This window comes from Sminthopsis crassicaudata, chromosome 5, assembly GCF_048593235.1.
Source record: "Sminthopsis crassicaudata isolate SCR6 chromosome 5, ASM4859323v1, whole genome shotgun sequence".
Lineage (NCBI taxonomy): Eukaryota > Metazoa > Chordata > Mammalia > Dasyuromorphia > Dasyuridae > Sminthopsis > Sminthopsis crassicaudata.
Window position 1 is genome coordinate 188,268,852 of NC_133621.1, and position 144,179 is coordinate 188,413,030.

Here is a 144,179-nt window from a genome sequence, read left to right on the forward strand (position 1 = left end):
GATATATGGCAGGTCCTTAAAGGCAGCGTCTGTTTCACTTTTGTCTTCATCTTCTCATTTTCTATTTCTGTGCCTGGCCCTTTAATAAAGGCTTGTTAAATGTATTCCTAATTCAACAAATTTAGAGAGTTTCAAGGAGGGGACAGTGATTTTTAGTGTCAAAGATCTGCAGAGAGGCCAGGGAGAATGGGGAGATCTGATCATTGGATCTGACAATTAACTTTGAAAAGTGAAGTTTTGGTAGAATGTTGAGATCAAAAGCAAAAACATAAGATGTTAAGAAAACAGTGAGAGGAAAAAAGTGGAGACACCTACCTATTGTAGATGAATTTTGCTGTATGGCCCTGGGCAACTCACTTAACCCTGTTTGTTTCAGTTTCCTCATCTATAAAATGAGCTGGAGAAGGAAATGGCAAACACTCCAGTAGTTTTGCCAAAAAAAAAAAACAAACAACAAAAAAAACACAAACAAACAAAAATGACAAAAAACCAAAAAAACAAAACAGAAAGCTGGACACCACTGAACAAGAACAACATTTTTTATGAAAAACATATATAGGGCTTTTATTGGATTTTCAAATGTGATATGACTCAGATCCTAGTTATTATCACCTCATTTTACAGTTGGGGAAACTGAGATAAACAGAGATTAAATCAGGATCAGCTAGTAAGTATCTTAGGTTACATTTGAATTCTTGTCTTCTTGTATTTAGGTCCAGTGCCTTATCCACTGTGCCAGCAAGCTGATTTTAAAAGTAATTTATAGAGTATAGGCATTAATTGCCCCTTAAAGATTTAAATAAAATTCACCTATAAATCCACTAGACCAAAGAATTTTCCCCTCTCTTTGTTAACTCCTTTATTGCTTAATATCCTTTTCTGAAATTGGATTGTTTGAGATCTGTACTTCAAGTTCTATTTTCTTTGACTTATATTGTTGTGGACAATTATGTATTCAAAAAAATTCTTGATTTTGTTACCATGTACTTGTGCACAGAAAATTCTAATAATTTTATTACATCTTTCTTGTGATTTTACTCGTTTCCTTTTTTATTTTGGTAGCTTGATTTTCCTTTCTTGCCTTATAAAATCAAATAATTAATGTTTATTGGTTTTGTTACTAATATACATTGACTATTAATTTTAAAAGAACTAGATTTTAGATTTGTTAATCATTTCTATAATGTTATTTGCTTTTCATTTTATCTATTTCTCTTTTAATATTCTTATTTATTTATTTTTTAGAATTTTATCTTTTATTATGCTAAAATTGATGAACATTAACAAATATCAATATTTCCATCATATAAAGAATAGAAAAAGAGAATCACAGTGTATGAAACCCCCTATTCAAGGTTTGTTTTCTTACTCCCTTACCATTAATTAGCATTCCAGTTTCATTTAGCTAGTTATTGTAACATACAATTATTTATATATATCTACATATTTGTTGTAACATGAGAGTCACCTGACAGTGGCTGCTGGAGAGCCAACCCTGACCTGCAGAATGGATCTCCTTGTGTGAGAGAGATACAAGGAGACTGAGAGGCAGTTGCTGTTCTCTGACCTCTCAGATCGAGAAGCCATTGCATTGTCTGACCTCTCTCCTCTTCCCTCTGCCTCCAATTTATCTCATTCCCAGTCCACAACACACCTGTGTCAGCAAAGGCTGCCCTGCAACTCCTTCAGATGTTATGATTCACAGCTGTGGAGGCTCTTGGAGAATTAACCTATCCCTTAACACATTTATATTTACATATATATATATATATATGTATGTATATATGAATGTATCTTTATATATAATTCAAAACATTAGTTAGGTCCAGAGGTATTTTACTTGTCTATTTCTCCCTATGAACCTTGTGTTTCTATTTCTCATCTATTAACATTTTTTAATTGAATTTTTTTCTTTCTTTTTTTTTTCCACATCTCTACGTAGTACCTCTACGTCTATTATCTTTCTCCTCTATGAAAACAACAACAAACCTAACTCCGTTCTCTTAAACAAGTAAGTACAATCAAGCAAAACAAATGCACAAATTGGTCCTATCTGAAAATGTCTTGTCTAGCACTTATAGGCTATTATCTCTTTGTCAACAGGTGGGAAGCATACAGAAACCATCAGTCCCTCAGTCTTTTGGAATTGTAGTTGGTCACAGTTTTTAAATCTTTCAAAATTATTGTTTTTTATAATGTTGCAGTTGTGTAAATGATTCTCCTGGTTTTGTTCTTTCCATTTTGCATAAGTTCACACAAGTCATCTAAGATTTCTTTGACTCCATTTATTTCTTCCTTTCTAATGGTATGATACAATTTCATTAATTCACTTACCATAATTTGTTCAGTCATTCTCAAATCAATTGTTTCCAGTTCTTTGCTATAAAAGTGCTGTAATGAATATTTTACACATATAAATCCTTTCCTTTCTTTAATCATTTGCCATAATGCTGTTGACCAAAGAGCATCAACTAATTTTTTAATTATAGTTTTTTTAATTTACAAAACATATGCATGGGTAATTTTTCAGCACTGACTCTTGCAAAACCTTCTGTTCCAACTTTTCCCCTCCTCCCCCTCCCCCTCTTTCCTAGATGGCAGGTACTCCCATACATGTTAAATTTGTAGTATGTTTTAAATACAATATATGTATACATATTTATACAGTTATCTTGCTGCACAAGAAAAATTGGATGTAGAAAGAAATTTTTTAAAATTGAGAGGGAAAACAAAAATGCAAGAAGAGAGTGGAAATGCTATGTTGTGGTCCACACTCATTTCCCATAGTTCTCTCTCTAGGTATAGCTGATTCTCTTCATTAATGAACAGTTGGAACTGGTTTGAATCATCTCATTGTTGAAGAGGGCCGTCAGAATTGATCAGCATATGTTATTGTTGTTGAAGTATATAATGATCTCCTGGTTCTGTTCATTTCATTTAACATCGGTTCATGTAAGTCTCTCCAGGCCTTTCTGAAATCATCCTGATGGTCCTTTCTTACAGAACAATAATATTACATAATACTCATAGACCACAATTTATTCAGCCTTTCTCCAATTGATGGGCATCCACTCAGTTTCCAGTTTCTTGCCACTATAAAGAGGGCTGCCACAAACATTTTTTCACATGTGGGTCCCTTTCCCTCCTTTAAAATCTCTTTGGAATATAAGCACAGTAATAGCACTGCTGGGTCAAAGAGCATCAACTAATGTACAAGGATTTATTAAGCATTTCCTATTTGCCAAGTATTATACAAGTATAATGAGTAAAACAATATCTACATATTTTAATAATATAATTCCATATATCAACACATGTAAAATAAAATAAATACAGAGTATTTTAAATATAAGGTACTTTGAGAGGAAGGATATTAGTAATCAAAAATTAGTGGGTATCAGGAAAGGCTTTCCATAGAAAGCTATGTCTTGAAGGAAGAAAGGGATTCTTTGAGTTGAAATGAGAAGGGAATGTGTTTCTGAAATGGGGTACAGCTAGTTCAAAGGCAAAAACATAGGTGATATTGTGTGCAAGGAAAAGAGATAAGGTCAGGTTGGCTGTGTCACAGAGTATGGGAGGGAAATAATGTACACAATGAGATTAGAAAGAGCTTGAGAACAGGTTGGAAAGGACTGTAAAAAATAAATAGATGAGTTTATGTTTGATTCTAGAGGCAATAGGAAGCCACTGAGTTTACTAAGTAGGAGGAAATGACATGCTCAGATCTGTACTTTAAAAAGATGCTTACGTAAAAAAGAGAGAACAGAGTATATAACAATGTCTGTTCCTGGACAGGAACAAGAGAGGGAAGTTGGAGAAAAGGTAGACTTTTTGGAACTATTTTCAGTTCACAGTTTCAGTCTGAGTTCTTTGTTCCAAGATGCTCAAAGGAAACCAATAACCTGCCTAGATGATACCCTCAACAACAACAACAACAACAACAACAACAACAACAACAACAACAACAACAACAACAACAACAACAACAACAACAACAACAACAACAACAACAACAACAAAGAGCTCAGCTCTTTTTTCTATTTGTCCATTGCCTCTGTGCCATTTTTCCACCTTTGTGGTTCTGAGGGTGCCCTCTGCTGCTCAACTCATGTAGTTCACTCTCCTGCTTTCTGTGCATATCTCCTCTCCCCCCCAACCCCCCCCCCCCAAAAAAAAAAATAAAAGGTAGCTCAAGTTTGCCTGCTGGTTTAATGAGAGAATCTAAATCACTTTCAAGTATTAAAGAACATGCTTGTTGCTTCAAACTACAAATCCTAGAATGCTAGCCAATTCTCAGATCTTTCTTACTTTCAATTGACAAAAAGGACTATTTTTCTATGTTTAGATATAGTATTTTGTTCTTCCTTTTTTATGATTTTGTTTTGCTTTTGTTGTTGGGCTCTGGGCTCACTCCCTGAATCCAAACTTGAATTTGTATGTCACATCCTCAGAAGATGGCTCTTCTTTCCTTTACTTAGGTTTCTAAATGTAATGTTGGAGAGGCCTGGAAAGTGGTTTCCAATTATATTGATCATGGACCTCAGTTCAGTAGATTTTCTCCAGTGTCAATCTGCTCAGTTAATATCTCCCCAATGTTCTTAATAGACCAGATAACATCAGTTAGCTTTGCTGTTTTTGAGTTGTGTCTAACTCTTTGTTGACCCCCTTTGGAGATTTCTTAGCAAAGATACTGAAGTGGTTTGTCATTTCTCTCCTTCCTTTTCTTTTTCCTTTTTTTTAAGAATTAAAAAATGATTTTGAATAAAAAAAATAAAATAAGCATTTCCATAACATGTAGAATAGAGAGATAATTGCACATGAAACTGCAAATCTTTTATGTATAACTTGCTGTTGCTTTTAAATATATAAGGTTATCCTATAACTTTCTTTTAAAAATATTTTCTTTTTTTTCCTCTCCTACCCTAGAGATGGCTACTATTAGACACAAACATGTGTGTGTGTGTGTGTGTGTATGCAAATCATTCTATACATATTTCTATTTGTCAATTCTTTTTCTGGATGTAGATACCATTTCCTTTCATATGTCCTTTGCAGTAAATTTGGGTATTTATAATAGTCAAAGTGACTTAATTGGTCTTAAAACAGTATTACTCTTATAGTAGACAATGTTGTCTTGATTCTGCTCATTCATGCATGTTTAAATATGTTCTTCTAAGATCAAGTTCATTTTTTCTTTTTTTCTTTCTTCTTTCCTCCTCCTTCTCCTCCTCCTCCTCCTCCTCTTCTTCCTCCTTCTCAACCACAGCAACAAGAAGAACATATAGGATTTTTCCTTTTTCCTAATCATTTTGAGAAACATTAGTGGTGGTGTTTCCTGGTCAAAAGTATAGACAATTTAGTAATTCTTTGGGCATAATTACAGATTGCTCTCCAAAAGAGTAGATTAGTTCACAGTTCTACCAACAGTGAATTAATGTCCCAATTTTTCCACATCTTTTCCAACATCTGTGACTTTTCCCTTCAATCATTTTAGCTGAACTGATGAACATAAATGATATCTCAAGGTTGTTTTAATTTGCATTTCTCTAATCAATAATGATTTAGAACAAAATTTCATAAGACCATAAATTATTCTTCATTGGAAAACTGCCTGTATATTATCACCATTTATCAGCTGGGGAATGATTTGTATTTGTATAGATTTGACAGTATCTAAAGCCATATTTGAACACAAGAAGAAAAGTCTTCTTGAATCCAGACCTGGCACTCTCTCCAGTGTGCCACCTACTTGCTCCATAATTAGTTTTAATAAAAGGATATTTACTAAGAAGTTACAGCAAGAACTGAAGTATAAAAATGTCTTCCTCAAAATAGGGATATGTTTTGCTCTTTACATACCCTCTTTATTTCTAGGTAGAGTGTCTTTGTTCCTTCTCCTATGCTCCTGAGACAGGATCACTCAGAGACCTCCCACTATTTCCTCCTACATCCCTACAGCACATGAAGAAGGGGTCCTTTTCTTTGCCAAGGCAAATTCTCTATGTGCAAGCAATCCCAATCCATCCTATCTTCTCTAGCAAATTACCACTCTCCCACTAATATTTAGTCTCTCTAGCTGCTTCTTTACTACCTAGAAACATGTTTATTTCTTTCCCATCTCCCTCAGATTCTCACTTGATCTACCCATCCCTACTAGCTATCATCCTATACCTCTCCTGATAAGGTTTGGCTTTTATTGCTATGAGCAAACTCTGTCATGGATTGTAGTTGCTTCCAACCCTTTAAAGCTCACAAGATTGTAACCTGTGATCTCTGATACTCATTCATTTAAGATTAGGAAAGGATAAGTACACCAGATGCAGAAGTAGTGATGTCATGCATTTATAGCCAAATGGTGGTTGGGTGGGGAGATAAAGTAGTCAGTGACCACCTGCTGCTGCTTTTAACTTCTCAAACTCAGAGGCTTACAGCAATTCTTTCTCATTTGCCACACAAGGAAAAAATTTATGTGTTTAGACTTTTTTATATAAATAATCAATTAAGTGACTTAAAAAAAATCACTGCACAATAAGCTGATAGGAATCAGTGACCGGATATCTGTTTCATACTCTGAATGAAGATGGGGATGGGGGAATATCCTCTGTAATACACTTCTGGACATAGGTTCACTAAGCCTTCACTTGAATTGGTACTAGGTAGCACATATTCTAAGGACTGGGCCCTTCTTGGATAGTACTCTCATTAAATTAAAAACTATTTTTAGATTACTGATTTAGTGTTTATTCTAAATATTAATATATTTAGTATTTGGTATGCTACTTGGATTTCTGTTTCTGTTCTTGAAATAGTTTCATAAAAAACATTTCCATGATCTGAAATTTCTCATTCAGTGTCATTACAATATATTTTTATGTCCTATCAATCAATTAACCAGAAATACCTACTGAGTCAGTCAGTAATGCTAGGTGCTGGGCTAAGCACTTGTTTTTTTCTCTTATATACTCTAAGATAATGGTAGTATATATTTTTTGCTTCACCTACCCCCTTCCCTTTCTTCTCTTTTATCTCAATCCTGTCTATGCAACTTCTTTCATTTGTCTTTGATTTTAAGTGGGACATAGATAAACTGAAGCATTATTGTCCATCCTTTGTAATCAAAGAGGACCAATGACATTATGATGTTAGGGTCAAGGTACAGTATGTTTGACTAAGACTGATTTGCCTATTTTACATTTGGACTAAGACTGATTTGCCTATTTTACATTTGGACTAAGACTGATTTGCCTATCTTACTTTGGGCTTTTGCAATTCTGCTTTGTTCATAGAGCATAACACCTTTGATGAGGGGATGCCATACTGGGTGATCCTGTACCAGCATTGTCATTTTTCACAATCAATTACAGAGTTCTTTAAAGAGATCTTGAGAATGTCCTTGTACCACTTCTTTCAACCTCCACGTGAGTGTTTGCCTTGTGCAAACACTTTTAGATAAATATACGTTTGACATTTTGGCCATGTAGCCAACTCAGCAGAGCTGCTGCGCTTTCTGAAGTATAATTTGAATGCTTGTCAGTTCAGCTCAAGAGAGAACCCCAATGTCTGATACTTTATCTTGTCAAGTGATCTTCAGAATCTTCCTAAGTCTATTCAAATGGAAGCAATTCAATTTCCTGGCATGGTGCTGGCAAACTGTACAGGTTTCAAAAACATACAACAATAAGGGCTGCACAATGGCTCTGTAGACTTTCAGTTTGGTAGACAATCTAATATCTTTTCTCTTCCACACTTTCTTTCAGAATCTCCCAAATACTGAGTTAGTTCCAGTATTCTGTATGGTGTCAGCATCTAGGTGTACATCCCTGGAAAATAGACTGCCAAGTTAACTGAACTTAATCCACAGCATTCAGAATTTCTCTATTTGCTGTAGCTGATGGTTCCACATATGGATGGTACTGACTGGTAGAAGACCTCTATTTGATTGTCAGACCAGAATTACCACAAGTGGCAGAGAATTGATCCATACTTAATTCCATCTCAATCTCAGAAGCTGCATTGAGGGCACAACATTTGTAAACAAAAAGTTGTGTACTAACTCTCCCTCCATTTTAGTCTTAACTTGTAGCTAAAGTTAAATAGTTAAATAGTGAAGTAGCATTTTGATGCTGTTTTCATCCTTGTTGAAGGTGTCCATTATCTCTCCCACTTATTGAGAAGGCAAGCAATATGATACCCATTATACAGGTGAAGTCATGCAAAACATCTTTCCATATTAGCCATGTTGCCAAAAAAAAAAAGCAAGAAAAATAAAGTGAAAAAATGCTAGAAAAGAGAATGCTAATGGAGGACATGACAGCTATTCTCAAATATATGAAAGTTTGTCATGAGGAAAAGCAATTAAATACAACATGCTTGACAGCTAGGTGCCTCATGTGAAATGGCAATTTCCTTATCTTTGGAAAGACTTGAGCAAAGAATGGATGGTCACCTATCAATGATATTGAAAAGGGATCCATCAAGTAATGGATTGAACTCAATGACCCAGGACTATGATTTTGTGATCTATGACTTGTTCAAGGTTATATAACTATTAAGTGGAAGGTCAGGTTTTTTGACTTCTAGGCCAATTTTGTTTCTAGGACACTATGATGTAGAAATGACAGAGTTGAAAACTGAATATTCTATGTTTGGAGTCTGATGGGTCTAGTTAAGAAGACTCTGATTTTAAAAAAAGGATGGGGTGAGGAGAAGAGTGACAAAAGTACTCAAAGATATTTTTTAATTCTGGAAGGCAGATGTTAATGCATAGGAAAAAGAGTTGGGGTATACTGGAGTTAGCTCAAACCAGCTTGCTAGAGCCAATTGTTAAATTTTCAATGTAAGCATTTGCACCTTGGAAACTGACAAATGTTACAAATTAGGCTTGTCTATTGTTGATTGTCTAATCATAAAGAAAGTGATGGAAAAATGTTATTAATAAAGATTAAATTTCAAGTGTACAATGGGAATATTCTTTTTTTCTTTTTTGTCTGGAGATCTGTTTGTTAAACATATACCAGCAAACTCCTGAACAGAATATTCAGTGATCCACAAAGAAAAGGACTACAAATTATATTTATGGACTTTGATGGCCTGCTGAATTATAGAGAGTACTCAATAGGGAAACAGAAAGTTTGGGTTCAAATATTGCTTTTGCTAGTTAATAGCTGTGTTACCTTAAGTCACTTCATTCCTTGTACCTCAATTTCTTCAACTACAAAGAGGAAACAATACTTTCATTGTCTGCTACACATTGAATGATTTGAAGGGATTGGGACAATAAGTGGTTAATTGTGATAACTGAGTAAATCACACTGACTCATCACGTTTAACAATTCTGGAGCTAGCTCAGTTCCCTTTCTGTCCAATTATGGGGCTGATCCAACTTCTATTTGTAAAAAAAAAAAAACAAAAAAAAAAAAAAAAAAAAACTTATTCGATTGTGGGAATTGGGAGAAAAGTTTATGGCTTTGCTTCAACATATCCCCGCAAGGCTGGGAAATTGGATCATCTCTCCTTGCTGATTAGAGATCCTTAACTAAGGACTTTATTTATGCTGACCATAATTGCAGTCAGATTTGAAGATTGATGCAAGGATTTTTTCTCACAATTGTGCAGGTCAAGCAATCCCTATGTTTTATCTGAAAACTTGCCCAATACTGGTCAATTGGTTATTATTTCCATGTTCCTTTGTTTACAAACTATTGGGAGGAGTGGGGCACCTCTTTCTGAATTCAGGGAATTGCATCATCCATTGGTTAATATGATTTACAAAAAGAGAGAAGAAAACCAAATTATTAGTAGCAAAAATTAAAAGGATGAATATATCACAAATGATGAAATCAAATAAATTATTAGGAGTTATTTTGCTCAGATTATGTGATTAACTGTGATGGACTTGGCTGTTTTCAACAATGAAGAGATTCAAGACAATTCCAATACACTTATGATGGAAAGTACCATCCACATCCGGAGAAAGAACTATGGAGGCTGAATATGGTTCAAAGCAAAGTATTTTCACCTTTTTAATTATTGTTTGCTTGTGGATTTTTTTCCTCTCTCATTTCCCCCCCTTTTGATCTGATTTTTTTGTGTGTGTGCAGCATGATAAATATGGAAATATGTTTTTAAAATTGCAGATGTTTAATTTATATTAGATTTCTTGTTGTTTTGGGGTGGGGGGAAGAGAGGGAGAAAAATTTGGAACACAAACTTGTAAAGGTGAATGTTGGAAACTATCTTTGCCTGTATTTGGAAAAGTAAAATACTATTAAAAAGGAATTATTTTGCTCAATTATATGCTCATACATTTAATAAGTTAAGTGAAATTGAAGAATATTTTCTAAACTACAAACTGCCTAGATTAATAAAAGGTGAAATAGAATATCTAAATAAACCTATTTTAGAAGAGGAAATTGAACAGGCCATACATGGGCTTCCTAAGGAAAAAAAAGAATAAACCATCCAGAACAGATGAATTTACAAATGAATTCTACCAAATATTTAAAGATCAACTAATTCCAATATTAAATAAGTTACTTGGAAAAATAGACAAATACGATAGACAAAAACACAAATATGATGCTGATATCTAAACCAAGAAAAGTAAAAACAGAGATAGAAAATTATAGACAAATTTCATTGATGAATATGGATTCAAAAATTCTAAATAAAATACTAGCTAGGAAATTACAACAATATATCATAAAAATTATACATAGTGTCCAAATTCGAATTATACCAGGAATGCAGGAATGGCTTAACATAAGGAAAATTATTAACATAATTGATTATATCAATACCAAACTTAATAAAAATAATGATTATATCAGTAGATGCAGAAAAAACCCCTTTTTGACAAAATACAATGCTGATTTCTACTAACAACACTAAAAAACATAAGAATAAGGAGATTTTTTTCCTTAAAATGATAAGAAGTATCTACCTAAAACCATCTGTAAAGGGGATAAGTTAGGAACTTTCCCAATAAGATTAGGAATGAAACAAAGATGCCCCATATTATTCAATGTTATATTAGCTAACAATAGCAGAAAGAAAAAGAAAAAAGAAATCAAAATGGCAATGAGGTAATAAAATAATCTCTCCTTGTAAATGATATGATATATACTTGGAAAACCCTAAAGATTCAGCTAAAAATTAATTGAAACATTGAATAATTTTAGCAATGTAGCAGAATATAAAATAAAACCATACAAATAATTAGCATTTTTATATATCACCAACAAAACACTATAAGAAGAAATAGTAAAGGATACCTTATTTAAAATAATTATAGACTGTATAAAATACTTAGGAGTATATATGCCAAGATAAATTCAGAAATTAAATGAACATAATTATAAAGTATTTTTATACAAATAAAGTCAAATTTAAACAACTGGGGAAATATTGTTCATCAGTGGGTAGAACCAATGTAATAAAAATGACAATTCTACCTAAACTAATCTACTTATTCAATACCATCCTAATTAAACTACCAAAAAACTTTCTTTTTGAACTAGAAAAAAAAATAATAAAATTCATTTGGAAGAACAAAAGGTCAAGAATATCAAAGGAATTAGTGAAAGAAATGTGAAGGAAAGAGATTTAGCAGGATCTGATCTTAAATTATATAAATCATATAATTGTGTAAACTACTAAATTATATAAGGCAGTAATTATCAAAACTATCTGGTTCTGGGTAAGAAATAAAAAGGTGGAATGGAATAGATATATGATACACAGTAGCAAATGATTATAGTAACCTTGCATTTGACATAAATAAAGATAAGAATATGCTATTTGACAAAAATTGTTGGGAAAATTGGTTAAGCATTCTGGCAGAAATTGGTTATAAAATTATGTTTTACTGAGATAAGGTCAAAATGGATACATAATCTAGATATAAAGGGATACAAAAAGAGGAGGAAAGACAATCCGTGCCCTCAATAAGTTTACAATCTAATGAGACAACATGTAAACAAATATATGCAAAGCAAGTTATAGATAGATTGAATTGCTGCCTAACCTTAATTACTGAATGGTGCTGCTTCAAGTCAAACTGGGACCTGTTGAAGACTGTAGCTTAAAAAGGCCAAGATTTCTCATTGCATCCTGGGCCATCTCCAATCATCCTGATCTACATCTTGCCCTACATGTCTCTGAGGAGAAAGTGAGGCAGGTGACTTTGCATAGCCCTCGGTCCCTTAAATCCAATTCACTTGCATGTTATGGCATCACCTCCCTGATGTCATGGACCTCTTTGAGAGAGTAGGATAAACAATAACAACAAAAATGAATGGGAAATAAACAACAGAATAAAGGCACTATAATTTAGAGGTTTGGGAAAGGCTTCCCAAAAAGGTGTGGAAGCCAGGGAAGTTTGGAGGCAGAACTGGAGGAGAGTGTGGAAAAAATGAGGAAAAAAATTCTGGGACACAAGAGATAAAGAATTACTGGGTTGTGATTATGGTGAGGAAAATAATACAAACCATAAAGTGCCCTGTGAGTTATTATTATTATTTTTACACACTAGTACATTAAACATGAGCATATAGCTTGAGGAGAGGAAAGAAAAAAGGAAAAAAAGCATTTATTAAATATCTACCATGTTCCAGGTGTTGTGCTAAGTTCTTTAGAGATGCTGTTGCATTTGATTCTCATAATAACTTGGGGGATAGGTTCTATTACTTTACAATTGAGAAAACTGAGGTAGAGATTAAATGACTAGTCTGGGTCATACAGTTGTCCCTGAGGTTGTATTTGAACTCAAGTTTTCCTGACTCTAAGACCCAGCATTTTTCTTGATAAATGTGAGGTTATAGGTATATGAAGGACTTTTCCAAAAGAATATTAGTTTTATTTTTGCTTTACAGTGAAAGGCAGAACCAATAAATAGATGATTAAGGAAGGCATATTTTAGTTCAACATTACAGAAAATTTTTTTGAACAATTTATCTAAGGGTGGATTTTCATGCTTCAAGGAATAAGAAGACTGTCTCTGTGTCAAGGATACTGCTCAGGTATGGATTCTAATCCTTATTTAAAGTCCATCACTCTAGGACTGTATCATTCTTTGTTTCACATAAATTGGATCATATTTTTTCCTTTTGCTGTCATATAAGTTAAGAGACAGGGATCAACACGTTTCATATCTTGATAAGAAAATTCTCTAGAACAAACAGCCCGTTTTAACTACAGCAGGTTAAGATTTAGGTTTGAATGCATAACCAGCAGAATGGGGTCCAAAATCCTTAGGAGCTAATGTATTTATGCTTTTATCAAATCCATTGACTTTTATTTCCTTTCCAAAGTAAAGGCCCTCCCCTCCTTTTTTTTTGCATCTTTCATCATATCCTTCCTTCCCCCACCCTTTTCCCACTTACTATTGATATGGTGCAAGCTTATTGGATGAGGACCAAATAATCTTTCTGTTTTATGGTTCTGACCTTTTTATGAGCAAACACATAGAGTGGACTTTGGTTTGTCTTCCACTCTGAGGCTCCTGTTCATGGATTGTTAATATATGTATTCTCTGAGCCCTGGGAGTGAGTGTTTGGCAGTGCCAGGGTAGTGGGTGGAGTAAAGCTGATTGAGGGAACAAGTTGGAGATCATCCTTTTAGATTTCTATTTTTCTTTATAATCCCAAGTCGAATAGTAGTGAGTACAAGAGAAATGGGCTTGAGGTGAGGAGTTCATGATGAGATTAGTGCTGGGTCTGGTTCTATGGACCCTCCTCTTTTATTTCCAGGGATGGGGGTGGGTTTTACCTGAAAACAGTTTCTGTGGGAAGGGTCTTTATGGGATCAGTGTATTGATGATGAATAATTCAGCCTTCCCGGAACCACTGAAAAATCTGGAAATAGCTATGAACAAGAGCATGGATATGGTGAAAAATCAGCTTAAAGGTAAATGTACAGTGAAAGGATCTGCTCCATTTTTTCCTTTCTAGCATTATGGTATGGGGTCTAAGCAACTTTCAAAGATTCAGGTTTGATCTTTTGCTCTTTTTATTACTCTAATTTTTCTAAGTTCCTGATGATTTGTGTGTGTGTGTGTGTGTGTGTGTGTGTGTGTGTGTGTGTGTAAAGATAGCAGATCCATAGGGGGAAGGCTAATTTATAAAAGTGGCCAAATAAATTCTATCTACAAAAGCTCTGTCCTTAGCTAATGAGGTGCCCCAAGTAATAGTACAGTAATGACATGATCATGGGATGCCTAACTTAGTTGGTGTTTTCCTTTTTTTTTCTTTTTAAAAAATAATCTCTTTTGATATCTTTTGTTTTTATATTACATTTTCTCCAATATTCCTCTCCTATTGTCTGCAAGAGAACCATTCCATATAACAAAGATTTTTCTTAAAGAAACAAAAAGAGGAAGAGGAGGAAAAGAAATCCTTATAGATCTTTTCTGCAGAAGCAGAGATGTTTTGTTCTTTTTGTGAAAAAAAAAATTCAATGACGATTTTGAAATCAAAGAATACATGATTGTCTATTGAGTTTAGTAGCTCAATTAAGAATACAAAATGCTTACATTTTGGTTTCCCTTGGGGCTCTTTTTTTAGATATTTGTTGGTAAAATATATTGTAATTGTTATCCTTGGGAACTGAGCAGCCAATATAAAGTAACTTAAATTCATTTTATAGTGTTATTTTTATAGCATTGAATGCATTTACTTTCCTTCTATAGTTTTAAGATGATTGTATACTTTAAGTTATTGATTATTATGTAATTATTATGAATCAGCTCAGATGTGCCCAGAAAATTTGCATTCATTAAGTATCCATGATGGACCAGAGTCAGAGATATACTAGGAGATGAGGCTACAAATACAAACAGAATAGTTCCTGTCCTCAAAATTATGGGATTCTATGAGGGAAACAAGAACTATATTTAGATAATTAAGATGGAATTGCATCATATTAATTAGCTTAAGACAATTCAAGTACAGGATATTTGGCAAAAAGCAAAAATAAAACACAGAAAAAAATAATATAAATAGTGTCCATCATTTCATTGAGTGGGCAGACATGAATATGAGATAGATAAAAAGAGAAATGAATCTGCTCTCAGGTCTCCTTTTGCTCATAACATGGCCTTCTCATATTCAGGATCCTTGTTGCCCCTCCCCTTCCAGGACAAAATGAAAGGAAGGTATGTGGAGAAAACTCTGGGGGAGAAAGAATGCAAAGATGGGGGCAATCATCCTTATTCTGAAATTTTAGCCCAACCAACCCAGCCCTTGGAGGTAATCTTTATCTCAAAGTAACCTCACTCATTGATATCTCTTTTCCACACTGTTATGACATGAACAGATCTATTAACTTTGGATCCTGCTACAAAGAACAGTAATTTTGACTTTATGATATTTTTGTTTTATAAGCAAACTTTAGAGCACAACCCTTGCTTAACTTGTAACTCCACTATATATATCAATATATCAATATACATATATATCAATATATCTATATCTATATACTCCCAAAGTAAATAAACAATTTATGGGGCTGAGGGAGCATTAATAACTTGAGGGAACTAGAAAAGCTTAATCTGTCTCTTGAAAGAACCAAAAGTATTTCAAAAGGTAAAAGTGTAGAGGGAGAACATATAGAAAATTGACTATACCAAAACACAAAGGCGATGGAATTGCAAAGAAAGAATGTCACATACAGGGAAGACCTTTTTCTCTTGTCACATTTTCTACAGGAGATTTATGATGAGGAAATTGTAACATGAGAGATGAAATAATTTATGCAAGGTCACGTAGCTAATAAATGTTAGCTGTCTTTCTGTCTTTATCTTTCTGTCTCTGTCTCTTTGCACGTGTTTCTCTCTCTCTTTCCCCTTCTTTTTCTCTCTGTTTTATACTGTGTTACCTGTAATGGATTGTCACTGTATTGGTCTCATGAGTTTTTCTCCTCTATTATATATTGGCTTTATCTCCTCTCCCTCCCTAGCTATCTCAGCTCCAATATGTTAGAAGGGAGTGGTTAGAAAGCCTTTTTCTGATAAGGATAATTTTTAGATCTTTTATTATAGTTAGGGGCTATAACATAGCTAACAAAATGGTATTCTGATGCCAATTTTAGAGTTCTTTTTACTATTACATTATTATGTAATTATTAAGTTCAGTTTCAGATTTACCCAGAACTTAATTAATATTTGTTAAGTGTCCACACATACAAAGAAGTCAGTAAAGAAAGACTAAAAAGAGAGAACTATAAGACATTTTAGAAATCATTGAATTTAAGTCCTCTTAATTTACAGATTTAAAAATTTACATGAGATATAGTCCAGGGCATAGTACAGAAGGACTATTACCTGTCTTGTTACAGATACTATGTGTCTTTCAAGAAACATAAACTAAGATAACACTATTTTTTTTAAATTGGATACCATGTTAAACTGTTGACTCATGCTGAGTTTTCAATCCATTAAATTGTTTTCCACAATGATTATTTAACCATAATTTCCCCAATCTATGCTTGTATTGTTGTTATTGTAATAACTCAGGAGGACAGGGATTTCTCTGAGCCCAAAGATTCTTAATCTTTGTAGCGATAACCTATTTCCCCCCAGGATTATTGAACAAGTGGAAATTTTAGGATGATTATCAGTGTAGCACTGAGGGGCATCAGAATTACCCCAATTTCAAATTATTTCATAATTTGGTATCTACTTAAAACCAAAGATCACAAGTCCCTACCAGTGGTTTTTTATAATAGCTTTTTCTTTTTCTTTTTTCTTTTGATAATAGATTTTTTGTTTTTAAAATACATGCAAAGATAGTTTTCAACATTCACTCTTGCAAAACCTTTTGTTCCAAATTTGTCTCCCTCCCATTCTCCCACTTCCTCCCCTAGACAGCAAGCAATTCAATATAGGTTAAACATGTGCATTTCTTCTAAACATATTTCCCCATTTATCATGCTTAACCAAAAAAAAAAATCAGATCAAAAAGGAAAAAAAAGAGAAAGTTGAAAATACTATGTTGTAATCCATTTAGTCCCCATGGGTGCAGATGGCTCTCTCCATCACAAGTCTATTGAATTGGCCTGAATCACCTCATTGTTGAAAAGAGTCATGTCCATCACAGTCCTACCAGTGTTTTTACTTTAACTATACCCACCAAGTGACATTTTAATTCAAAGAAAATGGATTTGATGAAAAGCTGAGTAAAAAAGGTGGCAATAGAAACCTCCTCCCTGGAAAAACCTGAGATATACTTTCCCATAAATAGATTGGACACATGTATAACTGAGGTACATGTATGCAACAGCACATCTACAGGAATCATATGTGGCCAGGGCACATGTATAGAGGGTAGTGCAGGGTCTCTTAACATTGCAGAGCAGCTGATATGTTTTGGTGATGCCATTATACTATTGTCTCTTTAGTTTGCTTCCTGTTAAGTGCCTAAACTTGCTGATCCTCCTAGGTGTCATGCCACATTTCTTCCTAAGTGGGTATTATAGTTTTGCTATTTTCTGTCTGTCTGTCTCTGTCTTCTCTTTTCTCCTCTGATCTCCACTACATATTTCATTGTAATGGTCCCATGAATTGCTTCCTACTATCATATTCTTAGCTTCATGTCTACCCATCTGCCAGCCACTCCACTCCACTCTTCTAGGGTGCAGTGCCTAGAAAGCCTCTCTTTGATAAGGAAAACACATAGATCTTTGGTCATAGCCAAGGGACTACGATTTACTATATACAGTTGACACAATTCAAGTAAAATATCCACAAGCTAAGCTTAAATCTTTTCTTTTTACCTCTGTTTCTTGGCCTGAATCACAGTCATTTGTCTCAACCAGCTATCTGATTTACTTGTTCAAATGAAAATCATTGTTCTCTATCTATCTGGCTGGTACTCTTAACAATAAAACTTCCTAGCTTTGATGCTGTAGTTTGGCCAGCAAAAAAACTTTGTTGTCTTCTAATATTAGCCAATGGAAATTATATTAAGTTTTCTGTGTTTTTTTTTTTCCTCCCCATTTCTGAATGACAGGCATAAATGTGAGCATCCACTATCAACACTCCTTAACTCCAATCTACAAGATGAATGACTGCAGTAGTAGTACCTGTGAGGGCTTGGGTGTTCTTAAAACTATCAAAGTAAGTATGAAAACCTATTGTATTTTGATAGAAATTACTTGCTTATCTTCCAATAAAAGGTAAATTTTCATAGCATAGGGAAAATTTATTTGACTCACATTTTCCTTATATACATCTTTCTTAATGTATCTTATTGACTACAGAAGAGGATAAGAGTCTACGGTAAATTTAGTTTCAGTGTCTTGTTATTTCAGATATGATCCTTTTTACTAGGTCTAACTATGTTTAGTCAAAAGTCTAGAGGAGAATACCAGGTGTTCAATACCTCTACTCTATTAGATGTGTAGTGAAATCATTTTATAATCTCTGTTTAAACACTTGTTAAGTTTTCTCTTTAAACATTGGCTTAAGAAGATTTGTTTTGGATAAGCTACTGACCTTTTAGGAGAGTTTCTGATATAATACAAACTGAGATTTTTGAATCTCTAAGTTTACATTTGAGCTAACTATAAAAGTCTTTGGTTGATAAAGGCCATATTTCATCTTAATTGGAGGTGAGAGGGTTCTCAAAGGCTAGGCTAACTTAGTGTTAGCTCTGGAAAATCCAACCAAGTTTCCAAAACTTTGTTTACTGTCATCAAAAAACAGCTAAACCAGGAGCAACAGTTCATTCCCTGAAGATTGGCTATTTGATAATCAATTTTTTTTTGTACATAGGAACTCATGGAGACTATCTACTGAGACATGGAAGGATTACAGTCTCCATTAATTGGGTAGTAAATACCATGGTTAACAACCAAACTCCTGTTGGCATCTGATCACATTTGGTGTAGTGGTGTAAATTAACTCCTCAATTAAGAAACATTTATAAGGCACCTACTATGTGCCATGAACTCATGATACAAATACAAAAGTGCTACAATCACTTCCCTCCTATTATGGGACAGCAACATGTGCACATATAGATACATATAAAATATGTATAAAGTCAATACAAGGTAATTTGGGGTAGGGAAGTACTAGCAGATTGGGGAGTCAGAAAAGGCTTTATGTAGGTAGTATTATTTAATAGGGGCAGCTAGGTGGCTAAGAGGATAGCACTGGGCTAGAAATCAAAAGTATTCATCTTCCTGAGCTCAAGTCTGGTTTCTGACACTGACTAGCAGGTGACTTAACACTGTTTGCCTCAGTTTTTTCATCTGTAAAATGAACTGGAGAAGGAAATGACAAATCACTCCAGTATCTTTGTCAAGAAAACTCCAAATGATGTCACAAAGAGTCATACACAACTGAAAAAATGACTGAACAAAAGCACTTAAGATAAGCTTTCAAGGAAGCAAGGGAGCCTAAGAGATGGAGGTGAGGAAAGGAGTTAATTCCAGGTATGAAAAGGGAGGCAGGAGAAGGAATATTGGGAAAACTGCTTCCTTCCTTCCTTCCTTCCTTCCTTCCTTCCTTCCTTCCTTCCTTCCTTCCTTCCTTCCTTCCTTCCTTCCTTCCTTCCTTCCTTCCTTCCTTCTTTCCTTCCTTCTTTCCTTCCCTCCCTCCCTCCCTCTCTCCTTTCTTTCTTTTTTTCTCTTTCTTTCTTTCTTTCTTTCTTTCTTTCTTTCTTTCTTTCTTTCTTTCTTTCTTTCTTTCTTTCTTTCTTTCTTTCTTTCTTTCTTTCTTTCTTTCTTTCTTTCAAAGAAGTGAACATCAAATGGTTTATTCAGTTTGCATAGAGATTTACTAGTAGACTGGAATATCTATTCTTCTTGTGGGGAAAGAAGCAAGAAAAAATAGTAAAAATACCAAACAAAACGATAAAACTAACTCTTTGCTCTTATGACATGCAAGGTAAATTGGGTCACTTATAGCTATAAGAAAAGCAAGACAGTATGGCATGGTGTAGTTATGATAGTGCTAGATTTGGAATCAGACAAACTGAGTTCAAATTCCATCTCTACCACTTTACTGTGTAATCCTGGAGAGATGACCTAACTTTTCTGGGTCTCAGTTTCCTCATATATAGAAGGAGAAGTTTGAATTATATGATTCAATTCTCAATTCTAGGAGTAACCTAATGAATTTTTAATTCAAGGTGTCCTAAAATCTCAGAGAATTTGGATAATCTCTCAAAAGGCCATGGAAGAACTGAACTTAAAGTAAATTATAATGTTCTAATGAAAATGAAACAACTCTGAAATTTCAAGCTATGCCACATTGGAAAAAATGGAAAAAAAAAAAGGATGAACAGAGTCAAAATCATAAGGGATGTAAGAAGACAGACACTATTATCAGGATTGTGAATTGGCCAAACAAATTTGGTAAATAGCTTAGATTTATGGTTAAAAAAAAAAGATTAAAATGCCCTTTCACTAATAAGCATACATCTTAAAAAGGCAAAATACAATAAGGTCCTATATACACTGAAATTTTTATAGCGGTATTTTTTATTTATCGTAATAAAGTATCAGAAACAAAGAGAGTGTTCATTGATTATAAATGTAATATGATGTTATTGCTTTGAAACAAACAATGAATATGGTGAATACAGAGAAACATGAAGCAATTTAGCTAAATTAATTAGGAGTAAAGTAAACAGAACAGGAAGACAATATATCCAGTGAATACAATAATGTAAATAGGAGGAATAATAAAACAAAAATGAATGCTATGGAATTATAATGATCATACTTGGCCTAGGAGAAGAGATGATTTTTTTTAAAGAAAGAAATATTTTTTATTCAATACATAAGAACAAAATTAAAGTTTGTGACTGATAACCATTAATGATTAAAGAGAGGAATACCAAACAGTAATTCAAAATTTTCCTTAAATTTGGCTCAAATATTTATGAACTTTTAAAATAACATTTTTAAATTTTTTATGCATTGTCAGACTAGTAGATAATTATTATTTTTTTAAAAGAATAATTGTTTGGAAAAGGATGCTAATCTATCTCAATCAGAGTTATGGGAAGATTGTTTGAGTCATGAGGCTATAACTGAAGAACCACTGTCAACTGAGAGTTGCTCCTTTAATTTCAGGCAAATTATAGAAGAAGCAACAAAGAGCTTCTTAAATGATAGATTTGAAACCCAACTTAATAAATGATAGTATTATCTGATGAGCTCAGAGTGGAAAGGGTTGGAACAAAAAGAAAAGCTGTCACTTGATTCTTTTATATTGAATTTTTGGTAAACAAAAATTATACCATTTGGTCTTTCCAAAATTTAGTATCCTAATTATTACCATACATTGGCCTTTCATCATATTTTGTGCATTCAATGCTGCTTTGAAATTCTCTTTGTCAACTTAATCTTGACTTCTCTTTTCTCACAGTCTGTTTTCTATCTTGCCCTACATATCTCCTTGATACTACATTGCAGAAGGATTAGTCTATATGAATAATACTTCCATTTCTCTAGGCAGCTCCAATCTAGGACGTCAATACAAGTTGGTCAGTTAAATGTCATGTGGATCTGTCATCTCTAGCATTTCTAAGCTATATATTTTATGCCAATCTATCCCATAATATTTCCTTCCCCATTGATGTATTCTTTTGTCTGTTTTATAAAACTCAAAAAATATGAAACATTTCATGAAAGTGCTAATTCTCCACTGCATTGTGGCAATTTCAGTAAGCATTGTTGAAGCAAGGACCTATTGATGCATTCTTATCTTTTTCAGGAAAACAATACTGTGGGATGTGCTCTCTTGGGACCTTCCTGTACCTATTCCACCTATCAGATGTAGTAAGTAGTTTCCTTCCTTCTTCTCTTCAACCTTCCTTTCATCCATTCTTCCTTCTTCCTTCTTGGTTCCTTTCCCCTTCTCTCCCTCCCCTCCCTTCCTTCCTTCCTTTCTTCCATCTTTCTCTTCCCTTCTTCTTCCCTTTCTTCTTACCTTTTTCCTTCCTTCCTTTCCTTCCTTGTCCATTCTTTCCTTCCTTCTTTCCTTTTTCCTTCATCTCTCCCTTATTTCCTTCTTCTTTCCCTTTATTTTCCCCTCTCTCAGGACATTTGTGAGCTTCTCTTCCCTTCATAATTGGGGTCCAAAGTCTTTGACTCTGACTTTATCTGATTTGCCAGGAAAGCTCCTCTCCCAACTTGAATCTGATATCCAGTACAGAAATTAAGTGGCAATTTGGATTCTTGTATCTCAGAATACTTAATTTCTGTCATTCTTAATAGTAGGATTCAACCTAGTACCAATCAGATATTCCTTGTAAAAAGGTCATTTCTTCCAAGAGTTTAGACTAATTTAGAATTCTTTTTCATAATTCTTTTTTATTTAAATTAGTCCTCCTTCCTCTTTTGCTATGGCATAGTGGATGCAGGACTGGTTTTGGAGCCGAGAAGACATGGGTTTAAGTCTCTGACACATAGTAACTAGCTCATACATGCCTCCTTGTCTTCTCTACCTCTGCTACCATGGTGTAATCCCTCATTACCTCACACCTGAACTTTGCAATAGACTACTGAGTTGGTCTCTCTGCCACAAGTTTCTCCTTACTCTGTTACATCTTCCAGTTGTCAAAATGATCTTCCCCAAATCCAAGTTTGACTCTGTCACCCTCATCCTCATACCCCTTGCCTTACTCCTCCATTCAATAAACTCTTTTTTTTTTCCTCAATCATTTCTGACTCTTCATGACCCCATTTGGGTAAAAATACTGGAGTGGTTTGCCTTTTCTTTCTCCAGCTTATTTTATAGATGAACCAACTGAGACAAACAGAGTTAAGTGACTTGCATAAGGTCAGAGTCTGCTTGACTTTAAACCTGGCAGTCTATCTACTACTCACTCAGCTGCTGTCCAGTAATCTCTAGGAATTTCCCATCACCTCCAGGATCAAATATAACATTTTCTTCTTTTTTAAAATTTAGTACCCTATTTCCCCCAGTTACATGTGTAAAACAATTTTTAACCTTGTTTTTAAAACACTAAGTTCCAGATTATCTCCCTCCCTCTCACTGAGAAGGCAAGCAATTCAATATAGGTTATACATGTGAAGTTAATCAAAACATTTCCATAAAAGTTATGTTTGTGACAGGAAACATAAACATTCCTCTCCCCTTCCCCTTAAAATCCCCTGAATTAAAAAAAATTAAGTTTAAAAAAAAGTATACTTCAAACTGTATTCAGACACAACTAGGTCTTTCTCTGGGTATAGATAGCATTTTTCATCATAAATGCTTTAGAGTTGTCTTGGATCTTTGTGCTGCTGAGAGTAGTCAAGTCATTCATAGCTTATTATCAAAAGTTTCTTTCTAAATGTTGCAAACATTATAACCTAGCTCCCTTCTACCTTTCAGTATTTCTTATACCTGACTTACCTACTTGCTCTCTAAAAGTCATTGACACTGGCCTCCTTGAAGTTCCTCAAACAAGACTCCCTACTGCCTCCCTGCTCTTGGCATTTTCACTCTCTATGCCCTGTGTCTGGAATCCTAGCCCTCCTCATTCTGACTCCTGGCTTTTCTGACTTTCTTCAAATTCTAGCTAAAATGCTTTGTTTGAATTGCCAGCACTTAGAAGTTACTCAGTAGATGTATAATTGATGAACTATATTACCCTTGGCAAATAACTTACCCTCTCAGGGCTCTAAGTAGGCTTATATAGGTGGGGGTAGGGGAAATGAATGTGTGCATGGTCATAATTTCAAGTTTAAACTGCATTATTAATGTCTGTTCCATAGCTTTCTTAAGTGTATACAACCAACAAAACAAAACAAAAATCAATTTATTTGATTTTTGTAGGGTACAAATTTGATTTATTTTTAGGGTGTATTGGTTTCCAAAGTATAAATGTTCATTTAAAAAAATTTAACAATCAGCTCTCTGAGGTAAGAAAAGGCTCCAGTATATCCCTGAACTACTACCTTTCTTTGTAATCACGAATGAATTGATTTATTTATAATATTAATCCCTATTCAAATATTCCACTCCTCCCCCCCAAATAGGAGACATAATCCCTATCCCTAATGCAATAGTATCATTACATTAATGTCTTTGGGTGTCTGTTTTACTGATTGTTGGTAGGCATTTCAAAAGAGAATGGTTTGAATATCAAACTGTTTTCAGAGGCCCTTGAGAAAATTGATAAAGACCTTAAATATTTTTCTGAAAATAACTCTTTTTTTTTTTTTGAGGCAATTGAAATTAAATGACTTGCTAAGGGTTATACAGCTAGTAAATGTTTGAAACATTTTAGGCAAGGGTTCTTTACCTAAATGCAAGCTCTCCTGACTCCAGTCAGCTGCTCTAACCACTGTATCACTTAGCTGTTGCCTACAATAACTTTTTATGAAGTATCAAACATGAAATGGAAGATACTATATCATTATCTCATACAATTTAGTCAGGAAAAATCCTGCCTCCCCAATCAACTCTTGATTCATTCTTTGTTCATTCTAAGAATTAACTCATAATTTTAGAGATAACTTAAGCTTAAATATGAAGTGAAACAGATATATATATATATATATGTATATATGTATACACACACATATATTGCAACTTGTAGTTTTATTTTTCAGCTAAAGTCCCAATCAAGTTTTCCCTTACTATTTATTTGCTTTTTAATGTTGACCCCTATTAAAGTTAAGGGGTGAGGATGGGGGAGATGGATGTGTACATAGTCACACTTTCAAATTAAAACTGCATTATTAATGTCTATTCCATGACTTAAGTCTGTAAATCAACAAAACAAAATAAAACAAAAGAATATTTTTGGGGGGATATTGATTATCCTCATTTAAGTTTTAAATGCTTTTTTTTTGGTGGGGGAAGAAAAAGATTTGACAACTAAAATTTCATAGGAAAAGTCTTCACACATTCACACAATTAACAACCAAATTCTTCTAATGTAGAGTTCCTTAAGACAGCTAGTCACCAGAGTACTTCGGGGTCACAGAAATTTCTCAGAAGCACAATAAGACCAGTCTTACTCCATAGTACAAACAAGTACAATTTTCATTTTTCTTTTCTCTCTACTTTCCTATCCTCCTCACACCTGACCACTTCAAGAAAGAAAGGAATATTTGGAGAACTTGAGAATGGAGATCCAGGAAGGATAGTACGTATCAGGCCAGGACAAGAAAGGAAGGATTCTAAGATAAAGAGATAAGCCACAAAGATTTTGTCTATCATAAACTCTATGAACAAAAGGAATAATTGTGGTGGTAGCATGGGGTTTGACCCACTTCCCAATTCCTATTTATCTATATTAGAACAAGTGAGAAGGACATTTTGAAAAGTTAGAACCCTTGCCTAAATTGCCTCATTTAATCCTTCAACATTTATGCACATATCCCCAAAGAAGTTTAAAAGTGATTGATAATTAATTTTTATAAAATTGATATTAATACTGCTTATCTCTCTTCTTATTCTCACTCCTCCTCCCTTGCCCCTTTTAGCCTTGACACAATTTTGGACTTCCCCATGATTTCATCGGGAAGTTTTGGATTATCATGTGACCACAAAGAAAATTTAACCAGATTGATGTTTCCAGCTAGGAAGCTGACATATTTCTTAGTCGATTTCTGGAAGACTAATGACTTGCCATTCAAAACTGTTTCATGGAATACGGCCTACATTTTTAAGAAGAATAATTATTCAGAGGAATGTTTCTGGTAAGAAGTTTTTTGTAACATTATGCTGGCTTCTGAGAAAATCTCTAGGATTGAAGTAGACTGCCTAGACACTTTTAGGCCTTCTTTTCATTGAAATTTTATTCTGAATTTCATAAAATCACTCCTCCTTCTCTTTGCCCATGAACATTTCTATATACATCGTAGAACTATGAATCCCCACCATGTAGTGCTTGTTTTTCTTCCCAAGCAATTATTCAGTGTCATACCAATCAAATAAACAAATAGAGCTAGAAAAAAATAGTATAATTCATCTGGAGGAACAAAAGATCAAGAATCTCAACCAAAACAAATTCCTTCACTGTCCATGTCCAAAAATAAATATTTTTCAATTTCAATCAGTCAATAGTTATTAAATGTCTACTATGGACAGGCACTGCGTTAAGCCCACAGTATACAATAAGAGTCAAAAGCCAATACCTGAACTCAAAGAGTTACAGGGAAAACAACATGCATCAAAAATATATAAAGCAAGCTCTATAAAAATAAACAGGAAATGATTAGTAGAGAGAAGGAACTACAATTAAGAGAGGTTATAGAAGATTTCCACTTATCAGTACTGAGAAGGAAGAGTTTTCCAGGCCTGGGACACAACCAAAGGAAATAACTGAAACCAAGAAATGGATTGCTTTGATTGTGGAATAGTCAGGAAAGTGTCACTAGATCTAAGGATATATCTGGAAAAGCAAGGTATAAGAAGACTGGCAAGGTAGGAGAGGGCCAGGATGTGAGGGGCTTTGAATGCCAAACAAAGCATTTTGTCCAGAAGAATTAGGAAGCCATTGTAGTTTATTGAATAGAGGAGTGAGACATGATTAGACTTCCCTTTAGGAGAAACACTTTAGTGGTTGAATGGAGCATTGATTGGAAAGAAAAGAGACTTGGGGCAGTTAGACTCACCAACAGGCTATTGCAGTAGTCTAAGTGTGAGATGATCAGGGCTTGCACTAGATTAGTGACTGTATATCAGAGGAGAGAAAGGGGCTCATTTGTTGTAAAGGTGAAATTAAAAGGCCTTGGCAACTAAAGAAATCAGAATACCAAGTGGTAGTGGGAATTAGTGAATCATCCTATCTTGTTACTCAATTCTGGATCTAACTCAGTATACACTTATAGGTCTAGTTCAATTTCTGTCTTATGAGAAGACTATCTTGTTACTCAATTCTGGATCTAGCTCAGTATACACTTATAGGTCTAGTTCAATTTCTGTCTTATGAGAAGGCTTTATACAATTATGAGAATTGTGAGGAAACTTTATTGCATTGTTTGAACATAATCCTGAAAGGCTGGGAGGCTGAACCACCTCTACCTGCTACTTAGAGACCCTTGATTTAGGGACCTAGATTATGCTGATGGAGAAGAAATCAGATCTAAAGATTGATGCAAAAAGTTTTCTCATAATTATATGTCTCAAGTAATTCATTTATCTTATCAGAAAACTTATTAACCACATTTGACAATCAGTTATTCTTTCCATGTTTCTTTGATTGAATGTAGATACTTGGAAGAAGTAGTTTTAGAGAATTGTACCTATTTGCTTTTTCCCTCCTATCTTAGAGTCTCTAATCTTTCCTTTAATTAGAAATCAAATTTTGTGTACTGGCTAATTGTTTTTAAAAAATTTTTTTTTAATTTATAGGGCTTACTTAAAAAAAAAAAAAAAAAACTTTGACTATTTTACTTTTACTTTACTTTCAATTTTAAAAATTTGTTGGTCTTACTTGATTAATTATTTTTATTTCATAAAAATCTGTCTCCTCCTGTATTCTTGGCCCAGCCTTAAACTGAGGAAGTCTGGTGCCAATTTGTTAGACAATTAGCCTAACAAATAAGGAGCATTGCTTAATAAATTGATATGTTTAGAAGCACAAACCTTTGTTTCCTCAGTTATTTCATCTTTTATCCACTACACAACAGATTGCATGTGTGGGAGGGACATGGTGAGAGACAATGAAAAATACAGGCTCACTCTTAAATTGTGAGCCAGAGGGATTGGGAAGATGATGTTGTTCTCTACAATCATAGGGAAGATTGGAGGTAGAGAAGGTTAAAGGGAAGATAATAGTTCTGTTTTGGATGTATTGAATGTGACATCCATTTGAGATGTCTGAAAGGCCCAAGGTCAGAGTTATCTTCTTGAATTCAAATGTAGTTTCATATACTTACTAGCTGTATGACCCTGGATAAGTCACTTAACTCTGCCTCAGTTTCCTAATGTGTAAAATGAACTGGAGAACTGGCAAGCCATTCCAGTATCTTAAGAAAACTCCAAATGCAGTCACAAAGACTTGAACATGGCTGAGTCACAACTTGATCTGCTGTTTTTCCTAGATTTTTATGGAGGAGGTGTAGGAGAAAGCTTAGATGTCTTTCTTGTTATTCTGCCCCCTACCAATATAGTTTTAATTCCTTTGCATTGGATTTGACTGATCACTGCTATTGCTTCTCATTTCTGTGAAATCTTTCTTTAGTCCTCAATTATGGGAAATAGGACTCTCTAATTTAAAACAAGTCCTTGCTTCAACTATCTTCCAAGCTCATTCATTTCAGAGGACTCATCTGAATCATAACCAAATCTAGGAAAGTGCATCCGCTCTCTATGCCCTGGAAAATTATAAAATTGAATAATAACTACCCCCCCATAACTCAGCTCCCAGCCAGAGCTCATACTACAAATATAACAGTTTAAAATCTATCTTTTTCTTTTTCCCAGGAAGTTTCCCCAATCACTTCATCTCATCTGGAGCATATTAACAATTCAGGATAGTTTATCCTTGATCACAATTGCTTAAATGTCTAAAACACAGACACATAAACAAATTTAAGAATTTGGGTAAGTTTTTTGTCGTAGAGGAAGATTTTAGGTTCATACCACTCAGAACAGAGAAAGACAAAAGGGAGGAAATAAAGGTACTACTCTTCAGTTCTAACAACATAGTATCTATTCCATATCTCATGTATGGTTTCTTCTAACTGGTTTACATTCTGGAAACATGGCACATATTTCTCACAGCAGCTGCATCCTCCTTGACTTTTACTTTCTCAGGTCATAAGGAACCCTCTCTTCAGAACCTAGAATGGCTTTCCTTCTTCTCAAAAACCTTTAGATGGGTGGGACTAGCTAATGAGTCACATCTACCCCACTCAAAACCCAAGGTCAAAGCAAAATTTTCCAGGAAAAGGAGCGTAGAAGAAACTGGGAGGTGTCTGCCATAAATTATCAGACATCCACTTCTTTCATTCTGAACTTCTTGGCAATACCAATAATAGGAATGATTAAAATAGCACTATTGAGACAGAATGATCTTGAAGCCCTTTATCTTGATCATCCTCTCATGAATGCATTGTAGCCAATGTTAATATAAAATCTGAGTCATTTAATCACCAAACAATAAAATTGAATGTTCTCAAGCTAATGATGCAGAAATCTATGTTGCTTTTCACAAGTAATAGACGGAAGGAGGTAAGTTGATCTTACTTTATAAGATAACAGAACTTCACTTTTTGGTGGTTAAATGACTCCTAGGTACAGTTTCCCAATAGTTGGTCAACTACATGGCTTAAGTATCTAGACAGCAAAATTGCAATCATATGTGGCCTGAGAGTGAGTTTAATAACTAATTTTGAAATAATAATGAGCATAAATAATATTGAGATACCAGCACTAACTGTAATCTAAAATGAAAATGAGTTTCTATCGGTGACAAAGTTGCAGATATTGCTAAAAATCACCATTGTTGCCTACACTCAAAATTAAAGGAAATTTAATTTAGAAGTTAGTAAGAATAAAAATGTATTTTTTCCCACTTAAGTTTGTGAATCCTCTCAAATCTATTCACATATCCTTTGGGGATCCAAGGATCCCAGATTTAGAACCACTGCTCTAGATGAATTTTGTTATTATTTCATCTAATTTTATAAAATGTTCCTTTTGTAATTTAATTGGAATGATACTGAATCTACAAATTAATTTAGGTACTGTCATTTTTACATGATTGTTATGGTCCAAACTTGAACAATGACTTGATTTATTTATTAATGACTTTATTTCTGTAAAGAATGCTTTACAGTTGCATTCATACAATTTCTAAGTATGTTTTGTTAGGTGTATTCCTGGATTTTTTTTCTACATGCTCTAATTTTTTAATGGACTTTATTCTTCTAACTCTTTCTACTTGGTAATATACAGAAATTAGACAAACAGGAAACATGTATTTATTAATATTTATTATGTGCCAGGCATTGTGCTTAGTGCAGGGATACAAATAGAAACAAAAACAAAAATAGTTACTTCCCACAATGAGTTTACATTTTAATGGGGGTAAACAAAAAATAAGAGAGCTAAAAAGTGGGTTGAAATGGGACATGAAGAAGTGACCTATGCTGGAGCATGATGGCAAAGTCTTTAAAGTCAGAAGTATAGCCAGAAGAGAATGAAGCATGGATATGTCCTGAGATTATCCATGAAATGGGTGAATGGTTCAGCATGATAGAATGATATATCAGAGTAAAAAGGCTCCAAAAATGCAGGGAAATTCTAGGGTAGCTGAATGAAAAGACTCATGATTAGGGAGGCCAGTGATTTTTGAGAGTTTGTATTACGTAGCCTAATACTTTATTGATTTATACTTGATTTTTAGGTTAAGTAAACCATGATGTCATATGCAAAAAAGTAGCTTTTCCATCTTTGTCTCCACTTAAATTTTTTTTGTTCTATGGTTATACCTAGAATTTCTAGAACTATGTCAAATAATAATGGTGGAAATGGACATGCCTGCTTTACATCTGATCTTTTATCCTGGAAAGGTCTTTAGTATTTCTCCATTATAAATAATAATAATGATCACAATAATAGCTAGCATTTATGTAGGGCCAACTATGTGCTGTGCATTATGCCAAACTGTCTACAAATATTATCTCATTTGATCCTTACAGCAACCCTGGGATGTAGGTATAATAATTATCCTCATTATATAGGTGAGAAAACCAAGGCAAACAAGTTAAATTACTTGTACAAGGTTATACAACCAATAAGTGTGTGAAATTCACATTTGAACTCAGATCCAACTCTCTATCTACTATATCACCTAACTGCCTTGATATGACATTAGTTTGGGGTTTTAGATAGATACTATTTGTCATATATGTTTTTTTTAAACAATAAAGAGGTGCTTTATTTTTGTCAAAAAAAATTTATAACTATCAATCATTATTAAGCATTTATTAAGCACCTATAATGTTCCAGACACTGTTCTAAGTGAGAAGGATTACAAATACAAAGAATGAAACAATCATTACTTGCTTATACTTTAATGCAGAAGATAACAAATATTAGACATTTATTAGATATGTGACCCCAGGAAAGCTACTTAGCTGCTGTTTCCCTCAGTTTCCTCAACTATAAAATGGATATAATAACAGCACCTACCTTCCAGGGTTGTTGTGAGGATCAAATAAGATGGTATTTGCAAAGCACTTGTCAGTCCATGGCACATAATAGGTGCTATACAAATACAAGCTATTATTGTTATTAATAATTATAACAATTCAGTCAACAGTCATTTACTAGTTATTTTATTATTTTGTTGTATGTACAAATACAAAGAGAATAAATACAAATAAATAAAGAGAATAAATATTAACATTTAAATAAAAATAGTTAATAGTAAATAGTTAAACAAGAAGTGCATTGCAAGCATGGAAGATGACTATTTCAAACTGATAATTAATAAATCATTGATAACTTTGGAGGAGCTGTTGAGCAATAAGATTGAAAGCCAGATTACAATAGGGTGAGGAATGAGTGAAAGGAGAGGAAGTTGAGGTAATGACAGGAGATAGCTTCCCCTTCCCATCCCTCCTAACGTTTGGTCAAGAAAGAGATGAGAAATATTGGATAATGTCTTAAGAGAATGGCAGGCAGGGTCTAGTGAAGATTTTTTAAAAAAAATAATAATAGTTTTTATTTAACAGATATTTGCATGGGTAATTTTACAATGTTGACAATTGCCAAAACTTTTTTTTCCCCAATTTCTCCCCTCCTTCCCCCCCCCAGATGGCAGGTTGACCAATACATGTTAAATATGTTAGAGTATAAATTAAATATAATATATGTATACACGACCAAACAAAAAAGAATTGGACTTTGAAATAGTGTACAATTAGCCTGTGAAGGAAATCCAAAATGCAGGCGGACAAAATTAGAGGGATTCATAGTAGTGATTCATAGTCATCTCCCAGAGTTCTTTTGCTGGGTGTAGCTGGTTTAGTTCACTACTGCTCTATTGGAACTGATTTGGTTCATCTCATTGTTGGAGAGGGCCATGTCCATCAGAATTGAAGATTTTTTTTTAAAGGATAATGGAGACGGGCATATATGAAGTCAGCAACTAGTACCTAGGACGAGGATGAACTGATTTTTATCATTTTTGCTATTAATATAGTCTATTGTATTTATGTGTGTTCAGTAATTTCAGTTATGTCTGATTCTTTGTGACCCCATTTGGGGTTTTTGTAGAGGACTACAGATGCTGGGGAACTCTGAGAAAAATATACTTGAAGCAAAGTATACTTACAGCAGGGTGTGATGTGATTGATGAGTACATATACTTAGTACTTAGCATGGTGATGTAGTGGTTCTCTAGTTCACACATAGTGTGCTGTGATGATGTAATTATACTGAGGTATTTAAGGGCTGAGAGGACTGGAAATAAGAGACATTCCATCTCTGCCCATCTTCCTGGTGGCTCTCCTGCCTCCTGCACTCCTTCACTAAGATCAAGACTGGTTCCAAGATCCTCCAGAGAGCTAGTCTGGACATTACAGGTTTTTCTTGGCAATGATACAAGACTGGTCTGCCTTTTCCTTCTTCAGCTCATTTTACAGAAAAAATAACTGAAGCAAACAGGATTAAGTGACTTGCCCAAGGTCATACAATTAGTAAGTGTGCCTGAAACAAGATTTGAACTCAGGAAGGTGTCTTCCTTGATTCCAGGAGTGACACTTTTTTCACTGCACTATCTAGTTGGAGAATTGTTTTTGGAATTTTCTCAATGTTGTTGAATCAATCCTGTTTTCTTGGTATAAACTGAACCTAGTCATAGTGCATAATCTTTTTGCTGTATCATTGTGGCTTCTTTGCTAACATGTATTCAGTACTTTGTTTCTATATACATTAGAAATATTGTTGCATATTTTCCCCTTACTTCCATTACTTATTTACCTGGATCAAGTATAAAAACCATATTTATTTCAGAAGACAGGTTTAGTAGGATCACTTTTCACTCTACTTTTTGCAAGCAATTTATGTAATGGAAATATTTGTCCTTTGGATATTTGACAGAATTTAGTGGTCCTTAGAATTGGGTGAATTCATCATTTCTTTGGAATTTCATTTACACCTTGTCCAATTTCTTTTTATTAAATTGACTTATTAAATCTTATTTCTTGTTTTGCTTATCTTGAAATAACATATATGTGTGTGTACATATGTATTTATATATAAAATTTTTAATTTAAAAAAATTTATTTATTTAAAAAAATTTTATGTATAGGTAATTTTTCAGCATTGATAATTGCAAAACCTTTTATTTCAACTTTTCCCCTCTTTCCCCCCATCCCTTCCCCCAGATGGTAGCTTGACCAATACATGTTAAATATGTTAAAGTATAAGTTAATACAATATATGTATACATGTCCAAACAGTTGTTTTGCTGAACAAAAAGAATCTGACTTTGAAACAGTGTACAATTAGCCTGTGAAGAAAATAAAAAATGTAGGCAGAAAAAGAGCGGGATTAGGAATTCTATGTAGTGGTTCATAGTCATCTTCCAGAGTTCTTTTTCTGGGTGTAGCTGGTTCAGTTCATTACTGCTCTATTGGAGCTGATTTGGTTCATCTCATTGTTGAAGAGGGCCTTGTCCATCAGAATTGATCATCATATAGTATTGTTGTTGTAGTATACAATGATCTTCTGGTTCTGCTCATTTCACTCAGCATTAGTTCATGTAAGTCTCTCCAGGCCTTTCTGAAACCATCCTGCTGGTCATTTCTTACAGAACAATAATTTCCATAATATTCATATACCACAATTTATTCAGCCATTCTCCAGTTGATGGGCATCCACTCAGTTTCCAGTTTCTTGCCACTACAAAGAGGGCTGCCACAAACATTCTTGTACATACAGGTCCCTTTCTCTTCTTTAAAATCTCTTTGGGATATAAGCCCAGTAGTAACACTGCTGGATCAAAGGGTATGCACAGTTTGACAACTCTTTGAGCATAGTTCCAAATTGCTCTCCAGAATGGCTGGATGTAGAAATAATGTATTTTTTAAAGTATTCATCCATTTCATTTAAACTATCATTTTTGTTGGCATACAGTTGGGCAAATAGTTTCTAGTAATTTCTTTTAATTCTTTTGGATTGTGAATTTCCTTGTTTTCTTTTCATCAATTAAGTTTCCTCTCTCTTCCTCCACCAACCACTACTATACTTCTCCCTTGATTTGATTTTTTTCATTGGTTTACCCTTTCTTTCCTTTGTTGATGAAGTATATATAGATATAGATATAGATAGATAGATAGATAGATAGATAGATAGATAGATAGATAGATATAGAGAGAGAGAGAGAGAGAGAGAGAGAGAAAGAGAGAGAGAGACAGACTTTCTTGAAAGGACCATGTCAACTGAATCTTAAAGGTTTGATTATATTTTCTAATTAATAGCATTTTTTATGAAATTTTCCATAATTTCTATGATCTTTTTAGGGTTAAATCTCTAGTCTTTGTTTAACTTTAGATCCATTCTTTAAAGGTCATTTATTTGAATGGCATTGTTATGACACTGTGGTCAATAAAGTATATGTTTAATACTTTCATTTTGCTCCTCTTTGTGAAGATTTTGTGTCCTAGCACATGTTTTACAAAGATGCTAATTTATCTACTTACCCACCTATCCACCTACCTACCTATCTATCTACCTACATATAGAACCCTGAGTTTAAACCCTTTGTATAAGACTTTCCTCATGAATTGAAAGAATGATTTCTTGATACTGTGATTGCCTGAAGCATAGAGTTAGTTTTGGGAAAATTAGTTTGGGAAAAGAGTATTCTCATCTTCTAGCTTTCAGATCGGAGCAAGACAAATATAATTTTAGGATCTCTTCAGGAAAATATTCCTTGAGGGAGAGAAAGACCTCATAAAAAAGTCACTGTGTAGAAAAACTGGCACCTTGAGGATATTCCTATTTCCAGGTGTCTCACATTATCTTTGGATAACTTCTTCCTGTGTGAGTTGAGGAATTTTCTATGGAATTAAGATATCTTTCTTTCAGAGGGAGAGTTCCTTATTGTTTGTATCATCTATTATATTTTAATCTTTATAAACTTCCTGATTTCTGTTTACTCTCATCTTGAATAAATGGATTTGTTATTCACTATTGTGATGGTCTTTGTGTAATTGGCATTTGGAAGAAATTTAGAAATGAGAAAACATTACACATCAGAACTTGGTTCATTGTTTTGCTGATTGTCTAGACATAAGAAAATGATAGAGAAAATGTTTAAACTTTTAAGTTTGTCTCTTAAACATCCACAGAGAACTGATTGTTAACCTCCTCAATGTTTGTATACTTTCCTTTTTACTCACTCTACTTATGAGAAATAGTAAGTTCCTCTCTTCCTTACTGTATTTCTTTTACCTTCCATTTCTCACTTTTAAAAAACAAACAAAACAGAACAAAATCCCACCCAGGTGTTTTTCTTTCTTAGCTTTCTCTTTAATCCTTAAAGATATTGGACTTTTGAAAGGATTATTGTCCTCTCTTTTTTTCTCTATTATCACTTAAATTCTTTCCAATTGCTCAAATTTATTTACCTTTCTCAAAGTTTTTCCTGTGCTTGTGCTTCAAGCTCCATTTTTTAAAAATTAGAATTGCTTAAAAGTTCTTTGCTCTATTAAGAATCCATTTTCCTCCTAGGTACCAGTTCTTCCCCACAGTGACTTCTTCCTGAAATCTTTCTCTCCCTCTAGGTACCTTTCCCTGAAGAGATTCTAGAACCATATTTGTCTTTGCTCATATATGAAAGCTAGAAGATGAAAATTCTTTCCCAAACTTTCATTATCCCTCATGATTATACTCAGTCTTACAAAATTAAATTATTCATTATTGTAAGAAGCTATCTTTTGTCTTTTGGAATACTGGATTCCAAGATTTTCCCTCCTTTGTAATACATAATCTTTGGCCCTTCTTTCATTTTTTATTTTTAAAGAACACTTCATTCTCCTGGTAAAATAATTGACATTTTTGTTTTTTTCTGTGTCTTCTGTGCATAACAAGATCCTATTAGTGTGAACAACTACATTAACCATGACATTTATTTATCATTATAGTGATAAATAAGACAAATTCTTGAAAGCAAACTAATAAATAATTCAGTTAATTTGAGATTATAGAAAGTTACAGAGAATTGCAAATTGGTTTGTCAGTATTTCTATTGTCTTCTAGGTATCTCAATGCTCTGGAAGCTGGAGTTTCCTATTTCTCACAGAAACTTCAGTTCAAGGATGTGTTGAGAAGTGATGAAGAGTTTCACAGTGTCTTGAAGAATAAAAACAGGAAAAGCAATGGTAAGAAACCTTTCCTTGTTTCATCACAACCTCTTCTAAAATCTATTATTTGTCTTCCTTCAAGTATAGTCATTCTTGCTATTTTTTCAAGTTTATATTTTTAGATCTTCTGCCATTTTGTACAATTTGTGGTATCCCACTTTATTTGCTTATATTAATTATTGAGTGAAATTCCAAAAACTGTGCTGAAATAAGAAACTAGACTTTTCAGGGTTCAGTTGTGGTGGGTATGGAGTAAATTGTAAGAATATTGGAAATATAAGAAAGGTCCAGAATATGAAGGGCTTTAAAAGCCAAATAGAAGGTTTTATAATTGATCTTAGAGATAATGGGACATCACCAGTTTTTGAATGGGGGTAGGAGGTTAGTAGGACTGCTTTAGAAAGATCATTTTGATAGCTGAATGGTGGATGGATTAGAGTGAGGAGAAATTGATCAGGGAGACCAGATAGAAAGCTATTATAATAATATTATACACATGAGATGATAAGAGTGTATATGATAGGGTGGTTACAGTATCAGAGAAGAGAGAAAGGAATGTAGCAGAGAAGATGTTACAAAGGCTTGGTAAAAGATTGGATAAAGGGATGAGAGAAATTGAGGATTTGACGATAATACTTAGATTGTGATCCAGGATAAGTGGTAGGATTATGGTGATATTTGGTGAGTAGGACAGCAGTAGGGAAGTTAGGATAGTTTTGAGAAAAAGATAATGGATTAAGTTTTGTATTATGTTGAGCTTGAGATGTGATATTGAAGTTTAGGAGTAGAGAAATAGTTTTGAGAATCATCTAGAGATGATAATTGATCTTGGAAACTTTTACCAAATGAAATGGTATAGAGAAAGGAAGGTTCAGAACAGTCTTGGCAGGCACCCAAAGTTAATGAGCACAATCTTGATGAAGATCTAGTTGAGACTGAGAGAAGTAGTCAGACAGGTAGGATGAGGTTCCAGAAAGAAAATCTAGAGAAAAAAGCGTATCAAGGAGAAAAGGATTCTCAACATTGTCAAAGTTCCAGAAAGATCAAGAAAGATGAGGATTAAAAAAAAGGCCATTAGATCTGTTGATTAAGAAGAGAACATTGGTAACTTTGGAGAGAGTAGTTTCAGTTTGAATGATGAGATGGGAAGCCAAATTGTAGAATGTGAGAGGTGGGTAGCTAGGTGGCACAGTGGGTAGAGCACCATCCCTGAAGTCAGGAGGACCTGAGTTCAAATCTGGCTTCAGACACTTAGCACCTTCTAGCTGTGTGACCCTGGGCAAGTCCCTTAAACCCAATTGCCTCAGCAAAATACAAACAAACAAATTAAAAAGTGAGTGAAAGGAAAAGGAAGTAGACTTACCTATTATAGATGGTTTTTTCAAGGACTTGAGTCATTAAAGGAAGCAGAGATAAAGAATAACAACTAGTAGGGATGGATGGATCCAATGTAGTTTTTTTGAAGATGGGAAAGATATTTGTGTGTCTGTAGGTAGTAGAAGCAGTCACCAGATAGAGAGAAATTGAAAATTAGTGAGTGGGGATGAGAGAGGGAACAATCTGCTGGAGAAGACAGAGTAGAATGGAGTCACTTGTGCATGTAGAGGGGTTAGCCTTGAAAAAGTGAAGGCTCACCTTCTTATGTAAGATGGGGTGAAAGAGGAGATAGTAAAGGAAGTCTTATGTGATGTGAAACAAGGAAGAAAATAGAAGAGGAGCTCTTTACAAATGGACTCAATTTTTCAGTGAAAAATGAGCTAAAGTTTTTGACTAAGAAGGTTTGGAAAGGGAAATCTATGGCAGGTTGGAGTTGGGATGAAAAGATTTAGAATTGCTGATTTGGTGAGTGAGAAAGCAAATCAATTAAGAAGGTAGGAAAATATTGCCTTTCTATCATAAGGGCCTAGTTAAGATTATGTAATTTGTATTTGTTGTAAATCTAGTCAGCAGTTTTGTGGTTTTTCTCCAGCTTCATTCAAAGGCATATAAGTAGGAATGTAGGCAACAAATGGTGCAAGCAAATCCTAGCCTGAGTCTTGGTAGGGAAAGATTTGTGATAAGATAAGGGGACAAGACATGCTATATAAAAAGATGATGTATGGTTGAACTGGTTCATGGTAGGATTGAGATAGGGAAGGGTGGAGAGAGTGCAATGCAGCACTGGTGCAGTGATGGTGGCCTACCAAAGAACTGAGGGATTTGAGGTCACAGTAAGCATGAGGAGCAATCTTAGTTTGTAAGGCAGAAGGAGAAGTAGAATGACAATAGATTGTGATCAGATGAGGAAATTTCAGCATTCATGAATGTGAAAGTGGAACATCTGTAGATAATAGCAAAATCTTGGCTAAGAACAATGCTGTGTAAGACCTGAAGTGGGATGAAAGCATAGGTGACGGGAAATAAGTAAGCTTAGCAATTCTCAGATTAGGTTGTTTGCGGAAATATCAATACTGTATGTTGAAGCCTCAAAATATGGGAGCAGAAGTTAGAAAGGGAAAAAAAAAGTGAGCCAGGAACTAAATTTGTTGAGGAAAGGTGAATGTCCTGGAAGCTAGTACATAACAGGTACCAGAATCTTGATTGGGTATTAAATATGGATTGAATGAATTAAAGGAGGAAAGGCTATTGAATGACAGTGATAGAAAGAGAGAGCCTAGAAGTGGTAAAGGCAAGCAAAGAGTATTCTGATCAGCGAGTAAGAAAGGCTATGATTAAAACTGTAACCAGTATTGGAAAGGGTGGCAAAGGAGGCTGATTTCTTCTTCAGGAAGGAATCAGGTCTCAGTGAGAGCAAGAAAATAAAAATGAAAATAAAGAGAAGTGAGAAAGGAAAAGGTTTAAGATGAAAACAAGTTCATTTATGAAATGCTGAGGAATAGGGGGTTGAGTTGAGGAGGATGAGAATAAGACAGTGGGCAGTGGGGGATGGAGAATGAACACTTACAGCTGGAAGTTCATAATTCCTATGATAAGAAGAGTATGATGAGCTGGGAATGTATTAATTATTGAGCATTGAGTTCAGGAGTAGGAGAGATTTAGGGGGATATTTGGTTCACACAACTATCTTTTTGTGCATAGTTTCTCTGCTCTGGCCAAAGCACCTATGAAATATTTTGCTCAGTTCTAGATGCCAAATTGTGTAGGAAGGTGTGTATCCAGAGTGCAAGATTAAGATATTTGAAAGACCTAAAAAATGCAAGAGGATGGAATCTGTAAACTATAGGATAGCTAGGTTTGCCTTTTATTACTGAAAATTCATTGAACTCCCTATTGAAGTAACACTTTGTGAGTACTTAGAAAGTGGAACAGTGATCACTAAAAGCTAGCACAGTAACTTTATAAAAAACAAGTTATACTAGATTAACTTAATTTTTCTTTTTGACAGTTAATATTAGATAAATGTTGTAAACATGATAAAGTACTTGGTAAAATCTCCCATGTTACCCTGATTAACATAATCTAGAGAGGACTAGATGATAGCACACATTTGAAGTCAATATGGTCTAATTCAGCAAATATTTATTCAGTGCCTACTATGTAATAGAGCAGGAGTGGGGAATTATATGGGCCATATAAGCTCTGTGAAATCAGTTAGTCCAGCCTTGCCAAAGCAACAGCAGGTGATGTTGAGCTTAAAATTAGATACAATAACCTCTCACCATTTAAGTTTATAAATTGATCATTTTGTATGGCCTATGAATGATTTTGTAAATATCCAAATGGCCCTGGGCAGAAAAAAAAGTTTCCCATCTCTGTAACAGATACTGGAAATACCAAGACAAAAATATTGTTGTTTAGTTGAGTCCAACTCTTCCTCACTCCATTTTTCTAAACTAAGGTACTGGAGTAGTTTGTCTTTTCCTTCTCCAGTTTTTTATACAGAAGAAACTGAGGCAAATAAATTGAGCGACTTGCCTAGGTTCACATAGTTAATAAATAACTGAGGCTGGATTTGAATTTAGGTCTTCCTGACTCCAGACCTGGAACTCTATCCATTATACCATCTAACTGTCCTAAGACAAAAATGGAGGAGATTTTGTCTTCAAGAAGTTTAAATTCCACTGTGTCAATAGGTGGTTATAATATCTATACATATTGTTCAATCTAAGTTTCTTTAGGAGGGAAAAAAAAACTAAAAAGTTAGAGGTATTATGGATGAGAGGGATTAGAATCATGGAGAAAGTGGCACTTGAGTTGATTCTTGAAACAAGATGAGGATTCTAAAAGATAGTGGTGATAAAGGAGTATACTCTAGGTCTGTGAAGCAGCTCAAGCAAGTACATAAACATTAGAAGTGTTATAATATTGGCTTGTAAAGAAGTATCCAGTGGAATGCCCCAGAGATCTGTCTTCAAGCCCGTATTGTTGAACACTTTAATAATTAACTTGGATGAAGCCATAGAAAGCATTCCTGTCAATTTAGCAATCGCTATGAAGATGGGAGGGGTAGCTCACACAATGTATGACACAATCAGGATCCAAAAGGATTTTGACAGGCTAGAGCAATGGATTAAGTTGAGTAAGATAGATTTAAAATTAGAGACAAATGTAAAGTTTCATTTGATCCTTCTGTAAATGCTAACTTTCAACCTATGTCTCTTCTACCCTTTGTAGCTAAACTCCTTTTTTCAATTTTCAGTTTTCAATAGGTTCCTACTCTTTCTCTTCTCTTATTCTTTTCTGAACCCCTTACAGTTTGGCTTCCAACACTATCATTCCACCAAAACTACTCTCTCTAAGGTTACTAATGACCTCTTAGTTGTTATACGAGGATGAATGTTGAAAATTATTCATGCATATGTTTTGAAAATAAAAAGCCTTAATTAAAAAAAAAAAAAAGAAATGTCAGCTCAAAAAGGAAAAAAAAAATCAGAAAGAAAACAAAATGCAAGCAAGAAACAAAAAAGTGAAAATACTATGTTGTGATCCACATTCATTTCCCACAGTCCTCTCTCTGAGTGTAGATGGCTCTCTCCATTACAAGACCATTGGAACTGATCAGAATCATCTCATTGTTGAAAAGAGCCAACTCCATCAGAAATGATCATCATATAATCTTCTTGTTACCATGGACAGTGATCTCCTGGTTCTGTTCATTTTACTTAGCATAAGTTCATGTAAGTTTCTCCAGGCCTCTCTAAAATCATCCTGCTGAGTGTTTCTTACAGAACAATAATATTCCATAATATTCATATATTGTAACTTATTCAGCCATTCTCCAACTGATGGGCATCCACTTAGTTTCCAGTTTCATGTCACTACAAAAAGGGCTGCCACAAACATTTTTGCACATGTGGAACTCCCTCTTTTTATGCTCTCTTTGGGTTACAAGCCCAGTAGAAACACTGGTAGATGAAAGAGTATGCACAGTTTTATAGCCCTTTGGGCATAGTTCCACATTGCTCTGCAGAATAGTTGAATCAGTTCACAAGTGCACCAGCAATATATTAGTGTCCCATTTTCCCCACATCCCCTCCAACATTATTATCTTTTCCTGTCATCTTAGCCAATCTGAGAAGTATGTTGGGTAGACCAATAATTTTTAAATTGTCTCTCCTAGATCTATTTTCCAGGTCAGCTGGTTTTCCAGAAAGGTATTTTATATTTTCTTTTGTTTACTTTGACTGATTCTCATCATATATGATATTTCATAGAGTCATTAGTTTCCATTTGTCTGTTTCTGGTTTTTAATGTGGGATTTTCTTCAGTTAGCTTTTGTATCTCCTTTTTCATTTGATTAGCTCTATTTTTCAAGATATTGTTTTTCGGTGGACTTTTAAAAATTTGGCCAATTGTGATTTTTAAGGAATTGATTTCTTCAGTGGATTTTTTTTTTTTTTTGCATTTGACCAATTGTATTTTTAAGAAATTCTTTCTTTTTCAAGTTGTTGACCATTTTTTGCATACCTCCCATTTTCCCCAATTTTTTCTTCTCTTATTTGCCTTTTAAAATCTCTTATGAGTGCTTCCAAGAAGCCTTTTGGGGCTTGACACCAATTCATGAAATTTTAGAAATATCTCATGTGGTAATTTTGTCCTTTTTTGAGTTGGTGTTTTTGTGTTTCCTGTCATCAGAGTAGATTTCTATGATTAAAGTTCTTTTCTGGCTCTTGATCATTTTCTTTCTCTTCCCCTCCCCATTTTATGACTTTTATGGTGGAGCTCTGCTCCTGGGGTACATGGGTGCTATTGTAAGCTTCTTGTGCAGCTCCAAACCTTGGCTTTGAGCAGGTGCCTCTAGTGTTTGGTGTCTTGCTCACAGCATGGGATAGCTCTACCTGTTCTCTCTAGGCAACAGACTGATTTCCCAAGCAGTCAATTTGTTTTCTGAGCTGAAATGGAGACTACTCCAATAGTTTATTTTGCTACTAAGTCAGGACCTAGGATCTCAGTTGCTGATCTGCTAGATACTCTCACTGGCTTTCCCAGATAACATCTGAGTTGGACATAGCACCCTTTTCATCCCAGTGAGACTGATCTTTCTGAAGTCCTTCCAATCTATCTTGAACTTGAGAGTGGTTTCATTTCATCAGACTGTGTTTCATGTGGTTTTTGAGGGAAACTGGGAAAGCTTGAGCAGTTTCCTGGAATACTCTGCCATCTTGACTCTATCCCTGGAACTTCTGTAAAAACAATTTTTAAGTTTGTTTTTTTAAATTTTGAATTCCAAGTTCTCTTCCTACTTGCCCTCCCCACTTCTTGAGATCGCAAGAAATTTATAAATGTGCAGTAATGCAAAACATATTTCCATATAAATCATGTTGTAAAAGAAAACAAACTGAAAACCCTCCAATACAATGAAGAAAAATAAGGTTTGAAAAAAGTTTCCTTTGATCTTAGAACATTCTATTGTTGAGAATAACTAAATCATTCACAGTTGCTGTTATTGTGTACAATATATTCCTGGTTCTGTTAATTTCATTTTAAATCAGTTCGTGTAATTTTTTTTTCTAGGTTTTTCTGAGAGCATACTGCTCTGATATTATTTCTTCCATTGTAATCATATACCACCACTTGTATAGCTTCCCCAATTGATAAGCATTTTCTCAATTTATAATTCTTTTCTACTACAAAAAGTGCTGTTATAAATATTTTTGTACATAAATGTCTTTCTTTTTGTTTTTTAGTCCCTTTAAGATGTAGATCTATGTAAAGGGCTGAAACTCTTAAAAGGTGTGCTTGAATCAGACAAGGGAGCACTTAAGGCTAATTTCCTATTGGACAATAACTCTATTAACATATGCTTGGAATTTCTCTTCTCTCAGTTAATGCTGGCTCAATGCTTGTGGTTAAAAGAATTGTAGGTAAGGCATAGGGGGTAGAGTGAGAGAGGTGAGAGAATTTTACTTGGCCTCAGGACAAGGAGGAGAAAAGTGTGGATATTCTGGACTCTAGAAACAAGGAGGGATCCTTGGCAAAACTCCTGGAAGTTTTGTCTATCTCCTTCATTTCTCCCCCTAAAGATCAAGGACTTTTGCTTATCCTGACTCCGGCTGTTCCTGAGGCCTCCAGGGAGCTAGCCCAGACTTTACAGATCTAGTAGTGATATTTCTAGGTCAAAGAGTATGCACAATTCCTAGTACCTTTGGGCAGAACTCCAAATTGCTATCTAGAATAGTTGGATTAGTTTACAATTCCATTAAAAATGTATTAGTGTCTCAATTTTCCCACATCCCTTCCAATATTTGTTATTTTCTTTTTTTGTCATATTATCCAATCTATGGCTAATATGTACCTTAGGGCTATTTTATTTTGCATTCTATAATCGATAGTGATTCAGAGCATTTTTTCATATTAATACAGATATCTTTGATTTTTCCATCTAACAACTTCCTATTCATATCCTTTGATCATTTATCACTTGGAGAATGACTTGTATTTTTATAAAGTTGACTCAGTTCTGCATATATTTGAGAAATGAGGCTTTTATTAGAGAAAATTGCATTAAAATTTTCAGTTATTCTTTCTGTATAATTCTTTCCATTTTATTCTCCTTTCCCCTTGTTTAACTTATTCTCTCTTTGTTTTCCCTTCTCAGAAGTATTTTGCTTCCGACTGTCACTTTCCCTTCTCTCCTCTGATGCTGCTATCACTTTAGTACATACCCTCATCATCTCACATCTAGAAGATTGCAACAGCCTGCTAGTGGGTGTTCCTGTCAAAGTCTCTGTCCACTCCAATTCATTCTTCAGTCACTAAAGTAATTTTCCTAAAATATACGTCCAATCATGTCATCCTCCTACTCAAATTCCAGTGGCGTTCTATCATCTATAGGAACGTGTGCTAAATGCTTTGTTTGGCATTCAAAGATCTTAATAGTTAAGCTTAATGTTAGGTTCTTACTAAGTGCTAATGAGATAATGAGATATTAGGTTCTTACTAAGTGCTAAATCGGTACATGACAATTTTCTAGTTCTGGCCTTTCCTGGGAGTTTGACTTGTGAATTCCTGGGGAAGAGCTTGCGTGCTTGGGAGGAGCAAGCTCATTGGTTGAAGTAATTCTTCCCAGAAGCCCTTGCATTATCCCACGCCCATTCTCTGGGAGGACAAAGGGGGCAGCACTCCAGAGACAGAGAGTCTCTGCTCTAGACCAGACTTGAGGCAGTTCTCTGCAGGAAGGGAAATCACTTCTCTGGACAAGAGTTAACGGCAACTGTCTGGAGACAATGGTTCTCTACAGGAAGAAGAATCTGTCCGAGAGATTGAGCTGACACAGCAGATCTCCTCCCAGAGAGCAATTGGCAGCTTTTGGAGACAACAGCATGTTACATACATACACATTGTGATGGTCCAGTCTAGCTCCTCTGAAGGGCTCAGAATAAGTCCTTAAATGCGAAGGTCTGGGCTAGCTCCTCTGAAGGGCTCAGAATAAGTCCTTGTCAGGATAAGCAAAAGTCCTTGCCCCACATTGGGCGCCAATATGTCATGAGCTGTGATTTCCCTTCCTGCAGAGAGCTGCCTCAAGTCTGGTCTAGAGCAGAGACTCTCTATCTCTGGAGTGCTTCCCTCTTTATCCTCCCAGAGAATGGGCGTGGGATAATGCAAGGGCTTCTGGGAAGAATTACTTCAACCAATGAGCTTGCTCCTCCCAAGCACGCAAGCTCTTCCCCAGGAATTCACAAGTCAAACTCCCAGGAAAGTCTGGAACTAGAAAATTGTCATGTACCGACTTAGCACTTAGTAAGAACTTAATATCTCATTATCTCATTAGCACTTAGTAAGAACCTAACAGCTTAACCTCTTTTTTTACTTTTCCAGTCTTCTTACACATTACTCCCTAGCACATACTCTTCAATTCAATGACACTGGCCTTATGTATCTTACACAAACAAGATAAGCCATCTCTAACCAAGACGTGCCAACTCTAGGCATTTTCTTTGGCTGTTCCCCATAACTGGAATACTCTTCCTCTGCTCCAGCTACTAACTTCCCTGGTTTCCTGAGTCCCAACTAAAATCCCACCTTCACAGGAAGGCTTCTCCAACCCTTTTAATTCCAACGATTTCCCGCTTTTAATTCCTTTCTATTTATCCTGTATATAATTTGATTTATACATATTTGTATGTTGTCCCTCACATTAGACTTTTAAACTTCTTGAAGGTAGGGATTCTCTTTTTCGTTTTTTTTATATTCTCAGTACTTAGAACAAAGGCTAGGCATATAGTAGGAGCTTAATGTTTACTGATTATATTCACACTCATATACACAAAATATATACATATACATATTATTCATATGTATGTATATAAACGATACATATATATACATACATGTGTGTGTATGTGTACACATACATATGAAAATAGCTGTCTTAGGAGCTTTAAAGTTTCCTCCTTTTGGAGATTTTCAGATAGAGACTGAATCACCATTTCTTGTGTTACTGTAGAGAGACTATTTGGGTGTGAATTAGACTAGATGACCTCTGGGGTTGACTCCTCTGAGTTTCTGTATTCTCTTTATATCTAGCTTTATCTCTTTTCCTTCTCCTCACAGTGATTATCATGTGTGGGACTCCAGATTCTGTTAATGCTCTCAAGAATAATTATGAATCTGATGAAAACATCATCATTGTTCTGGTGGATCTTTTCAAGTGAGTATTGCTCTGAGCACTCTCCACCTTTTGGTACAGGGAGTAGAGCACTGGGTCTAGGCTGAGAAGCCTAGGTTCAAATCCCACTCTGAAGCTCATTATCTGGGCCCCAGTTTTCCTCCATATAAAATGATGAAGTTGTGCTAAATAGCTTCTAAGACCCTTTGTGACTCTTAAGCTATGATCTCAAATATTCTTTCTTATGAAACATACTCTCTTGCTACATTTTTCATGGCATCTGTGGATGATGTCCCAAAGATAAATACTGTTTTTGAACTATAGCTTTATTTCTTCTTTAAATTCCATTAAATTAAAAATCACAGGATTGCAGAAGACATTAGAAATGATCTAACCTAATTTCCTTATTTTGCAAATGAGAGTACTAAGAGCCAGAGAGTGATTTTCAACAAACATTTATTGGATGCCTGAAATTCATAAGGCATTCTCCTAGACTGAAGAGATACAAAAATATATGACATGGATTTCTAACCTCAAAGAGATTACAGTTCATTAAAGGGAGATAAGATATGCGTAGCTAAATATTATTAAAAGTGGAATATAATAAATAAATGGGGGTTTCAAAATGAAATAATGTAGTATTTCAACAGGACGAGCTCAATGGAAGGGAATTTCAAGCATTAGGAATGGTATAAGCAAAGGCATGGAGACAAGAGAGAATGGTAAGTATGGGAAAATGATGAGTAGTTCAATTTGGCCATAGTATAAAGTGAGTGAAGAAAAGTAGCAAAAGATAAAGCTGGAACCCAAATACTGAAGATCTTGAATACCAGAATAAATAAAATGGACTCTACTAAGTAGATGACATGATGGAGACCCGTGAGAAACTTTGAATGAGGCCATAATGTCATGAGAACTGTGTATTCATAAGATTCATCAGGTAATTATTTGTAGATGGATTAAAAATAAATCAATCTGAAGATTAATGCAATACTTTAGGCGGAAGTAATGCAGGCACTGAGAGTGGAAAGAAATAAAGGAATATGAAAGATATTTTAGAGGTAGAGGAGATAGGGAGAGAGATGAGGAAGAATCATAAATGATTCCAAGGTTTAAAGTCTACATCAGTTAGATGGTAGAATCATGAGCAGAAAATAAAGAAGGTGGGAAGAAGAAGAAAAAGAAGTTTAGCAGGTGGGAGTGGGGTAGGGGGAAGATAATGAGTTTATTTTTGCACATGTTGAATTTAAAGTGATGTCTGGGGACAGCTGGAAATTCCATCTGATTATACTCAGTATCACTGCTAGCAGTCACCAGACTAGAATTCATTGTGAGATGAAATAGAATAGGAATTTGAAAGCTCTATTACCCTGAACTCTCACTCACCTGCCTAGCCAAGTCTATTAGTTCTGTACATCCAAGAATGTAATCATTCTTTCCATTATAAACAGCCTTTGCTCCCAGTCTACTTTCATTACACCTGTTTTGATAAGAGGTAAGCTCTAGATAAAAAGACTTGACTTATATAGCTGATCTTTGACCTTTGGGAAATATAAGCTATAAAACATGTAGATTTTTTTTTTTTTAATTCTCTCCTTACTAAAACCAGGGAAGGAAAATTCTAGATAAGGGATCCTCTTCTCTTCCCCCACCTTTATTTATTTTTTTAACTTTCTTTCTCCTTGTAGCTACCATAACTTAATTTAGAATAGACTCAGTTTTGGAGAAGAGCCAATCGAAACTTAGTAAGTAGTAGTTCTTTGGCCATTTGCCCACTTGCTTTAGTTTGAGTCACATGACTATTTCCTAGTCTAAAGGAATGATTAATTATCAATCATCTAAGTTCAAATTTTAAAAGTTCAAACCAAAAGCTTTATTACTTTATTTACTACGTGTCATATTTTCCTAGTCTTATCATCCACACTGAATACATTTGGTTGGTTGTATTTTCACTGCAGTGGGAGAAACATGCTCTTTTGTTTGAGCTGAATGTTCAGTGCTCAGAAAGAATCAGCCCAGTCACAAGGGTTGGAATGCTTCAGTAGTCTTAGTATATTTAGCCAAGAACATCTGGTCCAAACTTCTCATTTTATAGATGAAGAAACTATGGTCCAGAGAAGCACCTCATACTCTAGGCAGTATGCATTAGAGGATAAATTTGAACTCAGATCCTCTGATTCCAGGCCAGTGTTCTTTCTACTGTTCTACACTATCTCTAACTAATGTATTTGTAAAAGTCCTGAAGTAGGCCATATTTAAATTTCTAATTCTTTATTTCCTGGAATCCTTCCTGAGGGAACTCCTCATTATTGTCATCATACTCTCTCTGGGAAGCCTTGCTGATAAATTCTAAAGGTGTTCTTTTAAAATTTGTTTAATTTTCAGTCTCCTTTGGGGTCCTTCAAGTTGAACCCCATTCTCAATTAATAAAATATGGGAAGAACTATTGAACTTTTTGTCTTATTTATACAAGGTATTCAAGTAACATAGTAATTAAGAAACAGGTAGGTAGCACAATGGATAGTGATGGGACTGGAATGAGGAAGATCTGAGTTCAAATACATCTTTAAACTCTTACTAGCTTTGTTATTCTACCACTTAGTTTTCCCATCTGTAAAATGTGAATAAAATAAGAGCACCTTCTTTCCAGGGCAATTTTGAGGATAAAAGAGATACTATCTGTAAAATACCTTGAAAATATAAACGCTCTTAACAACTCTTAACAACTTAACAACTAGAAAACTTGGATCCCCTGCATATTTACAGGAACAACATCAGAAAAATCCAAAAACCTATTTTTGCTTCTTCTTCCTCATCTGTTAAATCAGCTTGAATATCCAGTCTTGATTTCTGTTCAGATAACAATATCTGTAAAAGTTAAAAAGAATATTGTCAAATATGCCAGTGTAGTTTAGCCTCAAACATACCAGTTTACATACAAAAAGTCTAAAGAAAATATTGGCTTATTGGCTAGGACAATCTTGATATTTTCATGGCCAAAATTAACTACGAGAGGAATAAGAAAAAGTGAATTTGTGTCAGTCAACATGTATTTCTTAAGCCCCTTCTTTGGGGTAATCATCACAAACATATAGATAAAAGACAGTCTCTACTCTCAAAGAGCTCACATTCCAGTGTGGGGAAAAAGTATTAAGAACAGTGGAGCCAGCTCTAAGAGGGGCAAAGACAAGATGGCAGAGTGAAGTCAGGAAGCTGCTTAAGCTTTCCCAGTTTCCCTTGACAACCACATGAAACCAAACCTCTGAACAGAGTCTGATGGAATGAATCTACCTTCAGTTCAAGATAGATTGAAAGGACTTCAAGAAAGATCAGTCTCACTGGGATAAAAGGATTGTTCAGCCCTGCTCAGATGGTGTCCAAGAAAGCCTGAGAAAGTTCAGCAACTGAGATCTTCAGTCCTGGCTCAACAGTAGTGCATACCTCCAGCTCTAGCCCAGAAGGCAAATTGACAGCCTGGGAAATCAGGTTATTGTCTAGAAAGATCAGGTAGGGCTACCCCTGATGTGAGCAAAGAGTACCTGTGCTCAAAAGGAAAGGCACAGAGTAACACAAAAATCTTGGAATAGCACTCTCTGTGCTCCAGGAGCAGGGCCTGACCTTAAAAGTCACAAAATAAGAAAAAAAAAAAGGAAAGAAAGAAACTGAGCAAGAAATAGAAAAGAACCTTGATCATAGAAAGCTACTATGGTGACAGGGAAGACCAAAACACCAACTCAAAAGAGGACAAAATGCCCACATGGGAAATCTCAAATGGTGATATGAATTGGTCTCAAGTCCAAAGAGGCTTCTTGGAAGGTCATAAAAGATTTTAAAAGGCAAATAAGAAAGTTAGGGGGAAATGGGAAGAAAAAAAAAAAAAAAACTAGAGGTATGTAAGAGAGAGAGTCAGCTTGGAAAAGAAAGAACAAAAAATGAATAAAGAAAATAATTCCTTAAAAGTATAATTGAAAAAATGTTATAATTATAAAATTAATAAAAAAAAGTATAATTGACTAAATGCAAAAAAAAAAAAAAAAAAAATCCACTGAAGAAAACACCTTGAAAAGTAGAATTAATCAAAGGGGAAAAGAGATACAAAAGGTACTTGAAAAAAAATCCCAGCCTAATTTGAATGTTATGGAATATTATTGTTCTGTAAGAAATGACCAGCAGGATGAATACAGAGAGGCCTGGAGAGACTCATATGAACTGATGCTGAGTAAAATGAGCAGAACCAGGAGATCATTATATACTTCAACAACAATACTGTATGAGGTTGTATTCTGATAGAAGTGGATATCTTCAATAAAGAGAAAATATAATTCAGTTCCAATTGATCAATGATGGACAGAATCAGCTACACCCAGAGAAGAAACACTGGGAAATGAATGTGGACTACTTGGATTTTTGTTTTTCTTCCTAGGTTATTTTTACCTTCTGAATCCAATTCTTCTTGTGCAACAAGAAAACTGTACGGTTCTGCACACATATATTGTATCTAGGGTATACTATAACATATTTAACATGTGTAAGACTGCTTGCCATCTAGGGGAGGGAGTGAAGGGAGGGAAGGGAAAAGTCGGAATAGAAGTGAGTGCAAGGGATAATGCTGTAAAAAATTACCCATGCATTTGTTCTGTCAACAAAAAGTTATAATGGAAAAAAAAAAAAAAAGAAAAAATCCCACCTTAAAAATTAGAACTGGGCAAATGGAAGCTAATGACTCTTGAGACATCAAGAATCAGTCAAACTTAAAAGAATGAAAAAAATGAAAGAAAATGTAAAATGACTCATTGGAAAAATAGCCAATCTGGAAAATAGATCCAGGAGAGAGAGTTTAAAAATTATTGAACTTCTTAAAGGCTATTTTTCAAGAGATTTTTTCTCGCGATCATCAAGGAAATCTGCCCTGACATATTAGAATCAGAAGGGGAAATAGTCATCGAAAGAATCACCTCTGCGAAGAGAAAACCCAAAGAAACATTGTTAAAAAACTACAGAATTCTAATCTCAAGGAAAAAATACTGCAAACTGCCAGACCAAAACAATTTCAGGGAGCAAGGAACAAGAGTCAGTATTAACCAGGATCTAGTAGCTTCTACAATAAAGGATCAGAGGGCCTAGAATACCATATTCTGGAGGGCAAAGGACCTGGGATTGGACAACTTAAAATCAACTATCCAGTGAGACGGAGCATTATCTTTCTGAGGAGGAGATTGATCTTCAATGAAATAGGGTCTTTCAATCATTTCTGTTTAAAAGATGAGAATTAAACATAAAATTTGACTTTCAAACACAGGACCAATGGAATCTTAGAAATTAAGAATTGATTTTATTAAAAAACAAACAAAACAGATAAACTTTGGGCTAATTTGATTAGAAAAAGGAAAGAAAAAAAAAAAACAAATTTCCATCATTGAAAATGAAAAGGGTGAACTTACCACCAATGAAGGAGAAATTAAAACAATAATTAGGAGCTATTTTGCCAACTATGCCAGCAAGTTTAATAATCTAATTGAAATGGATGAATATTTACAAAAATATAAATTGCCAAGATTATCACAAGAGGAAATAAATTACTTAAATAACCCAATTTTAGAAAAAGAAATTGAACAAGCCTTTGATGAGCTCACTAAAAAAAAAACAAAACTCTAAGGCAAGATGGATTTACAAATGAATTCTATCAAACATTTAAAGAACAAATTAATTCCAAAACCATATAAACTATTTGGGAAAATAAGTAAAGAAGGAGTTCTGCCAAATTTGTTCCATGACACAAATATACTACTGGTATATATATTAAACCAGGAAGAGCCAAAATAGAGAAAGAAAATTACAGACCGATCTCCCTAATGAATATTGATGCAAAAAATTTAAATAAAATATTAGCAAAGAGATTACAATAATTTATCAGCAAGATAATATACTGTGACCAAGTGAGATTTATACCAGGAATGCAGGGCTGATTCAATATAAGGCAAACTATAGATATAATCACCTATATCAGTAGCAAAACTAACAGAAATCATACAATAATTTCAAGATCAGAAAAAGCTTTTGACAAAATACAGAACCCATTCCTATTAAAAACACTAGAAAGCATAGGAATAAATGGATTTTTCCTTAAAGGGATAAGCAGCATCTATTTAAAATCACCAGCAAGCATTATTTGTAATAGGGAGAAATTAGGTACATTTCCAATAAGATCAAGGGTGAAACAAGAATACCCATTATCACCACTAATATTAAATATTGTACTAGAAATGTTGGCTTTAGCCTTAAGAAAAGAAAAACAAATGAAAGGAATTAGAGTAAACAATGAGGAGATAAAACTATCACTCTTTGCAGATGATAGGATGTATACTTAAATAATCCTAAAGAATCATCCAAAAACTTACTTGAAATAATTAACAGCTTTAGCAAAATTGCAGGATATAAAATAAGCTCACACAAACCATCAGCATTTCTAAATGTTACTAATGAAATCCAGCAGGAAGAGATAGAAAGAGAAATTCTGTTTAAAATAACTATAGGCAAAATAGAATATTTGGGTGTCCACCTTCCAAGATATATGAACTATATGAACACAATTACAAAATACTTTACATATAAGTAAAGTCACATCTAAATAATTGGAAAAATATCAATTGCTCATGAGTAGGCTGAGGTAATATATAATAAAAATGACCTACAATGTTTTCCTGGTTCTGCTTGTTTTACTTAACATTAGTTCATGTCAATATTTCCAGACCTTTCTAAAATCATCCTGTTAATTAAATTTTTTATAGAACAATAACATTTTATTACTTTCATATATCATAATTTATTCAGTCATTCCTCAATCAATGGGCATCTACTAATTTTCCTTTATTTTGCTACCACAAAAAAGTTGCTACAAACATTTTTGCACATGTGGGTCCTTTTCCCTCTTTTATGACTTCTTTGGGATACAGATCCAGTAGTGGGAAGCTAGATCAAAGGGTATATACAGTTTTATAGCCCTTTGGGCATAGTTCTAAATTGCTCTCCAGAATGGTTAGATCATTTCATGACCCCCCCCAACAATGCATTAATGTTGCAATTTTCCAATATCCCCTCCAACATTTATCATTATCTTTTCCTATCATTTTAGCCAATCTGAGAGATGTGTCACCTCAGGGTTTTTTTTTAATTTGCCTTTCTCTAACCAATAGAGATTTAGATTTTTTTTTTCATTTGACTATGGATAGCTTTTATTTCTTCATCTGAAATTGTCTGTTCATATCTTTTGACCATTGATAAATGATCATTTAATGATCTTTTAATTTTGGCTGTGTTCATTTTGTTTGTGCAAAATATTTTTAGTTCTATGTAATCAAAATTGACCATTTTGCATTTCATAATGTTCTCTAGTTTTTCTTTAGCCATAAATTCCCTCCTTCTTTAAAGCTCTGATAAACTGTCCCTTGCTCTCTTAATTTGCTTATACAATCAACTTTTGTGTTTAAATTTATCCATTTTGACCTTGTTTTAGTATGGAGTGTGAGATGTAAGTTTATCATTCTATGAGAAATGATGAAAAGGCTGATTTTTAGAAAGACCTGGAAAGATTTGCCTATTAAACAAACAGAACCAGGAAAACATTGTACACCATTGAACATGGCAACAGCAAGATTGTGTGATGATCAACTAAGACAGACTTGGTTCTTGTCAGAAGTTCAGGGATCCAAACCAATTCCAAAACTTTGGATAGAAAATGGCACCTGCATACAAAGAGAACTATGGAGACTGAATGTAAATCAGCACATACCATATTCACTTCTTTTTTTTCTATAGTTTTTTTTTTCTTGTGGTTTTTCCCTTTTCTGATATTTCTCCCCAACATGATTCATAAGGAAATGTGTAAAAAAAATATACATGTGTAACAAAAAAAAATGTTTCTTGACATGTAACCAAGGAAAATGATTAAAAAAAAAAAAAAAAGAGCAGTAGAGTCATAGAACATTTTGTGACCCATATACAACTTTTTTTTTTGAGGTCAAAATGTATAAGAAAATTATCTTCAGGCTTTATTAGACCTCTTTCATGTTTTAAGAAAGCTGTTTTTGGGTATATTGTCAAAAGGGAACCTATGCTTTTTATTTCAGTAACCAGTACTTTGAGAACACCACATCAGCTCCTTACATGAAAAACGTCCTTGTGGTGACATTGAACTCTACGAAATCCAGCTTATCCAACCTACTAAATATTTCATTGGTAATCCACATTTAGTGCAATTTTCTTTGTTTTGGTCAATGGGGCCCCACATGCTAGACTTGACAACAATTTGTTTCCTTCTCATAGACTATTACCATCACACCGTGCTAAGGTTTAGACTTGAACTACTCTATTGTCACGACAGCTTCATATTGAAAGAAACATCTGTCACATTCAAGTAGAAAGATAAAAGCCCCCTAGTTTTGCCTCTCTGATAGGCATTGATATGTAATAGCATTTGATCTTCTCATTCTATCTTCCTTCCCCACCTCCTGCTATGTATCTCTTAAACAAGTCTGTCACCATTAGAAATTCATTCTTGGGTTAGATTGTTGTCCTTTGTTAAAATATCACCAGGAAGGGTGGGTAGCAAAGTAATTGTTACCAATCACTAACTTAATGTGAAAATGTTTATTCAAACTTTTTTAGTCTAGAATTTTGAGAAGACTATATTTGGAAAGGTGAAACCTTCTGTAAGGGGCCTTAGATATCTAGTGGGCATTCTGAGGACCTTGGGAACTTGGAGGGTCAGGGGTCTAGCTTGAGATGAGGCATACAAAGAGGTGGGATTATATAATTTGACCAAAAGCTATCATCCCTCATGCTATAATTTGAGACCCTTCTACACATCTCTGTGTGCTCTTTGGGAAGTTGAGAGGCCTAGTTTCAAATCTCACTCTGACTCTCACTAGCTGGGTGATTGGGCATTTAAGCTTTCTAAGCTTCAGTTTCCTTGTCCCTAAAAGAGGGAGAAAGCTACTTGTAGCATCTACTTCATAGTGCTATTAGTGAGGATCAAATGAAATAATGTGTAAATGCAGACTATTTTCCCTTCCCTTAGTCTTGCACTGAACTGAACTACGTATCCTTTTGATGAACTTAAAACTAGAATATTGGTTTAGACTCAATTTTTTTTTGTGGGGTTCTCCCCACAATCCTTTCCTTTTAGGTGAAAGATGAGTTTGTTCTTGCCCACATGGATGGAATCATGCTATTTGGACACATGGTTCAGCAAGCACTTCAAAATACATCAAATGCCCATTTTTCCCATGGTTTCCGAAACCTCACTTTCCAAGGTACTTAAGTATAAAATTCATGTGTATGAAATCAACACCTTTTAAATAAAGTTGAAGATGGGTTTTGATGTCTAAATTGATCATAAGCAGCAATGGGAAAGATTTGCTAGGATGGTCACTCAAAATATTATCCCATATCTCTTGTGTAGAGAACCACAATTCAACTTTCTTTCTTTTTTTCCTTCTCCCCGCTCTTTTAAAAAACATTCTTATGCTTCTCTTGAGTTTTGTATTTGAAGATCAAACTTTCTGTTCAGCTCTATTTCATTGAATGTCCATCTTTTCCCCTGAAAATAATGCTTGTTTTTTTTGCCAGATAATTGTCCAAGATCCTTTGCTTTCTGGAATATCATACTCCAGGTCCTTTGATCCTTTTAAGTGGAAGCTGCAAGGGGTTGGGTAATCCTGATTGTGGCTCCTTGATATTTGAATTGTTTTTTTTCTGGCTGCTTGCAATGTTTTTCCTCTTTGATTTGATAATTATGGAATTTAGCTACAATATTCCTTACTTTTCATTTTGGGGTCTCTTTCAGGAGATGATCAGTGGATTCTTTCAATGACTATTTTACCTCTGGTTCTAGGATATCAGGGTAGTTTTCCTTAATGATTTATTGGAAGATATTGTCCAACCTCTTTTTTTCATCATGGCTTTCCTGTAGTCCAGTAATTCTTAGATTGTCTCTCTTGGATCTATTTTTTAGGTCAGTTTTTCCAATGAGGCTACATTTTCTTCTATTTTTTCAATTTTTTGGTTTTTTTTTTTTTTGACTGATTCTTGATATCTCATTGACTCATCCACTTCCATTTGTCCAATTTTAATTTTTAATAAATTATTTAGTTAGATTTTTTAAAAATCTAACTTTTGCATATGTCCAATTGTACTTTTACAGGATTTATTTTGTTCATTGGATTTTTTTTTCCTATTTCATCAATTCTATTTTTCAAGGAGCTGGGTTCTTTCTCTATTTTGCCAAATTTATTTTTTAAAAAGTTTTTTTCTTTAGTATTTTTTTCCATTTCATCAAACAAATTTTTAAGGAATTGTTTTCTTCAGCCAACTTCTATGTTTCCTTTTTCAAACTCTCCAGCAAAGCTCTCATTTCTTTCTTTTTAAAATTTTTTTGCTGAGGCAATTGAGGTTAAGTGACTTGCCCAGGGTCACACAGCTAGGAAGTGTTAAGTGTTGTTTTTTTTTTTTAAATTCATTTTTCCAAATTATCCCCTCCCTCCCTCCACTCCCTCCCCCCAATGGCAGATAATCCCATACATTTTACATGTGTTACAATATAACCTAGATACAATATATGTGTGTAAATACCATTTTCTTGTTGCACATTAATTATTAGCTTCCGAAGGTATAAGTAACCTGGGTAGATAAACAGTAGTGCTAACAATTTACATTCGCTTCCCAGTGTTCCTTCTCTGGGTATAGTTATTTCTGTCCATCATTGATCAACTGGAAGTGAGTTGGATCTTCTTTATGTTGAAGATTTCCATTTCCATCAGAATACATCCTCATACAGTATTGTTGTTGAAGTGTACAGTGATTTTCCGGTTCTGCTCATTTCACTCAGCAACAGTTGATTTAAGTCTCTCCAAGCCTCTCTATATTCCTCCTGCTGGTCATTTCTTACAGAGCAATAATATTCCATATCATTCATATACCATAATTTACCCAACCATTCTCCAATTGATGGACATCCATTCAACTTCCAGTTTCTAGCTACAACAAAAAGAGCTGCCACAAACATTTTGGCACATACAGGTCCCTTTCCGCTCTTTAGTATTTCTTTGGGATATAATCCCAATAACAGCAATGCTGGGTCAAAGGGTATGCACAATTTGACAACTTTTTGGGCATAGTTCCAAATTGCTCTCCAGAATGGCTGGATTCTTTCACAACTCCACCAGCAATGTATTAGTGTCCCAGTTTTCCCACATCCCCTCCAACATTCATCATCATTTGTTCCTGTCATCTTAGCCAATCTGACAGGTATGTAGTGGTATCTCAGAGTTGTCTTAATTTGCATTTCTCTGATCAGTAGTGATTTGGAACACTCTTTCATATGAGTGGAAATAGTTTCAATTTCATCATCTGAGAATTGTCTGTTCATATCCCTTGACCATTTATCAATTGGAGAATGGTTTGGTTTCAGAGTCAGTTCTCTATATATTTTGGAAATGAGGCCTTTGTCAGAACCTTTACTTTTAAAAATATTTTCCCAATTTGTTACTTCCCTTCTAATCTTGTTTGCATTAGTATTGTTTGTACAGAAACTTTTTAGTTTGATGTAATCAAAATCTTCTATTTTGTGATCAATAATGATCTCTAATTCTCCTCTGGTCATAAATTCCTTCCTCCTCCACAGGTCTGAGAGGTAGACTATTCTCTGTTCCTCTAATCTATTTATGATCTCCTTCTTTATGCCTAAATCATGGACCCATTTTGATCTTATCTTGGTATATGCTGTTAAGTGTGGATCCATATCTAATTTCTGCCATACTAATTTCCAGTTTTCCCAACAGTTTCTTCCGAATAATGAATTTTTGTCCCTAATGTTGGTATCTTTGGGTTTGTCAAAGATTAGATTGCTATAGATGTACCCTTTTTTGTTCTTTGTATCTAATCTGTTCCACTGATCTATTGTTCTATTTCTTAGCCAGTACCAAATGGTTTTGGTGACTGCTGCTATATAATATAGCTTTAGATCAGGTACAGGAAGTGTTAAGTGTTTGAGACCAGATTTGAACTCAGGTCCTCCTGACTTCAGAGCTGGTGCTCTATCCACTGTACCACCTAGCTGACCCAAAGCTCTCATTTCTTTCCTCTCTTTTAAGAGCCTTTTTGTACTCTTCCAAGAAAGCCTTTTGAGCTTAAGAGCAGTTCATATTCCCCTTTGAGCTTCATCTGAAGGCATTTTGATTTTGGTGTTCTCTTCTGGGCTTGTGCTCTCGTCTTTTTTGTGTCCATAGTAGTTCTCTATGGTTGAAGGTCTTTTTGCTTTTTTGCTCATTTTTAAAGGTTAAGTGTGTGCTCCTAGGGAATAGGGGAGATTGTCCTATAAGAAGACAGGGGCTTTTAATTGCCTATTCTGGGGCCAGCAGTGCTACAGGTTTCCCCATTGTGCTGGGTGAACCTAGCTATGCCCTGCCTGTTATGCTGGGATTTATGGCCTCACTTTTTGCCTTCTGTAGTCGCATTGGAGCAAACAGCTAGTTTGCTAATCCACTGGCCTTCTGAACCAGGACAGAGTCTCAGTGCTGCTACATTTTGGCTAATAGCTTCTCACTAGATTCCCTATGCAAGCCTCTCCTCTCTGAGCCTCCATAGATTGCATCTTTTGTGTTTTCCCTGCCAAATTGAGACAGAGCTTTCTTAAAGTCCTTCCAAAATAATTTATGATGGAAAATTATTATACTCTGAATATTTGTGTGATCTGTCACTCCAAAATCTATTCAGAGGCTTGATCTAGTGTTAATTCTGAGGGAAACCAGGAAGAGTTCAGGTAGTCCTATCTACTCTCTGCCATCTTGGCTCTGCCCTTTCTTCCCCCATTCCCATAATTCAACTTTCAAAGAGGACTAGGTAGGATTTATGTTGACAGATGGAAGACTAAAAAGAAGGACATTAAAAAAAAAAAGAAAGAGCCACACCACAGTAATTCTAGAATTGTCTAATTTATTGAAACAGTATCCCTAGAGTTTCCCTCAAAAACCACATGAAACCAAGTCTCTGAATAGAGTCTGAAGGAATAAAATTTCCTTCTAGCTCAAGATAGACTGGAAAAACTTCAAGAAAGGTCAGTCTTAACTGGAGTGAAAAGGGTTTTTGGCCCAACTCAGACTCTGGGAAAGGTTTTTTTTTTTAATCACAGCAAATCAGCAACTAAGACCCTCAGTCCTGCTTCAGCAGAGGAACAAATCAGTGAGGCAGCTTCCAGTCTCAACTCCGAAGGAAAATTCTGGGAAACCAGACTATTTCCTGGAAAGAGTAGGCAAAACTACCCCCTGCATACACAAGGGGCCCCTGTGCTCAAAGCCTGTGCTCAGAACTGCACAGGAAGCTTGGGACAGTGTTCTCTTTTCCCCAGAAGTGGAGCACAACCATAAAAGTAAAAAAAGAGAATACACACAAAAAAAAAAAAAAAAAAAAAGAAAGAAAAGAAAAGAAAGAAAGAAGATGAGCAAGAAACAGAAAAAAATCTTGACCATAGAAAGCTACTATGGTGACAGGACAGAGCAAAACATCACCTCAGACAAGGACAAAATGTCCATAGAAGAAATTTCAAAGAGTGATATGAACTGGTCTGAAGTCTAAGGATGCTTCTTGGAAATGCTCATAAAAAACTTTAAAAGGCAAATAAAAGAAGTAGGAGAAAAAAATGAGACAGTATCTCTAAAACTCTTTTCTTCCTCATGAGTTCTAATTAGCTATCCAGAAAATATAAATTTTTCTATTTTTCAGTATTCTATATTTCAAGACCTCAGAGATCTGTAAATCATAACTGTGTAAGTGCATTATGCAGTTATCCCTTCCACATTGAGATTATTAGGAGTATGATAGCACTACCCCCAACTTGATCTGATAAATCCATATAAATTTTTTAACCTTCCTTTGTATCAGAGAAGTCTGAATTATTATGGTATGAAAGATAAAATATATTGATGTTATAATACTATACATATATTTTACTCATTTCTGAGTTTCAAAACTTTTTCTGTATCATCTGTGGCTTTTGCAAAACTCCCCCCAAATTCCCATTTCTTTTCTTACACTAATCTATAATATATGGAAATTATGATGGGGAAAGTCGTGATGTGGAAGGGATAACTGTACAATCTATTAGCATTTCTGGTTGTCTCATTAATTGTTATAGAAAAAAAAAACCTATATCACCTTAATAGTAGTTTGAAAATATGGTGAGTCTTCCTAAACTTAGTCAAGCTGAATTATGGACACCACACACACACACACACACACACAAGCTTGTACTTGAAGCTTTTCTACCTCTGAAGGACGTGTCCTTTAACAAAGTCTTCATACATCTTGGGTTGTATCCATCCTATTAGGGCAATACATTGGTAGTGATATTTATCAAGAGTTTTTGTTGCCAATTCTATGTGATGCTGAAGGCATGCCTTCTATTTCATACCTCTTCACTGACTATTGCTATTCCTTCATTCTACCTCTGTCTCCTTCACCTTAGAATCTTCTTTGTGATCTCTTAACTTCTTGCTATGGATATTACAACAGATGAAGCTGCCAGAAATTCTATCCTACATCCTGAATCCCAACATCATTCATTCTGAATGTTTTTTTGAGTGAGAGAGACTTCACACTCGCGATAATTTCTTTTTAATAAAAAAGTAATGTGGACTACAGAGATGGCTATTAGTCATGAGATACAGAAAAAGTAGAGATGTAAATTAAAAGCCCGGACTCTGAAACAAAAAACTACTCTTTGTGTTCCCCATACCTCTCCCATGAGATTTTTTTTAGAAATTTTCTTGCCATCAAAAGCAGAATGGTTCCGTGAAAGGAGCCAGGGTTTTGAAGTTTGAGACCTCAATTCAAGACCTGACTCTACCACTTCCATCCTGTGTCATCCTATGGGCAAGTAACTTGATATCTCTGTACCTCTGATCCTCACCTATAATGCAAGGAAAAACCTGAAAATCTCCTTCCCAGATCCATGATACCATAGGCCATCATCCTTTTACTAATTTCTCCTGCGTTGAGTTTTTGAATAATTTCCAGAGTCAAGCTGGCACATTACATTGAAAAGAGAAGGGAATAAACAGTTCTATAGCACCTATTATGTGCCAAGAACCGTATTAAGTTCTTTGACAAGTATTCTTTCTTTTGATCAGCTGATAGAGCAATTTACAGTCAAAAGATCTGAGTTCTATCTATACTTACTAGTTTTATGATCTTAGTTCCTCATCTGTAAAACCTGAGAAGTATACTGGATGTTCTCACGGATTTCTTCTAACTCTAAATTTATGATGCTATGATACAGTCTAGAAGAGGAGACATCCCCCCAAGATGAGTCTCCTCAGCATCCTCAGAGATACATGAAATACATGAGATACAGAAACCTCTTTTTCACCCTTAGATGGCAGCATAGTCCCACACAATGTATGTGAATGGACTGAGGGAGGCAGAATGACTGGTGAAGAAGGACCAAAAGCTTTTTCTTCCTGTATTTTGGGACAAACGGACATGAGTGCTGAAGTGGTAGATTGGGGAGAGAAAGAAAAATGTGCTTTCGGTTTTTTCATCCACTCTAACAATCATTTAAGCAGTCTTTAATGGCTGTGTCTGCCTGAGGCCGTTCCAATTCATCATTGGCTGGAATAAGCTGAAAAACACTGTGATCCTGCTATTTCTATTGGACTCTCAATCCAAATTGCACGAACTACAGCTGGTGGAAATCCTTTGCTTAATGGTTGTCCTGATGCAAGTGGCAAAAATGAACAACTTGCCTTGAATTTTACACATTCTTAGGAAAAAGTTATTGCCAATCAATAGGAAACCATCCCTGAGTGTCTAGATATCTGTTATACCAACCTGGATGCTCTGTGAAGAGAGTTTTTCTCTTGAGTAAGAACTTACCTTTCTGTTTAATTTATTGAGTATTCCTAGAAGAAGTGTTCTTCAGAGATTTCCAGGGAGAACTAATTCAGTACATCCTTTTTTAATTAGTTACTGGTAATAAATGGTCATTCATTCAGTTCCATTGCAGCATAGCATCATCTATAGCCTGAAAGTATAAGAAATTTGGCGGTGCCATTTGTTTTCATATTGTGGGGCTAGATATTACAAGCTTGGGATAATTTCTTTTCCATAAAAGAAATAATCTTGTGGACCATCAAATGTGTAATTTAAAGTCCAGACTTTGAAACAAAAAGTCTTTCTATTTATTCCCCATACCTTTCCCTTAAGGCCTTCTCTAGAACTCTCTAGCCACATAAAAGTGGAATGGTGTAGTGGAAGGCTCATTGGTCTCTAAGTCTTGAGATTTTGGACCTGTCCCTTCCATACTGTGTCAGTGTCTTAATGTCTCTAAGGTTGAATTATTGACTACTAATCCTTACTGATTTTCCCCTTAGGAACTCTAGGTCCTGTGACTCTGGATGAATGGGGGGATATTGACAATAATGTGACTCTTCTGTATACTTCAGCAGATACATGTGAGGTATGTTGGCTTCTAAAAGCTGGATAAGGAAGGATTATTAGAATTGTAAGAATATTGTGGGAATGTGGCAGAGGGGATAGAGTGCTGTACTCAATGTCAGAAAGAACTAGATTTGAACTTCAGACAATTGCTAGCTAAGTGATCATGGGCAAGCTATTTAACATCTTTTATTTTACCTTCTTTGTCTGCAAAATGTATATAATAGCAGTACCTACTTTCTTTGATAGAGGGATTTTTTTCAATGAACTACCTTCTTCCCCTCAATAAGTTAAATTATTCCAGAGGACAAAGGATATACATTACCTTATAGTAATCTCATCTTTCTATAAATTTCATCATCACTGAACTCCTCCCATTCATTTGGCAGTTATTTTGTTACTCTATAGAGAGATGCTATATCTGTGATTTCATTGCTTATTGGGAACTCTTTGAAGAAGCCTCTTCTACCAATGCAGGTGGGCACCTTCTCTTAAATTTATTATTTTAGAGAGCTGCCTAATGTGCTGAAAGGTGCTTGCTTGCATTAAAAGGGATTTCCTTCCAATAAACAATGAAATACATCATGCCACTTTATTATTACTTCATGTTGTTATTTACTTATTTTAATCTGTATCATATGACCTTTCTATTCACATCCTAAACTTAGTAAAAGTAAGAACTATCTTTTTGCTGTCCTCTCCCTCCCTCCCTTCTTCCCTCCTTGCCCCCCTCCTCCCTCTGTTCTTCCCACTTTTCTCTCCCTTCCTCCCTCCCTCCCTTCCTCTTTTTCCAAGTGGGCACAGATAGAGCAACATATATGCTTGTATATGGTATCAGATTTGGGCTATAGGTGCAGTTTGAGGTTTCTGCTACAGAAAAAAGCTCCTTGGCCAAAAGAGAACTGTGTCTGAGTTAACCAAATTATAGGTTCAATAATAATTTAATTCCCATGGATAGGAGGAATGGAGAAGCACTCTCAAAACATCACTGTGCTGCAAAGTGCCAAAAAGAGATTCTAATGTAGTTGAAGGGGAAGAAAAATAAATCACAAGAAAGGGTTTATTTTTTTAAATTGTCTTAAATTATGAACTCAACAAACATGAATATTTCAATAAACTAAGAGTAGGAAAGAGTGTTAAAAACTTTGTTATGTACATTAAAAAGGTAAAGTGTACCTGAAATATAACACAATAGGTATAAAACTGATCATCTAAATCCCCTTGTGGACTTCTCTCTTGTCTTTAACATTTAATTGATGGTTTATGTTTTTCATCACTCTCAATACTATCAACTTCCTGCCCACTCCAACCTCCCAAACTGTAACCAGCATGTATAAATGAGGAAATAAATCTGCGTTTTGGCCCTGTCTTAAATGACATGCCTTCTTCAGCATCTTTCATCCACTGTCTCTCTGAGAGGAAGTGGGAAACAGAGGGATGCTGTAGGATTCTCAAGTTGGTCAGAGAGATAATTGTGTAATTTTAAGTGTGAGTATTTACACCTCAGAAATCTGCAAATACTAAAAATCAGGGCTTGATTTATAGTCCTTTTGATTGTCTAAACAAGAAAGAGATTGAGAAAATGCACATTAAACTTAAAAGTACATATATCCTGTATACATATTTCTTTTTTTTTTTTTTAGCCAATAGTTAAACATTTACCAGCACACTTTTAGATACATACTTAATTTTTATCAGTCTTCCAGAGTTGCTATTGGTCACTGCATTAATCAGAAGGTTTGTTTGGGTTTTTTTTTTTTGCTGAGGCATTTGGAGTTAAATGACTTGCCCAGGGTCATACAACTAGGAAATGTTAAGTGTCTACAGCCAGATTTGAACTCTGGTCCTCCTGACATCAGGGCTAGTATTCTATCCACTGCACCATCTAGTTTCCCAGAACTCCAAAGTCTTAATTATGTAAATTGTCCCTCTGGATCCACTGGTTTGATTCTGCATTAGTTCATACAAATTTCATAATGGTCTAACAAAATGCTTCTGTCTTTTTACTGGCTTCCCCCCCCCCCCATTCACTGCCACAGTATAAACAGCTTTTGCACTACGACACTCATCTAAATAGGACCGTTCACTTTGCGGATAAACCTAGTCTCACCTGGAAGAATCAGAAACTTCCCAATGATGAACCAGGAAAAAGTAAGTAAGGCATTTTTGATGAATTTTCATATAATAAAGTTGTTTCTGATAGCAAGGAGTAGATCCCATTGTTTTATGTAGCATGTTTCTAGTGTTTTAATCTTAAACATATCATCTTAAATATATTTGCCAATTTGCTGTGTAGATGTAATATGGCTTGAGACAAAATAATCCTTTTCACTTTCAAACACCAGTGCTTTGGCTGAAAATCTATTTAGGAATGACATAGAACCAGTCCCAAATTAGTCTTTATCTTTGATTCTCTAACTAAAGCTTTATCTAAAAGCCCATGAATTTGGGGGAAAGAGAAACTAAGAAATTACTTATATGGGCATTGGGAGTTTCCAATCTGGTCAGATATAGGCTGATGGTGCCTGGCTTATTGTTAAGACTTAGAAGAAATTGAGATGAATTTTAGCATAGTTCTTATAGGATTAAACACCTACTAATGGATGGTTTGCCTACAAAATATGTTTGACTTTTTAAAAGGTTTCCAATGAATTAATTTTAGGATAATATTTTTAGGCAAATATTGTCTGTAAATAAAATGTTGATAGCTGTTACCTTACTTTGGACTATGATCATAGTGCTGTTTGGGAATAAGACAAATCTTTTAAATGTGATTTTTAGACATCTTAGAATCTCCCTACAGACTTTCTTCAGATTAAGCATTTCTACTTCCTTTATTAACTCATCTGACTGTCATATTGAGCTATTGATCTAAATTGAGCTCCACCAGATCTTTTCCAGATAACTGTTTGTCTACCAAACCTTCTCTGTCTTGTGAAGATGATTGTTGAACCCAAATAAAGGACTTCAAATTTGTCCCTATTAAATTTCATCTTATCAAATTTGGCCCATTATTCTTCCCTACCAAGATATTATTGGATTCTGATTTCTTTATGTACAATGGATTAGCTATCCCATCTAGTTTCACGCATGTTGACTGCAATTTCAATAAGCATGTCATCAGTACCTTTATCTAAGTTATTCATGAAAAAAAAATAAGCAACATAGTATCAAGGACAGATCCATGGAGCATTTACTAGAGACCATCCTGAATCATTCTATTAACCTAATAATGATTATCTTTAGATATAATCATTCAACCTGGTAACCATATTATCATCTAGCTCAGCAGCCCACAAAAACAAAACTCCTGAGTGCTTCTTAATTTAGATTAGAATATAATTGGGAAATGTTTCATAAATAAAAAAATGAATAAAGATATACTATAATTTAGGTAATGTTAATATTGTGGTTTTCTAAGTCAATATGCAGCCTGTAGGGATCTGTTTCAATTTGAATTGGATATCACTGACCTCCCCTGTCTATCTCCATTCTTTGTATAGTATGACTTTTAGTTCCCTCACCTGATTGCCTGCCTTTAGACATACTCTAGGTAGTCAATGTCTTTGAGAAAACACAGAAAATTATTTTTCTAAGTTGTCCAGAAATACTAATTACTTTTAAAAGCTCATTCCCAATACTTTTCCATCTTCCTCTTTTAACATTGCTTTGACATAGTGGTTTCTATCTATTGGAGTTAGGTGGCTCAGTGGACAGAATTCTAGGCACTGGAGTTAGGAATAACTGAATTAAAACTCGACCTTAGACACTACTGTGCAACCACAGGCAAGTCTCTTAATCTCTGTTTGCCTTAGTTTCCTCATCTGTAAAATGGGGATAATAATATTACTTGCCTTCTAGGGTTGTTATAAAGATCAAATGAAATGATAATTATGAAATATTTAGCACAATGACTGGAACATAGTCAGAGCTATATAAATGTTTGTTTTTTTTCTTCTGGCATAGTAAGGGTAGGGAGTAGAGCATATGTACAGATCAAGAAGAATGAAACTAATTGCAGAGAAAAGTTTAGAGTAAAAGCTAGATTTTTTTGTTTCCCTCTAAGTACCATTTGACAACTATGATTTTTAAAACAAATGCTTTTAAAGACTTATTCTCAATGATTTGTGGTAATGTATTATTCTTTGTCTTCTCTACCACAGACCCTGAAATCCTGATGATTGCTGTCTTTGCCCTAACAGGAACTGTTATATTTATACTACTCATTGCTCTACTGGTGCTCAGGTACCTCTCTTATTAGGGGGTATCACACACACACACACACACACACACACACACACACAAAACTCTTCTACTATTCAGAATGATCTTAATCCATACTTACAAGGAGGGAGCATGATCATGGTGTAGTGGATGGAGTACCAAAATTGGGAGTCAAGAAGACAGGATTTCATAAAGTCTAATAATTAGATCTAAACATGGAAGAGGCTTCATAAATCATTTAATAAGCTAATTACTCTAAATTAGGGGGTTACCCTTATTTAATAAACAAGTAAACTGGGACCCAAGCAGCTCTAGCAAATTATTCTAAGTTATATAGATGGTAAATGTTAGAGATAGGATTTGAACCCAGGTCTTCTGAATACTTTGATACCTCCCAAACTTCATCTCTGATATTTACTCGTTGGAGTTGGGTAATTGCTTATCCAACTCTCCGAGCCTCAAGTTCTTTATCTATAAAATGAGGATAAATAATATCCTAATGCATGTAAAACTTTGTACAAAATTTTAAAGTATAATAGAAATGGCAGTAGTATTATTCTTTATTATAATTATACTTGACATTATTATGTTCCAACAAACTCTAAAGAGGTTTATCTATTTAATCTGTTGGTTTATTTATCCATTTTGAGGGGATATCTGGATTTACTTATGATTTTGTCAGTATAGGAAATTACCAGTGTGGGAACTCCCTATCCTGTATGCTTAGAAACAGGTCCATCAAGTCTCAACTTGGATTAGTATCAGGAAGGCACATTGTACACACTCTAAGGGCAGAATCCTCATTGGCCAGGGTCCTGTTACATAGATTTCTACATGAATCTATTTATCTATACCTGTATTATACAATATATTTGTACATATGTCTGTGTAACTCCATTTTTAGTTAGCAATGAGGTATAGAATCCTTATTGGCCAGCATGGAAGATCTCAACATTTTTCTCCTCAATTCTCAGGGAAGTGACTCTCTTAAGAATTAATGTAGTCATACTAATTAACAAATTTGCTCTATTCTTTGCAAAAACCTGAGAATATGGACTGGACTGAAGCACATCAGATAGAGTAAACAAAGCTTTTCCATAAGTGGCTATGACAGAAAGTAAAGATGTGGACATAAACCCACATGAAGGCAAGAGAGCTACCACCATCACTGCCATGGTGGATATATGGGGTAACCAAGACCAAGGAGCAATGTTTTCTATTTTGTTTTATTTTATTTATTTAATATTTTCTCCTAGTTATATTCAAAACAAATTGTTTTTTACAATTGTTTTTAAAATTTTTGAATTTTAGGTTCTCTCCCTTATCCCCACCCACAATTAAGAAACCACATGTGAAGTTATACAAAACATTTCCTTAAAAGTTAAATTGTAAAAGGAAACATAGATCTCCCATCCTAATGAAAATAAAAACACTTAAGTTAAAAAAAAAAAGGAGAGAGATAGAGAGGAAAAGAGAGGATGCTTCAATCTGTATTCAGATATAATCAATATGGATGGAATTTTTTTTTATCATAAATCCATCAGAGTAGTTGCAGATGATTGTCCTACTGAGAATAGCAAAGTTATTCACAGCTGGTCATCCCAGAACATGGCTGTTACTCTGTACACAATACATTTCACTTTGCTTGAGTTTACAGAGGACTTTCCAGGTTTGGGATTTTGTTTTTCTGAGAGCATCCTGTTCATCATTTCCCATAGAACAAAAATTTTCTTTCACAAACACCACAGTTTATTGAGCCATCTCCCAAATGATGGGCACACCCTCAATTTCTAAAATTTTTTTTTGTCCTGAGAAGAGAGTTGTTATGAATATTATACATACACACATATAATTTTCCTTTCTTTTAAAAAAATCTCTTTTGGTATTCATACCTAATAGTAGTTTTGTTAGATCAAAAGATATGCATGAATTGATAGCCCTTTAGGGCCAGATCATATCTTTTGATCATTTATCAATTGAGACATGGTTCTTAATTTTTATAAATTTGACTCAGTTTCCTCTGTGTTTGAGAAATGAGGTCTTGTCAGAGAAACTTACTTTGAAATTTGTTTTTATAATTACTATTTCTAACTATAATTCCCCCTGTTTATTCTCTCTTTCCTTTTACCCTGTCCCTCCTCAAAAGTGTTTTAGTACTGACCACTCCCTCTATGCCCTAATATGCCCTCTTTTTTATCACCCTCCCCCATTCCCATATCCCATTCCCCCGCCCATTTTCTTGCAAGGTAAGATAGATTTCTATACCCCTAGTGAGTATGCATGATATTTCCTCTTTGAGTCAATTCTAAAGAGAGTAAGGTTCACTCATTCACCCTTTTCTTCTTTTCTTCCCCACTGTAAAAGCTTTCTCTTGCCTCTTTTCCACTTTTCCTTTCCCCTTTCTCCCAGTACATTCCTCCCTCACCCCTTAATTTCATGATTTTTTAAAAAAGGTATTATCCCTTCATATTCAATTCATATCTGGTACCTCTGTCTCTATATAAGGAATAGTATGTTTTAACTCTCCATAAGTCATACCTCTCCTCACTTACGGATCAAGCCATTTCTGCAATGTCTTTTCAAATTATACATTTCTTGGATGATGTTTTTTATTCTACTTCTTGTATGCAAGCTGCCATTAGTAAAATGCCACAGTCAATTTATGCCTTTGCATTCTCCTTGAGTTACCCATAATTTTGATTCTTTAAATACTGTGGTGTTCCATGACTCATGACCACATAGCATTAACACGAAGATTTTTTTTTTAACCAGACCTGTGATTTCTTTACTACAAGGAGCTAAGGATGAGCAGTTTCCTCCTACCAAAGCATATGGGCACCTTCTTGTCAGTTTAGAGACTGAGACAAAGAGGAAATGAGATTTAACTTAGGGCCATCCTGGCAGTGGGTGTCAAAGGCAGAACTGAAAATCAAGTCCTTTTGCATCCAAGGGCAGCTCTCTAGCCACTAAATCATGCTACCTTTCTGGGAGGTTCCTGATGTTTAAAAGATATATATATATATATATATATATATATATATATATATATATATATATTTTTTTTTTTTTTTGTCAGGATTATCTTGAAATCATTGAAATCTCTGTACTATTTCACAAATGGAGTCTAGTTCTCTTTTTTTGTACTCAATTCTGGAGCCATCATGCTATCTATTGAAGTATATATTTATATGTGTGTATATATTATATGTACATATATATTGTACATATCTATATCTATATGTATATATTACACATATATATGTGTGTGTATGTGTGTGTATATACATATAAATATAAATGTATTTATTTATTCATCCTATATCAATGGGGTTAGAAATGGGGTTAGAATATGATCTGGAAAATCTGAATAAAATATTTTGATCCTTCCTTTGCACTAGAGAAGGTGTCTGAATTATTATGATATTAAAAAGAAAAATATGTTGATATTACATAATAATATAAATATATTTTATGAATTTCTGAGTTTCTAGACTTTTTTCTGTGTATTCCAATGGCCTTTGCATGTCCTCTGCAAAATTCCCCTCAAAATTCCCATTTAATTTCTTATGGTATTCTATGACATATTGAATCTGCAAATGAGGAAAGGCATCATGTGGAAGGGATAACAATATATATATATATATATTTATATATATATATATTTATATGTATATATATATGTGTATCTATGATTTTAAAATTAATTTTGATTCAATAGAGAAATGGTTTTAAGATTGGTTATGTATCTGTACCTTATGAATAATTGTCTTTTAACCAGAATATTTAATAAACAAGAGCACCTTTGTTCTGGTATAGAATTGACTAAGGCTGTTCTTTGGTACATTAGTTTTAATATTGGAACAAAAATAAAGAACAAAAACTAGATCATTTGACAGTTAACCAAAGGAGATTTACTTAGCCGTAGCTAGGACATCTCAGATTGATTTAACTAAAAGAATCTCCCTAAACTGAGGTATCTCTAGTGATTAAAGAGGGCATCTAGTGCTCCTTAAGAATGCTTCATACTCAGAAACCAGGAAGGGATGACAATAGGCCAAGCCTTTATTTTCTTCAGCTAACTGAGTCTTGAGGAAAGGGTCAATATGTTTTTAGTAAAAACTGGCCTTATTTACTTGTAGAGAGGGGTTAGGGTATTTCTCTTTATGTAATTCTGCCTAGAATGTAGTTGGTTGTTTAGTCATTTCACTCTCTGTGACCCCATTTGAGATTTTCTTGGCAAAGATATTGGAATAGTTTGCCATTTTCTCCTCCAGATCATTTTACAATTGAGGAAATTGAGGCAAAAATGATTAAGTGACTTGCCCAAGGTCACATAGCTAGTAAAACATCTGAAACCATATTTTAATTCAGAAAGATGAGTCTTCATGACACTCTATCCACTTTGCCACCTATCTACCTCAACTTTAGTCTACTTTGTGTGTAGTATACATTTTTTAGTTAACCAATCAATAGTCTCTAAGCTGAGGAATCCACTCCTCTAGTTTTTTATTTGGAGGTTTATACAGGTAAGTGGACAATAATGTTCTCCCCAACATGATGGAGAACATTATGCTATTTCACCATTGGATAAGAGAAAATTCAATATTTGTTTATGGGTAGGTTAAGAAGGAGAATCAATGGCCTCTTATAACTTCCTAAATTGAGAGTCTTGAGGAAAGAAATTAGTCTAGAATAAGGTTGTAAAAACCTTTCCTTCATAACATAGTAGCTAACAGAAACTTCCAAATAAGGGAAACTAATAAGATGAAGATACATCTCAAAGAAGTCAATAACTGTAGAGAAATAACAGGATTTGACTAAAAACTAAGTATCAGACATGAAGATAATTGATGAACAAAAAAAACTCCCAGAAGGGAGGTTAACTCCTACTGGTTTCCGTTGAAATGTTCTCTATAAGAAAAAAAGCTAATTATTTGTGGGGCCCTGTTGCCCAGCATGAAAATCATTTGGCACTGCTGGGGTGAGAAGCTGGAATGTTCTTAATCGTGATTGGAGTGAAATTCTAAGAATGTCAGAGCTAGAGGGGGCCTTAAAGATTTCTAGTCCAATCCCTTCATTTTATAAATGCGAGAAGCTAAAACCCCATGAATTTGTGACTTGTCTAAGTTCATGCTGTTTAACGGCAGAAACTTTGATTTAGGCACAAGTTTTCTCACTACAAGTTCAGTGCTCTTTCCACTATGCTAGACTCCTTTATAAAATGTTAAGAGATTTTGGTACTCCTGCTGAAAGAGCCAGTTTTCTGCATGGTGGATGAATAATTAACAGGGAGTCTCAGAGGCAAACTAATTCAAGGGCAATACTGTTCTTACATAAATTGTATGTATTTATACAAACTGGTCCATCTTCTTGGACAATTTTTAAAATTAAAATTTAGCTTTAAGGCTCTAAATTTCTTGATCTTTGTCTTTTACTTTTTAGGATGGTAGAGTAGAAAGGGCACTGCACTGGACCTGAGGGTCAGGAGATTTAGATTTTAGTCCTATCTCTTTCTCTAGTTCACTATGTAAGTGTGGGGGAAAAATAAGCAAAACAAACCAAAACAAAAAATTGTCCTTTTTTTAGCTTTCAATTTCTTCATCAGTAAAAAGGGCAGGAGGTTGAATAAGATAACCTCTAAGGTTCACTATCACTTTACAGATCTATAATTCTATCAAAAAGAACAAGAGGAGCTCAGAGCCAGAGTTAATAAGGAGATATAAAGGTTCAACAGAAAGCTTTATTGTAAGACCTTCAGGCCACATTTTGGTGAATATAGAGGTAAATCATTTGTCCATCCTACTTCACCATACCAATTAATAATGATTACCTGAGAGAATCATTGTGTTTCAATTTTCTTTGAATATTCTGAGGAATATATATATATATATATATATATATATATATATATATATATATATACACACACACATATATATATCATGTTGCTGATAGCCACCAGCTGATCAATTTTATTTATGTAAAGGAAAAATAGAAAGAATAATGAACTTCGTCAGAAGAAATGGTCCCATATTCCAACAGAAGAGATTTTACTTCTGGAGACTAATGAGACTAGCCCTGCTGTGAGCCTGAAGGTAAGGCCAAAATCCTTCCCATCTCTTTTCTGTTTAAGAACATCAAGAATGGGTAAATTTTTTTACGAATAATTTTCTAAGACCATGACCAGCACTAGACAAATGAATTACATTTTTTATCACTCTTTCACCAATATAATTTTTTTGATATTTGCTTATAATCCCTCAGGATTCTACTTTTTGCTTTTCTATATGGAAACTAATTAATTTGATAAACTCATTGGTGCTGCTGTGCTAGTAGGTACTCATAGATTATGCTTTTCTGGTAATATATTTGCATTTTAATAGTAACTTTTTATAAATTCTGAGGCACGTATTTCATTCAGAGGTATGCTGGTAAAGGTTTAAAAGCCAACTGTCAGAAACATACTTAAAGTTTAATCTGTTATTAATATATTCTCCATCACTTTCTTAAGACTAGACAATTGATAATACAATAAATCGAGCATTTGTTTATAGTATTTGTATGTTTCCAAGGTATAATAATTCATATGAAAATTTGGTTCTCAGGAGACAAGTGTGAACTGGCTCTAGTGTATCCTTGGGTCATTCTTTATAGAAAATCAATGCAGTACATTTCTGCCATTCCTTTCTCTTAAAAGAAAGCTAAACAAACAAAGACTATTCTTCCCCCCCCCCCCCCCCCCGCCCCTGCAAACCACCTATTCCAGCAGGGTATAACCTGCTTAGAAATGGCAATTGTTGACTGAACAATACTTTTTGATAGCCAAAAGATGTCCCTAACTACATGATCAGTGTTGTTAGACCTCATTCTCCTCATATTGCCTTCCAAGTGCTCAAAGCCTCCCACTGCCAGCTCCACGTAGGGTGTCCTACTCTCAACAGTGTTTCTTGTTCCAAAATGAAATCTCCTTTTCCCTGACCTCCACCATCAAAACTGGCTAATCTCAATTAGGTACTAAAAGGAAAATGAGCTGATTAAACAAACTCACACTGACACAAATGAATGAACTTGTCCCCTGAATTTCTCTAGAAATGTTGGCATTTTTACAGCTGGAATCAAAGTAAATATGTGACAGTATAAGTGCTTCAAAGAGAGTGGTTTAAGTAGGATATAAGAGAAATAGCCTCCGATACATAGTAGATATGTAACTCTAGGCAAATCCCTTAACCCTATTTGCCTCAGTTTTCTCATCTGTAAAATGACTTGGAGAAGAAAATGGCAAAAACACTTTGCCAAGAAAACCCTAAATGGGATCATGAAGATTCAGATATTACTGAACAACAACAAGAGAGATTTTGGAATGGGACTAGGATGTGAGTAGAAATCTTACAAAGCCACTTAATCATAATTTGTAGGCCAATGTGTTAAATTCAGATTTTAAAAGGGCCAGTAAACTATATATAAGCATCCCTTTGGAGGCATATTAACTTAGAAAACCACATATTAACAGTATGTATTTTAATTTATTTTGCCACATATATCACCATCACATTTTAATGTGTTTCACACCTCACTAAGAAATATTGTGGATCTCATTCTGCCTTCAGATTGTGTGCTTGATACTTCTGTTGTAGGTGATCCCTAATATACCTGTGCATAAAGTCAATTCTATTTCTGCTCCAAAGATTTCCTCAACCACCTGCAATACTATTTGAAATTCCTATAGTTCATGCCCATGGGCTAAGCTATTATAAGACTTTGAGCTCCTTGAGGGTAGGCCTTATTTTAACAGCAGTCAAGATATGTCAAGTGTTTTGCAAGCCTAAAAGCACTGCATAAATGCGAGTTATTCTAAATTTCATAATTAGCATTAAAATGTGCATTCTCCAGGAACGGTAACACATTAAACTATAATAACAATTACCTTGGAAGGAATAATAATAAAAGTATTTATGTAGCACTTTAAAGTATACAAATATTATCATATGTATAATATGTATATATACATTACTATGTTATTACATACTATTATATATTGTAAAGTCTTAACAGATATTATCTTATTTGATGCTTGAAAGAACCCTGGAAGATAGGTGTTATTGTTATTGCCATTTTACAGGTGAGGAAACTGAGTCAGACAGAAGTTGAGTGACATGTTCAAGGTCATACAACTAGCAATTATCTGAAACTGTATTTGAACTCAGGCCTTATTGGTTCTAGAGCCAACATTTTATCCACTGGGTCACCTAACTATTTATGGGACCAATAACAATAGCTAATACCAAGAATAAAAATAGATAGTATTTATATAGCAATTCAAGATCTGCACCTTACCCAAGTCATTTTATTTCTTATGAGAGACTCTGGATAGATAATTTTACAGAATAGAATAAGGAAGCAACAGTAAAGAACATATAGGGCATTCATATCACATTGTGACTTGAGTGGCAATAAGATTTGGAGATCCAGAATCTGGAATTTTACCTGGAAAGAAGAGAAGTTGATAGATATCTTAGGTATTTCAGAGGTAAAATTCAAAGCAATCAGTTGGGGCAGGAAGAAAAAGATAGTTACCACCTGTCTAGGCATGCAAAGGGTCAAGACTAATAGGGTCAAACGAGACAAGTAAACCAGGCTAAGAGACTAAGGAAAGAAAAGGGAAGCTAAACATAGCTTCTATGCAAAAACAGACAGGTATGATAGAAATTATAGAATTATATTATTTAATATTTTGGGGATAATTTAATAATTTTAGTAATAATGCCAATATTTTAATAAAAGGATGGTCACTTAGTTGTTGTCTCTCTTTTAGAACAAAGGCAATCATGGTGGCAAGCTCATAGTCTATATACCCTTCCAAGATTATATAATTATATAATTATTATATAATTTACCCAACCATTCTCCAATTGATGGACATCCATTCATTTTCCAGTTTCTAGCCACTACGAAAAGGGCTGCCACAAACATTTTGGCACATACAAGTCCCTTTCCCTTCTTTAGTATTTCCCTGGGATATAAGCCCAGTAGTAGCACTGCTGTGTCAAAGGGTATATACATTTTGATAACTTTTGGGACATAATTCCAGATTGCTCTCCAGAATGGTTGGATTCTTTCACAACTCCACCAACAATGCATCAGTCCCAGTTTTCCCACAGCCCCTCCAACATTCATCATTATTTGTTCTTGTCATCTTAGCCAATCTGACAGGTGTGTAATGATATCTCAGAGTTGTCTTAATTTGCATTTCTCTGATCAATAGTGATTTGGAACACTCTGTCATATGAGTGGAAATAGTTTTAATTTCATCATCTGAGAATTGTCTGTTCATATCCTTTGACCACTTATCAATTGGAGAATGGCTTGATTTCTTATAAATTAAAGTCAAATCTCTGTATATTTTGGAGATGAGGCCTTTATCAGAACTTTTAACTGTAAAAATGTTTTCCCAATTTGCTACTTCCCTTCTAATCTTGTTTGCATTAGTTTTGTTTGTGCAGAAACTTTTTAATTTGGTGTAATCAAAAATTTCTATTTTGTGATCAATAATGGTCTCTAGTTCTCCTTTGGTCACAAATTCCTTCCTCCTCCACAAGTCTGAGAGGTAAACCATCCCATGTTCCTCCAATTTATTTATGATTTTGTTCTTTATGCCTAAATCTTGGACCCATTTTGATCTTATCTTAGTATGTGGTGTTAAATGTGGGTCCATGTCTAGCTTCTGCCATAAAAGTGTCTATCTTGAGGATATCCTATCTGCTAGTATATCCTAGCTATGATTTCCAATTTTGTGAGGAGCAGAATTGACCCAATAATTTTGGGTCTCACCTTATTTATTTATTTAATGCTATATAATCTGCTTCAATCTATGCAAGTAGAGAGAATTACATGCATCTGCTTGAATTAGTTCTTGTTACTGTTAGCTCTTTGTTCCCTTGAAAAGGACCATGACATCAAGGAGATAATGTCATGCCATGTGACTGAATTAGATTTAAATGAGGGAAGGCTGTTTTCCCTCAGCACCATTTGTGTCCAGTGGCAAGATATAAGTCAGGATGACTGGAGACGATCTTAGATGCAGTGGGACACCTTGGTCTTTTTAAGCTGAGGTCTGTAACAGGTCTTAGTTTGATTAAGCCAAAACCCAATCAATGATTAAGGCTAGATAAAAAATGAGGCAGAGAATGGCCTTTTTTACCCAGTCAAAAAAAAAAAAAAGTCAATCTAGAAGGGTTCCTGACCAAAACAGAAACAACTGCTATTCACATTCACTCTGAGAAAATCAGGGTCCAAACAGTGATCAACTGGAGTTTGGGCTTGTACTTATTGTTGGACAATCAATGAGAGTGAGAGAGATTGAGGTTTAAAGTATGGTTCTTAAGAAATCTAGCCCCCAAACCCCAAGATATCTTGCAATGTTTAAGTTGTCAAAATTCACACTCTTTTGGGCAGAGCCTTGGCACGTAATGGGTACAATACCCCATGTGGATAGAGGGAAGGGAAGCGAAAACAAGGGAAGGAAGAAGTAAAAGAAAAGAAAAGAAAAAAGAAAAGAAAAGAAAAGGAAAAAGAAAAAACAAAACAGAAGAGGAACTATGTTGTCCAAATAGTAACTCATTGAGGTTATTGATTGTCCTTTGTTCTCGAAGAAGGCCATGACATCAAGGAGGTGACATGTAATGTGGCTGATGTAGCCCCCAGACGATGGTAGGCACCAGGGGACATACTTCGGGAGAAGCACCAAATGTTAGGCTTCAGTCATGTGAAGAATTCGTAGTGGCCAGAATCTTTGGCAAAAAATAGGCTTTTTTGTTTTGTTTTTTTAGGAAAAGAGGTTGCAGACAAAATGAAGAGATACAATAGACACTAGGAATGGTAAATATAAAATGAGTTAGAAGAGCATAGAAAAGGTTTTTATGAAAGGGCAAGTTCTCTAGTGGAATTTGCCATTTACTTGGAAAAAGGAAGCATTACATGAGGTTGAGATATGACCTTAGCTAGCGGGCTAAGTCCCTTGACTTAGCCTTCTAAAAGAGTTGATTAGCTGTAAGGAGGAGAAGTAGGGTCAGGAGAAGAGAGGTACCATAAGGCATGGTGGGGTCAGAAGATACCACCTGGCATAGGGGAGGGGTAAAGGGAAAGACACTGCTAGATGGAGTGTCATGGTGGACTAGGGCAGCAGGTACGGCATGGGCCCTGAGTAGATTTAGAGGGACATGACTGGGATTTCTGACAGGACTTGACAAGGTAAGGCTGCCCATGATCTCTACAGAGCGAGAGCCTCAGGTGTTTGACATAACTTGGATTTCAACTGGATGACTTCTCCAGAGTGTGAGACCACAGAACTAAACCTATCTTATCAGAGCCTTCTCCCTGCCTGTCCCAGGGAATCATTTTTATCGATGTTTCAGCTTCTCTCTGTCCACTACACCCATCATTCAGGACCTCCTCAACACACGTGACATGCAAGTTTATTGGATTTCACTGAGGGAGGGCTGTGCTAAGTCACAAGCCTCACTTTCTCTTCCTGAGCCATCTGGGTCCAGTGGCCAGAGATAGTTCAGGGCTGGAGATGCCCCTGGATGGAAATGGGAGTGGTGATTAAACAGAGTTCGTGACCCTGGTCCAAGGAAGGCCAGACCCTCTCAAAGTTGAGCTATCCTACTGGCTACCCTGAATGATAGGTGCACCATTTTAGGCAAAGCTATGCACCTTTGGTAGTCATAGAAAAACATAATTTGAAAATTGCAAGTCAATCACAAACAAGAATTTAAGGAGTCCCTGCTAGAGTGCACTGTGATGGAGTGAGTAGAGTTCTGGGCCTGGAGTCAGAAACTCATGAGTTCAAATGTGGCTTTAGACACTTACTAGATGGGCAAGTCCCTTAGTTTTTTCTCTGCCTCAGTTTTCTCAACTATAAAATAGGAATAATAACAATAATAATACCTGTCTTCTAAGGTTGTTGTGAGAAATAAGTATGCAATTAGCACAATGCCTGGTAAATAGTAGGCACCTGATAAATGCGTGTTTCCTTCCTTTCTACTATGTTCCAGGCATTTTGCTAAACATTGAGGATATAAAAATAGGAAAAAAATGAATGGTATCACCAGCAATAACAATAATAACAAATCCAGTTACTACTCTTAAAAACTCACAATCTAGTGCAAAGAATCTCACTACTAATCTAGTCTAACCAATATAAGAAAGGAATGCCCATAATCCATTTAATGCTAGATGAGCTTTTGGACATGATGTTATGCCTCTAGAATGAATAACCTTTTCCTCTGTACCAGATTGATGAAGATAAGAGACGTGATACCATTACAAGGCTACGTCAAGGAAAATATGACAAAAAGGTAGTTGGACCTCATCCTTTCTTTTCTCTTTTTATTAAGGAACATGTGTGTTTAAATGATGGACGAGAAGGGAATCATTATGTACCTCTTTCAAACCTTAGCTGAAGCCCAATGCTGAGCCTTTAGAGCCAGTAGCCTGGGGCTGGGGGTTCCTGAAAAAGTTCCAGTGGGTTATTCCCGGGAATGAGAATGGAAAAGTTAAGAACCCTGTTACATGAGTTAGAGAGCTACAATCACTTAGACTCCTTTCCAAGACACATTCCCTAAATGTTGGAGGGAATATGTGTGTGTGTCCCTGATTATGAGGGATGGGAGGGAGAAAAAAAGTTCCAGGTAGTACTGACACCTAGATCAGCTCCAGTATAGACTCAGACACTTAAATCTTGTTAAATTAGGAGTGTACAGTCCAAGGTGGGACCAGTCTTGGCAAACCTCCTGACTTTACCTGATCTGTTCTTGGCAGATAGTGATCCTCAAAGATCTCAAGCACAATGATGACAATTTCACTGAAAGGCAGAAGATAGACCTGAATAAGGTATGTGATTATTCCCTTTTCAAAACCAAATTCTGGATTTTCTATCATTTTTGTTAAGAGCAACTCCATTTATTTTCCTAATTCCTTAAGGTCACTGTGGGGAGTAGTCAAGGGTAGGAAGAAGAGATCAGGGTCACCGTCAACAATGCTCTTCTTCTTACTGGGAATTCCTTGTAGATATTCCTACCTGGCATAGAAGGGAGTCAGGAATAAAAGTGAGGGGTGTGTGTGGCTGAAACAAATTGCTTAATTTGTGGACCAGTTTAGCATTCAAAGTCTTCTCCTGGATCTCAGACTGCAAGATTGGGGGCTAACCTGATCCAGATGTTACATGTGAGATAAATTGGGGTCTAACATGATCCAGATGTTATATGTGAGAGAACAGAGTCATGTGATAGGCAAAAAATCAATGAGCTCAGAAGAGCCAGGTTGGAAACCTAGCCCTACTTGTGTTTTAGAACCACAGAATCCCAGAGTGGGAAAGCACCTCAGATATTATATAGTCCTGACCCATGCCAAAATCTTAAACCCTGTATTAAAAGAATTTCCAACAAGTTTCAGATGGACAGTCTCCAGAGATGGAGATCTCATCACCTACTCAGGCAACCTCTTACACTTTAGATATTGCTCCCTCATAGTGACCCCACATCTGTCTTATTGTAATTTATTCTTATTGCTTCCAGTTCTGTCCTCTGGAGCCAAACAAAACAAATCTAATTCCTCTTCCACAGGCTCGTCCTTGAAATATTTGAAGCCATATTATGTCTCCCCACTTAATTTTCTCTTCTATAGGCCAAACATCCGCATTTCCTTCAATTAATTTTCACATGGCATTATTCTGGGTCTTTTTACCATTCTGGTTACCCTTCTCTGAGTACATGCTAGCCTTGGCTTGAAAGCCTTTTAAAAACAGCCAAGATTAGGAGAAAAGCTGAAAGCTGGGAGGAAATTTTTTTTACTACAAATTTCTCTAAAAATGGCCTCCTTTCTCAAATATATAGAGAACTAAGTGAAGCAGTGAAGCTTATAAGAATATGATATATATATGTATATATATACATACCATTTATATATATATATATATGTATATATATATATATAATAAGAATAATCCCCAATTGATAAATAGTTAAAGGATATTAACAGGTAGTTTTCATAAATCAAAGCTATCTATAGCCATATGACATAATGCTCTTAAGTTGCCATTAATTAGAGAAATTAAAAACAACTCTGAGATCCCATCCTACACCTCTCAGGTTGGTTAATACGACAAGAAAAGATGATAAATGTTGGAGGGAATGTGAAAAAATTGAAACACTAATGCATTGTTTATGGAGTTATGAACCATTCGGGAAAGAAATTTGGAACTATGCCCAAAGTGCTACACAACTGGGCACATATCCTTTGATTCAACAATATCACTTCTAGGTGTGTATTCCAAAAAGATCATTAAAAATGGGAAAGAACTTGCATGTACAAAACATTTATAGCAGCTCTTTTTGTGGTGGAATTGGAAATTGAGAAGATGTCTGGCACTTGAGGAATTGTTGAAGAAGTGTAAAATATGATTGTAATCATTGTCCTATTGTCCTATGAAAAATTTGAGTAGGATCATTTCCAGAAAACCTAAAAAGATTTAGATGAACTGATGCAAAGTGAAAAATGAGAAAGAAAATAAAATTCAAGCAAACAACAACAAAAAGAGTGAAAATACTATGTTGTGATCCACACTCAGTCACAGTTCTTTTTCTGGAGGCAGTTTGACTCCTACAGTCCTCTCTCTGGGTACAGATGGCTCTCTTCATCACAAGATCATTGGAACTGGTCTGAAACATCTCATTGTTGAAGAGAGCCAAGTCCATCAGAAATGATCATCATATGAAATTAAAACTATTTCCACTCATATGAAAGAGTGTTCCAAATCACTATTGATCAGAGAAATGAAAATTAAGACAACTCTGAGGTATCATTACCCACCTGTCAGATTGGCTAAGATGACAGGAACAAATAACGATGAATGTTGGAGGGGCTGTGGGAAAACTGGGACACTGATGCATTGTTGGTGGAGTTGTGAAAGAATCCAACCATTCTGGAGAGCAATCTGGAATTATGCCCAAAAAGTTATCAAAATGTGCATACCCTTTGACCCAGCCATACTACTACTGGGCTTATACCCCAAGGAACTACTAGAGAAGGGAAAGGGTCCTGTATGTGCCAAAATGTTTGTGGCAGCCCTTTTCATAGTGGCTAGAAGCTGGAAGATAAATGGATGTCCATCAATTGGAGAATGGTTGAGTAAATTATGGTATATGAATGTTATGGAATATTATTGTTCTATAAGAAATGACCAACAGGAGAAATACAGAGAGGCTTGGAGAGACTTACATCAACTGATGCTGAGTGAAACGAGCAGAACCAGAAGATCATTATACACTTCAACAATGATACTGTACGAGAATGTATGCTGATGGAAGTGGATTTCTTCAACATAGAGAAGAGCTAATCCAATTCCAATTGATTAATGATGGACAGAACCAGCTACATCCAGAAAAGGAACACTGGGAAATGAATGTAAACTGTTATTTTTACCTTCTGAATCCAATTCTTCCTGTGCAACAAAAAATTCGGTTCTACACACATATATTGTATCTAAATTATACTGTAATATATTTAACATATATAAGACTGCTTGCCATCTGGGGGAGGGGGTTGGGGGAGGAAGGGAAAAAATCTGAATAGAAGTAAGTGCAAGGGATAATGTTGTAAAAAATTACCCATGCATATGTACTGTCAAAAAATGTTATAATTATAAAATAAAATAAAAAATTAAAAAAAAAAAAAAAGAAATGATCATCATATAATCTTGATGCTGCCATGTATAATGATCTCCTGCTTCTGCTCATTTCATTCAGCATCAGTTCATGTAAGTTTCTCCAGGCCTTTCTGAAATCATCCTGTTGGTCATTTCTTACAGAACAACAATATTCCATAATATTCATATATCATATATCAACCATTCTCCAACTGATGGGCATCCACTCAGTTTCCAGTTTCTTACTACTACAAAAAGGGCTGCCACAAACAGTTTTTGCACATGTGGTTCCCTAGTAAAGGCTTATTATAAAATTCAATTTTATTTTAGTTTCAAATTCACATTTTCTCTCTCAACTCCTTACCTCTCATATCCATTGATAAAGCAGACATATAGTCAAGCAAAACAAATTTCTCCACTGGCGTCCAGCATCTTTCTATCTGGGAATAAAGAATATGTTTCATTATGAGTCAGTCCTTAAAAACTGTGGCTAGTTGTTTTGAAGATTAGAGTTCCTTTGTTAAAAGGCTTAATCTTAAGGGACCTCAAAGGAATAAAAAACGTTTTTTATGCCAACATATTGGTTACTGCTCTATGGGCATTCTCTGACTGTGTTACTAACTATAAAAATGTGTTATCCTAGTTACTACAGATTGACTATTACAATCTAACCAAATTCTATGGTACAGTGAAGATTGATGCCATGATCTTTGGAGTGATTGAATACTGTGAAAGGGGATCCCTTAGGGTAAGTAACCAGACTTTCAGTTTCCTTCTTTATTCAATTTTAATACTTTACTTTTGTTCTGAAAGAGGAGGAAAGTCTATCTTTTAATAGAATCCAGGGAAAGCTAAGCTAAGAGATCATCTAATTTCGAATTTTATGGCTTTTGGAGACTGGAGCCTTGATCATTCAGCTGATCATGGAGCAGTCAACTCAGAATTTGAATAATCAGTCTTATAGGGTTACTTTAACAAGAAAAAAATTAGATGGGAGATGCAAAAGAACAGTGAAGGGAAATTTGTGGGGTTTTCCATCTTTTATCTAAAATAAGAGATTAGAATTTAAAGTAGCTACCTTGAGCATTCATCCTACCAAGTTCACTTTCAAATTTATCATTATGGTTGGATAAGTCAGCTTCTTAGCTACTGCTGGGCCTGGCTTCCATTCCTTCAAACTATGCTGGTGAGTTGGCTCATAGTAAATCCTGATTTGGACACCTATCACTAGATTTACAATATTTCCAAGTTCACAATATGTTCCAATATTCTTTTATTTTATAAGCAGGAAAAAACAAACACAAAGACATAAAGAGGCATATATTCAAAGGGTCATATATCAGTCCTATAAAAGAAGAACATGAAAGACTTACCACATTCATTGGTGATAATGGTATATAGTTGTCTTTTTTTTTTTGCTTCTTTTTTGGTTTAAGTAATAGAATCATACACACACACATATATATGATATATATTTAATTAAAGGAAAATGGTGGAATGTTTCCTTTCTCAATATTTTTAGGAATAATTTTTGTAGGACTTAATGGATGAATTTTACAATAGTTTTTTTTGTTTTATTTTGTTTTTAATGTTTGGGAACCTTAGGTAAATATGTCATGAGAAATTCACCAAGGAACCACGTGCTTATGAAATGCCAACTCTCTCATATCTGAGTGGGTTGTGTTCAACCTTTTTACTTTGGACAAAAATGAAAAAAATAAAGAAAGCTCTATTGAAGACCTTGTAAGTCTTCCTAGTGATCAAATATACTTTGACAATTTATTTAAAATTTTCAAGGAAATTCATAGGTATATTGTCCCATTTTAATCTTTGCTATTCAAGGATCCTCATCTGGAGGCTTTTTATTATTATTAATAATGTAAGATTAACATCCTTCCATGCCCAATGACATTCCTCTTTCTTTTTTATTTCACTTAGGAAGTTTTAAATGATACAATTTCCTATCCTGATGGCACCTTCATGGATTGGGAATTTAAAATCTCCGTTATGTATGACATTGCCAAGGTAAGTAGATGGCTTGCTAACACTAAGTTACCTAGAGAAAAATGTATCATGTTGTCATATCTACTCTATATTCAAGGCGTTATACTTTTCAGCCAAATGTAAGTCAGATGAAATTCATTCATTTCTTATCATATTAAATGATTGTAAAATAATTCCTAATACATACCAAATAAAGTTTATACTTTCCTAATAAATTATTCAGTTTATTTAGTAAGAAGGGCCCCCTTGCAGTTCTCTAAAATTTGCTATGTCTTTCTGCCTTTTAAGGAATGATTGGTAGTATAATTTCTGAATATAATAGTAGTGGTACATGAATGATAAACTGATGATATATAACAAATTAGGCAGAGAGAAGTACCTTTAAGCAAATGGAAAATATTGCAGTGAGAAAACTCATTTTGGCATAAAGTGAAGAAGATTTGAGAGAAAATCTAGATATACAATAAAATGATGGCTTTATCAGAACAGTCACTGGGTCTAGTCTGAGTTAAATTCTGGTCCTCCCCTGTACCTAGCATGATATTATATATACAATAGTCCAGTTCTTCTGCACTGGGTTTTCCAAATCACTTCTCTTATAGTCTTCATAGTGGACTACCATTACCTCCTATCAAGACCTTTCTGATCTCTGCAATGGATAGTGAACTCCTCTACATAAATTATGGTGTATTTACATTTTATGTATTTTTTATTTACTTCTCTGGATAAAGTTGCTCCTCCAATAGAGAGTATAAGCTTCTTGAGGATGAAAACGTTCATTTTTGTCTTTGCATCTCAGAACCTGCCCCTCACCTAGTGCAGAGTGATTGTGATTAATAATGTATATTGAGTAAAGGAATAAATAACTAACATAGTGCTTTGCATTGTTGATTTTTTAGTAAATGTTTGGTTTAATGGAATGTTTGTAAGTTGAGGGAGAGAAAGTCCTACAATTTCAGATAAATTTCTTGAAGAAAATGACAACAGAGGCTTGAAAAGGAAAGAAAAATTTTCTTTCTATGTATAGTATAATGAGGAACTTAATGGACAGTGATTCAGAAAATCTATATTTAAGTTCCAGCAGAGTTAACTTAAAAGCAACATGCTTTCTTCAATCTTGTATCCTGATCTTTGAAAAGAGAAAATCATTTAGTAGAGAAAGCACTGAAATGTGGATTCTAACACTAGTTGTTTGACCTCATTATTGTGTCCATTCATTTCAGTTGTGTCTGATTTTTCATAATCCCATTTATGATTTTCTTGGCAAAGACTCTGGAGTGGTTTGTCTTTTCTGTCTCCAGCTCATTTTACAGTGGAGAAAACTGAGGCAAACAGAGTTAAATGACAGGGTAAATGCCTTAGGTTGGATTTGAATTCAGGAAAATGAATGTTCCTGAATCCAGGACTACTATTCTATCCACTACACCACTTAGCTACATCTATAACAAAATCCATTGTACTCTCCTTTGATCAAAACACGACTTTGTTTTATGTTCAATTCTGAGTGCTACATTTGAACAATAGCATTAATAAGCTGAAAAGCAGAAGATGATGAACAGCATAGTAAAGGGCCTTGAAATCATGTGCTGTGAGTATGACTTAAGGAACCTGGGGATGTTTTGTCAAGACAAGACTTAGTAAGTTGAGAGTAAGAGGTACAGTATAACCATATTCAAGAAATTGAAAGGCTGAGATGGGAAGCATCAATTATATTTATTCAGTTTGGTCAGAACTGTGAGCAATGACTGAGTTGTAGAACGGTAAGTTTAGCCTAAAAGTAAATTTGCTAACAATTAAATCAAATGGGCTACCTCAGAAGGTAGTTTGTTTCTTCTCATTAGAAGTCTTTGAGCAAGTCTTTGTTGGACAACTTGTCAAGCATGTTATTGAGAGAGCTTCTCTCCAGATATAGTTCAGACAAGAGAGACCTAAGTCCTTCCAACTCCAAGATGCTATGATTCTATGTCAGGTGCTCCGATTCCAACATTTACAATTCTTTCCACTATATTACACTTTCTCCTTTAATAGACTCAGAACAAGGGATTTAAAAAATACTAAAATACCAGATCACCAGTTGGAAAGTAAATCTATTACCCTGTCTAAATTCTACTTCCTTTCCAATTCTTTCTGATAGAATAATGAAAAAAGAATGGGAAGCATTGATTAAGCACATTTTATATGCCAAACACTGACCTAAGTGCTAGAGATTCAAATTCAAAAGATAGAGTCCCTGCCCTCAAGGAGCTTACATTCTGATTGGAGAGGCAATATTTTTAGAGAAGTAGAAGCTAGGAAAGTATGCTTTGGTTTGGTAAGTCACAGGAATGAGTAGACCATTGACAGACTCCCTCTACTATCTATGGAAATACTGATTTAATTATATTTTCTCAATCAGTCAGCATTTATTAATTGTCTTCTGTGTGCCAGGCACTAGGTTAACTGCTGGGAATAAAAAAAAAAAAAAAGAAAAGAAAGGGAGGACAGGAAGTACTCTTTACATGGCAAGAAGATGGTTAGGGTGGAATGTGAAGCATGATTAAATATGGAGGTCCATTTAGTTATGTGAATTTGCATTTACAATAAGGACAGTGTGAACAAGGCAGGGGTTCCAAAACTGAATGGATTAAAGTGGAATAGTTTAGAAATCCTATGGTTCAGAAGGGCCTATAGTAGAGCAGATGGCAAGGTGACTGGGGTAAAAGAGGAAGCATGGCTGGGACTGTCAAATATTTATAGTCCATTTAGTTATGTGACTTTGTTCTCATTACTTATCAATTAGAGCATCATGTACCCTAGAGTGGGAATGCCAAAGTTAATGAGTTAAGATCTCCCCCCTTCCCTACAAGGCATGGTTTCTGGATGTCCATTGGTACAAAAAGTGAAGAAGCAGGGTGGATGGCCAGAACTCTGCCAGGGTAGAATAAGAAGATAATTTCATGTCTTATGGCACAGAAAAGCAACTACAAGATTCCTGGTCACCAGGGGATGACGAACACAAGATCTCCATAACAAAATGAAACATAGATCCTAGAATCAGAAAGGACCACAAAAATTGATTTGGTCCAAATCCATGCTTCCTAGGTGTTATTATGTCCCTTACAGATTAAAGAACTGAAGTGCAGAGAAATGAAACAACTCAAAGGTCACATAGCAAGGAAGTGGTAGAGGAAATTATAAATATCCTTGTCACCTCTCTCCTAGAGCAATTCCCTTTTCATTATGGGAATTTACTGACCTTTTGTTGATGGGAAATTTAAGTTAAACTAGTTATCTTGAAGATAACCAAAGTTTTATTACATTGTTAGCATATCATTTTAGGCCTCATATGCTGAGAAAAATATGTGTGCAATGGTTGGTGCATAGCAATTCCTCAATAAATATTTTCTGATTTTAATTGAATTAAATGAACTGAAAAGTTTAATTAACTGAGCTGGTGGATTGCTGTATTTTGTATGTCCCCTAATTTGTTCACTATTTTAAAAGAAAATCATATCTAAAAACAAAATATCTGTGAATTCTCAGTTATTTTCAAGGCTATCAGCTATTTCATTTCTTTTCTTCTTCTTTTTTTTTCTGTTTGAAATTGGAAAAATGATAGGGCATGTCCTATCTGCACTCCAGTAAAACTGAAGTACATGGTCGTCTGAAGTCTACTAACTGTGTGGTAGATAGCAGAATGGTGGTGAAGATCACGGATTTTGGTTGCAATTCCATTTTACCTTCAAAGAAAGGTCAGTAATTATCCTATTTAACTATAATTTCCACACTTATTGGTGACTTTAATCTCTGGGTTTGAACTTTTTTCATAATCACAGCTGAGCTATTTGTATCATAGAATAGAGTAATGGGGGGCAGCTAGGTGGTACAGGGGATAGGGCACCAGCCCTGAAATCAGAAGGACCTGAATTCAAATGTGCCATTAAACACTTAAGACTTCCTGGCTGTGTGACTCTGGGCAAGTCACTTAACCCCAATTGCCTCAGCAAAAAAAAGAATAGAGTAATGGGCAATCCTCTCCTAGGTGGTGAAGTAGATAGAGAGAGCATCAGGCCTGGAGTCAGGAAGACTTGACTCTGGGTAAGTCACTCAACCCTGTTTACCACAGTTTCCTCATCTGAAATGATATAGAAAAAAGAAATGGCAAACTACTCTAATATCTTTGCCAAGAAAATCCCAAATGGGTTTACAAAGAGTTGGATATGACTGAAAACAACCAAACAACAACATATATTTGTGTATGTGTGTGTGTGTATATATATATATATGTGTGTGTGTGTGTGTGTGTATGAATATAGATGTGTATATATGTATATAAATAAACATATATATTATATACACACATATGTAGATACACACATAATACTAGTTATGTGTATATATACACATGATGTACACGTATGTAAATACATATATGGTTTAATTATATACATACATGCACACATAGTGTAGATGTATATATCTACATATATACTATTTAAGTGTATATATACATATATACATTACATTATCAATTATACTATTTCACTGCTATGTGCAAGCAGTCACCTTCATGGGGTGAAGGATTCCTGGGAGCCTGGTGCTGAGACCTGTTCTGCTGCAGATCATCATTTACCTTTCATAGGAAGTCTCTAAGAGAGCTCCATGTTCCATGAGGGCAAGAAATTGTTTCTCATTGTCAAATGCTTCATCATCCCTTCTCCTCAGGAAATCATGTTGGGTACTTAGGACTCATTTGTTCAGAAAATTATGAAGGTCTTGGGGTCAGAGTGGAGTGAGGAGATAGGGCAGATCAAACATTGCCTTTTTAAATACTTCTCCCAATTCTTTATACTAAGAAGTCTACACAAACTCCACATGGAACAATTTTCAATGGCATTAGTGCCACGTGAAAAAGTCCCATTCAGCTCAGTTCTTAGACTGTCACTGAATTAAGTCTGTAGGGAGGAACCAGATCTATCAAATGATCCCATGGCTGATTTTCTAGTCCAAGCTAGATATGCCCATCATTCCCAAACACAGTTATTCAAATTCAATAACTGAAACTTTACTGTACTTACCATGTTCAGAGCATTATTTTCAAAGATTCAGAATATATTCCCATCTATCTGTAGTTGCTGCATGTTCATGGACAGCTTGCTGACTTTTTAATCCTCCTGGATCCTTAAAGGCCCTTTCCCTGACCCTTGAGAGGAGACCTAGTGTGTGGCCAGAAGCACAGAACTTCCAGAGTACTAGGCTCCCATGTCAGAACTTTCAGTCACCTAGACTTCCCCTTCCTCCACATTGCTCTTCCCCAGAGTGGACTAGAAAGTCAGCCTTGTGGTCATTTCAATTCAATACTTTCACCTTTATCAAATGTTCTAAGCCATGTCTGATTCATATTCATCACTTCTTATAGCAAAGTAACATTTGATTGAATCTTCTCTATCAATCCCCTTTATGAATATGAAGAATTTAGGAAAGCATGGGAAAATGATACCTGTCTTTATTTTTTAGAGAATGAGAACTATAGGAGTAGAGCATTGCATAGATCAATGTCAGACTTAGTTTATGAGCTGGAGAGTTTTGCTGAATTCTTTTCTCCCAAACTACCTTTTTTAATCTTTGTTACAAATAATAACTTGATGGGCATAGAAGGAATATGTTAGGGAATGATAGTGATGTTAAGAGAAATCAATAAAAAAAATTTTAAAAGAAAAGAAAAAAATCTAATTTTAATAGAAGCAGTAAGGTAAATGTTAAACCTTTCCCTTATACCAGCATTACAATAAACTTCTATTTGGCTTTGAACGTCTCCTTCCTCCCCCCCAAAAAAAAGAAAGTAAAAGAAAAAAACATTCTTCCTCTAAATTCAAGATAAGCTTTCTTTCAGTTAGGTCAGATTATACAAGCAAAGAATTTGAAAGGAGAAAAGGGTTTTGGGGGATGGATGAATGAAAGATGTTTCCACCCTCAACTGCTTTTGGCACCTCAGATCTGTGGATGGCTCCTGAGCACCTCAGAGAAGCAAATGTGTCTCAGAAAGGTGATGTGTACAGCTATGGGATCATCACACAAGAAATTATACTTCGAAGAGAAACCTTTTATACCCTGAAGTGTCGGGATCAGAAAGGTAAGGGTATCACTTACTAAGAGCACTAAGCTAATTCTGCTACTAACTCTAATATAAGGACATTCATTTCATCCCTGCATAATGAAGCACACCGAGCTTCAGTTTTCCTTTTCTATAAAATTGGAGCAATGATCTCTGTTCAGAGAGGTAATGTGGTATGGTAGATCGAGTCAACAAGATCCAGATTGAAATCATCTTGTCTCTGACACATCCTGGCTGTATAATTCTGGCCAAAATTATTAAACCTCTCACTGACCCAGGAAAATCTGGATGAAGGTTAAGTGGCAGAGGAATTGCTGTTCTGCCTTAGTAGATGTCAGTCGATGAAAATTTAATAAGTGTCTAGTAAGTGCAGCTAGGGAGTACAGTGGATAAAATATCAGGTCTGCAGTCAGGAAGACTCATCTTGAGTTCAAATTCAGATACTTACAAGCTGTCATTTAACCCTGTTTGCCAAGTTCCACATTTGTAAAATAAGTTCCACTCCAGTATCTTTGCCCCCAAAAAAACCCTCAAAGAGTTGGGTACAACCAAGCAACGACAACAATAAAGTTCCAGGCATTATGATAAGATCAGTCTAGTCCAAAAAATAAAACATTGATCCTATCGACTTTACAGAATTCTTATGAGAATTAGATGGAGGCTCATTTGCTAAGATGACAAAATGTCATTCCTACCTTATGAAAGGGGTTGTAGAAATCAAATGATAAAATCAAATTCTATTTATTAGAAACAATATGGAGTATCATCATTACAGTTATTATTGTGGGTTGGAAAACCTTCCCATGATCCCAGTTATTCCTTTCTCTAATGATCCCAATAGAAGAGACATCTTTGTTCGATACTTGTGCTCAATCATTTACTCTAGATAGATGACGTGGGTCATGTTCTTAATCACAGAATACTAGCAGTTCTTACATTGGCTAGCTCCAAACACACCTCATCCCTGGGTCTTATGATGTTACTGCAGCAAGGGATAATCTTATTTTCCTTTCCCTTTCACCTGGTGGTTTTGTTTGATGTGGCTGACAAGGAAATAAAAAGTGCTTGTCAAGGTAAAGTTTGCTGAAAACCAATATCCAGGCTGCTATTGAAATGTCTAATTACTGTGTATTGCCTCCTTAGAAAAAATTTACAGAGTGGAGAATTGCAAGGATTCAAAACCATTCCGCCCAGACCTCTATCTGGAGACATCTGATGAAAAAGAATTGGAAGTAAGGCATATCCTCCAGGAAACCCTTCTCTTACCTCCATAGCATATCATTCTACCTACATCAGCCACAGCTATTCACCAGATGATGGTGTCCAAAAATGTTAAGAAGTGGAGCAAGAAACTCCTATTTTACTTACCTTCCTACTCTTTTTTTTTTCCCTTCACTATTCACTTGTTGTCATATTAATTCATCAATTCACCTTGTAGTCACTTGGTTCATCTGCACAATCATGAATACACCAGCCCATGCCATGCTCTTCCTTGACTCAGGGAGACACTTATTGCTGTAGAAAAAGACTAAAACATGAATTCAGAAGACCTAACTTGATCCCATTTACTTGCTCTATCACATTTGGTTAAGTCATTTAACTTTTCTGGGTATGTTTCTTTGTTTATAAAAAGAAAGGGAAGAGAAGAAGGAAGGGAAAGGAATAAACATTTACATAATCCCTACCTACTAGTGTCAGGGACACTAAATGCTTTGCAAGTATTACCTCATTTGATAATACACAAGAATGTCAATCCTACCTTAGAAGAGCTATTGTAAGGATCAAATGATAGAATAATAAATACTTAGTAGGGAAGAAAACTATCATTTATATAGCCCTACTATGGGCCAGATATTGTGCTATGTGACTTTACAAATATTATCACACTTGATTCTCACAACTATCCTGGAAGCTAGAGAGTATAATTACCCTCATTTTATAGCTGAGGAAACTGGGGGAAACAGGAAGGCAAACAGGTGATGTGCCTAGATAACACAGCTAGTAGCTGTCTGAGGCCAGATTTGAATTCAGATTTTCCTGACTCCAAGCCCAGTGCTCTATTCACTGAACCACTAGCTACCTATAAATTGTAAAGCACAATAAATCTAAATTTTTATAAATTTTAATATAGGTATTTACATTGCACACGTGCATGAATGCATTATTTATTGCCATGTAAGGCAACACAGTATGTTATTGTTAGGTTTTTTGTCTGTCATTCTCAAAAAGAACCAAGAAATCAGGCAAGTGAAGCCATGGCATGCAAGTAAATTGGATTTGAGGGAGGGAGGTCTGTGCAAAATCACCAGCCTTACTTTCTGTTCCAGAGCCATCTGGAGCCAGTGGCAAGATGACAAATGGAGATGGCTCTGGATGCAGTAGGAGACCTTGACTTTTTTAAACTAAGGTCTTTAACAAGTCTCAGTTTTACTGAGGCAATGGCCTGTCAGTGATTAAAGCTAGGTAAGAATTAATGCAAAGAATGGCCTCTTTTATCTAGTCAAATAATAATAATAAAAAAATCAATCTGGTAGGGGAAGAAAGAACCTAAGATAGTTTTCAATAATCATCTTTACAAAACCTTTCAACATTCATTTTTATAAGATTCTGAGTTCCAAATTTTTATTTCTCCATACTTTATGATCCCCCTCCCCAAGATAGCAAGCAATCCAATATATGTTTTACATGTACAAACTATTTTAAATATATTTCCATATTAGTCATGTTGTTAAAAAAATCAGAACAAAAGGGAAAAACCACAAGAAAGAGAAAACAAACAAACAAAGGTGAAAATATTATGCTTCTATCAGCTTTCAGTCTCTCTCTTTGAATGAGGATGGCATTTTCCATTGGAAATTGTCTTGGATTGCTACATTGCTGAGAAGAGCTAGGTCCATCATAGTTAATCATCACATAATCTTAACTGTGCACAATGTTCTCTTGGCTCTGTTTACTTCACTCAGCATCAGTTCATGTAAATCTCTTCAGGTTTTTCTGAAATAAGCCTGCTCATCATTTCTTATAGAACAATATACCATAGATTTATTCAGTCATTATCCATCACTTTCCAGGTTCTTGCCACTACCAAAAGGGCTACTACAAACACTTTGCACTTATAGGTTCTTTTCCCTTCTTTATGATCTATTTAGGGTACTAACCCGGAAATGCACTGCTGGATCAAAGGATATGCAGTTTTACAATCCTTTGGGCATAGTATCTTCTTACTCTCCAGAATAGCTGGATCATTTCACAATTCCACTAACAATGCATTAGTGTTCCAGTTTTCCCATATTCCCTACAATCTTTATTATCTTTTCCTGTCATTTTAGCCAATCTGATAGGTATGAAGTTTTTTCATTACATTTCTATAATAGGAATTTAGAGCATTTTTTTCATGTGATTATAGATGGCTTTAATTTCTTCATCTGAAAATTGTCTATTCATATCCTTTGACTATTTATCAAGTAGAAAATGATTTGTATTTTTATAAATTTGACTCCGTTCTTTCTATAATTTAGAAATGAGGCCTTTATCAAAAACACTGGCTATAAAAATTGCTTTCCAGATTTCTGCCAAACAACTTTCAAAGACAATAATTTGCAGAACAGATTTTTTTTTTAGATCGATAAATAAAAGGTTTATTGTAGAAATTTGGAAGTAAAGTTCAGTTAGAAAGACGCCAGGGCCAAAGGTGGCTGCTGGGTGGGCAGGAACCCCTACATGGCTGGAAGGATACCATGTGTTGGCTGGGAGGGGTCCTGCCCCCTGCAGAACAGATTTCAGTTTGACTTGGTAGAGTATTTCCTCACCAAGAATATCCTACATTAACGAAATCGTAGGTCCGATCCAATAATATAAACATAATGCGATAGATATATAATAGTTTACTTAGGTTTTATCATGGTGTTTGATAAAAAGAAAACCCTCAGTCTCTTCTTGGGTCAAGAGAGATGTAGGCTAAATAAGAGTGTAATTAGACATATTTGGAATTATTTGCATAACTGGTTCCAAAGAGCAGGTGTTAATATGAAGAGTTTGGGTTACTTTGGATTAATTGGGATTGTTAATTTGAAAGAATTTGGATTAATATGATGTAGATTGAAAAGAGAACGGTAGTAGAGTTCTTAATCTTGTGCTGTTTAACATTTTTTATTTAACATTTTGATCGGTGACATAATTCATCAGATCAATGCCAGAATGAGTTTTAAAAGAACTTAACAGGTTGGGACCTTTATCTAAATGAAATACAATGAAATTCAATCAAGGGTAATGTTTAAAAATTGATATTTCATATAAAAGATGGGAGAGGCATGTCATTAGATAGCAGTTTGAAAAAGATCTGTAGATTATAGTTAACGGCAGTTTGATAAGAATCAATAACGTGGTATAGACTACAAGAAAGCTAATAAGATGCACAGGCTTCATTCAGAGGTGTAAATCACTCAGGAGCAAGTTGGTGATAGTCCTACCATATTGTAGCCTGATCAGACCACATCTGAATTATTGTGTTAATTCTGGGCACCACATAGGAAGAATACAATCTAATAAACTGGAGAATGTCTAGAGAAGGCTCATAGGCTAGTGAAAGGCCTTGAGTCCATGGCATAAAGGTTGAGTTGTTTAGCTTGGAGAAGAGAAGGCATGATGGGGATGTGGGGGGTGAGGTCAAGGGATGGGAGGAAGCAAAATAGCTGTATATATTCAAAGGTTGTGGTGTGAGAGATCAGATTTGTCCTGTTTTCCTCCAGAAAACATATCTGAAGTTGAAATGCAAAGAGACAAAAGTGGAATGGGCTGGCTCCAGAGCTGGTGGGTTCTTCTCAATAGAGGCCTTCAGTCAAAAGCTGAAGGGCTACTGTTTGATGTTCCATGCTACAATTTAATATGTTGTAGAATAAATTCCTTTTCAAATTTGGGTTGGACAAGATGGCCCCTGTGATGTTTCTTTTGGCGCATAATATTTTTGGATGTATGAGACTCCCTTTCTTATACATAATGTCCTAATTAAATTAGATGCATCTATCATTATCATTCTGCCTACTCCTTTGTTCATTTGTGCCTGGAAGAGATTCCTTTTACCACCATCTGGCACTGTCGAAACCATTTCCTTATATGATGGGTTTAACTCAAGTATTGTTACCGTCCTCATGAAGCTTTCTCTTTTCTTGTCCCCTGTCCCAACAACCTCACACACACACACACACACACACACACAAAATAATTTCTCTTTTATCAAATTACTGATGGTACTTTGGACTTTCCCCTTTCCTTTCCACAATCTGCCTTACATCACAGTTATTTGTGTATAAACCTCCCTTCTCTTTATTTATTATATATTTATTTTTAAATTACATATATGACTAATATATTATATAATATATATTATTTATATTTGATATATAACATATATTACATGTGTGATATATAATATATATTATTTATATCTAATAGAGATTTGAAATTATAATTTCATTTCTAGCCTTAATGTCTCATATATATAGTCCCCTGTGGATAGAGTATTAGATTTAAAATTACAAAGAGCTGGGTTTTAATCCTATCTCAATACTTATTAACTGTATGACTCTGGGCTCCAACACTTAAATTCTTTAGATTTCAGTTTCTTCATCTGTAAAATTATAGTGTTGGACTAAATGATCTCTAAGCTCCAAGTCTATACACTCCTATGATCTGTTAAATTCCTGAATATGACACACACTCCCTAATGTTTTCTCATGTTTTATCCCTGAGCTACTCCAGAGAACGAGGCAGTGAGTACAGATTAAAGCAATAAGCTGAATTTCACCTAAGATTTTAAGGCCCCATTGCTCCTCTTGATGTACAGGGTGGTAGGAGCAAGTGAAGCCCCTGGCAATGGTTGGAGCAGAAATTTAAAGATTAGTTAGTAAATTAGAGCTCCTCAAATTAGAATTAGAATTGTAGCACGAACTTGAAACACTCAGTGGGTTGCTTTTAATCTACTGTGGAAAGGAAGATAAACAGGATTCCATCTTGATTCCTCTTGCTGCCTTGACATCACTTCTCTCTTGGTTTATCTTTCTCATCTTTCTCCTGCTTGCTAACAGGTATATTTACTTGTTAAAAGTTGTTGGGAAGAAGACCCAGAGAAGAGACCAGACTTCAAGAAAATTGAGAGCACCCTGGCTAAGCTATTTAGGTATGAGTGGTATTCCTTGTTTTCCTTCCAAGAAATTCGGAATGTTTCCTCATCTGTAAAATGGGGCTCATACTTACTCTGCCTTTCTACATGGGTTGTCATAAAGAAAGTCCCTTGCTTTCAAGCCTTATAAGCTCTTACCAAAAGGTTGCTGGTAAATATATAAAACTGGCTGTTAAGAGGTGGGGGGAGGGGGAAATATATGCATGATATATATATATTTTTAATAACATATTTAACTTTTTCCCATTACTTTCTTAAGTCTTGACAATCTACTTAATAGCAAATTAAGCCAAATAAATAAAATAGTAATTGTCAATTTCTGAAGGTTCTAAAAATGTAACAGTCAGGTCTTCAAATGAATAAGCAGAGTAATATACAACCCTATACTTAAACAAATATTACTCTGGCTTATTCAGAGAAAAATGATCTACTTTTCTGAATGGGAATCTTACCTATTTTGTAAAAATAAGAAATATATTTCAGAGGATTGGACTCTGAGAGCATAAAAACACAGTTTCTCTGCCTACTACTTTTGCAAACTTTAAGGTACTATATAAAAATAACGACACTTGAAACATGACCAAAGTATATTTAGAGAGGATTTCAGGGAGTCTTAATCAGTTTTGCATCATCTTTCTTGGCTATTCTGAGATCAGTGTCACTAATCAGAATGCATGTTGGTGCAACACCAGGAATAGGATATTATGCAAAAGTTATGCAAAACACCAGATTTCATATGATCTCAGAGAAGGATGTATTCCTGTTTATATATCTACATGTCTCTCTGTGTGGTGTGTAAATATACATATGCAGTTTATGTATCTTGGATACCAAACTCTTATGAAAGAAATTTGTTACAAAGATTGTTTCCCCATTTGACCATTTCTTTTTTTCATATTCTATGTGCATTACTGTTTGTGCAGAAGCTTTTAAATTTCATGTAATTAAAGTAATCTATTTTATTTTTCAAAATTTCCCCTCTCTCTTGTTTGGTTAAGAACACATCTGCCCACAGCTGTATACGATCTGCTTCTCCTCTTGCGCAGAGCTTTTAAAGGGATTCGTTCCCATTGTAGGCCATCCCCTTGTCTGACACCCCTCTCACCAACCAGACTGAAGACTGAGTGCAGAGACTATTTCTTCTACTTTTTAATCTCCTGTACCATCTTGCCCAATGCCCTGCCCACATTCAGTACATGCTATCAAGCTGACTCCAAGGCCCTTAGGATTTGCTCACAAAAACAAACACAGAAAACAAACCTACCCAAACTCCCCCTACTTTTCAGGAAAATAGAAATAGTAAATCCCGGGTATGCATTAGTAGCCTAAAAAGACCTACAGTGGCTCAGATTTATCTGCTCTGCTTTCAAACTAGATTTAAAAATGCTTTCCTCCTCACCAGTGCACTCCCTTCAAAGACTTCGGACCCATGGGCCTGGGCCAGTTTGCACGGCAGGCACAGCTTTCAGATGGTTCCTACCTCCCCCACCCTTGGATAACTTTTCTTTATCTTTCCTACAGTAATTTTCACAGTCAAAACAGTGAGAGCTACATGGACACCTTAATCCGACGCCTTCAGCTCTACTCCCGAAATCTGGAGCATCTGGTGGAGGAAAGGACCAAGCTGTACAAGGCCGAGCGGGACAGAGCCGACAGGCTTAACTTCATGTTGCTGCCCAGGTGAAATGAGGCTCCTGCTGGGGTGGTTTCCCAGCATTCCATAGCCATGCTTCATAGGGTTACATTGTGCTCCAGCATGCTTTCTAGGGGTTCTTTCTGGTTCTCTCTGGTTCTCTCTCTTTAGCTCTGTATTCTTTTCTTCTTCTTCTTCTTCTCCTCCTCCCCCTCCTTCCCTCCTCCTCCCTCTACCCCTCCTCCTCCCCCTACCCCTCCTCCTCCCCTTACTCCTCCTCCTCCTCCTCCTCTTCCTGCCAACAGATTAATGCTAAGGATACGCTTTGTTAACCTATATAATCCATGTGAATTCTGTGGATCTTTATCCTCATACCCACATGAACTGGTAAAGTGAGTCCTCAAAGAACAGCTATATTGGACAATTATATCCTCGACTATTTTAAGATCCTTGGGGTAATTAGAAGAGTTACAAGTGTAACTATTGGTTTAAGCCCCAATTCTGGTGTGTGTTTATCTATCCTAATGTCAGCCTCAGTGATTGTGGCTCTATGTCATCTAATCAAATATCCAATAAGTTTTACAAAGACATATAATGATACCATATATGGCAAGCATGTACCCTAAAGAAATTAAAGGAAAGGAAAAGGAATAAATATGTACAAAATATATCTTTTTTTCATAATAGTTTAAAACTGGAAACCTAAGAGGTGCCCACATATTAGGGATTAGCTAAACAAATTATGGTTTAAGAATTCAATGGACCATAATTGTTTCATATCACATGGCAAAATGGACAATTTCAGAGGAAACTGGGAAGGTTTCTATGAACTGATGCAAAATGAATTGAGTAGAACAGGAGAACAATATATGAAAAAAGATAAAGAAAAACAACTTTGAAAGACTTTAGAAGTCTGATCAATGCAGTGATAAATCCAGATTTCAGAAAATGAAGTACCTCCTATCAGAGAATTATTGCTTTTAAAATACAGATTTGAGAACCACATTTTTTAACATGGCCAAGGTGGACATATGTATATTTGTACTGAGGGTTCAGTTTTTTAAAATAATTTTTCATTTTATTTTTATTTTTTGTTATTATTCAGCTAGAAGAGGGGAAGGAAGGGAGAGATAAGTGCATATTAATTAATTAGAAAAAAGTTAAAAATTTCAAAAGAAACAAAAAAAATTTACAAAGCCAAATTCATTTCTGAATTTTACTACCAGAGTAGCCCCATTGCTTGTAAGCAATGTCCTATAGGACAGAGTATTAATACTGAGTGAAACCAGCTATACTCTGTTCAAAAGTAATATCTCAAGCGTCACAAGCAGTGAGTGATCAATACCTGAATCAATCACTGTCTTGTATTTAGAAGCTTAAAACAGAGTCTTTTTGTGATAAGAGCAACAAAAAAAGCATTAATTCTCTTCCATCCGAGTTCCCACCCACTCTGTACCCCATATACGTCAAATGTAGATCCAAAAATGTTTGACTTTAGTAATTCCACAGTGACTGAGGAATCTAAAGGATCATAAGAAAAGACCTCTCAGTATGATGACTCATAATGTTCTTCCAGCATTGATAGAAAATGTGGGGAACATCTGTGAAGCAGCACACACAATTTTTTGCACAAACTTTTCAAGAATGGTGGCAGAATGGGGCAGCTAGGTGGTGCAGTGGATGGAGCACCAGCCCTGAAGTCAGGAGGACCTGAGTTGAAATCTGGTCTCAGACACTTAACAATTCCTAGCTGTGTGACCCTGGGCCAGTCACTTAACCCCATTTGCCTCAGCAAAAAAAAAAAAAAAAAAAAAATGGTGGCAGAAAATTTCCATTTTTAAAAATGGAAAACCTCAGGAACTATCAGAATAAAACATTAACTGTATCATCATGATGTTCCATAGTCTTTAAGCCTTCTACTTTTGGTAGTTCTGAAAAAGACTGAAAAGATCATGTCATGCATAATTATTGAATCTTGAATAAAAGACCTAATAAAGATGAGTATACATATTGCAAATTTAAGATGCCTGGGACTGTCTATTAGACTGTCAATGGTTTTCGGAGTTGGGCCTGAGCAGGGTCATGTCACACTTAGTAAGAACCTAACAAGGTCACATCTCCATACTAGAAGAACTAATTATGATACATGAATGGAATGGAACATGATTGTGTCATAAGAAATCATGTAAAGGATAGGTTCAAAGAAATCTGGAAACACTTTTATGAACTAAGGCAGAGCGAAATGAGCAGAAACAGTAGAACAATAGCAACAACATTAGAAAGACAAGAATTTTGAAGGAGTGAAGAACTCTGATCAAGGCAATGATGTCCATGGTATAAGAAAACTGGTGATGGACCGTGCTATCCACCACCAAACAGAGAAATGATGGGTTCAAGATAAAAAAAGAGACATATTTCTGGATATGACCACTGTAGGAATTTGTCTTTCTTGATTATGCATATTTGTTAGAAGGGTTTTCTTTTCCTTTTAAATTGGAAATGAATTAAAATGGAAGGGAAAGAAAATAAATGCTTGTCCATTTTTTTCTAATAAATGTATTTATTTTTAATATAGATCACTTTATAAATCATGTTGGGAGAGAAAAAATAGAGCAAAAGGGAAAAAACCAAGGGAGAGATTAAAAAACAAAACAAAACAGAAAAAGAAGTGAACATAGCATCTGTTGATTTACATTCAGTCTCCTTAGTTCTTTTTCTGGATGCAGATGGCATTTTCTGTCCAAAGTCTATTGAGATTGTTTTGAATATCTGAACCACTGAGAAGAACCAAGTGTTTCATAGTTGATCATTGCCCATTCTTGCTGTGTACAATATATTTCTGGTTCTCCTTGTTTCACTCAGATCAGTTCATATAAATATTTCCAGACCTTTCTAAAATAAGCTTGTTTATTCTTTTTTATAGAACAATAATATTCCATTACCTTCATATATCACAACTTGTTTAGTCATCCCTCAATTGACGGGCATCTACTAATTTTCCAATTCTTTAATGCTTGTCAATTAAAATATGAAATAAATTTTAAAAATTTTTAAACTAAATGTGTACAAGTTTAAACACCTCTGAGAAATCAGTTACTAGAAGGCATAAACTGAGTACGAATAAGCTCTGGATTAATTTGGGAAGCATCAAATGCCTCAAGAGATAGGATAAAATCAGTTTACACTGCAGAGGAAATGTACTAGGAATGGTGGAAAGACTGACATATCTTTTGACCTATATAAGACAAAGATTGTAACACTGAGGAATAAATTTTCAGAAGCACTTATAAACAGCAAAGGGCTGAGGATAATTGATGTTCTTTTTAAAATCATAAGACTTCCCATAGTTATTGGCATTAACAGTGAGTGATAATAGTATCTGCAGAGAGGCAGTCCAAAGACAAGCTAAACACATTGAAGAAAAGTAGCTTCAGAACTCAACAAAGGTAGACCCAGAAAGAAGAACTTCATGAGGCCTCCAAAAAGGAATTATAAGTTACCCCTTTGGTCACATATATTCCCTAAATTTGCACCCATTCTCCCCCTAAATCCTATGTGTAATTGTGGGAAAACATACTTAAGAGTTTTGGGGGGTTGTTCAATAAAAATGTCACATCCCTTAGTAAGTACTCCTTTTTAAAAGCTAATTAGCTATGTTTGGCTAGTTAATTATAAATGGGAAGAGCACTAAATGGGGACTTGTAAATAATAGAACTAGATACACCACACCAATCTGTGAGAGATAGATTTTTTGAATATTAATGCTAATAGTTTGTTTTTGACTAGAAAAAGAGGTGAACAGATAATATAAAGTGAGATATAAGAGATGGAATGTGCAAGTGTTAACTATATATCCATGCTATATTTAAAAAAAAAAAAAAAGGTAAAGGACAATAGCTTACTCATGGGAGATTTATGTAAAAGTGGGGAATGTAATCTCACATTCTTTATATGTGTTAGAGACCTAATAGAATTTTATTAAATTAATGCAAAGGTATGGATAGGTTGCTTTTTTTGTACCAATGAAGGGAACCACCATGCCAAAGTTCTGAGTCCACCACTGCATTGCTAATGAAGGACTCTGTGACTTAGGGTATCTCTGGTCAACAAATGGCAGCTCAACAAATGATCATCCATCTACCCACCACCTAATAGAGAAGTGATAGATTCAAGATGTGGAAAGAAACATATTTCTGGACATGGCCATTATAAGAATATGTATGGCCTATTACATTACTAGCTACTTTCCCACTCTCATCTCTACTGCTTAGATATAGTAAGAATCATTTGACTTGGTATGTAAAAGGTACCATATTCCAATTTATCATTACAGTTTGGGTTCTCCCAGGGACTGAATTTACAATTTAAAGAAATCAAATATTTTTTTCTTTCCATTCATGACATTCAAAACTGATTTTTAAAGAAGAAAAAAAACACATTATCTCAAGCAATTTAATATTTATAACTTAAATATGTCACAAATGAAACTGCTTAGGAAGTCAAATGTGTTTTTTTAAAACACTAATAAAACTGGAGAGGATTTTTAATTTGGTCTAGATCTTATTAGCAAATTTAGGAATCCCCCCCCAAATTAATCTCATAAAAGACATTATGACTTTGAGTGTTTTCTAATTCTTGGGCAGTGAGTATCCTTTTGGACAGTGTTTGGTAATGAGTCAGCTTAGTAAAATAGAGGCTAAAATACTAAATTTGAAGTCAGGAAAAGTTGAATTTGAAAATTTCCTTAGACACATATTAACTGTATGAGCAAGTCACTCTCTTAGCCTCAGTTTCCTCATCTGAAAATGGGGATAATAATAGCATTTACCTCATAGGTTGTTCTAAGGTTCAAATGAAAAACCATATATAAAGCACTTGGGAAACTTTAACCAGCTATAAGTAATCTAGCTATTATTATTATTATTTAGCAAATAATTCATGATTTTCATATTTAAAGTTTACATAAAATATCCCTTGATTTAGAGGTGCATGAGAGTATTGTGTATTTGAGAAAATGTGCATATATTAATTGTAATGTTCAAATATCAAGCTATTGTTATACATACCTTACACATGTTCCATGCATGTACATCTACATGCATATGCATGTCATTTTTCTTTGATTCCTCATTGTGAGTAATGAGGCAGTTGGGTTCATTAGGACTCCAATTATCTAGGTTTATTGATACATAATATAGATTTGTTGCTGCTGCATGGCAATGATTTCTGGGAGAAGAGAATAAATGGCTGAAACCTGAAGCTCTTCTCTTTGTGTTCTTCTTTCCCTTCTTCAGGCTAGTGGTAAAGTCTTTGAAAGAGAAAGGTTTTGTGGAACCTGAACTGTATGAGGAGGTCACTATTTACTTCAGTGACATTGTAGGCTTTACCACCATCTGCAAGTATAGCACCCCTATGGAGGTGGTCGATATGCTCAATGATGTCTACAAGAGCTTCGACCACATCCTGGATCACCATGATGTCTACAAGGTAACAGTGTTAAAATACTTTTAACAATGATTGAAAGACAATTAATATGTATGGTAAAAATGAGTTGTCTTCTTAATTGGAGTATTTTTTCCTCCTCAGAAGGACTTTTTTATTGCTTTCTGTCTTGGGAGAAGAGAAGTAAGAGAGAAGGGAGAAAAATTTGAAACACAAAATCTTACAAAAATGAATATTGGAAAACTATGTGTATTTGGAAAAAATAAAATACTATTGAGGAAAAAAAGAAGGAATTTTCCCAATTTTTAAAAAAGAAGTGGAAAGATGCAGGAAAATAGAGTCTATAGACTATAAGCTAATGAATTTGACTTTTATTCCTGAATAGAAATGAACTCTAAAATGTATCGTTAAAGGATCATTACTCTTGTGGACAAGATGGAAAGATGTGGTTTAGGCAATAGTATAATTGGGTAGATTTAACAATGGTGAAATGATCAGAACCAAAAAGTAGACTGATAGCAACTTGAAATCTGTCATGGAATGCAAGGAATCTGTACTTGGCCAATTGTTTTTTGATATTTTTATCCACGATATATAAAAGTATAGTTGGAATGTTAAAAGTTTTGCGTAGCATGAAAATGGAAAGGGTGTCAGCTTACATGCTACATGCAAAAAGTTCTTTAATAATGGTTAAAGAAAGTCTTACCAATGGGATCAATATATCAATTTCACAAGATGGGGAAAGTATGGCTAAGAAATCAGGTCATCTGAAAAAAAATCTGGAATTTTCTTAAATTGCAAACTCATTGAGTCAACAGTGTAATATGATAACTCCCAAACTCCTGAATATTATGAGCTTTTTTTCCTTCTTTCAAAAAAAAGAATCGGGTAATTTTTGCCTGATCCCAGAGGACAGAGGTAGGGACAGTGAGTTGAAGGTGCAAAGAGGTCTTGATTTAAGGAAATAACTTCTTAACTACTGAAACAATTGAAAAGTTGCTGCTTTCAGCTTCTCTTCTTATCTGTCTGATCCATTGCTCTAGGGTCTCCTTTTATTTTTATTTTTTTTAATATTTATTTATTTAATTTTCTTTGCAGGGCAATTGGGGATAATTGTCTATCATCACATGGCTATTAAGTATTAAGTATTTGAGTTCACACTTGAACTCAGGTCCTCCTGACTTCAGGGTTAGTGTTCTATCCACTGCATCATCTAGCTGCCTGCATCATCTAGCTGCCCCCAGTCTCCTTTTCTAGAACATCTTCCATGTCTTCTCTTCCATCCTTTGATGTAGGGAAGTTGAAACAAGGTGTTAATTCAGTGGAAGTGATGAGATAATGAGTTTCCATATATACTTAGTATGGTGATGTAAGTTCACACATATTCAGTATGCTGTAATGATGTAATTGTGCTAAGGTATATAAGGGCTAAGAAGGATTGAAAGAGAGGCATTCTATTTTTGTCCATCCTGGTGCTCTCCTGCACTAAGACCAAGGACTTGGGCTGGTCCCAAGAACCTCCAGAAAGCTAGCCCAAACATTATACTTTGATACACCCTACAACTGTTCTGGGTGCTCTCCTCTTTTTTCTCTACATATTCTTTCTTGGAAATCTCAGTAGTTACAAAGGATTCAATTATTGTTCCTATATAAATCTAATTATTTTGCCTTCATATCTCTCCCAAGCTCTGGTCCCATATCACTGTGTGCTAGACATCTATATTTGTACTTCCTATAGGTAGCTGAAATTCAACATCCTATTTTTTGAAGGCCATCACTACTTTATTGTGTCCCAGGTTGAACTAAAAAAATAAGATAAAATAATGCATGCAGTTGATAATAATATCAATTTTGAGTTAATTTTTAGAGAAGGATTTAGAATCTCAGTACTAGACTAATGTGTCTGACAATAATAATATTGATGATAACTGATGTTTATTTACATAGCATTTTAAAGTCCTCAAAAAACTTTATGTAAATTATATTATATCATAATAAGAACAGTCAATAAGGAAATGGCTCCCACTCATGAACTGGCATTTGAAAAATGGTCAATGCTAGACAATATACTTTTAGTATATTCTACCAAGTGGTGTGAGATAAAAAAGAGAAAATAGATCCTTTTCAATGAAGAAAATACAGGCATTTTTGAAATATTTCCTAATTTTTCTCTGCTGAGAGAAGTGGTAAAAGGTCAATTGCTGGAGTCACATAAAGTCATTCCACCCAATTTCAGTATTTATATGATGCTTATCATTAGAGTACATTATTAATTTATATTATTAATAAATTCATTGTGCAGCTAAAGTCCATGATAACTGTTTTATTTTTCATCTAACTAGATTAAATGACATTTTCTTAAAGGTAATTTCCACTAGTAGTGCTGTGCCATGCTCATGGTGTGCACTTTGTTCATATCACTGAAGATGTAAAATGTTGCATAAATTTCTACAAAACTGTTTTCACAGGTGGAGACTATTGGAGATGCCTACATGGTTGCTAGTGGATTGCCAAAGAGGAATGGCAATCGACATGCAGTAGACATTGCCAAAATGGCTTTGGACATCCTTAGTTTCATGGGATCCTTTGAACTCCAGCATCTTCCAGGTCTCCCTGTGTGGATCCGCATTGGAGTACATTCTGGTATGGAATTAAGTTATGTTAACCATAGCATTTTCACTCTTTTTGTTTGCTTGTATTTTATTTTCTTATTTTGTTTTCTTTTTGATCTGATTTTTCTTGTGCAGCATGATAATTGTATAAATATGTATACATATATATATATATATATTGAATTTAACATATATATTTTTAACATGTTAACATATATTGGATTTCTTGCCATCTAAAGGGAAAGGGAGGGAAAAATTTGGAACACAAGGTTTTGTAAGGGTCAATGCTGAAAAATTATCCATTCATGTTTTGAAAATAAAAGCCTGTAATAAAAAAATAACCATTTTTGAATAAAAGTTATGTTAACTAGGCATAAGGCTTACTTTTTTGCATGACCTAAGTCAGTAAGGAGAAAAGGTTTCCAAATGTGATTTCTGTACCAGCCTGCCATGAATATTTTATGTTATCTCTTTAAGTTCTAAGGATATTTAGATTTCCAGGAACTGTCAGATGTGTCTTCTGAGCATAAAAACTCCTGGGCAGGTTTTAGTTTTTCTCATTTGAATCCTTTTGATCATCAAGTGAGAGGAGACAGCTTTTAAAACAAGCTACCCCATGCTTCAACCTCATTAAGCGATTTGGGATTCTATTGCCTTTTTTTTCTCCATTTCTCCATGTATTTGTTATAGTAATATCATGAAAATATTTTTGATTAGATTGGATTATCTAAACAAGACAAGCTGGGCAAATTCCCATGCTGAAAGGGCATTTTTGTTCCTCTTCTGCACAATAATCTTCTTAGAAAAATGTAGGTCAACCCAGAACGAGGGTTTTTCACCTTTTTGTGTTGTGTCTTAAATCCCTTTGGCAGTTTGGTAAAGACTATGAACCATTTCTTAGAATTATGTTTTTCAATGCACAAAATAAAATATACAGAATTACAAAAGAAACTAATATGTTGAAATAGTTATCAAGGTTTTTTTGTTTGTCTTTGTTTATTTATTTATATATTTTAAGTTTCACAAAACCCAGGTTAAGAAGCCTATCTAGAAGCCTATTTTGTTGATTTTGTTGAACTTAGGTTCAACAAAAGGGATTAAAGGAAGCACCATAATCCCTAGGTATAAGAACTGGCAGCCAAATACCTATAGCTAGGGTGGTTCCTAGAAGACCACAAAATGGTGGCTCTGAAGTACTCTGATGAACCAGCAGCTGGAGCTGAGGGAGGCTGTAAGAAGGAGAAGGAAAGAAGGAGGGTTCCAGCCAGGGTGAACACAGACCTTATCCCAGATGCACAATCAGCATGAAAATGCTGCCTTCATCCTTCCTCCGATACCAAAGCAGCCCAGAGAAGGGAGAAGACCAGATGTTTGGTCTTTCCTTTTCTTCACTTGCATAAGCACACAATTCAGTCTGCAAATTGCTGCTCTAAGGTCTTCCCCACTTTGGTTGCTACTTTGCCTCACAATATTTTTATGTACTTACCTACTACTAATTACTTACCTCCACTGTTATTTTGATTAGGGGTGCTTTGAGTATTTATTTTAACTACATTATCCTTGTTAAGAAAAAAAGGTGTGTGTGTGTGTGTGTGTGTGTGTGTAGCATGATGAGATGTGCTTTAGATTAAAGCTTCTTCAACTGGGGGCCATAATCCCATGTAGGGTTTCACGAATCATGAGTCATGAAATGATGATTGATTGTCAGTAAATGTTTCATTTATATTTCCATTTTACATACCTATACACTTGGAGTCGCAGAAAATTTCTCAGGCAATAACAATCGTGAGTGGGGAAAATTTTTTATTAAAACTTTATTTTCAAAACATATGCATGGATATTTTTCAGCATTGCAAAACCTGTTCCAAATTTTCCTCCTTTTCCTCCCACTCCCTCCCCTGATGGCAAATAATCCATATATATGTTACACATGTTAAAATTATGTTAAATCCAATAAATGTATACATATTTATACAATTATCTTGTTGCACAAGGAAAATCAGATCAAAAAGGGTAAAAAATGAGAAAGAAAACAAAATGCAAGCAAACAACAAAAAGAGTGAAAATTATGTTGTGATCAAGTGCAAAAAATTTAAGAAACCTTGCTTTAGATCACATGAACTGTGGACCACAGGAACACTTGGCCAGCAGAACATGTGTCCCAGTGGGAGCTCTTGAGTTGTAGCTCAGAAGTGACATCCCTCCAGCCTTGACCATGCTGAGAGCTCTCGTTTGGGATGCGATGGGGACATAGTATCCCCCTTCTATTTATCAATAACTATCCCACAGTGAAAGTGAAAATATGAATTACTTCATATCCACACTTTCACAGAAGAGCTCTTTTCCTTGTAGGCATTATTTATCTTAATCATTGCTACTATTATTAGTAACAATAGTAAGATAAATGAATTTACATTTGTATAACATTTTTCTTCAAAGCTCTTCCATATAAGTGAGTTCCTTTGAATCTCAAAACAACTCTATGAGGTATATGTGACTGATATTATTATAACCATTTTATATACAAGGTCTCTGGGACACTGGTCACACTATGGGCAGGACTGAGGATAGAGACTCCATATCTACAGATTGCTGTGCTAGGAACTTTCTACTTGATCCCAGCTTCAAGTTTGTTTACCCCATTTTTCAATTGAGAGAGATTTGACCTTTGTATGTACCTAGGAACAGATGCAGTTTCTGGAAAAGAAGGCAAGATGAAAAGAAACCTAAAATTATCTCCTTTAAAAAGCAGCATCTTACTTAGGTGAAATGAAATTTTATTCTGAAATAGAAGTACCTTACCAATGGATGAAAGAATTTGCCTGGTATTTGAGGGAAATTTTTTTTTTCTTGGTAGCAGATGTTGGTGATTGTTTTTGTTTTTGTTTTTTGTTTTTTTTTAATCTACATAAGAGCATATTCTTTCCAGGATAAGACTATGCAAACAACATTAAAATCCAGAACCACTGAGAAAATCAGCCAGAAAATAGAAAATAGAAACATGAGAAACCCACAAAGTTAATTGGATTTGGTATTTTTTTCCCAACTGTTATTGCTTAATGAATAGCTGATTTTGCTACTCCTGAGTTAATTTTTAACTTTTAAAACTCCTTACCCTCAAATATTCCAACCAAATATTTGACTGAGCAACTGTTTTTCCTCCATCTGGCTCTCTGACTGAATATTTTTGTCTTTGGCAATTGGAATGGAGCATTGAGACCTTGGAAACAGAGAGTGGGGGTAGTTGCTATAGATGCAATTCCCAAACCCCAAGTGGCTTAGGTCAGAAGTACCTCATCTCATCCCTATTGGTCTTATGGTCTAGTGCTCCTAAACAGAATCCCATGCACAGAGGAATCCTCTCCCCCATACAGGAATGACCTCTGTCCTTAAATTCTCCCAGTGATAGTCAACCTAGAAGGGCAACACAGAAACAGAAGAAAGATGGTGGGAGGAATGTAGGCTTTCAACATGAAAGGGTGCTGGATTCAGAGGACGTGGGGTCAGATGCTCAGGTGACCTCCTGAGGGTATCACTGTATTATAACAATTGTGAATCCTTCATTGCAAAGGCTTCTTTTTTGCTTCTCAAGTTTAGAATGTTGACTTAAATATGAGGTCTTACTTTCAAGGATATAAAAATGTGTACTAAATATTACTAAAAACCAAATGTTGGTTCATGTCTACAAAGAGGAAAACAAAAAGTCAGGTATTTAGGCTTTCATGTAACCTTGTATTTCCAAAGTTAATTGTTAAAGTTGAGGTTTTGTGTTTTATTTTGAGCAATGGACATATGAGAATGGGCTTGAAATCCTTGTCCCTGGTACAGAATGTAAGACTTGTAAAGGATAAAAATGTCTTTGCTTATTAGGTTATTCAAGGGTAGAATTCATATCTCTAAGATACTACAAGGCTACCAAGTCCAATTCTTTTTACAAATGAGAAGACTGAGGTTGAGAGAGATTAAGTGATTTGCTCAGAATCAAATAGCTAAAAAGCCTAAAGCAGGATTTGAATTCATATCTTTTTGCTTTTAAAGCCAGTATTCTATCCATTATACATCCTAACTCTCCTCATTGAAAAAATATAACTTTAGGGGCAGCTAAGTGGTGCAGTGGATAGAGCACCAGCCTGAAGTCAGGAGGACTTGAGTTCAAATCTGGTCTCAGACACTTAACACTTCCTAGCTGTGTGACCCTGGGCAAGTCACTTAACCCCAATTGCCTCAGAAAACAAACAAACAAAACATATATATAACACATAGATTTGCTAACTGTTTTTGCCTTCCTAGACACCCATTGGCTGCAAATTTTTAAATTTAATGTTCTGTAAACTCCTTTGCCACTTTCCAGTGATAGAGTATCTAGCCCTGTAATCAATGTATTACATCCAGATTTAAGTTTCACCATGTTAAAAGCTACAAGTTCTCTTCTTTCTCCTCTCCCTTTTCAGGCCCATGTGCTGCTGGAGTTGTTGGAATCAAAATGCCTCGTTACTGTCTGTTTGGAGATTCTGTGAACACAGCCTCTAGGATGGAATCCACAGGCCTCCGTAAGAAAAGAAACGGGCTTTCTTTGTGGTTGAGAATTCACCAACAGAGTAGCATAGTAGAAAGAGCTGAAAAATATTGGTAGAGATAAATAAGACAGTGAGACGAGTATCCTTTTCTTGGACTGAAATTGTACTATTATACATACAAATTTTTCCCCCTGACATGATTTTCATCCTGGCTCATGCGTAATGAGATAGCTACGAAAATAAGCATTGATCCATAGGATCAGAGAAAGCTTAATGGTAAGGAGGCCCAAAGAGAAACAGAGTATGTTCCATCTTGTCTTCCTATCTCCATTTTGTTTGATTATCATGGAAATTCACACTAGTGAAGGAAATATGTCGATTTACTATAGGCAGGTGCTTACATAGGAATCACTAACTCATAAACACACTGTGTTCCAAAAAATTCAATTGCTTGGAATTTGGGAAACATTTTCTTCTAGAAATGATGTTATAAAGATTCCCTAAATTGGTCAGTGTTGTCTGACTCTTTGTGACTCCATTTTGGGTTTTCTCGGCAGATTCTGGAGTGGTTTCCCATTTCTTACTCCAGCTCATTTTGCAGATGAGGAAATTGAGGCAAAAGGGGTTAAGGGGTTTGCCCAGAATTACACAGTTAGAATTGTCTAAGGCCAGATTTGAACTTAAATCTTCCTAACTGTAAGCCTGACACTCTAGTTATTACATCACTTTGCTGCCCACAAAGTCAGTGTACACACACTTATATGAAATATTGTGCTGAAGTCCTACTCTGATGCCTCTTTGTGTTATGGAAGTAATCCTAGGCTCTTTAAGGCAATTAATGACACAAGAACATAGACTCTAACAGGCTAGACAGGCTTATAATATAGACCCAGTGAAGGACTGATGGTACGAGCAAGGCTCATTACTGGGTTGCCTTCGTGTAGGGTGAAACTTTTTTCAACCACAATAATATCAAGTAGGGAGGATTCCAGGATAAAATGACATCTTTGAAGTTGATGAAGTACCTGAACTATACAGAACCAATAGTTCTGTAACTATTTATAACTTTGTTGTTAAGGAGAAACATTTTCCAGGTTACTACTAGGAATATAAGGAACACATCTACTATTTCCCACTCCCAAATTCACATACTGTTCCCATTCTCTCTCTCTCCCCTTCCCATACATACACCTTTAATGAATAATCCTACTCTTCTCCCCTATTTTCATTGATCTTGGTTTTTCAAGATCTTTGGGGATAAGAGATGGCCTTGTGGAGTCATAGAGATGCTTGGTCATGAAGGATACACGGGATCTGAAAGCTGTGAATAAGAGTGAGAGTTCCAGGGGCTTCTTGGGAAGGAATGTGGTGCTCTAGGAGCAAAAGGAGTAGGAGAATTGAGGCTTTGGTATCAGCTCTTCTTATGGGATCTGATGGAGATGAAGTCAAAATTTAGGAAGAAGGAGTATGTGGGATCCTCCCAGTGTTGTACAGGTGGTAAATGTTAATTGGTAAAACATTAGTTCTCCTGGAAAAAAATATATATGCATGACATACTTTTAACTTACATTATTAAAATTTTTTCCATCACTTTCTTAAGTCTCAGTTAATTAAATCAATCAACAAAATAAGTCAAGTCTTGAATGATAATGTTTGTCTATTTCTGAGATTATATGTTCTCATTGAAAAACTGACTCTCATAAGCAAGAGTCCAGCTGAATACTTGACCTTTTAGCTACTATGGTCCCCAAAAGGAACAGTCTCTTTAACTGAAGGAGAAAGGGCTATGAGGGCATAGTGCCTCCAGGAAGCTTTCACAGCAGCCACTGGCTGCAGGATTCTGGATTTGTGGAACATAGATGTTAATAGGAGCGAGGAATAGTGACTTGGATATAGAACCTAGAATTCACAAGTCAAGTATCCTTCAGTATGGAGTCTATATTGCTTTAGGCAGATAATGAGAAATGGGGCAGCCAAGTAGCCCAGTGCATAGAGCACTGGGCTTAGAATCAGGAAGATTTACCCTCTTGAGTTCAATTCTAGCCTCAGACACTTAGTAGCTGTGTATCCCTGTTAATCCTTTTTGCTTCAATTTCCTCATCTGTAAAATGTGCTGGAGAAGGAAATGGAAAACTAGTATATTTAGCAAGAACCCCAAATGATATCACAATGAGTCAGATCCCACTGAACAACTAATAATGATAAAAGTCTTAGAACTGTCACTTATACAGGGTAGAAACCCAACAAATGTTTGTTACTGATGATTATGAAAGTCATGGTATAGTGGAATGACTGGCTTTGAAATCAGAGGACCTATGTTTAAAACACAAGTCTGCTATTTAATATGTAGGTAACTTTGGTTAAATCCCTTAATTTTGTCTGGGCTTCAATTATCTTATCTATTAAATAAAATGGTTAAATTATATTGATGAATGTAGAGGGAATTTCTAAAATCTGATATGCCAGGTAAGATTTCTGCCAATAATTTTTTTTGGTGAATTACTTATAAGGTTGGTTTGGAAGATATTGATTTTAAGCTTTTGCTGAGTATTGTAATGGAACTGGTAATTATATAGCAATGGTTTCCAATTCAATTGGGACGATGGCTTCTCATTTTCCTATGAGTTAGAGCAAGAAAGCAGCACTAGAGAGAACTGAACTTCCCCTAATCCCACATTATTAATTGATTGCCAAGTATTTCCTCATGCATGTCCTATAAACATCTCAAATAATGTCTAAAACTGAAATGTTTATCTTTTTTTTTCTATGCACTTGCTTTTATTTCAAATGTCCCTTTTTATTGTGTATTTGCTTTTCTAATTTTCTATTCATCATCATCCCAATCACTTAAGTTTGTAAATTTAGAATCATCCTTGACTCTTCCTTTTCTCTCATCCCACATAGCCAATAATCATTAAATCTTGCTAGTTCTACATCCATTATACTCTTCACTCACATGGCCACTACCTTAATGGTGTTTCTTGACATTGCATCACAATACAAACAAGCCAAAATCCCAAGTTCCCTGCCCCAAGCTAGGACACATTTATTGCAACTAAGACGTGCATGGACCTATGAAACAGTGATTAGGAAACATTCTGCAGAATATTGAAAATCATTTGCAGTCCCATGTGAAAGGATATGCTTTAAGTAGGTCACAAAGTCTCTTTTTAAGGGGATATCTAAGATAATAAGAACAGTTGAAACAGATTGCTAGAATAAGTGAGTACACATGTGGCTATGAAATTGGATTCTGAATGGAAGTAATTTAATTTTGCTTTTTCCTTTTCAGCTTTGAGGATTCATGTGAGTGGATCTACTATAGCTATTCTGAAGAGGACCGAATGTCAGTTCTTATATGAAGTGAGAGGAGAAACTTATTTAAAGGTAACAAATCCATAGAAAGCCTGGCCACTACTTTTAGTTATCTTAAATATATTTTGAAATATTTTCATCAAATACCTCTTAAGCCCCAATGTTGAGAAAGATCAAGATAGACTCTTACAACTTTCTCCCAGTTATCTTTTCTACCTTCTCACAGATTATTGACCAATATGAGAAATGTCAACATTTTACTTTTGTTTGAATTAAGTGGTCTCAGATTTGGTCTTGATACCATGTGTTTCCTTTTTTTTTTTTATTTGTTTGTTTGGTCTATATTCAGAAGTTGATGAAAAGGTTCTATTATTTCCTCCACATATGTATGATACCTTTTTCTTTAAAAAAAACTTTTCAGCCAGAAGAGGTATATCCTTCCTATATAGGAATGAGAGAGATATAGGAATATACTGATAAATATTTAACAACCAGCTGTCCAAAAATTGTTTAATGTTCATTATTAACATTTTCTCCATCATTTTTTAAAATTCTAAATAAAAAACACCACAAAAAATAAAATCCTGATTTGTATGGGGTTTGTAAGGTGTAAATGTTCACACAGAAAACTTAACAGCCTGTTCTCATAACATATTATCTCCAGCACATCCCTGGAAGATTTCCTGGGATAAAGGAGGGGGTTTACATTAGTGTGGTTAGTGACTCACCTTACTTATACCTTAATCACCTTAGTTATACACGCTTGTTTCCTCTTCCTGCTTTTTACGTAAAATTATATCAGTATTCTGCTGTTGATATTATCTATCTTCTAAAAACTTAAATTGATACCTTATGTTTTTATATTACATTAATTTTTGAACATCCTTTTCTTCCTGCCATTCAGTCAGTGATGCTTTCCCAATAAAAAGAGATCTTTAAAAAGAAAATAATTTTTAAAAACCAATCAATATGTCTGACAGCATATCTGTACATATATAGATACATATACAACATTCTGACCAAAGTAGAGAAGGAATCTTTTCTTATTGGCTTCTCAGGATTCAGGCTTGGTTATTAGTATCACACAAGGTTCTACTTCATTTCATTTTTTCCCTTTACATTGTTGTAGCTATTGTGCCTATTGTTTTCCTTGTTGCATTTATTTTATTCTTCATTGGTTTATGTTTTCCTAAATTTCTATGCATTTCTCACATTTATCATTTCTTGGGGTACAATAATATTCTATTTCATTTATGTACTATGATGTGCACATAAATCATCAATCACAAAATTAAAACCACAGAATTTTAGAATTTTGTACAAGTTATTGTGTATGATTATGATGGAATGTTCTATAAGAAACGATGAACTCAGTGATCTTAAAAAAACATGGAAAGATTTGTATGAAGTAATGAAAAGAAAAATGAGCAAGACCAATAGAACACCGTATACAGTAACAGCAATATTGTTGCTGAAAGAGAAAATATGGCTAATAACTTTTCATAGCCTTGCCTCACTTAAATTCAATTTACTTGCAAATCAATCTTCCTGATATCATGTCTCTACCTTTGAGATCAAAGGACAAGCAACAATATAGTATGGACTGAAGACATTTTTTTTTACCCTCTATCAGCCTAATTACTTTTTTTTCTTGGTTATTCTCTAGTTTATCAACATTTTTTTTAAAAAAATTATGATGGCCCAAACTAAACACAATACTTCAGAAATTATTTTACCAGGGTAGCATACTGAAGAGCTCCCACTTTATTCCTGGAAGTTACTCAGGGATGTGCTGGTAAATGTTTCGTAATCAGCTCTCAAAAAAAAAAGTATGCATGACACACTTTAAAGTATAGTTGTATTATTAACATTTTCTCAATTACTTTCATAATTCTAGACAATCATCAAAACAATTAATCAATCCTTGATTTATAATGTTTATAGGTTTCTGATGTGTAAATATACACACTGAAAATTTAACAACTGGCTTTCCCAACGGTATGAATTGACTAGCAAATTCCAGAATCTTAATGCACCTCAATTGATATATACCTCCCTATTTTCATTTCTTTACTACCACAAAAAGTGCTTTTATGAATATTGTGATAAATGTGGGAGGGATTAGTAAGGGTCCGAGACAGTAGAGACAAAGACAGACAGAGAGACACAGAGAGAAAATTCCTTTTCTTTTTATTTTTAACCTCCTTGAGGTCTATGCTTACCAGTAATATTTTATTATCTGCCCTAATTGATTTAAACTATTAAAACTTAAAATAGGACTAAGACTTTTGGGACTCCTTGTATAGTGTAAAATGCTATTTTAGGGTGATAACAAATGGACAATATAGTATAGTGGAAAGAGAATTGAATTCAGAGTTAAGCGATATGAATTCAAATCCCAGCTCTACTACCTAGCTTTGGGTAATTTTAGGAATTCTACTTTGCTGCTCTGGGCTCCAGTTTTATTATCTGTAAATTGGGTGGTGGGGAAAGGTTGTATTCAACAATCACTAAAGTCTTGTCCAACTTTAAATCTACCAATCAATGAGCTTATTATTTGGCAATCCATTTTCTAGTCTTCTCAGAAGTTCCCATTAAACAGGGAGCTCTTCCCCAAGTAGTTTATGTTCTTAGGTTTATCAAACACTGAGCTACTGAGTTCACTCATTTTTAGTTCTTACTTATCTAGTCTGTTCCACTGATCTTTTTGTTTAAGTCAGTACCAAATAATTTTGATGATTACTGTGTTTTAATATAGTTTGTGTTCTACAAGTGTTGCTGTCCCTTCCTTCCTCTTTTTTTTCCCATTATTTCCCTTGAGATTCTACCTATTGTTCTTCTAAATAAATTTTGTTATTGTTTACTTTTAAAAAGTAATCTTTGGGGCACATTAAAACATGGAGCTAAGAATTGGACTAGCCATTCTAAAAAGTAGTTTGGAAATCTGACCTCAAAATTATCCAACTATGCATACCCTTTGACCTAGCTATCCCTCTACTATACCGAAAACCCAAAGAGGAAAAGGATTCCTGTGTACAAAAAATATTTATAGCAGCTCTTTTTGTGATTTCAAAGAAATGGAAATTAAGAGGAGTAGGAATCAAATGAGGAATTGTTGGATATGAGCTCTTGTGCTATAAGAAATGACAAAAGTGACAGGTTCAGAGAAATCTAGGTAGGTGTGTATGAATTACATTATTTCACCACTAACAATGTGTCTCTTTTCTGTCTCATTAGGGCAAGGGGACAGAGACCACCTATTGGCTCACAGGAGTTAAGGACCAAGAGTATACGTTGCCAACACCTCCTTCTGCGTAAGTTATAGAATGGGGAATAAAGAGAGAAAGGAAAGTTTGTTGTCTTAGTTCTCTCGTCTAGACTAGCAGTTTTAAAATACTCAAACTTTTTGGTTTCAGAAACCATTTACAATCTTGAAAGTTAATGAAGATTCCAAAGAACTTTTATTTATGAAAGTTGTATCTAATAATAATTATGATATTAGAAACTAAAACTAATAAATTTGAAAGATTTCTTAAATCATTAAAAATAGTAATAATAAATTCTGCTGTATATTAATAAATAACTTTTAAATGAAAAATATCTATATTTTCCAAAATAAGAAAAATATTTATGAGAAGAGTGGTACTGTATCACATATTTTACAAATTTTTTTAATATCTGGCTTCATAGAAGATAGTGGGATACTCCTATCTGCTTCTGCAGTCAATCTTTTGGTACATGTTATTTTGATTGAAGAAAATTTAGCTTCACACATGTAAGTAGTTAGAAAGTGGAGGAATATTTTAAAAAAACAAATAACATCTTAGTATTATTATGAAGAAAAAAGTTGTGCCCTTACCAGTCACAAGTAAAAGGTTCTTTGGAGACCTTCAAGGGGCCTTCAATCACACTTTACTTTGTATAAGAAATTTAATCTTTTACCGATTCTATGTGCATGGAAATAATATATCAGAAATGAGTACTATGAAATTTTGCTTCTGGGGCTTCTTGGTGACCTGTTTAAATTTTTAAAGGTGTACTGTATTTCTTTCTAAGAAAACTTAAAAGCAAAAAAGGGAGAGAGACGAAATTTCTGGCTTGCCATGACAGTCTTGAAACTAGTTAACTAATTTTCTTTTCTGGAGAAAAATCCAACTAGTTAAAGATTAAGCTCTGATCCCATCATTTCCATTCTTGAATGTTCAGGTCCAACTGACCCTAGACTGGGATCATTTATAGTAATACATTTTTATAACTATAATGGAAGATTACTTGGGAGACCAGTAGGTTTTCAGGCCTTGGATACACCGGGGACTTTCTAAGTTACTTAGAGGCCATCCATCTAGTAATTGTGAGCAGATCCTAGACACCAAGGTTCTCGAATTGTTTTCAAATATGTCCAGAATTGAGATGACAATTTCTATAATTCAAATGCACTCAGTAACCAAGGCCATTTTCTTAGCAGTTTGGACAATGACAGAGGCTGTAGCTTTTTCCATGGTTTTTGACAAAGATAAGAAATTAATTTCTAAACTTCTGAACACAGGTCAAATCTAAGAGAGGGACCAAAAGCCTCAAATTAAACCAGACTTTTGTTCCTCTCCTGAGAATATCTATGTGACCTGGGAACAAGATAGCCATAGGACCACTTCAAACTCATGGGGATAAACAAAAGTGGGAATTATAAAAGAGGATGGGAGAGACGTCCTATGAAAGATGAGATTTTATGGGACTTGGGGGAAGCCAGAGAGTCCAGAAGTCAGGGGTGAAGAAAATAAAAATCTCAAGTATAGGGAACAGCCAATGAAAATTCCCAGAGTCAAGAGATAGAGTTCTGTGACAGGGAAAAATATACAGGAAGACTGAAAAAGTAGTAAAGGGGCCAGGTTTTAAATGAGAATCCTTGATACTCATTTACCTTTTTCAAAACCAATAAGCATTTATTGAGTGTTTACCATATGCCAGGCACTGTGTCCAGCACTGGGAATAGAAATAAAGGAAAAACAAACAAACCAACCAAGGATGATAAGGTACCAGTGTGGGGGTATGATAGAGAAATCAGAAAATTCAAGAGCTGAGAGGGGAGGGAGGGGTGAATGTTGAGAAATGGCATTTCTCAGAATGGAGATTCAAGGAAGAACCAGTCAGATGGAAGAGGGGGTTCCTGTAGTAGAGGACACTTCCAGGGTGAAAAGGTTCTTGGGAATAGTGGAGAATTCCACAGAGTGAGGAGCAGAGCTGGGAAAGGTTATGGTTTTAGCCCTTCCCCTTTCAGCATATGCAAAAATAGTTCAGTTTGTTTTTTATTCCTGGTAAAATCAATAGTTTTTGCTTTGTTTTGTTTCTGTAAACCAAACCTATTTCTACCTGGAGTTGATTCTATTCAAGTGAAATAATGCTGGGGAAGTTCCTTATAAATAGCAAAATACTATAGAAACATAAAGTAATTTATATTTTACACTCAAGGGTAGTCACTATCATTGACTGTAAAATTTATTTTACAAGAGTTAGAGGCAGAACCACTTAAGACAACCTTGGAGTGGAGTAATTTTCTGTATGAAGATTGCCTCAGTTTTCTCATCTTTAAAATGAACTAGAGAAGGAAATGGTAAACCACTCTAGTATTTTGGCCAAGAAATACCTAAGTGAGGTCACAAAGAGTCAGACCTAACTAAAAAACCCCACAATAACAGCAACTACTGCTACATATGATGGAAAGCAGCTGAGTGCCCTTTAATATTTCAATCATTTTCTTCTTTCCAGGGAGAATCAACAGCATTTACAGGCAGAATTTTCTAATATGATCACTGAAGCTTTGCAGAAGAGGCAGGCCCAAGGTTTATCAAACCAGAAACCAAGGCGTGTGGCCAGCTATAAAAAAGGCACCCTGGAATACTTACAGCTGAACACCACAGATGATAACAACACCTATTTTTAAATCTAAGCAGGTGCTAAGACCACTATCAAATTAGAGTCCACGTATGCAGGAGATCTTGTTTATCTTGGAAGTCTGTCTTATCAGGAAGACTTTAAAGAAATAGAAAAGACACAGAACTTTTCTATATCTTTTTGGTCATCCCCTTGGAACATGTTTTCTTCTATAGGTGAGATTCATTTCCTTAGTTGACATAACTATATGTTGCTATCTGGTCTTATCTTAACAGTTTCTCACTGATATATATACCCTGATAGGAAGAAAAGATAACTTTATACTAGAACTCAAGGAAATTCCAGTCTTCTTTGTTTACTGGCTCTTTTTCTTGCTATTTCCATTTTGATATTTTTTAATTGTCATGATTATATTTTAAATATGTTATCTCTGTAAGATTATCTTTGACTTGTAATTTTTGGAAGAAATGTTTTATTCTTTTTGATAGGAATGAAATAAAGAACTTGTTTGGTTCTATGTATGGGCTTCCACATATTTGATCCATTTTCCTAAAAGAATCAATACAATTATCCTCAGCAGCTCAAAACTGATGTTGAAATGTATGACCTTCAAGCAAGTCATTTCAAGTCTCTGGGTCTTGATCTTGTCATTTAAAAAGTGAGGGGATTTGAGGAGATGATTTGTGGATTCCTTGTCAGGACAGGTTCCTTAGGTTAACACCCTGTTGGTTCAAGTTCCATGTTGCTATGAAATGAGACAGGTCATGGAACAGCTAACAAAATGACTTGCCTGTGGTAACACAAAGGTAATAATTAATTGTCTGAGGCTGAATTTGAATCCCAAATCTTTTTAACTCCAAATCCAGTGCTAACCCACTGCACCACATCACTGACTCTATTAGTGACTTTGTCAAACAAAATCTAGTTGGTTATAAAATTATCATCCCAGGAGTTACACATTTACATATTATCTCTATTGGACACATAAAATATGACAATAACAACAAAGAAAAAAACAAGCATGATTATAGTTGGGGTGGAAAAGTCCCATTCATCATAATGATGACTAAACATTTGCTTCTAACTACCATGCTGTCAGGCTTTAATTTATTTTTGTATTTGCTTAATTTTGGTATACATGGAGGCTTGGTATCTATATTGGAAACACTTTTGACCAGATGAATTTTAACCTTAATTCTCAGCCTATTAGCTATGTGAATTAATAGGGTCAAGTGAATCAATTTTTCTGAACTTAATTTCCTCATCTGTAAAATGGAGATAAAAATAACCTATCTTTCTATCCACTGAGTCACCTAGCTGCCTCCTTTTTAAATTTTTTTTTTGTTTTAGATATATTTTATTTTTTTATTTAATATTTTGCCCAAGTTACTTTCAAAGCATTAGCTGCCTGATTTTATAGATCAGAGGCTCACAGCTCTGGAGCTGAGTGGCCATCTATCTATTCATAAATTAACCAGCATTTATCATGCACTTTTTAGACACTCTCCTAAGCACTAGGGACAAAGAAAAAGAACGAAACAATCTCTACTCTCAAGGAATAGACACAAAAATGAGAAAGGTAGCAAATACATATATGACTTACATATATAGAATAAGTATGAAGATGGGAAATAAAATAAACACAAATTCAATTCAAGATAATTAGGGAAGGAGGGCACTAACAACTGGGGAGATAAGAATAGGCTTCATGTAGAAAGTGGCATTTGACCTCCATCTTGAAGGACGAGAGGGCATCTATGAGGTAGAAGTGAGAAGGTAGGGAATATGTAATATTCCCATGGTTATAGGAGATAAAAGATAATAGGAGGAATAGAGAAGACCAATTTGACTGGCTAGTGGAATATGGGAGGAAAAGTAGTAACCAGTTTGGCTAGAAATTTAGGATGTAAATATTAGGCAACTAGATGGCCCATTGGATAGAGCACTGAGGCTACAGTTGGAACCCAAGTCCAATATGGCCTGAATCACTCATTAGCTATGCGACCCTGTGCAATCCGCTTATCCTTTGTTTGCCTCAGTTTCCTGATCCACTCAGAATTCCCTAGGAATAAACATAGTCCATTTAAGTCCAGAGTTGGAGTCATTTGTGAGAGAAGAGTTACTTGGTACATGAGCAATAGGTAACAGATTGGGGAACAAAGTCCCAGGATGGAGGACCTGGGGAAAGAAGTCGCTGTCATCTCAATACTATGAATGTGCAGTAATGCTCAACGGTCTGTTTTACTTTGGGGACAGAAAAATAAATGCATTACTTTTAGTTCCTCTTGAACTAGAACCTCAAACCTGGTGAAAAAATACTATTGTCTATTTCTTCTCCTGGTTTTCATGTTACTCCTTTCTACTTCTCCTACTACCTCTCTGACCATTATCTGTCTGTCTTCTTTGATTCTCCCTTTAAATGGACTATTACCAAGAATTCCATCCTGGTACTTCCTCACTTCTTTTTCCATACTCTCTCCTTTGGTGATCCCACAGATTACAAACTGAATGCTTTATCTTTCCCCCCAAACCCTCCTATTTTCTGAATTTCATTATTATTGAGAGGATCACCATCCTTCTCAGTGATTTAACAATGCAACCTAGGCACAAGCCTTAATTCCCCACTCTCTTCCAGCCCTCATACCTAATTTGTTGACAAATCTTTTCAATTTTATTTCATACATCCCACCTTTCATACGCTGATCTTGCCACTACTTTGTTGAAGGCCCTCATTACTCTCACTTTTTTTTTATTTTAATAATTTTATAATTATACATTTTTTGACAGTATATAAGCATGAGTAATTTTTTTATAACATTATCCCTTGTATTCATTTTTCCAGATTTTCCCCTCTACTCCCTCCCCTAGATGACAGGCAATCTTAAAAATTTTACCTGTGTTACAGTATAACCTAGATATAATATATGTGTGTAAATCCCATTTTCTTGTTGCACGTTAAGTATTGGATTCCGAAGGTATAAGTAACCTGGGCAGACAGATATTAGTGCTAACAATTTACATTCACTTCCCAGTGTTCCTTCTCTGAGTGTAGTTGTTTCTGTCCATCATTGATCAACTGGAAGTGAGTTGGCTCTTCTTTATGCTGAAGATTTCCACTACCATCAGAATACATCCTCATGCAGCATTGTTGTTGAAGTGTATAGTGATCTGGTTCTGGTCATTTCACTCAGCATCAGATCATGCAAGTCTCTGCAAACCTCTCTGAATTCATCCTGCTGGTCATTTCTTACAGAGCAATAATATTCCATAACCTTCATATACCATAATTTACCCAACCATTCTCCAATTGATGGACATCCATTCATCTTCCAGTTTCTAGCCACTATGAAAAGAACTGCTACCATCATTTTGGCACACACAGGTCCCTTTCCCCTCTTTAGTACTTCTTTGGGATATAATCCCAATAACAGCAATGCTGGGTCAAAGGGTATGCACAGTTTGATAACTTTTTGGGCATAGTTCCAGATTGCTCTCCAAAATGGCTGGATACTTTCACAACTCTACCAACAATGTATTAGTGTCCCAGTTTTTCCACAGCCCCTCCAACAATCATCATTATTTGTTTCTGTCATCTTAGCCAATCTGACAGGTGTGTAGTGGTATCTCAGAGTTGTCTTAATTTGCATTTCTCTGATAAGTAGTGATTTGGAACACTCTTTCATATGAGTGAAAATAGTTTCAATTTCATCATCCGAGAATTGTCTGTTCATATCCGTTGACCATTTATCAATTGGAGAATGGTTTGATTTCTTATAAATTAGGATCAATTCTCTATATATTTTGGAAATGAGACCTTTATCAGAACCTTTAACTTTAAAAATATTTTCCCAATTTGTTACTTCCCTTCTAATCTTGTTTGCATTAGTATTGTTTGTACAGAAACTTTTTAGTTTGATGTAATCAAAACCTTCTATTTTGTGATCAATAATGATCTTTAGTTCTCCTCTGGTCATAAATTCCTTCCTCCTCAACAAGTCTGAGAGGTAGACTATCCTCTGTTCCTCTAATCTATTTATGATCTCATTCTTTATGCCTAAATCATGGACCCATTTTGATCTTATCTTGGTATATGGTGTTAAGTGTGGGTCCATATCTAATTTCTGGCATACTAATTTCCAGTTTTCCCAACAGTTTTTTTTTTCAAAAAATGCATTTTTATCCCTAATGTTGGTATCTTTGGGTTTATCAAACACTAGATTGCTATAATTGTACCCTTTTTTGTCCTTTGTACCTAATCTATTCCACTGATCAACTGGTCTATTTCTTAGCCATTACCAAATGGTTTTGGTGACTGCTGCTATATAATATAGTTTTAGATCAGTTATACCTAGACCACCTTCATGTGACTTTTTTTTCATTAATTCCCTTGAAATTCTCAACCTTTTATTTTTCCATATGAACTTTGTTATTTTTTCTAGGTCATTAAAATAGTTTCTTGGGAGTCTGATTGGTATAACACTAAATAAATAGATTAATTTGGGGACTATTGTCATCTTTATTATATTCGCTCTGCCTATCCACGAGCACTGGATGTCTTTCCAATTATTTAAATCTGACTTTATTTTTGTGGCAAGTGTTTTGTAATTTTGCTTATATAATTCCTGACTTTTCTTTGTTAGATATATTCGCAAATATTTTATACTCTCAACATTTGTTTGGAATGGAATTTCTCTTTGTATCTCTTGGTGTTGCATTTTGTTGGTGATGTATAAAAATGCTGAGGATTTATGTGGATTTATTTTGTATCCAGCAACTTTGCTAAAGTTGTGAATTATTTCTAATAACTTTTTATTAGAATCTCTGGGGTTTTATAAGTATACCATCATATCATCTGCAAAGAGTGACAGTTTGATTTCCTCATTACCTACTCTTATTCCTTTAATCTCTTTCTCAACTCTTATTGCTGAGGCTAACATTTCTAATACAATATTGAATAGTAATGGAGATAGTGGGCAACCTTGTTTCACTCCTGATCTTACTGGGAAAGGTTCCAGTTTATCTCCATTGCATATTATGCTTACTGACGGGCGTAAATATATGCTCCTGATTATTCTAAGGAATAGTCCGTTTATTCCTATACTTTCAAGCGTTTTTAGTAGGAATGGATGTTGGATTTTATCAAATGCTTTTTCTGCATCTATTGAGATGATCATATGGTTTTTATTAATTTGATTATTAATATGGTCAATTATACTAATAGTTTTCCTAATATTAAACCAGCCCTGCATTCCTGGTATAAATCCTACTTGATCATAGTGTATTATCCTGGGGATGATTTTCTGAAGTCTTTTTGCTAATGTCTTATTTAAGATTTTAGCATCAATATTCATTAAGGAAATCGGTCTATAGTTTTCTTTCTCAGTTTTCAATCTACCTGGTTTAGGTATCAGTACCATGTCTGTGTCACAAAAGGAGTTTGGCAGGACTCCTTCAGCCCCTATTTTTTCAAATAGTTTATATAACATTAAGGCTAGTTTTTCTTTAAATGTTTGATAGAATTCACATGTATTTACATCTGGTCCTGGGGATTTTTTCCTAGGGAGTTGATTAATAGCTTGTTCTATTTCTTTTTCTGAAATGGGACTATTTAAGCAATTTATCTCTTCCTCTGTTAATCTAGGAAGCCTATATTTTTGGAGGAAGTCATCCATTTCACTTAAGTTATCAAATTTATTGGCATAAAGTTGAGCAAAGTAACTCATTATTTCTCTAATTTCCTCTTCATTGGTGGAACTAATTACTCTCACTTGTGCTTTTGCAATAACCTGATAGCTGGTCTCTCTGCTTTAATTCTCTCCTCTTTGGAGTTTGGCATCTACTCAGCTGTCAAATTCATCTTCTTAAAGTACAAGTTCCAGTTGGGCTACCCAGCTGCTTCCTCCATCCTTCCCTCTCTCCTTCTTTCCATCTTTCATTTCTTCTTTGTCCCTCCCTCCATTTCTTTCTTTCTTTTTCTTTCTCAATCTCCTTCCTTCCTTCCTTCCTTCCTTCCTTCCTTCCTTCCTTCCTTCCTTCCTTCCTTCCTTCCTTCCTTCCTTCCTTCCTTCCTTCCTTCCTTTCTTTCTTTCTTTCTTTCTTTCTTTCTTTCTTTCTTTCTTTCTTTCTTTCTTTCTTTCTTTCTTTCTTTCTTTCTTTCTTTCTTTCTTTCTTTCTTTCTTTCTTTCTTTCTTTCTTTCTTTCTTTCTTTCTTTCTTTCTTCTTTTCTTCCTCCCTCCTTCCCTCCCTCTCTTTCTTTCTTCTTCCTTCCTTCTTTCTTCTCTCTTTCTCCCTCCCTCTCTCCCTCCATTTCTCTCTCCATTCCTCCCTTCATTCTTTCTTCCCTCTCTTCTTCCTTCCTTCCTTCTTTCCCTCCCTCCCTCTCTTTCTTTTTCTTTCTTTCTTTTTTCTGTTATGGGCCAGAACTCTGTACCTGAAACAAGGATTCTTACAAGGTGCTAAGTGGAATTGATAAGACAATGGTTATCTAGTTTAGCATGGTGACTAATAGTTCTCTGGTTCAGTATGATTGATTTAATCTTACAGCAAAAGGGTTCCCTAGTGACATGATTGGCTTATACTCAGTATGATGAATGGATTTAATTGTAATAGAGCATATAAGCTGGAAAAGACTCATCCAGATTCATTCCATCTTCATCAGCCTTATGGTGGCTGGCCTGTCCTCCTGCTCCCCCGACTGAGACCAAGGCCTGTCTGAAGGGCCTCAAGAAAGCTAACTGGGCCCCAAGCAAAGAGACAATAAAGAATTTGGACTTTATCCCTGGCTATTCTTGTGGTGATTACTCAACTGAAACGAAGGCTGTTCCAGAGACCTCCAGAAAACCAACCAGAATACTACATTTTTCTTTCTTCCTTCCTTCCTTCCTTCTTTTCTTCCTTCCTTCCATAAATAATGAGCAAGAAATAAAAGTAATTATTATGAACTATTTCACCTAGTTACATGTCAATAAATTGACAATCTAAATGAAATAGGTGAATATTTACAAAAAATGCAAATTGTACTGATTAATAAAATAGGAAATAGAATATTTATATAACTCTAACTTGAACAAATTATAAATAAACTCCCTAACAACAACAGCAGTAGCAATAAAACTAGGACTTGATGGATTTGCAAGTAATTCTACCAAACATTTAAAGAAAAATTAATTTGTAATACTACATAAACTTTCTGAAAAAATTGATAAAGGTGTCCTATTATATTCCTTCTATTATAAAATATGATCTTGATAAAGTCAAAACCCAAAAAGAAAACTATAGGCCAATTTTTGTAATGAATATTAATGCAAAAATTTAAATAAAATAATAGCAAACAGATAATAGAAATAGATATCAGAAACTTCAGATATTATGATCAGGATGGATTTATGCTAGGAATGCAGGGCTAGTTCAGTATGAGTAAAACTGGAAAAAACTGACCATTTTAAATAACAAAACAAAAAAAAAGTCATGAATATTTTAATAGGTATGGAAAAAACAAAATGAAATAGGTATGGAAAAAACAAAATGAAATAGCTGTTTTTGTTAAAAACAACAGAAAGCATAAGAATATTTGGAGCTTTCCTTAAAATGATAAATAGTATATCTTTAAAACAAAGAGCAAGCTTTATCTGTAATTCGAATAAGCTAGAAACCCTTCCAATAAGATTGGGATAAAGCAAGGATATTCATTACCATAATTACTTTCAATATTTTACTAGAAATGCTAGCTATAGCAATAAGATTTTAAAAAAGAAATTGAAAGAATTATCAAAGGAGGAAAAAAAAGCTTCACTTTTTATATGTGATAAGGTATTTAGAGAATTTTAGAAAGTTAAGTTTAAAAAAAACTAATCAAAACAATTAACTTCAAAGTTGTGGGACATAAGATAGAGAAATTTCATTTTAAAAAGTATAAAATTCTTGGTAATCTACCTTATGAGACATATACAGAAATTATATGAATACAATCACAACTTTCTTCACAAGTAAGTTCAGATTTAAGTAACTGGAGAAATATTATCTGCTCTTGGGTAGGTCAATCCATAATGAAAATGACTAAATTAATTTATTCACTGACATACAAATCCCAAAGAATTGCTTTATAGAGCTAGAAAAAAATGATTTAAAAAAATCATCTGGAGGAACAGAAGTTCAAGAGTCTCAAGGGAATTAATGAAAATATGAAAAGGAAGGAAACTAGCAATAGCAGATCTCAAAGCAATCATCAGAACAATTGGTACTAGTTAAATAATAAAGAAATGAACTAGTAAAACAAATTATATATACAATATACAGAATCAAAGAAGTATAGTACTTGGGTTTGATAAATCTAATCTCAATTCTTTTGGCAAGAATTCAGTATTTGACCAAAAATTTAGACATAAAAGGTGACATCATAAGCAGAATAGAGGAGCAAAGATGAGATTGTCAAAACTATCAGTAGGCAATAAGTTCATAATAAAACAAAAGGTAGAAAAGAACATGGAAGAAAAAATTGGAAAATTTTGATTACATATGATTAAAAAGTATTTGTACATACAAAAACCAAGGCAGTTAAAATTAGAAGAAAGAGAAATAAATTGGGAAAAACCACTTTACAGCAATTCCTCATTTCTCAGATACATAAGGAATTTATTCAAGTCTATAAAAATAAGATTTATTGCCTAACTGATAATAGTCAAAGAATATGAATAGATAGTTTTTAGAGGAAGAAATCTAAAATGTCAGTAATCATATGAAAAATACTTTAAATCATAAATATTTAAAAGAATGCAAATTAAAAAAACTCTGAGGGTCTCTCACATTCATATTATTGACAAACTTTTTTGAAAAAATGATAAATTCATGAAGAATTGTGAAGAAATAGGTGTGTTCATGAACTATTGGTAGAGGTATGAACTGGCACAACTGTTGAGGTTGGGAAGGGACCCCAAAAGTTTGGAGGTACAGATTGATGTCACCAGGTATCTCAAAAGAATTCATAGGCTTGAACTCATTTCATAGTCAATGGGACAAAGTTTTTTTTTTTTTAATTTAATTTATAATTGTAACACCATTACAAGCGGGTTAAGTTCCAAAATAATCTAACAAAGTCCTAAGAGAGAGAAGACCCCTTTATCCAGCTTTCTATCACTGACATGCTAATTCTATGGCTAATTCTATGGAATGGTCTCCAGAATTTGGTCATCCCTGACCCACAAATTATCTATCTGACAGTCAGCAATGAACTGAAGAGTGATCTGTTCATTATTATCTCAGGAGTTTGGTCTGTGAGACTATCCTGATCCCAGAAGCTGTCTGACTGAGGAGTGGTCTATTCAGAGTCAGTCAGATAAGCTGTGGGCGTTTCCTGAGGCAGACTCCAAAGCCAGAAGATTTAGGATTACTGACTTAACAGAAGCCCCCCTAAAATTGGGGACCCCAAAATCATGTTACATCATTTTCTTCTCTCAAGCAGTCATCCCCAAATTCATTTGAGACAAAGGAACGGAGATCTCATCTTCTAGAGCTGCTTCATGCTGATAAGGGGCATAGAGTTGTCCTTGCCAGTGGGGTCCAGCCTGGGGAAAAGAGCAAGATGGCGGCAGCAGCATTCAAAGGGAGCTGGGTGTCAGAATCAATTAGCCAATGATATTCAGGATGAACAAATAATTGGAAGTTTGTATCTTAGAGCCCAGAGGGAACAAATCTCACAAGTAGATTAAAAATTCAGGGGCCAAATATAAGCAAAAAATAAATAAAAGTGGAATTAGTATAGGGGTTAGTAGGGACAATAGTCAGGAACCCCACCCAGAAGAAAGGGGGGAGGGGAGGGATATGAGGCTATCATGAATGCTTCCCATCCAAACAGCTATTCCTAGGATAAATACCAAAGAGTGTTTTTCCCCAGATCCCTGCTCTTGTCTCCTTGAAGGGGTGGGGGTAGTGTCTGAAGCAGAAGCATTATACACAGTAAAAGGAGCTGGCTCCATAATGTTTAAAAGGTGTTAAGAATGGGTAGAGAGAACGACATGCAGAGTGGAGATAATAATCTTAAATGGTTTTGATCTATTTTAGCAAAAACCTCTGATTCTTTTTAGTCTTATAAGGGAAGGCTTTTACTATCATATCTCAGACAAATTTTAAAATTACTTTACACACATAGAAGCCATTTATTTGTTGGCCACATCTTTAAAAAAACCATAAAGTTATATGAAACAATTATATCCAAATTCTTCCCAGACATTTCCTAGACAGAGCCTGCTGAAAGCTGGGGTGACTGATGCCAGGATATCTCTTTGATCTTCAGGTGCCAGAGCTTAAGGAATACTGACCAGGGAGCCTGAACCCCACTCCATCCCCATTTCCCCCAAGCTGGGTTGGGAAGTATTTGAGCAAGGTTATGTGGGATCCCCATGTTCGCTTCCCCTATTTCTATAGGAGAGGAAAAATTTGATCTGAGATGAGAGGGGTTAGCAAACATAGGGACTTGGGCTATATTGATATAGCAATCCCCACAGTGGAGACACACTTAGGACCACTCTGGGGAGTAGAATGGAGAGGGTCCCTTTCTGGGATACTTTCCCAAAGGAGCAGAAAGGGGACTCCAGTTAAGATAGGAGTCAAGGAAGGGCTAGCAAAAAGTTGTTATTCTTCTGGTTTGTTTTTCCTTTTTCTTTTCTTCCAGAATGGGTAAATTCCTGGATTATCCCCAATGTTTCAGGAATTTATCTTGCAATTATAAAATGGCTAATTGCTAAACTTCTTGATTATTGCTTTCAAAATTTTGAGAAGCTACTAAGATGTTATTTTAATTTTTAATTAGCTAATTTTTGTGTAACTCCCAGCTTGACCAGAGCTGAAGTCCACAGGAAAAAGTTAGGTTTTGTTAAGAAAAATTTCCAAAATTCTAACTATAGCATAGAGGGTTTTTTTCCTTGCTGGTTGTGTTTTAAATCTTTATAGGTAACAAAATCTAGGTCACAGAACAAATATGACACAGATATTCTGCACGGAGATGCAGACACAGACAAAATGTCATGAAAGAGAATTGTCCCATCTTTGCCAAAAGCCATAAAATTTTGACCAAAGTTATCCTATAGCACTTCTACCTTCTCTGACATCCCAGAGGAGGTGAAAGTGTGGCAAGGTTAATTTTGCTGAAAACTACAAGAATTTCCCAATCTTGGTATCCCCAAGGAAAACTTGCTGAGCATGGAGTTCATGATGACCCAGACAAGATTTCTCTAATGCTTGGAATGTCCTGCTATAGGATTGTGGGAGAAAAAAATTGGGAAGATTATCCTGACAAGGAGGGAATCAAGTCAGGGAAGGCCAAACTTTCCCCATGCTGGGCCACCAAATATTAAGGTTGGTAAGGGCCCCCAAAAGATTGGGGTCACAACCAGTGTTGCAAGGTGTCTCAAAAGAATTTGCAAGCTTAAACCCATTTCCTAGTCAAGGGGCAAAGTTGATTGTAATTGTAACACCATTACAATTGGGCTAAGTTCCAAAAGAAATTAGCAAAGTCCAAAGAGAGAGGAGACTCCTTTACCCAGCTTTCTATCATTGACACACTAATTCTATGGTCCAGAAGAATGGTCTCCAGAATTTGGTTATCCCTGACCTACAGATTATCTCTCTGACAGTCAACAATGAAATGAAGAGTGATATATTCACTATTGTCTCAGGAGTTTGATCTGTGGGACTATCCTGAGCCCAGAATCTATCTGACTGAGGAATCAGAGAGATTGGGTGTGGGAGTTTCCTGAGGCAGAATCCAAAGACAGAAGATTTAGGATTACAGAAGCCTAATAGAAGACCCCCTAAAATCGGGGACCACAAAATCATATTACATCACAGCCATTAAAGAAAGCAGTTTGAAATTATGTTCCCTAATCTATTAAAATGATGTCTATTTTTTGACAAAGTATTTTCATTATTAAGCTATTCCCCCAAGAGTTCAAAGAAAAAGTGAAAGGAACTATACATACAAAAATATTTATGCTAGTTCTTTTTGTGATGACAAAGAATCAGAAGTTATGGTGAGGTACATAAATTGGAGAGTGAGATATAAATAGATTATATCTCACTCTTTATATATATATACACATATATATATATATATATATATATATATATATATATATATATATATATATATATATATATATATATATATATATATATAATATATATATACATACCTCCTCCCCCCCAACCTCCAAATCACTATTACATGCTTCAGAGTAAATTATTTTTAAATCATGCAAGGAGTTGGTACTGTGTATCATGAAGCAGTGTAGGGTAAATGTAGGAGCACCTGGGTGGTACAATGGAAAGAGGGTTGGACCCCATGTTCCTGAGTTCAAATTTGGCTTTAGACACTACCTCCACAATACTGCCCAAATCATTTAACTCTCTCTCCGTTTCTTCATCTGTAAAACAGGAATAATAAAAAGGCTTAATTCCCCTCATAATGGTCTTGTAAAGATCAAGAGGCAAAATGCTGTGCAAACCTTAAAATATTTTGTAAATTTTGGTAATTACTGTGTAGGAATAATTACTGCTAGGGATCTAAGGTTTAAGGACTTTGAATAGATTAAAGAAAATTACAGCATCCTGAAACTTAGAAAGAACAATACAAAGTTGAGATTGGATCTTCTTGGTCACTACAACTTTTACTGCCTTCTCCTCCAAGGGAAACTTCCATCTTTTTTTTAATCATATGTTACCATGTATGTCTATATTTTCCCACCTCTAAAGATCAGTATTGATTTTTTTTTTTTAATTCTCCTAGGACTATAGTAAGTGCTTAATAAATTCTTGTTGATTAATTTATTGGACATACTTATAGAAAAGCTATATATGGTTTTTTGTTTAGATATGGTCTTTATCAGAAATAAATGGAATTCACCAGTTTCATTGAATGTCTATCTTCTTCCCTGAAAGAAAATGCTCAGTTTAGCAGGGTAATTTATTCTTGGCTGCATTCCAAGTTCCTTACTGAATATCAGATTCCAGGCCCTTTGATCTCTTTCCCCCCCCCCCCCCCCCTGAGGCTGGGGTTAAGTGACTTGCCCAGGGTCACACAGCTAGGAAGTGTTAAGTGTCTGAGACCAGATTTGAACTTGGGTCCTCCTGAATTCAGTGCTGGTGCTCTATCCACTGCGCCACCTAGCTGCCACCTAGCTGCCCCCTTCCCTTTGATCTTTTAAAGTGGAAGCTGTTAGGTCCTGAGTAGTCCTTATTTTGGCTCCTTGGTATTTGAATTGTTTCTTTCTGGCTGCTTGTAATATTTTTATCTTGGTCTGATAGTTCTCAAATTTAGCCCAAGGAATATTGGGGTTTTAATTTTTGGGTCTCTTCTAGGAGGTGTTCAGTGAATTCTTTCAATGGTCATTTTACTTTCTCATTCTATGACATATGGGCAGTTCTCTTTGATGATTTCCTGAAAAATAGTGTCTAAGCTCTTTTTTTCATCATGGATTTCAGGGAGTCCAATAATCCTTAGATTATTTCTCCTAGATTTGTTTTCCAAATTAGGTATTTTACATTTTTTTCCTATTTGACTGATTCTTGTTGTCTCATTGAGTCATTCATTTCCATTTGTTCATTCTAAATTTTAGTGAATTATTTTCTTCATTTACTCTTTTTACTTCTTTTTGCATTTGTCCAATTAAATTTTTAAATGAGTTGTTTTGTTCTATGAATTTTTTTCCACTTCAGAAATTCTATTTTTTTAACGAGTAATTTTGTTTTTTAAGGAGTTATTTTCTTTTTCTGTTTCACAAATTCTGTTTTTCTGGGAGTTGTTTTCTTTTTCCATTTTATCAAATCTTTTAATGAGTTATATGCTTTTTTCCAAACCCTCTTGCAGAGTTTTAATTTCCTTTCCCCATTTTTCTTCAAGCTCTCTTTTAAGATCCTTTTTAATTTCTTCTAGGAGAACCTTGTGTGGTAGGGACCAGATTATATCACCTTTTGGGGCTTCATCTGGAGACAATCTGCCGTTAGTCTCCTCAGGGTTTCAAATCTGTTCTTCTCATTCTTTTTTTTTTCTTTTTTTTTCTTTTTTCTTTTTATTTATTTTTATTAATTTTTATAATTATAACATTTTCTTTGACAGTACATATGCATAGGTAATTTTTTTTTTTACAACATTATCCCTTGTACTCCCCTCTGTTCCGAGTTTTTCCCCTCCTTCCCTCCACCCCCTCCCCCAGACGGCAGGCATTCCCATACATATTAAATATCTTATATTATATCCTAGGTATAATATATATGTGCAGAACCGCATTTTGTTGTTCTTCTTGTTGCAAAAGAAAGATTGTATTCGAAAGGTAAAAATAATCTGGGAAGAGAAACAAAACAAAACAAAACAAAAACCAATGCTCTCAATTTACACTCATTTCCCATGTTCTTCTCTTTCACTACAGAAACCATCTATCATCAGAGTCTTCTTTACTTTTTTTACTCATTTAAAAAAAAAAAAAAAAAAAAAAGTTAAGGTCTGCTTTTAGGGTAGGGGAGGTTTTCCAAGTTGGCCAGTGCTGATTCACTCCTGGTGCTGGATGGGCATGGTGGCCAGGTCCCATGAGATTCTGGTGTTTCAAGGTTCACTATTTACTTTTTGTGTTTGTGTTGGATAAACATCCAACTTCTCTGCTAATCTACAGGCTTGCAACCAGGGCAGAGTGGCCAACACTGCTGTAGATTCCTTTCCACAGATTCTCTGCCACATGGAACTGACACAGTTTGCAGAGTCCATAATACCCTGGGACTCTGTGCTCTCTGTGGTAGTCATTGTGCTCAGTTGTTTGTGCTTCACTGCCTCCCTCCCATTTCCAATTGAAACAGTCCTTTTCTGGGGAGCTCCAAAATTATCTTCTGCTGGTAATTTGTTGCACTCCCAATATCTGTGGGTTCTGCTGATCCAGAGCTAATCGAAAAGCTTGATTTGCTTAATTAGTCTGAGGGATGTAGAGAAGGTCAGAGAGAAACATGTATCTTCTCCACCATTCTCCACCATCTTGGCTCTGCCCCTCCAGAATATCTTTCTTTGATCCAGGGAATTGTCATTTCCCTGAATACCTGATCTGAAAACTTTAATACCAATTTTTCAGGTTAAGCCAGAAGGAATCCCACACAATGCAAGGCAATTCTACAGATAGCAGATAACAGAATCCAAAAGTCTCTTCTTTGTTTTTATACCCTATGTTATGCTTCCCTTTATTCCCAAATGGTCCAGATACCCAAATATAATAATAGCTAAAAACTGAACCTATTGAACCCTAGAAAGAATTAATTCATAGCTCAGGAGTGTTTTAGGCTCTATCAAATATTCTATTGCCTGGAGGGTTTTGTATTGCATAGATAAAGGGAAGAGATAATTTTGGTCCTATAGGGAGGAATGAGGTGGGGCCTTTAAAATGGATTTCAGGTTTGGACTGGTGCAATGTCAATTTGCCATTTTAAAATATCCTTGCAATAAGAAAGAAAGGATCTGATAGAAAGTCATGTGGTTGATATCACAGGACCAAGTAAGAGACAAAATCTACAAGTTATGTCTGTGAGGGTGAGGAGACTAGTCACAGATAATCCCTAGTCAGCCAATTGGCAAAATGGATGGGACACTGGTCTTTGTAGGAAGACCTGACTTCAAATACAGCCTCAAAGAATTCTGTAAAACAGGAATAATAATGACACCTCTTTCCTGAAGTGATTTTGGAGATCAGCATGATATAATATTTTTAAATGCCTGGTATATAGTAGGCACTGTATAAATGTTAGTTATTCTTTTTATTATTGTTATTCTTATTGTTCCTAGCTTAGTGATCCTAAACAAGTCACATAACCTCTGCCTGCCTCAATTTCCTCAACTATAAAATGGGGTTAATAAAAACATCTATCTCCTAGGGTTGTTGTGAGGATCAAATGAGATAATATTTGTAAAACATTTAACTGAGTCCTTGGTAAAATTTAAATACTTAATATATATTTATTGATTTCCCCCAACCCTTCCCACTGACAAACCTGAATCATATAAATACTCTGGCAGCCAAGCTACCCCTTGAGGCAGAGGGAGGAGCACTAATAGGATCATTTCTGTCTTTTGTTCTCAACGAGTCTTTGAACCAGTTGTTCAAGTAGATTTTGGATTACAATCCCACCCCAGGTAGAGGTCTTTACAGTATTCAATCAGAAAGGCAAGTTATGATGTTAAATTCCCAGGTTAGATTTCCTCAATAAAAGGACCTCACCAATTCACTAACTTTTTTTAGGGCTAGCCCACTCCTCAGTGGTCTATCCTTTCTCCTTTTTATAGCTGACATCTCTTTCAGGTTAGTCAGCTTGCTAAGTATAACTTGCTAAATTTAACAATAGCTTGCACCTATTAGGAACTTAAACTCCTTTTAGGAATAGCTCCATAATCCCTCACTTAATGGTATCTTCCTCCTGGTTCATTGTGAGTTTTACTAAGGAATTTGTTTTTCCCATGTTAATTGCTAAAACCCCTTTCCTGGCTAATTTCTCTATGAATTTAGCAGTGTAATAAAATCTTTGCCCCTTGATTTGGAAGTCTTTGCCTACAACTTCTTTTGAGACATCTCACAACACTGACCCATAACCATGATATCTTTTTGGGGTATCACCCCATATCCCATTATTTAATGGCTATCATTTACAGGAAATGTCTGAACCCCATAACCTCAACATCACTACTGGGATATTAAATTCTTCAAAAATTTGCCTATAAGAATAGCCTTCATTCATTTCCCCTCACCTTCTTTTCTCTTCCTCTCATTTTCTATTTTGCGGTGGAGCTCAGATAATGATCCCACATCTAGCACGAGCTGGTGCCAGCTCAAACTGGCTTTTCAGGGAGCATTTACACCTCAGAAAATGGCAAGCTCTACAATTTAGGGCTTGTTTTATTGATTGTCTGGACTTAAGAAAGTAAAGGAAAAAATGTTAATAATTTTAAAACCTTAAACCTCATCCCTATTCCCACACAGAAAAGCCCCATTAGCAGAGCATCAGGGATCAATTCACAATGATCCTTATGGTTCACAGTACAGGCAAACCCCTCTGAGGTCAGTAAGGGTATCTCAAATGGCTCAAAAGTTCTCAGGGCATAGCAGATACAGTATTCTATTTTCCCCTACATCTCTGAAGCACAGCTTGGAAGAGACTGAGATACTGAGTCTCTCACAATTCAGCAATGATCTCTCAAGAGACAGGAAGAGAACCTCTCCTTGGGTTCTCTAACCTTAAAATCTCAAAAATACATATCAGCCCAATGGTTTTTTTCTGATTTACTTCAGATTGGCCACATCTTCTGACAGGACTGATTGAACAACTTCAGTTTTTAAATTGGTCTTTTTGTCTTTAAAGAGTGTTTTATAATTGCACCTATATAGGCTATAAGTGTGCCTTAGTAGAGTGACTTGTAGATATTGTATGCTTTTTGTAGTTATTTTGAATGGAATGTCTATGATTTGTAACTGAAGCATGTAACTGCTATATAGAAAAGCTATTGCTTATTTTTGTGGGTTTAGTTTGGATTACTGAATCAATCATCCATTAGGAGGCTTACAGAAGTGGTAGCAACAATAAGGATAGTTTTGTCTCCACTTTGTCTATGTATATGCTTTTAATTTTATTTTATCTTATTTTTATTGCTAGCATTTCCACAATTATGTCAAATAACATCAGAGAAATAGTGCATCCTTGGTTCATTTTGACATTCATTGCAAAAGCTTCTAGTGTTTCCTTATTACATACATTGTTAGCTTTTGTTTTTCAATATAAATTTTTTATCATCTTAAAAAGAGTCCTTCTCTGCCTATGCTTTGAAAGTATTCAAGCATAAATGAGTAATACTTTGCCAAATGATTTTCTTAAATCCATTGGCATTATGGTTTTAGGTATTTTGGGGTTTTTATAACTAATTATAATTATTATTATTTTCCTAATAATGAGTCATCCTTGAATACACAGCATAAATCCAACTTGATCACAGTGAATAATTTTTTAAATGTTATCATCTTTTTACCATAATAATACCAAATTATCAGTTTTAATATTAATAATTATTAATTAATTAATAATACCAAATACCAAATAAAAATAAAATCTTTTTATTTAAATGATCAAAATCAATATTTATTAATGATACTAGTCTATAGGACTTTCTTCACTTTGTTTATCTCTGGTCTATGTATTAAAACTTTACTTGGCATATAAGTTTGGTAAACTGTTTTCTTCTCAATTTTTGTATAAATAGTCCAGATATTAATTGTTCTTTGAAAATTTAATAGAACTCATCTCTAAGTCCATTTGAACCAGTGTTTCTTCCCATTTTCTAGCTCCATTAGAGTTAGTTCAATTTCCTTTTCTGAAACTATATCATCATTCTTCACATAGACTAAAAAGAAGCAAACTAAAAATTTAGCAGCTTTGCTCATTCTCTGATATCAGTGTTGTCCTGGCCAATATTTCTCATTCCTATTTTTTTGCTTCTCCTCTTTAACTCACATCACTAAAAATGAAATAAACTCTTTTGTGGTCCTTAGCTTCTTCAGGCAACTTCAGCTCATTCTGAGTTTTTCTTTCTTTCTTTTTTTCCCCCCTGAGACAATTGGAGTTAAGTGACTTGCCCAGGGACACACAGCTAGGAAATGTGTCTGAGACCACATTTGAACTCAGATCTTCCTGACTTCAGGGCTGGTTCGCTATCCACTGTGCCACCTAGCTGCCCATGATGAACTTTAGAAAAAATTATTGATTGAGCACTTGTGGGACCATTCTTGTAGGATTATGACATGATGTTTTTTATTTATCCTCAGATGCTTGTCCTTACTTCTTTTTATCTTCTGCAAATATCTTTTGGAAATTTAAGTTGGTTAGTGAATCTTCTTCATTATTCATGTTTAATTCTTAAGAGAATTTTTCTACCTCATTTTATTCTTCATTGTTTTCCTAAACTGTTTCCCTTCTAGTCTCCAGAATTTCCTATTCCCTTGAGCTGATTTCACTTGTAAAATTTTAGTCCAATCAATTGATACATGGTTATTAAGCTCCTACTATGTACTAGTCACTCTGCAGATAGAAAGAATGTTATCCTATCTAATCTTCCTTTGAATCTTTTAAAATCTGTTCTCTAAAAATCTAGGGCTTGAAGACTACACTCAGCTTTCCTCTATTTTTCTATTACAAACTCTAGGAAGGAGTACTGTAGCCAATACTTCTCCCAAAGTATCTAATTTCCATCCCAGCAACAAGCTCCTTCCTAATGATGAGAATGAAGAGAAATGATTATTTTTATTATTTTAACAACCAATTAAAATTAGGGCTTTTCTTTTGTATTTCTTAGTTCAGGAACCAAATCTTGTAGGTCATTTAGTCAGTCTCTGAAGGACTGATAAATAAGATTTGCCTAAGCCTCAGGGTATATGTTTGGGCAGATCCAGTCCAAGTTCTAGTTGGATTCCTTACATTCCAGTCCTAAAGAATTGAGTTTTTGTGATTGTACTACTCCATTAGAGTCTGGGGGACCCAGCTTATGAAGGAAAAAAAAAAAACTCGGAGTGATTTGGATAAAGATTTTTTTGGTCCAAATTGCTGGAGGCATTTGAGTCTCATGATAAAACCATATTCTATCCATGACCATCTGGGTGGTGGCCCTCCTGCCTTCATCACTTCTCCACTAAGACCAAGGCCCATCCAGAGATCCTCCAGAAAGTTAGTCTGGACATTACATTTTAGTGTCTGAATGTGAGGCACTAAATGTGGGGCTCTAGACATGAGGCTCTGGATGTAAGGACCTCAGCAGTTCAACTGACATGATCATAAGCTCAATAGAGAAGTCCCTGTGACCTAGAAATAGGGCGAGTCCAAAAATAGACAAGCATGAAACTTTGGTAAGTGCTAAACTAGTCACTTTTAGTTGAAATGGGGCAAATACTAAGAAAAGAGCTTTCCCCACCTTGAGGGGAATGTGTAGCATGTCTAGTTAGGTTAATAAAGAAGCAAGGTTTGTTGGTAACTTGGGAGCAGATTACTGGACTCTTAAATATATTAGAGTACACATGTCCTTGACTCTCTAAGGAAGAAAAATTAGAGCCAGATATGTGGAAAATAGTGAGAGAGCAACTAACTGAATATTATGAAGCTATGGGTCCTGATTCAATTCTTTATGTATAGTATAATACAATTGGTTTTAAAGAAGCCCACAAGTTCTAAAACAAGGAAAAAATTTAATGTGGACAGCCAGACAAGGAAGTATGAGGAGAAAGAGCGGGATGGGTATGGTATTGACAAAACAGCTGAAAAGCATGGAGAATTGGACAAGAAAGGAGTTAAGTACAATGCTGATGAACTTAAGGAATGTAGTGCTTCTCAGCAAGCACTCTTAGGGCATTCCCCATGTCCTAACCCTCCCCCCTCAATTTTGCCTTTGTGAGTGGAAGGAAATGGGAGGAAGGGCAGTGACACCATGATCACCACCTATGCAGTAGCTTTGTCCACCCCCTATGACATGATTACAAAAGGCATTAGTTAAAGCTAAAGAGGAAGGACAGGATATATCTGATTTGAGAATAGAAGCACAACTTCTGATTGAAGAGTTTGACTCTTCAGGTCAAGAAAGAAGAAGATACACTCCTTTTAATCTGGAAATTATCAAAGATAATCTGTGCACTCTTTATGAGTGTACATCATCTTATGTTAAGATGTTATTAGAGAATTTGGCTTATGAAATTTTAACCACTAGTGATTGGAAATCTATAGCAAGGACATGTTTAGAACCTGGATAAAACTTGTTGTGGCTTTCTGAGTATAATGAACTCTGTAGAATACAAGCCCAAAGAAATAGGCAACCTGGAGTTAATATACCGATCACTGCTGACCAATTAACAGGTCTTAGTCCTTATGCAAAATCTTTAGAACAGATTAATTACCCTGTAGCAGCATATGAGCAAATTCCTTCTGCTGCTATCAAAGAATGGGGCACCCTCCCAGGAAGACAAGATGGAGGGGAAGCCTTCATGAAAATAGAGCAAGGTCCAAATGAACCCTTTGCTGATTTTGTGGGACATCTGCTGTCATAAGAACTATTGGTGAAAATGAAGCAACAGAAATTATGATAAGACAATTCACTAGAGAAAATACTAATGAAGTTTTTAGAAAAATTATATGGGGACTACACAAGGATGCTCCTTTAGAGAAGATCATAAGACACTGTGCCACAGTGGGCACAAATGCCTTTTACACCCAGGCTATGATGCAGACTTCACAAGATCTGAACATGGGAAGACAGGGTCCCTTTTGTTTTCAATGTGGTAAAGTAGGGCACCTGAAAGCTCAATATCGGCATAGAGACAGAGTGAGAAAACAGTGTGGGGGAATAAGACCTAAAAGCCCATGTCCAAAATGGAAAAGAGGCTTCCATTGGACATCAGAAGTTAGACAGATTGAGGGAAATGGGATGTGGGGCCCAGCCCCAGGACCCAAGGCAAAAAATACTTGGAGCATGATGGCAGCTGATGCTATATCCAGAGAGTCTTTAGAAGTTCAGTACTCAGACGTGACTAATCAGCCAGGAAGCAACCTGATGGGAGAAAGGGATTACAATTGGGGAGAATAGAATTGTAGGCAGCTGGGACTATGGAGATACCCCTGGAGAGGTGAAATCTGTTCCTCTCCAGCCTATGGATCCCTTGCTTCCAGGAACAGTAGGCTTGACCATTTCACCTCCTGAGAGTACTTACAAAACAGTGTCCATCCATACAATGATGTAGGAAACTGGGGAATGTGTAGCTAATATGTGACTTATAACCCAGGAGAAGTAGTAGCATCAGATTTACTGATACAAACTCCTAAGAAGCAATCTGGTGATAGTTGCCCAGATTCTGACTCCAAGCAACAGAATTCAGGAATATTCTTGATTGCAGCTGACTGACCTGTACTTACTATCTATGTAAATAGCATTCCATTGAAAGGTTTGGTAGAGACAGGTACAGATTGTACAGTAATTAGAGGTGCCACCTGGCCCAATCACTGGTAAAAGATTAAGGCAGACACCCATATGTCTGGCATAGGAGGATCAACAGCAGCTGAAGTTAGTGCTACCCCTTTGAGATGGAAATTTGAAGGTAAAACAGGAATTTTTACTCCTTTTGTAGTAAAAAAAAAAAAAAAAAATCCCCATCAATCTATGGGGAAGAGACATCTTACAACAGTTAGGATTATAAATGAGTACTTCGGTTTTTCTAGGTAGCGTTGCTGTTGAAGGCCTGCTAACACATCTCACTTGTTTTCATTCAATGGAAAACTGATACACCAGGGTGGGTAGAAAAGTGGCCCTTAGCTAGTGAAAAAATTCAGGCCTTATTATATATAGTACTGGAGTAATTTGACCAAGGATACTTACAAGCTTCTCTAAGTCCTTGGAATTTCCCTATATTTATTATATTTCCTTATATTATATTATATAGAGAACTTCTAAATTTAACTCTTTATAATCATATATATATTAAATCATATATATATGATTTTTGACAAAGATGCACTGGCTCTGGCAGACAGATTTTATAACCCACCAGAAGGGCAGTGTCCTATGCGAGCAGCTCCACTCTCTTTAGATAATCGCCAGGTGATGCGGAGAGACCCAGAAAGTGGTAAATGGAAGGGACCAGATAGATTAACTGCTTGGGGGAGAGGGTTTGCTTTTATCTCCACAGATGGAGAAGGAATCAGATGGGTGCCAAAGAGCCTTATTCACCGTGTCCATTAGAGAGAGATGGAGAAGACCCTTGAAACAAAGAAGAAGACCCAAGAAACATCGGCTGGTTCCATCTTTGACTACACGTGCCACTAAGAAAGCATGGCTGTTAACCCAATGTGTATGAAAATTAACTCATGAACATCAAAAATTGTTAATGAAACTGTTGCAGGACTTCAGAATCTGCAGGAATCATTGGATTACCTGACACATGAAGTAATGAATGATAGATTGGTTTTGGACTATTTTTTGGCTGCTAAAGGAGGTCTATGTGTGATTGTTATTTATATACCCTCCTTCTAGGCCTTATGGACATGTATAATTCTTCATATTGATTCGTGTTATTTGTTACATCACTACTAGCCTATGTTATATTACTATGTGCTTGTGTAATACCTCCCATGCTGATGGATGTTTGTATACCTGTGTCAAGTAAGACCCTTTAGCCCAGAAGAAACCTGCTAACAATATCTGGTTTGACTGTTTCACTTTGTTGCTGACAAAGTGCTTGGGAACTTTGGAAAGTATACTTGAAAAAAGGATAATTACAGCAGGGTGTTCACTCAGTATGATTGATGAGATAATGGATCTCTAGTTAACATATACTTAGTCTGATGTAATGATATAATCACTCTAGTTGGCTTATACTAGGTGTGATATAGCGATGTAATGGTTCTACAATTGGCACATGCTCAGTGTGCAGTAGTGATGTAATTATACTAAGGTATGAGTGTGAGCTTGAACTCAGACTCCAGACTCTATCCTTGATGATCCACATGGTGGCCCTCTTGCCTTTATCACTTCTCCACTAAGACCAAGGCCTGTCCAGAGAGCCTCCAGAAAGCTGATCTGTACATTACAAGGATTGGCTGTCTTAGTTTCTATGATTGGCTAGCTTAATTTTCTAAAAACTACCATGGACATGGTCAATCTTTTGACATTTAAAGGCAAAATGCTCTTCCAGTTCCAT

The 144,179-nt window shown here is 35.1% G+C and overlaps 1 protein-coding gene across 1 annotated transcript; it reads left to right on the top strand.

Annotated features, from left to right (window-relative positions):
- Positions 1-13,533: 13,533 nt before the first annotated feature.
- On the top strand, positions 13,534-120,961 carry GUCY2C (guanylate cyclase 2C). Its single transcript, XM_074269105.1, has 27 exons — positions 13,534-13,905; positions 18,006-18,112; positions 21,725-21,789; positions 25,453-25,668; positions 36,194-36,315; positions 46,291-46,387; positions 54,472-54,580; positions 55,530-55,656; positions 62,770-62,855; positions 64,873-64,984; positions 66,997-67,078; positions 73,044-73,152; positions 79,351-79,413; positions 79,877-79,948; positions 83,404-83,508; positions 84,699-84,785; positions 88,363-88,495; positions 90,739-90,876; positions 92,002-92,090; positions 96,942-97,033; positions 98,558-98,716; positions 103,964-104,156; positions 106,580-106,754; positions 111,175-111,273; positions 114,533-114,627; positions 117,793-117,869; positions 120,319-120,961. The coding sequence occupies exons 1-27, from the start codon at positions 13,695-13,697 to the stop codon at positions 120,491-120,493; spliced, it is 3,195 nt and encodes a 1,064-aa protein (XP_074125206.1). The 5' UTR covers positions 13,534-13,694; the 3' UTR covers positions 120,494-120,961.
- Positions 120,962-144,179: the final 23,218 nt, after the last annotated feature.

Coding starts and splice junctions, on each gene's coding strand:
- GUCY2C (XM_074269105.1), top strand. CDS start 13,695: ATGATGAGATTAGTGCTGGGTCTGGTTCTATGGACCCTCCTCTTTTAT. Junction 92,091..96,941: donor CTGATGAAAAAGAATTGGAA/GTAAGGCATATC, acceptor GCTTGCTAACAG/GTATATTTACTTGTTAAAAG. Junction 111,274..114,532: donor GATGGAATCCACAGGCCTCC/GTAAGAAAAGAA, acceptor TTTCCTTTTCAG/CTTTGAGGATTCATGTGAGT.